Source organism: Mobula hypostoma, chromosome 31 (assembly GCF_963921235.1).
Source record: "Mobula hypostoma chromosome 31, sMobHyp1.1, whole genome shotgun sequence".
NCBI classification, from domain to species: Eukaryota; Metazoa; Chordata; class Chondrichthyes; order Myliobatiformes; family Myliobatidae; genus Mobula; species Mobula hypostoma.
In genome coordinates, this window is record NC_086127.1 from 422,306 (window position 1) to 564,829 (window position 142,524).

The 142,524-nt window shown below is 54.8% G+C and overlaps 2 protein-coding genes across 6 annotated transcripts; both read left to right on the plus strand.

Annotated features, from left to right (window-relative positions):
* The first annotated feature begins 28,949 nt into the window (after positions 1-28,949).
* Positions 28,950-66,701, plus strand: LOC134339958 (equilibrative nucleobase transporter 1-like). 5 transcript variants are annotated; one of them, XM_063036766.1, is made up of 14 exons: positions 29,963-29,999; positions 31,378-31,427; positions 36,263-36,488; positions 40,805-40,955; positions 42,312-42,358; positions 43,271-43,347; positions 44,627-44,719; positions 49,211-49,350; positions 51,825-52,000; positions 59,497-59,676; positions 60,914-61,033; positions 61,419-61,611; positions 65,620-65,743; positions 65,892-66,701. In XM_063036766.1, the coding sequence occupies exons 3-14, from the start codon at positions 36,287-36,289 to the stop codon at positions 66,108-66,110; spliced, it is 1,722 nt and encodes a 573-aa protein (XP_062892836.1). In that variant the 5' UTR covers positions 29,963-29,999; positions 31,378-31,427; positions 36,263-36,286; the 3' UTR covers positions 66,111-66,701. The 5 variants fall into 5 exon arrangements, with proteins under 5 accessions (XP_062892833.1, XP_062892837.1, XP_062892838.1 ...); XM_063036763.1 differs by lacking the exons at positions 29,963-29,999; positions 31,378-31,427 and adding an exon at positions 28,950-29,197; XM_063036767.1 differs by lacking the exons at positions 29,963-29,999; positions 31,378-31,427 and adding an exon at positions 28,950-29,186.
* Positions 66,702-74,040: 7,339 nt separating this feature from the next.
* On the plus strand, positions 74,041-115,839 carry LOC134339914 (uncharacterized). The gene is made up of 11 exons (XM_063036701.1): positions 74,041-74,467; positions 83,769-84,111; positions 85,372-85,629; positions 90,729-90,849; positions 99,799-99,838; positions 106,521-106,629; positions 107,471-107,539; positions 113,311-113,440; positions 114,645-114,764; positions 115,294-115,362; positions 115,582-115,839. The coding sequence occupies exons 1-11, from the start codon at positions 74,041-74,043 to the stop codon at positions 115,723-115,725; spliced, it is 1,830 nt and encodes a 609-aa protein (XP_062892771.1). The 3' UTR covers positions 115,726-115,839.
* Positions 115,840-142,524: the final 26,685 nt, after the last annotated feature.

Genomic DNA, 142,524 nt, shown 5'->3' on the forward strand with positions numbered 1-142,524 from the left:
ATCAGGAAGTGGGTACAGGAGCCTCAGGACTCACACCACCTGGTTCAGGAACAGTTATTACCCTTCAAACATCAGGAAGGAGGTACAGGAGCCTCAGGACCCACACCACCAGGTTCAGGAACAGTTATTACCCCTCAAACATCAGGAAGTGGGTACAGGAGCCTCAGGACTCACACCACCTGGTTCAGGAACAGTTATTACCCTTCAAACATCAGGAAGGAGGTACAGGAGCCTCAGGACCCACACCACCAGGTTCAGGAACAGTTATTACCCCTCAAACATCAGGAAGTGGGTACAGGAGCCTCAGGACTCACACCACCTGGTTCAGGAACAGTTATTACCCTTCAAACATCAGGAAGGAGGTACAGGAGCCTCAGGACTCACACCACCAGGTTCAGGAACAGTTATTACCCCTCAAACATCAGGAAGGAGGTACAGGAGCCTCAGGACCCACACCACCAGGTTCAGGAACAGTTATTACCCCTCAAACATCATGAAGGAGGTACAGGAGCCTCAGGACCCACACCACCATGTTCAGGAACAGTTATTACCTCTCAAACATCAGGAAGTGGGTACAGGAGCCTCAGGCCTCACACCACCTAGTTCAGGAACAGTTATTACCCTTCAAACATCAGGAAGGAGGTACAGGAGCCTCAGGACCCACACCACCAGGTTCAGGAACATTTATTACCCCTCAAACATCAGGAAGTGGGTATAGGAGCCTCAGGACTCACACCACCTGGTTCAGGAACAGTTACTACCCCTCAAACATCAGGAAGGAGGTACAGGAGCCTCAGGACTCACACCACCTGGTTCAGGAACAGTTATTACCCCTCAAACATCAGGAAGTGGGTACAGGAGCCTCAGGACTCACACCACCAGGTTCAGGGACCGTTATTACCCCTCAAACATCAGGAAGGAGGTACAGGAGCCCCAGGACTCACACCACCAGGGTCAGGAACAGTTACTACCCCTCAAACATCAGGAAGGAGGTACAGGAGCCTCAGGACTCACACCACCTGGTTCAGGAACAGTTATTACCCCTCAAACATCAGGAAGGAGGTACAGGAGCCTCAGGACTCACTCCACCTGGTTCAGGAACAGTTATTACCCCTCAAACATCAGGAAGTGGGTACAGGAGCCTCAGGACTCACACCACCAGGTTCAGGGACCGTTCTTACCCCTCAAACATCAGGAAGGAGGTACAGGAGCCCCAGGACTCACACCACCAGGGTCAGGAACAGTTACTACCCCTCAAACATCAGGAAGGAGGTACAGGAGCTTCAGGACTCACACCACCTGGTTCAGGAACAGTTATTACCCCTCAAACATCAGGAAGTGGGTACAGGAGCCTCAGGACTCACACCACCAGGTTCAGGAACAGTTATTACCCCTCAAACATCAGGAAGTGGGTACAGGAGCCTCAGGACTCACACCACCAGGTTCAGGAACAGTTATTACCCCTCAAACATCAGGAAGTGGGTACAGGAGGCTCAGGACTCACACCACCTGGTTCAGGGACAGTTAGTACCCCTCAAACATCAGGAAGTGGGTACAGGAGCCTCAGGACCCACACCACCAGGTTCAGGAACAGTTATTACCCCTCAAACATCAGGAAGGAGGTACAGGAGCCTCAGGACCCACACCACCAGGTTCAGGAACAGTTATTACCCCTCAAACATCAGGAAGTGGGTACAGGAGCCTCAGGACTCACACCACCTGGTTCAGGAACAGTTATTACCCTTCAAACATCAGGAAGGAGGTACAGGAGCCCCAGGACTCACACCACCAGGTTCAGGAACAGTTATTACCCCTCAAACATCAGGAAGGAGGTACAGGAGCCCCAGGACTCACACCACCAGGTTCAAGAACAGTTATTACCCCTCAAACATCAGGAAGGAGGTACAGGAGCCTCAGGACCCACACCACCAGGTTCAGGAACAGTTATTACCCCTCGAACATCAGGAAGTGGGTACAGGAGCCTCAGGACTCACACCACCTGGTTCAGGAACAGTTATTACCCTTCAAACATCAGGAAGGAGGTACAGGAGCCCCAGGACTCACACCACCAGGTTCAGGAACAGTTATTACCCCTCAAACATCAGGAAGGAGGTACAGGAGCCCCAGGACTCACACCACCAGGTTCAAGAACAGTTATTACCCCTCAAACATCAGGAAGTGGGTACAGGAGCCTCAGGACTCACACCACCAGGTTCAGGAACAGTTATTACCCCTCAAACATCAGGAAGGAGATACAGGAGCCTCAGGACTCACACCACCTGGTTCAGGAACAGTTATTACCCTTCAAACATCAGGAAGGAGGTACAGGAGCCTCAGGACCCACACCACCATGTTCAGGAACAGTTATTACCCCTCAAACATCAGGAAGTGGGTACAGGAGCCTCAGGACTTACACCACCTGGTTCAGTAACAGTTATTACCCCTCAAACATCAGGAAGTGGGTACAGGAGCCTCAGGACTCACACCACCTGGTTCAGGAACAGTTATTACACTTCAAACATCAGGATGGAGGTACAGGAGCCTCAGGACCCACACCACCATGTTCAGGAACAGTTATTACCCCTCAAACATCAGGAAGTGGGTACAGGAGCCTCAGGACTCACACCACCTGGTTCAGGAACAGTTATTACCCTTCAAACATCAGGAAGGAGGTACAGGAGCCTCAGGACCCACACCACCAGGTTCAGGAACAGTTATTACCCCTCAAACATCAGGAAGTGGGTACAGGAGCCTCAGGACTCACACCACCTGGTTCAGGAACAGTTATTACCCTTCAAACATCAGGTAGGAGGTACAGGAGCCTCAGGACTCACACCACCAGGTTCAGGAACAGTTATTACCCCTCAAACATCAGGAAGGAGGTACAGGAGCCTCAGAACCCACACCACCAGGTTCAGGAACAGTTATTACCCCTCAAACATCATGAAGGAGGTACAGGAGCCTCAGGACCCACACCACCATGTTCAGGAACAGTTATTACCTCTCAAACATCAGGAAGTGGGTACAGGAGCCTCAGGCCTCACACCACCTAGTTCAGGAACAGTTATTACCCTTCAAACATCAGGAAGGAGGTACAGGAGCCTCAGGACCCACACCACCAGGTTCAGGAACATTTATTACCCCTCAAACATCAGGAAGTGGGTATAGGAGCCTCAGGACACACACCACCTGGTTCAGGAACAGTTACTACCCCTCAAACATCAGGAAGGAGGTACAGGAGCCTCAGGACTCACACCACCTGGTTCAGGAACAGTTATTACCCCTCCAACATCAGGAAGTGGGTACAGGAGCCTCAGGACTCACACCACCAGGTTCAGGGACCGTTATTACCCCTCAAACATCAGGAAGGAGGTACAGGAGCCCCAGGACTCACACCACCAGGGTCAGGAACAGTTACTACCTCTCAAACATCAGGAAGGAGGTACAGGAGCCTCAGGACTCACACCACCTGGTTCAGGAACAGTTATTACCCCTCAAACATCAGGAAGGAGGTACAGGAGCCTCAGGACTCACACCACCTGGTTCAGGAACAGTTATTACCCCTCAAACATCAGGAAGTGGGTACAGGAGCCTCAGGACTCACACCACCAGGTTCAGGGACCGTTCTTACCCCTCAAACATCAGGAAGGAGGTACAGGAGCCCCAGGACTCACACCACCAGGGTCAGGAACAGTTACTACCCCTCAAACATCAGGAAGGAGGTACAGGAGCTTCAGGACTCACACCACCTGGTTCAGGAACAGTTACTACCCCTCAAACATCAGGAAGTGGGTACAGGAGCCTCAGGACTCACACCACCAGGTTCAGGAACAGTTATTACCCCTCAAACATCAGGAAGTGGGTACAGGAGCCTCAGGACTCACACCACCAGGTTCAGGAACAGTTATTACCCCTCAAACATCAGGAAGTGGGTACAGGAGCCTCAGGACTCACACCACCTGGTTCAGGGACAGTTAGTACCCCTCAAACATCAGGAAGTGGGTACAGGAGCCTCAGGACTCACACCACCATGTTCAGGAACAGTTATTACCCCTCAAACATCAGGAAGGAGGTACAGGAGCCCCAGGACTCACACCACCAGGTTCAGGAACAGTTATTACCCCTCAAACATCAGGAAGGAGGTACAGGAGCCCCAGGACTCACACCACCATGTTCAAGAACAGTTATTACCCCTCAAACATCAGCAAGTGCGTACAGGAGCCTCAGGACTCACACCACCAGGTTCAGGAACAGTTATTACCCCTCAAACATCAGGAAGTTGGTACAGCAGCCTCAGGACTCACACCACCAGGTTCAGGAACAGTTATTACCCCTCAAACATCAGGAAGGATGTACAGGAGCCTCAGTACTCACACCACCAGGTTCAGGAACAGTTATTACCCCTCATCCATCAGGAAGTGGGTACAGGAGCCTCAGGACTCACACCACCAGGTTCAGGAACAGTTATTACCCCTCAAATATCAGGAAGTGGGTACAGGAGCCTCAGGACTCCCACCACCAGGTTCAGGGACCGTTATTACCCCTCAAACATCAGGAAGTGTGTACAGGAGCCTCAGGACTCACACCACCAGGTTCAGGAACAGTTATTACCCCTCAAACATCAGGAAGGAGATACAGGAGCCTCAGGACTCACACCACCTGGTTCAGGAACAGTTATTACCCTTCAAACATCAGGAAGGAGGCACAGGAGCCTCAGGACCCACACCACCATGTTCAGGAACAGTTATTACCCCTCAAACATCAGGAAGTGGGTACAGGAGCCCCAGGACTCACACCACCAGGTTCAGGAACAGTTATTATCCCTCAAACATCAGGAAGGAGGTACAGGAGCCCCAGGACTCACACCACCAGGTTCAAGAACAGTTATTACCCCTCAAACATCAGGAAGTGGGTACAGGAGCCTCAGGACTCACACCACCAGGTTCAGGAACAGTTATTACCCCTCAAACATCAGGAAGTGGGTACAGCAGCCTCAGGACTCACACCACCAGGTTCAGGAACAGTTATTACCCCTCAAACATCAGGAAAGAGATACAGGAGCCTCAGGACTCACACCACCTGGTTCAGGAACAGTTATTACCCTTCAAACATCAGGAAGGAGGTACAGGAGCCTCAGGACCCACACCACCATGTTCAGGAACAGTTATTACCCCTCAAACATCAGGAAGTGGGTACAGGAGCCTCAGGACTTACACCACCTGGTTCAGTAACAGTTATTACCCCTCAAACATCAGGAAGTGGGTACAGGAGCCTCAGGACTCACACCACCTGGTTCAGGAACAGTTATTACCCTTCAAACATCAGGAAGGAGGTACAGGAGCCTCAGGACCCACACCACCAGGTTCAGGAACAGTTATTACCCCTCAAACATCAGGAAGTGGGTACAGGAGCCTCAGGACTCACACCACCTGGTTCAGGAACAGTTATTACCCTTCAAACATCAGGAAGGAGGTACAGGAGCCTCAGGACCCACACCACCAGGTTCAGGAACAGTTATTACCCCTCAAACATCAGGAAGTGGGTACAGGAGCCTCAGGACTCACACCACCTGGTTCAGGAACAGTTATTACCCTTCAAACATCAGGAAGGAGGTACAGGAGCCTCAGGACTCACACCACCAGGTTCAGGAACAGTTATTACCCCTCAAACATCAGGAAGGAGGTACAGGAGCCTCAGGACCCACACCACCAGGTTCAGGGACAGTTATTACCCCTCAAACATCATGAAGGAGGTACAGGAGCCTCAGGACCCACACCACCATGTTCAGGAACAGTTATTACCTCTCAAACATCAGGAAGTGGGTACAGGAGCCTCAGGCCTCACACCACCTAGTTCAGGAACAGTTATTACCCTTCAAACATCAGGAAGGAGGTACAGGAGCCTCAGGACCCACACCACCAGTTTCAGGAACATTTATTACCCCTCAAACATCAGGAAGTGGGTATAGGAGCCTCAGGACTCACACCACCTGGTTCAGGAACAGTTACTACCCCTCAAACATCAGGAAGGAGGTACAGGAGCCTCAGGACTCACACCACCTGGTTCAGGAACAGTTATTACCCCTCAAACATCAGGAAGTGGGTACAGGAGCCTCAGGACTCACACCACCAGGTTCAGGGACCGTTATTACCCCTCAAACATCAGGAAGGAGGTACAGGAGCCCCAGGACTCACACCACCAGGGTCAGGAACAGTTACTACCCCTCAAACATCAGGAAGGAGGTACAGGAGCCTCAGGACTCACACCACCTGGTTCAGGAACAGTTATTACCCCTCAAACATCAGGAAGGAGGTACAGGAGCCTCAGGACTCACACCACCTGGTTCAGGAACAGTTATTACCCCTCAAACATCAGGAAGTGGGTACAGGAGCCTCAGGACTCACACCACCAGGTTCAGGGACCGTTCTTACCCCTCAAACATCAGGAAGGAGGTACAGGAGCCCCAGGACTCACACCACCAGGGTCAGGAACAGTTACTACCCCTCAAACATCAGGAAGGAGGTACAGGAGCTTCAGGACTCACACCACCTGGTTCAGGAACAGTTATTACCCCTCAAACATCAGGAAGTGGGTACAGGAGCCTCAGGACTCACACCACCAGGTTCAGGAACAGTTATTACCCCTCAAACATCAGGAAGTGGGTACAGGAGCCTCAGGACCCACACCACCAGGTTCAGGAACAGTTATTACCCCTCAAACATCAGGAAGTGGGTACAGGAGCCTCAGGACTCACACCACCTGGTTCAGGAACAGTTATTACCCTTCAAACATCAGGAAGGAGGTACAGGAGCCCCAGGACTCACACCACCAGGTTCAGGAACAGTTATTACCCCTCAAACATCAGGAAGGAGGTACAGGGGCCCCAGGACTCACACCACCAGGTTCAAGAACAGTTATTACCCCTCAAACATCAGGAAGTGGGTACAGGAGCCTCAGGACTCACACCACCAGGTTCAGGAACAGTTATTACCCCTCAAACATCAGGAAGTGGGTACAGCAGCCTCAGGACTCACACCACCAGGTTCAGGAACAGTTATTACCCCTCAAACATCAGGAAGGAGATACAGGAGCCTCAGGACTCACACCACCTGGTTCAGGAACAGTTATTACCCTTCAAACATCAGGAAGGAGGTACAGGAGCCTCAGGACCCACACCACCATGTTCAAGAACAGTTATTACCCCTCAAACATCAGGAAGTGGGTACAGGAGCCTCAGGACTTACACCACCAGGTTCAGGAACAGTTATTACCCCTCAAACATCAGGAAGGAGGTACAGGAGCCTCAGGACCCACACCACCAGGTTCAGGAACAGTTATTACCCCTCAAACATCATGAAGGAGGTACAGGAGCCTCAGGACCCACACCACCATGTTCAGGAACAGTTATTACCTCTCAAACATCAGGAAGTGGGTACAGGAGCCTCAGGCCTCACACCACCTAGTTCAGGAACAGTTATTACCCTTCAAACATCAGGAAGGAGGTGCAGGAGCCTCAGGACCCACACCACCAGGTTCAGGAACATTTATTACCCCTCAAACATCAGGAAGTGGGTATAGGAGCCTCAGGACTCACACCACCTGGTTCAGGAACAGTTACTACCCCTCAAACATCAGGAAGGAGGTACAGGAGCCTCAGGACTCACACCACCTGGTTCAGGAACAGTTATTACCCCTCCAACATCAGGAAGTGGGTACAGGAGCCTCAGGACTCACACCACCAGGTTCAGGGACCGTTATTACCCCTCAAACATCAGGAAGGAGGTACAGGAGCCCCAGGACTCACACCACCAGGGTCAGGAACAGTTACTACCCCTCAAACATCAGGAAGGAGGTACAGGAGCCTCAGGACTCACACCACCTGGTTCAGGAACAGTTATTACCCCTCAAACATCAGGAAGGAGGTACAGGAGCCTCAGGACTCACACCACCTGGTTCAGGAACAGTTATTACCCCTCAAACATCAGGAAGTGGGTACAGGAGCCTCAGGACTCACACCACCAGGTTCAGGGACCGTTCTTACCCCTCAAACATCAGGAAGGAGGTACAGGAGCCCCAGGACTCACACCACCAGGGTCAGGAACAGTTACTACCCCTCAAACATCAGGAAGGAGGTACAGGAGCTTCAGGACTCACACCACCTGGTTCAGGAACAGTTATTACCCCTCAAACATCAGGAAGTGGGTACAGGAGCCTCAGGACTCACACCACCAGGTTCAGGAACAGTTATTACCCCTCAAACATCAGGAAGTGGGTACAGGAGCCTCAGGACTCACACCACCAGGTTCAGGAACAGTTATTACCCCTCAAACATCAGGAAGTGGGTACAGGAGCCTCAGGACTCACACCACCTGGTTCAGGGACAGTTAGTACCCCTCAAACATCAGGAAGTGGGTACAGGAGCCTCAGGACTCACACCACCAGGTTCAGGAACAGTTATTACCCCTCAAACATCAGGAAGGAGGTACAGGAGCCCCAGGACTCACACCACCAGGTTCAGGAACAGTTATTACCCCTCAAACATCAGGAAGGAGGTACAGGAGCCCCAGGACTCACACCACCAGGTTCAGGAACAGTTATTACCCCTCAAACATCAGGAAGTTGGTACAGCAGCCTCAGGACTCACACCACCCGGTTCAGGAACAGTTTTTACCCCTCAAACATCAGGAAGGATGTACAGGAGCCTCAGTACTCACACCACCAGGTTCAGGAACAGTTATTACCCCTCAACCATCAGGAAGTGGGTACAGGAGCCTCAGGACTCACACCACCAGGTTCAGGAACAGTTATTACCCCTCAAATATCAGGAAGTGGGTACAGGAGCCTCAGGACTCCCACCACCAGGTTCACGGACCGTTATTACCCTCAAACATCAGGAAGTGTGTACAGGAGCCTCAGGACTCACACCACCAGGTTCAGGAACAGTTATTACCCCTCAAACATCAGGAAGTGTGTACAGGAGCCTCAGGACTCACACCACCAGGTTCAGGAACAGTTATTACCCCTCAAACATCAGGAAGGAGATACAGGAGCCTCAGGACTCACACCACCTGGTTCAGGAACAGTTATTACCCTTCAAACATCAGGAAGGAGGCACAGGAGCCTCAGGACCCACACCACCATGTTCAGGAACAGTTATTACCCCTCAAACATCAGGAAGTGGGTACAGGAGCCCCAGGACTCACACCACCAGGTTCAGGAACAGTTATTACCCCTCAAACATCAGGAAGGAGGTACAGGAGCCCCAGGACTCACACCACCAGGTTCAAGAACAGTTATTACCCCTCAAACATCAGGAAGTGGGTACAGGAGCCTCAGGACTCACACCACCAGGTTCAGGAACAGTTATTACCCCTCAAACATCAGGAAGTGGGTACAGCAGCCTCAGGACTCACACCACCAGGTTCAGGAACAGTTATTACCCCTCAAACATCAGGAAAGAGATACAGGAGCCTCAGGACTCACACCACCTGGTTCAGGAACAGTTATTACCCTTCAAACATCAGGAAGGAGGTACAGGAGCCTCAGGACCCACACCACCATGTTCAGGAACAGTTATTACCCCTCAAACATCAGGAAGTGGGTACAGGAGCCTCAGGACTTACACCACCTGGTTCAGTAACAGTTATTACCCCTCAAACATCAGGAAGTGGGTACAGGAGCCTCAGGACTCACACCACCTGGTTCAGGAACAGTTATTACCCTTCAAACATCAGGAAGGAGGTACAGGAGCCTCAGGACCCACACCACCAGGTTCAGGAACAGTTATTACCCCTCAATCATCAGGAAGTGGGTACAGGAGCCTCAGGACTCACACCACCTGGTTCAGGAACAGTTATTACCCTTCAAACATCAGGAAGGAGGTACAGGAGCCTCAGGACCCACACCACCAGGTTCAGGAACAGTTATTACCCCTCAAACATCAGGAAGTGGGTACAGGAGCTTCAGGACTCACACCACCTGGTTCAGGAACAGTTATTACCCTTCAAACATCAGGAAGGAGGTACAGGAGCCTCAGGACTCACACCACCAGGTTCAGGAACAGTTATTACCCCTCAAACATCAGGAAGGAGGTACAGGAGCCTCAGGACCCACACCACCAGGTTCAGGAACAGTTATTACCCCTCAAACATCATGAAGGAGGTACAGGAGCCTCAGGACCCACACCACCATGTTCAGGAACAGTTATTACCTCTCAAACATCAGGAAGTGGGTACAGGAGCCTCAGGCCTCACACCACCTAGTTCAGGAACAGTTATTACCCTTCAAACATCAGGAAGGAGGTACAGGAGCCTCAGGACCCACACCACCAGGTTCAGGAACATTTATTACCCCTCAAACATCAGGAAGTGGGTATAGGAGCCTCAGGACTCACACCACCTGGTTCAGGAACAGTTACTACCCCTCAAACATCAGGAAGGAGGTACAGGAGCCTCAGGACTCACACCACCTGGTTCAGGAACAGTTATTACCCCTCAAACATCAGGAAGTGGGTACAGGAGCCTCAGGACTCACACCACCAGGTTCAGGGACCGTTATTACCCCTCAAACATCAGGAAGGAGGTACAGGAGCCCCAGGACTCACACCACCAGGGTCAGGAACAGTTACTACCCCTCAAACATCAGGAAGGAGGTACAGGAGCCTCAGGACTCACACCACCTGGTTCAGGAACAGTTATTACCCCTCAAACATCAGGAAGGAGGTACAGGAGCCTCAGGACTCACACCACCTGGTTCAGGAACAGTTATTACCCCTCAAACATCAGGAAGTGGGTACAGGAGCCTCAGGACTCACACCACCAGGTTCAGGGACCGTTCTTACCCCTCAAACATCAGGAAGGAGGTACAGGAGCCCCAGGACTCACACCACCAGGGTCAGGAACAGTTACTACCCCTCAAACATCAGGAAGGAGGTACAGGAGCTTCAGGACTCACACCACCTGGTTCAGGAACAGTTATTACCCCTCAAACATCAGGAAGTGGGTACAGGAGCCTCAGGACTCACACCACCAGGTTCAGGAACAGTTATTACCCCTCAAACATCAGGAAGTGGGTACAGGAGCCTCAGGACCCACACCACCAGGTTCAGGAACAGTATTTACCCCTCAAACATCAGGAAGTGGGTACAGGAGCCTCAGGACTCACACCACCTGGTTCAGGAACAGTTATTACCCTTCAAACATCAGGAAGGAGGTACAGGAGCCCCAGGACTCACACCACCAGGTTCAGGAACAGTTATTACCCCTCAAACATCAGGAAGGAGGTACAGGAGCCCCAGGACTCACACCACCAGGTTCAAGAACAGTTATTACCCCTCAAACATCAGGAAGTGGGTACAGGAGCCTCAGGACTCACACCACCAGGTTCAGGAACAGTTATTACCCCTCAAACATCAGGAAGTGGGTACAGCAGCCTCAGGACTCACACCACCAGGTTCAGGAACAGTTATTACCCCTCAAACATCAGGAAGGAGATACAGGAGCCTCAGGACTCACACCACCTGGTTCAGGAACAGTTATTACCCTTCAAACATCAGGAAGGAGGTACAGGAGCCTCAGGACCCACACCACCATGTTCAAGAACAGTTATTACCCCTCAAACATCAGGAAGTGGGTACAGGAGCCTCAGGACTTACACCACCTGGTTCAGTAACAGTTATTACCCCTCAAACATCAGGAAGTGGGTACAGGAGCCTCAGGACTCACACCACCTGGTTCAGGAACAGTTATTACCCTTCAAACATCAGGATGGAGGTACAGGAGCCTAAGGACCCACACCACCAGGTTCAGGAACAGTTATTACCCCTCAAACATCAGGAAGTGGGTACAGGAGCCTCAGGACTCACACCACCTGGTTCAGGAACAGTTATTACCCTTCAAACATCAGGAAGGAGGTACAGGAGCCTCAGGACCCACACCACCAGGTTCAGGAACAGTTATTACCCCTCAAACATCAGGAAGTGGGTACAGGAGCCTCAGGACTCACACCACCTGGTTCAGGAACAGTTATTACCCTTCAAACATCAGGAAGGAGGTACAGGAGCCTCAGGACTCACACCACCAGGTTCAGGAACAGTTATTACCCCTCAAACATCAGGAAGGAGGTACAGGAGCCTCAGGACCCACACCACCAGGTTCAGGAACAGTTATTACCCCTCAAACATCATGAAGGAGGTACAGGAGCCTCAGGACCCACACCACCATGTTCAGGAACAGTTATTACCTCTCAAACATCAGGAAGTGGGTACAGGAGCCTCAGGCCTCACACCACCTAGTTCAGGAACAGTTATTACCCTTCAAACATCAGGAAGGAGGTACAGGAGCCTCAGGACCCACACCACCAGGTTCAGGAACATTTATTACCCCTCAAACATCAGGAAGTGGGTATAGGAGCCTCAGGACTCACACCACCTGGTTCAGGAACAGTTACTACCCCTCAAACATCAGGAAGGAGGTACAGGAGCCTCAGGACTCACACCACCTGGTTCAGGAACAGTTATTACCCCTCCAACATCAGGAAGTGGGTACAGGAGCCTCAGGACTCACACCACCAGGTTCAGGGACCGTTATTACCCCTCAAACATCAGGAAGGAGGTACAGGAGCCCCAGGACTCACACCACCAGGGTCAGGAACAGTTACTACCCCTCAAACATCAGGAAGGAGGTACAGGAGCCTCAGGACTCACACCACCTGGTTCAGGAACAGTTATTACCCCTCAAACATCAGGAAGGAGGTACAGGAGCCTCAGGACTCACACCACCTGGTTCAGGAACAGTTATTACCCCTCAAACATCAGGAAGTGGGTACAGGAGCCTCAGGACTCACACCACCAGGTTCAGGGACCGTTCTTACCCCTCAAACATCAGGAAGGAGGTACAGGAGCCCCAGGACTCACACCACCAGGGTCAGGAACAGTTACTACCCCTCAAACATCAGGAAGGAGGTACAGGAGCTTCAGGACTCACACCACCTGGTTCAGGAACAGTTATTACCCCTCAAACATCAGGAAGTGGGTACAGGAGCCTCAGGACTCACACCACCAGGTTCAGGAACAGTTATTACCCCTCAAACATCAGGAAGTGGGTACAGGAGCCTCAGGACTCACACCACCAGGTTCAGGAACAGTTATTACCCCTCAAACATCAGGAAGTGGGTACAGGAGCCTCAGGACTCACACCACCTGGTTCAGGGACAGTTAGTACCCCTCAAACATCAGGAAGTGGGTACAGGAGCCTCAGGACTCACACCACCAGGTTCAGGAACAGTTATTACCCCTCAAACATCAGGAAGGAGGTACAGGAGCCCCAGGACTCACACCACCAGGTTCAGGAACAGTTATTACCCCTCAAACATCAGGAAGGAGGTACAGGAGCCCCAGGACTCACACCACCAGGTTCAGGAACAGTTATTACCCCTCAAACATCAGGAAGTTGGTACAGCAGCCTCAGGACTCACACCACCCGGTTCAGGAACAGTTATTACCCCTCAAACATCAGGAAGGATGTACAGGAGCCTCAGTACTCACACCACCAGGTTCAGGAACAGTTATTACCCCTCAACCATCAGGAAGTGGGTACAGGAGCCTCAGGACTCACACCACCAGGTTCAGGAACAGTTATTACCCCTCAAATATCAGGAAGTGGGTACAGGAGCCTCAGGACTCCCACCACCAGGTTCACGGACCGTTATTACCCTCAAACATCAGGAAGTGTGTACAGGAGCCTCAGGACTCACACCACCAGGTTCAGGAACAGTTATTACCCCTCAAACATCAGGAAGGAGATACAGGAGCCTCAGGACTCACACCACCTGGTTCAGGAACAGTTATTACCCTTCAAACATCAGGAAGGAGGTACAGGAGCCTCAGGACCCACACCACCATGTTCAGGAACAGTTATTACCCCTCAAACATCAGGAAGTGGGTACAGGAGCCTCAGGACTCACACCACCTGGTTCAGGAACAGTTATTACCCCTCAAACATCAGGAAGTGGGTACAGGAGCCTTAGGACTCACACCACCTGGTTCAGGAACAGTTATTACCCTTCAAACATCAGGAAGGAGGTACAGGAGCCTCAGGACCCACACCACCAGGTTCAGGAACAGTTATTACCCCTCAAACATCAGGAAGTGGGTACAGGAGCCTCAGGACTCACACCACCTGGTTCAGGAACAGTTATTACCCTTCAAACATCAGGAAGGAGGTACAGGAGCCTCAGGACCCACACCACCAGGTTCAGGAACAGTTATTACCCCTCAAACATCAGGAAGTGGGTACAGGAGCCTCAGGACTCACACCACCTGGTTAAGGAACAGTTATTACCCTTCAAACATCAGGACGGAGGTACAGGAGCCTCAGGACTCACACCACCAGGTTCAGGAACAGTTACTACCCTTCAAACATCAGGAAGGAGCTACAGGAGCCTCAGGACCCACACCACCAGGTTCAGGAACAGTTATTACCCCTCAAACATCAGGAAGGAGGTACAGGAGCCTCAGGACCCAGACCACCATGTTCAGGAACAGTTATTACCTCTCAAACATCAGGAAGTGGGTACAGGAGCCTCAGGCCTCACACCACCTAGTTCAGGAACAGTTATTACCCTTCAAACATCAGGAAGGAGGTACAGGAGCCTCAGGACCCACACCACCAGGTTCAGGAACAGTTATTACCCCTCAAACATCAGGAAGTGGGTACAGGAGCCTCAGGACTCACACCACCTGGTTCAGGAACAGTTACTACCCCTCAAACATCAGGAAGGAGGTACAGGAGCGTCAGGACTCACACCACCTGGTTCAGGAACAGTTACTACCCCTCAAACATCAGGAAGGAGGTACAGGAGCCTCAGGACTCACACCACCTGGTTCAGGAACAGTTATTACCCCTCAAACATCAGGAAGGAGGCACAGGAGCCTCAGGACTCACACCACCTGGTTCAGGAACAGTTATTACCCCTCAAACATCAGGAAGTGGGTACAGGAGCCTCAGGACTCACACCACCAGGTTCAGGGACCGTTATTACCCCTCAAACATCAGGAAGGAGGTACAGGAGCCCCAGGACTCACACCACCAGGGTCAGGAACAGTTACTACCCCTCAAACATCAGGAAGGAGGTACAGGAGCCTCAGGACTCACACCACCTGGTTCAGGAACAGTTATTACCCCTCAAACATCAGGAAGTGGGTACAGGAGCCTCAGGACTCACACCACCAGGTTCAGGAACAGTTATTACCCCTCAAACATCAGGAAGTGGGTACAGGATCCTCAGGACTCACACCACCAGGTTCAGGAACAGTTATTACCCCTCAAACATCAGGAAGTGGGTACAGGAGCCTCAGGACTCACACCACCTGGTTCAGGGACAGTTATTACCCCTCAAACATCAGGAAGTGTGTACAGGAGCCTCAGGACTCACACCACCAGGTTCAGGAACAGTTATTACCCCTCAAACATCAGGAAGGAGATACAGAGGCCTCAGAACTCACACCACCTGGTTCAGGAACAGTTATTACCCTTCAAACATCAGGAAGGAGGTACAGGAGCCTCAGGACCCACACCACCAGGTTCAGGAACAGTTATTACCCCTCAAACATCAGGAAGTGGGTACAGGAGCCTCAGGACTCACACCACCTGGTTCAGGAACAGTTATTACCCTTCAAACATCAGGAAGGAGGTACAGGAGCCTCAGGACTCACACCACCAGGTTCAGGAACAGTTATTACCCCTCAGACATCAGGAAGGAGGTACAGGAGCCTCAGGACCCAAACCACCAGGTTCAGGAACAGTTATTACCCCTCAAACATCATGAAGGAGGTACAGGAGCCTCAGGACCCACACCACCATGTTCAGGAACAGTTATTACCTCTCAAACATCAGGAAGTGGGTACAGGAGCCTCAGGCCTCACACCACCTAGTTCAGGAACAGTTATTACTCTTCAAACATCAGGAAGGAGGTACAGGAGCCTCAGGACCCACACCACCAGGTTCAGGAACAGTTATTACCCCTCAAACATCAGGAAGTGGGTACAGGAGCCTCAGGACTCACACCACCAGGTTCAGGGACCGTTATTACCCCTCAAACATCAGGAAGGAGGTACAGGAGCCCCAGGACTCACACCACCAGGGTCAGGAACAGTTACTACCCCTCAAACATCAGGAAGGAGGTACAGGAGCCTCAGGACTCACACCACCTGGTTCAGGAACAGTTATTACCCCTCAAACATCAGGAAGGAGGTACAGGAGCCTCAGGACTCACACCACCTGGTTCAGGAACAGTTATTACCCCTCAAACATCAGGAAGTGGGTACAGGAGCCTCAGGACTCACACCACCAGGTTCAGGGACCGTTATTACCCCTCAAACATCAGGAAGGAGGTACAGGAGCCCCAGGACTCACACCACCAGGGTCAGGAACAGTTACTACCCCTCAAACATCAGGAAGGAGGTACAGGAGCCTCAGGACTCACACCACCTGGTGCAGGAACAGTTATTACCCCTCAAACATCAGGAAGTGGGTACAGGAGCCTCAGGACTCACACCACCAGGTTCAGGAACAGTTATTACCCCTCAAACATCAGGAAGTGGGTACAGGAGCCTCAGGACTCACACCACCAGGTTCAGGAACAGTTATTACCCCTCAAACATCAGGAAGTGGGTACAGGAGCCTCAGGACTCACACCACCTGGTTCAGGGACAGTTATTACCCCTCAAACATCAGGAAGTGTGTACAGGAGCCTCAGGACTCACACCACCAGGTTCAGGAACAGTTATTACCCCTCAAACATCAGGAAGGAGATACAGGAGCCTCAGGACTCACACCACCTGGTTCAGGAACAGTTATTACCCTTCAAACATCAGGAAGGAGGTACAGGAGCCTCAGGACCCACACCACCATGTTCAGGAACAGTTATTACCCCTCAAACATCAGGAAGTGGGTACAGGAGCCTCAGGACTCACACCACCTGGTTCAGGAACAGTTATTACCCCTCAAACATCAGGAAGTGGGTACAGGAGCCTCAGGACTCACACCACCTGGTTCAGGAACAGTTATTACCCTTCAAACATCAGGAAGGAGGTACAGGAGCCTCAGGACCCACACCACCAGGTTCAGGAACAGTTATTACCCCTCAAACATCAGGAAGTGGGTACAGGAGCCTCAGGACTCACACCACCTGGTTCAGGAACAGTTATTACCCTTCAAACATCAGGAAGGAGGTACAGGAGCCTCAGGACCCACACCACCAGGTTCAGGAACAGTTATTACCCCTCAAACATCAGGAAGTGGGTACAGGAGCCTCAGGACTCACACCACCTGGTTCAGGAACAGTTATTACCCTTCAAACATCAGGAAGGAGGTACAGGAGCCTCAGGACTCACACCACCAGGTTCAGGAACAGTTATTACCCCTCAAACATCAGGAAGGAGGTACAGGAGCCTCAGGACCCACACCACCAGGTTCAGGAACAGTTATTACCCCTCAAACATCATGAAGGAGGTACAGGAGCCTCAGGACCCACACCAGCATGTTCAGGAACAGTTATTACCTCTCAAACATCAGGAAGTGGATACAGGAGCCTCAGGCCTCACACCACCTAGTTCAGGAACAGTTATTACCCTTCAAACATCAGGAAGGAGGTACAGGAGCCTCAGGACCCACACCACCAGGTTCAGGAACAGTTATTACCCCTCAAACATCAGGAAGTGGGTACAGGAGCCTCAGGACTCACACCACCTGGTTCAGGAACAGTTACTACCCCTCAAACATCAGGAAGGAGGTACAGGAGCCTCAGGACTCACACCACCTGGTTCAGGAACAGTTATTACCCCTCAAACATCAGGAAGTGGGTACAGGAGCCTCAGGACTCACACCACCAGGTTCAGGGACCGTTATTACCCCTCAAACATCAGGAAGGAGGTACAGGAGCCCCAGGACTCACACCACCAGGGTCAGGAACAGTTACTACCCCTCAAACATCAGGAAGGAGGTACAGGAGCCTCAGGACTCACACCACCTGGTTCAGGAACAGTTATTACCCCTCAAACATCAGGAAGGAGGTACAGGAGCCTCAGGACTCACACCACCTGGTTCAGGAACAGTTATTACCCCTCAAACATCAGGAAGTGGGTACAGGAGCCTCAGGACTCACACCACCAGGTTCAGGGACCGTTATTACCCCTCAAACATCAGGAAGGAGGTACAGGAGCCCCAGGACTCACACCACCAGGGTCAGGAACAGTTACTACCCCTCAAACATCAGGAAGGAGGTACAGGAGCCTCAGGACTCACACCACCTGGTTCAGGAACAGTTATTACCCCTCAAACATCAGGAAGTGGGTACAGGAGCCTCAGGACTCACACCACCAGGTTCAGGAACAGTTATTACCCCTCAAACATCAGGAAGTGGGTACAGGAGCCTCAGGACTCACACCACCAGGTTCAGGAACAGTTATTACCCCTCAAACATCAGGAAGTGGGTACAGGAGCCTCAGGACTCACACCACCTTGTTCAGGGACAGTTATTACCCCTCAAACATCAGGAAGTGGGTACAGGAGCCTCAGGACTCACACCACCAGGTTCAGGAACAGTTATTACCCCTCAAACATCAGGAAGGAGGTACAGGAGCCCCAGGACTCACACCACCAGGTTCAGGAACAGTTATTACCCCTCAAACATCAGGAAGGAGGTACAGGAGCCCCAGGACTCACACCACCAGGTTCAAGAACAGTTATTACCCCTCAAACATCAGGAAGTGGGTACAGGAGCCTCAGGACTCACACCACCAGGTTCAGGAACAGTTATTACCCCTCAAACATCAGGAAGTGGGTACAGCAGCCTCAGGACTCACACCACCAGGTTCAGGAACAGTTATTACCCCTCAAACATCAGGAAGGATGTACAGGAGCCTCAGGACTCACACCACCAGGTTCAGGAACAGTTATTACCCCTCAACCATCAGGAAGTGGGTACAGGAGCCTCAGGACTCACACCACCAGGTTCAGGAACAGTTATTACCCCTCAAAGATCAGGAAGTGGGTACAGGAGCCTCAGGACTCACACCACCAGGTTCAGGAACAGTTATTACCCCTCAAACATCAGGAAGTGGGTACAGGAGCCTCAGGACCCACACCACCTGGTTCAGGAACAGTTATTACCCCTCAAACATCAGGAAGTGGGTACAGGAGCCTCAGGACTCACACCACCAGGTTCAGGAACAGTTATTACCCCTCAATCATCAGGAAGTGGGTACAGGAGCCTCAGGACTCACACCACCTGGTTCAGGAACAGTTATTACCCCTCAAACATCAGGAAGTGAGTACAGGAGCCTCAGGACTCACACCACCAGGTTCAGGAACAGTTATTACCCCTCAAACATCAGGAAGTGGGTACAGGAGCCTCAGGACTCACACCACCAGGTTCAGGAACAGTTATTACCCCTCAAACATCACGAAGGAGGTACAGGAGCCTCAGGACTCACACCACCAGGTTCAGGAACAGTTATTACCTCTCAACCATCAGGAAGGAGGTACAGGAGCCTCAGGACCCGCACCACCAGGTTCAGGGAAAGTTATTACCCCTCAAATATCAGGAAGGAGGTACAGGAGCCTCAGGACTCACACCACCAGGTTCAGGAACAGTTATTACCCCTCAAACATCAGGCTGTTGAACCAGAGGGGATATCTTCACTCACCCCGTCACTGAACCGTTCCCACAACTAAAGGACTCAGATTCAAGGACTCTTCATCCCACGTTCTTGATAATCTATTATTCTATTTATTTATTATTAGTATTGTTTCTTTCTTTTTGCATTTGCATGGTTCCCTGTCCTCTGCACACTGGGTGACCATCCAGATTGGCGCGGCATTCCATTGATTCTGTTGTGGTGACTCTCCGTTCCGTGAGACCCGAGGCCCCTGTATCCTTCTGATTTATTGAGCATGCCGGCAAGAAAATGAACCTCAAGGTTGCATATGGTGACGTGTATGATATAATAAACACCCGCTGAGCTTCATGCATTCAGTTGTTGTTCTGGCTTGCTCTACCGATGTGCTGAAATGCAGCCCGGCATCCCTGTGTACCTAGATAGACACACGCAGAGACAGACAGACAGACAGACACACACACACACACACACACACACACACACACACACACACACTGATTCAGACACACAGACAGACACTCATACACTCTCACACCAGCACACACACAGATATACACACACACATACCTGGATAGACACACAGACAGACACACACAGATACACACACACACACAGACTCAGACACACAGACAGACAGACAGACACACACTCACACTCATATACACTCACACCAACACACACACTCATACACACTCACATCAACACACACACAGACAGATACACACATATACACACGCGCAGACACACACACACATACTCACACCAAGACACTCGTGTACACAGACACACTCACACACAGACAGATTCAGAGACACAGACAAACACAGACACTCACACCCACACACACACACACACACACACACAGACTCAAAAAGACAAACACAGACACTCATACACACTCACACCAACACACACACACACTCAGACAGATACACATACACACACACACACACACACAGACTCAGACAGACAGACAAACACAGACACTCATACACACTCACACCAACACACACACACACAGACAGATATACACACACACACACACACAGCCTCAGACAGACAAACACAGACACTCATACACACTCACACCAACACACACACACACTCAGACAGATACACATACACACACACACACACACACAGACTCAGACAGACAGACAAACACAGACACTCATAGACACTCACACCAACACACACACACACTCAGACAGATACACATACACACACACACACACACACAGACTCAGACAGACAGACAAACACAGACACTCATACACACTCACACCAACACACACACACACAGACAGATATACACACACACACACACACACACACAGCCTCAGACAGACAAACACAGACACTCATACACACTCACACCAACACACACACACACTCAGACAGATACACATACACACACACACACACAGACTCAGACAGACAGACAAACACAGACACTCATACACACTCACACCAACACACACACACACAGACAAATATACACACACACACACACACACACAGCCTCAGACAGACAAACACAGACACTCATACACACTCACACCAACACACACACACACACAGACAGATATACACACACACACACACACACACAGCCTCAGACAGACAAACACAGACACTCATACACACTCACACCAACACACACACACACTCAGACAGATACACATACACACACACACACACACACAGACTCAGACAGACAGACAAACACAGACACTCATACACACTCACACCAACACACACACACACTCAGACAGATACACATACACACACACACACACACACAGACTCAGACAGACAGACAAACACAGACACTCATACACACTCACACCAACACACACACACACAGACAGATATACACACACACACACACACACACACAGCCTCAGACAGACAAACACAGACACTCATACACACTCACACCAACACACACACACACTCAGACAGATACACATACACACACACACACACACACACACAGACTCAGACAGACAGACAAACACAGACACTCATACACACTCACACCAACACACACACACACTCAGACAGATACACATACACACACACACACACACACAGACTCAGACAGACAGACAAACACAGACACTCATACACACTCACACCAACACACACACACACAGACAAATATACACACACACACACACACACACAGCCTCAGACAGACAAACACAGACACTCATACACACTCACACCAACACACACACACACAGACAGATATACACACACACACACACACACACAGCCTCAGACAGACAAACACAGACACTCATACACACTCACACCAACACACACACACACACACACAGACAAATATACACACACACACACACACACCCTCAGACAGACAAACACAGACACTCATACACACTCACACCAACACACACACACACTCAGACAGATACACATACACACACACAGACTCAGACAGACAGACAAACACAGACACTCATACACACTCACACCAACACACACACACACACAGACAAATATACACACACACACACACACACACCCTCAGACAGACAAACACAGATACTCATACACACTCACACCAACACACACACACACTCAGACAGATACACATACACACACACAGACTCAGACAGACAGACAAACACAGACACTCATACACACTCACACCAACACACACACACACTCAGACAGATACACATACACACACACAGACTCAGACAGACAGACAAACACAGACACTCATACACACTCACACCAACACACACACACACAGACAGATATACACACACACACACACACACACACAGCCTCAGACAGACAAACACAGACACTCATACACACTCACACCAACACACACACACACACAGACAAATATACACACACACACACACACACACCCTCAGACAGACAAACACAGACACTCATACACACTCACACCAACACACACACACACTCAGACAGATACACATACACACACACAGACTCAGACAGACAGACAAACACAGACACTCATACACACTCACACCAACACACACACACACAGACAGATACACACACACACACACACACACACAGCCTCAGACAGACAAACACAGACACTCATACACACTCACACCAACACACACACACAGACAGATATACACACACACACACACACACACACAGCCTCAGACAGACAAACACAGACACTCATACACACTCACACCAACACACACACACACTCAGACAGATACACATACATACACACACACACACACACAGACTCAGACAGACAGACAAACACAGACACTCATACACACTCACACCAACACACACACACACTCAGACAGATACACATACACACACACACACACACACAGACTCAGACAGACAGACAAACACAGATACTCATACACACTCACACCAACACACACACACACAGACAAATATACACACACACACACACACACACACAGCCTCAGACAGACAAACACAGACACTCATACACACTCACACCAACACACACACACACAGACAGATATACACACACACACACACACACACAGCCTCAGACAGACAAACACAGACACTCATACACACTCACACCAACACACACACACACACACACACACACCTCAGACAGACAAACACAGACACTCATACACACTCACACCAACACACACACACACTCAGACAGATACACATACACACACACACACACACACACACAGACTCAGACAGACAGACAAACACAGACACTCATACACACTCACACCAACACACACACACACTCAGACAGATACACATACACACACACACACACACACAGACTCAGACAGACAGACAAACACAGACACTCATACACACTCACACCAACACACACACACACACACACACAATCAGTGAACATCTACCGTCTGAAGAAGGGTCTCGACCCGAAACGTCGAGTGTTTATTCATTTCCGTAGATGCAGCCTGTCCTGCTGGGTTCTTCCAGCGCTTCGCGTTTGCTGCCCCCTGGAGTTCCCGCGCCTCTCTGCAGGCTGTCCCGAGTTTGAGACACTGTCGTCCGGAGAGCCGAGACTGCGCCTGCAGTTCCGCCTACGGCCAGAGGGGGCGCTGCCCAGGGGGCGCTTCTCGCGCATGCGCAGAGACCCTCCATCGTCGTCCGTCGGGAGAAGGCCGGTGGAGGGTCGAAGGGATGTGGGGCGGGAGAGGGTATGAGGAGGGGGGAAAGTGGAGGGAGAGGGTATTAGGAGGGAAAACAAAGGGAGGGAGACGATATGAGGAGGGGAAAGAGGCTATGAGGGGAAAGAGGTGGAGCGAGAGGGTATGAGGGGAAAGATGGAGGGAGAGGGTATGAGGTGGGGACAGAGGTGAAAGGAGATGTTATTAGGAGGGAAAAGAGGGAGAGAGTATGGGAAAGAGGGGTAGGGAGGGTATGAGGAGGGGAAAGAGGTGGAAGGAGAGAGTATTAGGTGGAAAAAAGAGGAGGGAAAGAGATGGACAGAGGGGATGAGGCGGTGGAAAGGGGAGGGAAGGGAATATGAGAAAGGGGAGTAAGGGGATGAGGAGGAAAAGAAAGGGAGCAGGGATGAGGGGGGGCAAAGGGGAAGGGAGAGGGTATGAGGAGGGGAAAGAGGGAGGCAGAGGATATGAGGAGGGGGAACTGGTGGAGGGAGAGGATATGAGGGGAAGTGGTGGAAGGAGCAGGTATGAGGGGAAGTGGTGGAGGGAGAGGGTATGAGTGGAAAGTGGTGGAGGGAGGGGGTATGAGGAGGGGAAGGAGTGGAGGGAGAGGGTATGAAGGGAAAGTGGTGCAGGGAGAGGGTATGGGGAGGGAGACGGTATGGGGAAAAAGGTGGACAGAGGGTATGAGGAGGTGGAGGGAGAGGGTATGAGGAGGGGAAAGTGGAGGAGGGAGAGGGTATGAGGAGGGGAAACATAGAAAATAGGTGCAGGAGTAGGCCATTCGGCCCTTCGAGCCTGCACCGCCATTCAGTATGATCATGGCTGATCATCCAACTCAACCCTGTACCAGCCTTCCCCCCATACCCCCTGACCCCTGTAGCCACAAGGGCCATATCTAACTCCCTCTTAAATATAGCCAATGAACTGGCCTCAGTTGTTTCCTGTGGCAGAGAATTCCACAGATTCACCACTCCTTGTGTGAAGAAGTTTTTCCACATCTCGGTCCTAAAAGGCTTCCCCTTTATCCTCAAACTGTGACCCCTCGTTCTGGACTTCCCCAACATTGGGAACAATCTTCCTGCATCTAGCCTGTCCAATCCCTTTAGGATCTTATACGTTTCAATCAGATCCCCCCTCAATCTTCTAAATTCCAATGAGTATAAGCCTAGTTCATCCAGTCTTTCATCATATGAAAGTCCTGCCATCCCAGGAATCAATCTGGTGAACCTTCTTTGTACTCCCTCTGTGGCAAAGATGTCTTTCCTCAGATTAGGGGACCAAAACTGCACACAATACTCCAGGTGTGGTCTCACCAAGGCCTTGTACAACTGCAGTAGTACCTCCCTGCTCCTGTACTCGAATCCTCTCGCTATAAATGCCAGCATACCATTTGCCTTTTTCACCGCCTGCTGTACCTGCATGCCCACTTTCAAAGACTGGTGTATAATGACACCCAGGTCTCGTTGCACCTCCCCTTTTCCTAATCGGCCACCATTCAGATAATAATCTGTTTTCCTATTTTTGCCACCAAAGTGGATAACCTCATATTTATCCACATTAAATTGCATCTGCCATGAATGTGCCCACTCACCTAACCTATCCAAGTCACCCTGCATCCTCTTAGCATCCTCCTCACAGCTAACACTGCCGCCCAGCTTCGTGTCATCCGCAAACTAGGAGATGCTGCATTTAATTCCCTCGTCGAAGTCATTAATATATATTGTAAACAACTGGGGTCCCAGCACTGAGCCTTGCAGTACCCCACTAGTCACTGCCTGCCATTCTGAAAAGGTCCCGTTTATTCCCACTCTTTGCTTCCTGTCTGCCAACCAATTCTCTATCCACATCAATACCATACCCACAATACCGTGTGCTTTAAATTTGCACACTAATCTCCTGTGTGGGACCTTGTCAAAAGCCTTTTGAAAATCCAAATACACCACATCCACTGGTTCTCCCCTATCCACTCTACTAGTTACATCCTCAAAAAATTCTATGAGATTCGTCAGACATGATTTTCCTTTCACAAATTCATGCTGACTTTGTCCGATCATTTCACCGCTTTCCAAATGTGCTATTATCACATCTTTGATAACTGACTAGTATTTTCCCCACCACCGATATTAGGCTAACCGGTCTATAATTCCCCGGTTTTTCTCTCCCTCCATTTTTAAAAAGCGGGGTTACATTAACCACCCTCCAATCCTCAGGAACTAGTCCAGAATCTAAAGAGTTTTGAAAAATTATCACTAATGCATCCACTATTTCTTGGGCTCCTTCCTTCAGCACTCTGGGATGCAGACTATCTGGCCCTGGGGATTTATCTGCCTTTAATCCCTTCAATTTACCTAACACCACTTCCCTACTAACATGTATTTCCCTCAGTTCCTCCATCTCACTAGACCCTTGGTCCCCTACTATTTCCGGAAGATTATTTATGTCCTCCTTAGTGAAGACAGAACCAAAGTAATTATTCAATTGGTCTGCCATGTCCCCATGATCAATTCACCTGTTTCTGACTGTAAGGGACCTACAATTGTCTTAACCAATCTTTTTCTTTTCTCATATCTATAAAAGTTTTTATGTTCCCTGCCAGCTTTCTCTCATAATCTTTTTTCCCTTTCCTAATTAAGCCCTTTGTTCTCCTCTGCTGGACTCTGAATTTCTGCCAGTCCTCAGGTGAGCTGCTTTTTCTAGCTAATTTGTATGTTTCTTCTTTGGAATTGATACTATCCCTAATTTCCCTTGTCAGCCATGGGTGCACCACCTTCCTTGATTTATTCTTTTGCCAAACTGGGATGAACAATTGTTGTAGTTCATCCATGCGATCTTTAAATGCTTGCCATTGCATATCCACCGTCAACCCTTTAAGTATCATTTGCCAGTCTATCTTAGCTAATTCACGTCTCATACCTTCAAAGTTACCCTTCTTTAAGTTCAGAACCTTTGTTTCTGAATTAACTATGTCACTCTCCATCTTAATGAAGAATTCCACCATATTATGGTCACTCTTACCCAAGGGGCCTCTCACGACAAGATTGCTGATTAACCCTTCCTCATTGCTCAATACCCAGTCCAGAATAGCCTGCTCTCTAGTTGGTTCCTCGACATGTTGGTTCTAAAAACCATCCCGCATACATTCCAAGAAATCCTCTTCCTCAGCACCCTTACCAATTTGGTTCACCCAATCTATATGCAGATTGATGTCACCCATTATAACTGCTGTTCCTTTATTGCACGCATTTCTAATTTCCTTTTTAATACCATCCCCAAACTCACTACTACTGTTAGGTGGCCTGTACACAACTCCCACCAGCGTTTTCTGCCCCTTAGTGTTATTCAATTCCACATCCTCCCAGCTAATGTCCTTCCTTTCTATTGCGTTAATCTCCTCTCTAACCAGCAATGCTACCCCACCTCCTTTTCTTTCATGTCTATCCCTCCTGAGAAGGAAAAACAGGGGGAGGGAGAGGATATGAGGGGAAAGAGGGAAGGGAGAGGGTTTGAGAGGGGAAAGAGGGGAGGGAGAGGGTATGAGGGGAAAGAGGGTATGAGGGAAAAGGGGGGAGGGGAAAGAGGTGGACAGAGAGGGGATGAGGAGGCGGAAAGAGGGGAGGGAAGGGAAGATGAGAAAGGGGAGTGAGAGGGATGAGGAGGAGGAGAGGAGTGAGGGGGATGAGGGGGATGAGGGGAGGGGAATGGAGAGGGGATGAGGGGAGGGAGAGGGAATGAGGAAGGAGTATTGTTCAAGGGGAGGGGAATGGAGAGGGGATGAGGGGCGGGAGAGGGAATGAGGAGGGAGTATTGTTAGAGGGGAGGGGAATGGAGAGGGGATGAGGGGCGGGTGAGGGAGAGGGGAGGGAGAGGGAATGAGGAGGGAGTATTGTTCGAGGGGAGGGGAATGGAGAGGGGATGAGGGGCGGGTGAGGGAGAGGGGAGGGAGAGGGACTGAGGAGGGAGTATTGTTCAAGGGGAGGGGAATGGAGAAGGGATGAGGAGGGAGTATTGTTCGAGGGGAGGGGAATGGAGAGGGGATGAGGGACGGGTGAGGGAGAGGGAATGAGGAGGGAGTATTGTTCAAGGGGAGGGGAATGGAGAGGGGATGAGGAGGGAGTATTGTTCGAGGGGAGGGGAATGGAGAGGGGATGAGGGGTGTGTGAGGGAGAGGGGAGGGAGAGGGAATAAGGAGGGAGTATTGTTCAAGGGGAGGGGAATGGAGAGGGGATGAGGGGCGGGTGAGGGAGAGGGGAGGGAGAGGGAATGAGGAGGGAGTATTGTTTGAGGGGAGGGGAATGGAGAGGGGATGAGGGGCGGGTGAGGGAGAGGGGAGGGAGAGGGAATGAGGAGGGAGTATTGTTCAAGGGGAGGGGAATGGAGAGGGGATGAGGGGCGGGAGAGGGAGAGGGAATGAGGAGGGAGTATTGTTCGAGGGGAGGGGAATGGAGAGGGGATGAGGGGCGGGTGAGGGAGAGGGGAGGGAGAGGGAATGAGGAGGGAGTATTGTTCAAGGGGAGGGGAATGGAGAGGGGATGAGGGGCGGGTGAGGGAGAGGGGAGGGAGAGGGAATGAGGAGGGAGTATTGTTCAAGGGGAGGGGAATGGAGAGGGGATGAGGGGCGGGAGAGGGAATGAGGAGGGAGTATTGTTCGAGGGGAGGGGAATGGAGAGGGGATGAGGGGCAGGTGAGGGAGAGGGAAGGGAGAGGGAATGAGGAGGGAGTATTGTTTGAGGGGAGGGTGTTTCTGGAGTGGGAAGGTGCTCAGGTGATGTGGACGGTGTCAGGCAGTCCCCGGTGTGTTACACACCAGACCTGGGAACCACTCACCCCAGAACACCAGAGCGGCAGGGGCTATGGGATCTGTGGGGCGGAGGGGGGGAGGGCTGCAAAGTACGTTTGCTCTGGGAGGGGGTCTCCGGGGAGCCTCTCAGGCATGGCTGTGTGTAACTGTGTGTGTGTATGTGTGTGTGTGTGTGTGGTGTACAGTATAGCTGTGTGTGTTGTGCATTATCTGTGTGTCTGTGCCTTGTGTTTATCTGTGGTGATCACGCCCATGTGTGCCTGCTGATTTCAGTATTTCATTTCCTGGCATGTGAGTGTTGATGTCAACCGGAGATGGTGCACGCTAGCCTGGAGGAAGAGGGAGAGAGAGAGGAGTGCATATATACCCCGGGAACATGTGAGAGGATTGTCAGAGGAACTGCCAGAAAGAGAGAGAGGGGGGATCACAGAGTTGTGGACAGATTTGGAGACGTCCGACAGTGAGCAGCGTGTGAAGAGAGAAGGAGCGAGAGCACTGCAAATCAAGACACATTTGGGCATTTCAACACGTGGGTGGAAGGTATTGCATTGCTTTGCTGGGTTAAGGCCAAGCCCCATTATCCGCACTGTTGATCCTGAGGATTAACCCTGATCCCGATCTCCGGCTTAGAGAGAGATTGACCTCCGGGTTAGAGAGAGGTCGGGACCGCGGGGAGTGGGTGGGAAGGAACTAGGCAGGATTTCTGTCGGTAATTCCTGGGGGGAGGGAAAGAGAGAGAGAGAGAGAAGGGCAGACAGATTGATGGAAAAAGGGAGGGGAGGGTGGCTGCTTCAGAAATTGTGTGTTGGGGGAGAGAGAGAGATATCTCTCTCCTGCTCTTGCTCCCCATCACTGTCGGTAATTCCTGGGTGAGAGGGAGAGGGAAAAAGAGAGAGGGAGTGAGATAGAGGCAGAGAGGTAGGAGGAGGTAGGAGAGATGGATGGAGAATGAAAGAGTCTGGGTTGCGTCCCAAAGAATCAGGGGTACAGAGAGAGAGAGAGAGAGTTAGTCAGTGTTCCTGCCCCCATTACTGTCCAGTGAACACTGGGTGAGAGAGAGAAGAAAGGGGAATTAGTTGCTGCCCCTATCACTGCCCGGTGATCGCTAAGGGAGGGAGGGAAAAAATGAGGAATTAGTGTTCCTGCCCCCATCGCTGTGCAGTGACCTCTGGGTGAGAGAGAGAGGTTCTTGCCCCGAGGTGCTGACAGGAGTTCAGACGAGGCCGTTCTGAGGGTCAGTGTAAACGGACAGGACTTCGCTCCCTGGTTAATGACTGACAGCCCCAGTGACCGGGCTGAAGGTGCCCATGCCAGGGTGATCAGTCCCAGCAGCACAGGACGGGTACGGTGAGGTGGGGCTGGTGGAGGGGGGGTCCGGGACCTCCCTCTCCCTCTCCCTCTCCCTCTCCGGCCTCCTGCACCCACCCCTCCCCTCCCCTCCCCTCCCATGCCCATCCCCCAACCTTCACTTCCCCTCACCCCTCCCCCACATCTCCCTCACCCCTCCCCTTCACCCTCCCCTCCTCTTTCTCTCCCTCCCACCTCTATCTACCCCACTTCCCCCTCCCCCACACCTCCCTCACCCCCCTTTCTCTCCCTCCCACCTCTATCTACCCCACTTCCCCCTCCCCTTCCCCTCTCCCTCTCCCTCTCCCCCCCACCTCTATGTACCCCACTTCCCCCTCCCCTTCCCCTCTCCCCCTCTCTTTCTCCCCTTCCCCCTCTCGCCCCTCCTGCTCCCCCTTCCCCCTCTCCCTGCCCTCTCTCTCCCCCACTTCCCCCCTCCCCTTCCCATCCCCCTCTCCCCCTCCACCTCACCATCCACCTTGTCTCCTCCCTCTCCTTCTGCCCCTCCTCCTCCCATTTCCACCCCACCCCCTTTCTCCCTGACATGACTCTGAACTAGATCAGGCCCAACCTACTCGGGTTCCCTCTCCGGAGCAGACCCCATCTGCGTCCTTCTCCACGTCCCCCGTCCCCCTTTCGCCCCCTGCGGCGGCCTGTCACTGTCTTCCCTCCTCCCCATCCCTCTGCTGTGCCCTGTCTCCCTCCCTCTGCTGTGGCCTGTGCGCTCCTTTCCCCCCACCCCTGGTCCCTCTCCTGTGCCCTGTCTCCCTCCCTCTGCTGTGCCCTGTGCGCTCCTTTCCCCCCACCCCCGGTCCCTCTCCTGTGCCCTGTCTCCCTCCCTCTGCTGTGGCCTGTGCGCTCCTTTCCCCCCACCCCCGGTCCCTCTGCTGTGCCCTGTCTCCCTCCCTCTGCTGTGCCCTGTGCGCTCCTTTCCCCCCACCCCCGGTCCCTCTCCTGTGCCCTGTCTCCCTCCTTCTGCTGTGCCCTGTGCGCTCCTTTCCCCCCACCCCTGGTCCCTCTCCTGTGCCCTGTCTCCCTCCCTCTGCTGTGCCCTGTGCGCTCCTTTCCCCCCACCCCTGGTCCCTCTCCTGTGCCCTGTCTCCCTCCCTCTGCTGTGCCCTGTGCGCTCCTTTCCCCCCACCCCCGGTCCCTCTCCTGTGCCCTGTCTCCCTCCTTCTGCTGTGGCCTGTGCGCTCCTTTCCCCCCACCCCCGGTCCCTCTGCTGTGCCCTGTCTCCTTTCCCCCCGCCCCGAGGCCTGTCTCCCCTCCCTCCTTCCGCCGGCCGTGGTCAGGGCAGGAGCTGAGCAGACTGACTGAGCTGTCTTTGTCCGTGCCCCAGCTGGCTGATGGCCCATGTTTTTCTTTGCCATTAGCTCTCAGTGTCAATCGCATTAACCGTGGAGCGTCTTCTCACCCGCTGCCCGTGAGTGATGCGGCACTTCCTGTCTCTGTCAGCGGCTCTGCTCTCGGCCCTCTCCCCTGGGCTCCTTCCGTCTCTGTTTCAGACGGTGATGGAGGCGGACTGTGCTTGGGTCTTTGTGTGAGAGAGACAGAGAGAGAAAGAGAAAATCTGTGCATGTCAGAGCCTGTGTGTGTGTGTGTGTGTGAGAGAGAGAGAGAGAGAGAGAGAGTCTATGTGTGTGAATGTGAGAGAGAGTCTGTATGTGTGAGGGAGAGAGAGAGAAAGAGAGAGCCTGGGGGGGGTGGGGTGGGGAGAGAGAGAGAGCCTGTGAGAGGGGAGAAAGAGAGAGTCAGTGTGAGAGAGAGAGAGAGTGTGTCAGTGTGTGTGAGAGAGAGAGAGAGAGCGCGCGCGCCTGGGGGGGGGGTGGGGAGAGAGAGAGTGTGTCAGTGTGTGTGAGAGAGAGAGAGAGCCTGTGAGAGGGGAGAAAGAGAGAGTCAGTGTATGTGTGAGAGAGAGAGAGAGAGAGAGTCAGTGTGTGTGAGAGAGAGAGGGAGTCTGTGTGAGAGAGAGAGAGTGTGAGAGAGGGGGTGTCTGTGTCTGTGGGAGAGTGTTTGTGAGAGACAGATTGATTGTGATGGAGAGTGTGTCTGAGTCTTGGGTATGTGTGGTGAGAGACTGCGTGTGTAAGGGAGAACAAGTGAGAGTTTGCTGTGTGTGTGTGTGAGTGAGGGAGAGTTTGCTGTGTGTGTGAGTGAGGTAGAGTTTGCTGTGTGTGTGTGAGTGAGGGAGAGTTTGCTGTGTGTGTGTGAGTGAGGGAGAGTTTGCTGTGTGTGAGTGAGGGAGAGTTTGCTCTGTGTGTGTGTGAGTGAGGGAGAGTTTGCTGTGTGTGAGTGAGGGAGAGTTTGCTCTGTGTGTGTGTGAGTGAGGGAGAGTTTGCTGTGTGTGAGTGAGGGAGAGCTTGCTGTGTGTGTGTGTGAGTGAGGGAGAGTTTGCTCTGTGTGTGTGTGAGTGAGGGAGAGTTTGCTGTGTGTGAGTGAGGGAGAGCTTGCTGTGTGTGTGTGAGTGAGGGAGAGTTTGCTCTGTGTGTGTGTGAGTGAGGGAGAGTTTGCTGTGTGTGAGTGAGGGAGAGCTTGCTGTGTGTGTGTGTGAGTGAGGGAGAGTTTGCTCTGTGTGTGTGTGAGTGAGGGAGAGTTTGCTGTGTGTGAGTGAGGGAGAGTTTGCTGTGTGTGTGTGTGAGTCAGGGAGAGTTTGCTGTGTGTGTGTGAGGGAGAGCTTGCTGTGTGTGTGTGTGAGTGAGGGAGAGTTTGCTCTGTGTGTGTGTGAGTGAGGGAGAGTTTGCTGTGTGTGTGTGATGCAAATATGTGTATGCATGTGGCTGAGAGAGATTACTGGCATGGGTTGTGAGATATGTTAGTTTAGCGGCAACGGTACAACGCAATACAGTACATGATATTCTAGGAAAAAGTAAATAAGTCCACTGCAGTAAATATATTAAAATAGTTAAATTAAAAATAGTGCAAAAACAGAACTAATATTTAAAAAGGGGATCATGTCTGTGAGTGAGAGAGACTTTGTATGAGAGAATGTGAGAGTGTCTTTGTGACTGTGTGTGTGTGGGCTGGTGGTCTGTATGTAAAACAGAACAGGGTGGTCTTTATGATCAGTGAGCCATCGGCGGAGGTCAGAGTCCCGAGAGTTACCGTCCAGGCAGGGTGAAGCGGTTGGGCAGGGAAGGCAAACTCCGGGCCTGAACTCCCATCCCTCTGCCCTCTGTCACCCCGAGGCCCTGGGGAGAGGGGGCATAAACACCCGCGGAGAGGTCTGCCGTCCCCTGACAGAGCGAGGATGGCGTGTGCATGGCAACGGACCCCGGGGGTGGGTGGGGAGAGAGTCTGACCGACAGGGAGGGAATGGTCAGATGGATCCCGGGGACCGTGTTCCCCGGGGTTTGGGGGGACAGGAGGGGATAATCTGGTAGGTTCTGTTTCGGGCGGGGGGGGGTGGCTTGTTAATCTGCCTCCTCCCTCCCTCATCCCTCTCTCCGAGCAGGAACTGAGGTCCCCGAGGCAGGGGTCCGGGAGGGGAGGGGGAGCAGTGGGTGAGTGGAAGGGTAAGGGCAGAGGATTAAGACAGGGGTAAGATGGAGGTGGAGAAGGGGAAGAGTTTCGGGGAGAGGGGCAATATGGCAGAGGAAGGGGGAGTAGCTGAGATGAGAGGGGGAGGGGTCTGAGGGGGTAGGGGGTTACAGAGAGAGGGGGGAGGGTCGTATAGGGTGAGAGGAGGGAGGGAGTTTCGCAGAAAGAGAAGTGGGGAAGGTGGTATGAGGGGAAAAGTGGGGACGGGAGAGAGGAGGTGGTTGCTAGGGCAAAAGAAAATGGAGGGGAGAGGAGAGGGGGCAGATCGAAGGGGAGGATGGTGCAGGCAGAGGGAGGTGGGGAGAATGGTAGAGAGTGGAGGAGAGGGGGAGAGAGAATGTGGAGGGAGGTGGTGTGGTCTTTAGCTCCTGCAGCTGGCGGTGGGGTGTTGGGGACAGGGTCGGAGGGGGACGAGTGGGGGAACCCAGCTTTGGGAAGCCGAGGGGGTGAGGGACCGCATTTCCCGGCTTTGGGACGTGCGCGGATAATCCCCTGCGCTTTGCATATCAGCTGAGATGGGGAGGGTGTGTGGGGGGGGCACTGGTTCTCTCCTGTGGAGGGTGGGGGGAGTTACAAACCAGAAAATTGGTGCACAAACGCAGAGGAAGGGGAAAGGGATTGATGAGTGGGGACTCCCGCCACCCAGGGTGCGCTGTCTTCTCGCCACGGCCACCGGCCTGCTCTTGTCGACGTATGGTTTGTCATACACTCGATGGTGTTTCTTTCTCTCTCCTGTCAGTGCCTGCAGGAGCCTGGATCTGCAGCTAGCACGTGAATCTGGTTTATTGCCCTCGATGAACGTTGTGATCTTTTTATTGTCGGACACGGGTCTTGGGCAAGCTTTAAATCCACGCAGTTTGCGGATCGGACTCTGCAGTTTCGCGTTACGACGTTTCTGGGCACGCCTCTTTTTTCCCGGTGGGGGGGTGGCGACATCTTGTGCGATTTTTTTTCTTTGGTCGGGGCGAGGTGGCCTGCAGATAGCGACGGAGCCGGATTGAGCCGAACCGAGTAGGCCGGGACTCTGTCGTCGCCGTGGTGACTCGGCGCTGTTTCGAGGGCTGTGTTTGTCGCCCGAGGGCCTTCTTGCCGTTTACCCAGTTTGTCCTTTTGATATTTCGCCAGGCCCCCTCCCCTCCCCGGCTCACGATGTTGTGCCGACCTACCCTGAGATCGATCTAACCCTCCTTCCCACACAGCCCTCTAGTTTTCTCTCATCCATGACTCTGAAATGTCCCGAATGTATCTGGGAGCACCTACCACCCTGTGTTTTTAACAAAAAAAGGCCCTACCTCTGACGGTCCCGTTATACATCCCTCCGATCAGCTTACAATTATGACCCCCACCCCCGTCTTAGCTACTGCTGCTCCGGGAGAAAGTCTCTGGCTGTCCACCTCACCTTTGCCTCTCAGCATCTTGTACGCCTCTGCTGCATCGTGGCAAGAGTCGGGTGCAATCTATGAAAATTACTGCTGCAGTAAGAATCACCATCATTACGTGCCGTGCCATATGACGTCGTCGGAGGAGGACGTGATCATTACGCCGGCGATCGTGGTCTTCCAACCGTGATTGCCCTCGGCAAGTTTTTTTCCGCAGAAGTGGTTCTGCCATCGCCCTCTTCCTGGGCAGCGTCTCGACAGGACGGGTGACTCCCCCAGCCGTTGTCGATACTCTTCAGAGATCGTCTGCCTGGAGTCAGCGGTCGCGTAACTTGTGCTCTGCACCGGCTGCTCGTACGACCGTCCACCACCTGATCCCAGGGTTTCACGTGACCCCTATCGGGGGGGCTAAGCAGGTGCTACACCTTGCCCGAGGGTGACCTGCAGGCCAGCGGAGGGAAGGAGCACATTACACCTCCTTTTAGTGGAGATAAATTTCCACCCCGCCACCCAAAAATACAGGAATATATTTATTAAAAGTAGACAGATAATGCAGAAAGATGGCAGAAGAGTGATATCGTGTTCACGGGCCGTTCAGAAATCTGATGACGTACTTTGATAACAGATTTACTTTGAAGTTTATTCTCTCTCTCTCTCTCTCTCTCTCTCTCCATCCCTCTCTCCATCCCTCCCTCTCCCTCCCTCTCTCCCCTCTCCCCCTCTCCCTCTCCCCCCTCTCCCTCTCCCCCTCCCTCCCCCTCCCCCTCCCTGTCCCCTCTCCCCCCTCTCTCTCTCTCTTCCCCCTCTCCCCCTCCCTCTCCCCTGTCTCCCTTCCCCCCTCCCCTCTCTCTCTCTTTCCCCCTCTCCCCCTCCCCCTCACCCTCTCCCCCTCCCCTCCCCCTCTCTCTCTCTCCCCCTCCCTCCCTCTCTCTCTCTCTCTCTCTCTCTTCCTCCTCTCCCCCTCGCTCTCCCCTGTCTCCCTCCCCCCTCTCCCCCCTCTCTCTCTCTTTCCCCCTCTCCCCCTCTCCCCTCTCCCCTCTCTCTCTCTCTTTCCCCTCTCCCCTCCATCTCCCCTGTCTCCCTCCCCCCTCTCCCCCTCTCTCTCTTTCCCCCTCTCCCCCTCTCCCCCCTCCCTCTCTCTCTCTCTCTCTTTCCCCCTCTCCCCCTCTCCCCCCTCCCTCTCTCTCTCTCTCTCTTTCCCCCTCTCCCCTCCCTCTCCCCTGTCTCCCTCCCCCCTCTCCCCCTCTCTCTCTCTTTCCCCCTCTCCCCCTCTCCCCCCTCCCTCTCTCTCTCTCTCTCTCTTTCCCCCTCTCCCCCTCCCTCTCCCCTGTCTCCCTCCCAGGCTCCAGGGTGAAAGCCTCCCAAGATGGTGAAAAGGATTGCAAGCGGGCGGGCGAAACAGTACCTCACCTTTGGTAGCGGCCTGCTGGAGTGCATCGGCTTTGCCGGCACCGTCTTCGGCTGGGCCTCCCTTGTCTTCGTGCTGAAAAGGGAGGGCTACTTCGCGGACCTCTGCGTCCCCGCCAACCACACCACTGTCGGCGGTGGGGTGGGCAGCAACTCAACGGGTAAGTCACCTCCTCCCCCCCCCCCGTACAGCACCCGGGGCGAGTGGGTGAGACCACACTCGGAGGGCAGCGGAGTGGGTTTTGGTACATCAGGAGGACGCCTCTGGGGAGAGGGCAGAGGGAGATTTACAGGCCGGGACGTGAGGGACTGAGTTATGGCGGGAGGTTGGGACTTTATTCCTTGGAAGGTTGGGGTGACCTGATAGACCGCCGGACACTGGGGAGAAACAGGCCATTCGGCCCATCGAATCTGCTCCGCCACTCCATCATGGCTGATTTATTAACCCTCTCAGACCCTTTCACTCCGTAACCTTTGACGCCCTGACTAATCAAGAACCGATCAACCTCCTCTTTAAATACCGATCGATTGATCGGCGAACGGCGCGCAGTAGCCTCCTCCGGCCCTTCCAGCCGCGCCGGGCAGCCGAACCCCGAGTTGATCTAGGCCTAATCACGGGACAGTGTACAATGATCATCTAACCTACCGGCCGGTACGTCTTTGGACTGAGGGAGGAAACCGGAGCACCCGGAGGAAACCCACGCAGTCACGGGGAGAGAGCGTACAAACTCCTGACAGACAGGAACTGCACCGGGTCGCGGGTACTGTCACTACACGACCCTGCCGCCCTCTCCGACCACGGGACTTCCACAGCCGTCCGTGGCAATGAATTTTTCACCGATTCACGCCCCCGCCCCTTCCACGGGGGATCCCCTCACGACAGGAGACATCCTCTCCTCTCCACCCGTCCAGACACCCTTCTCCAGGCCTTTCCGTGTTCCGTCTGGGTTAGCCTCCGACCTGACGGCATGACTACCGATTTCTCCTTCCGGTGAACAAATTTCCCCTCCTCCGTCCCCCACTCTGACCTCAAGCCTCTTCCCGCCGGCCTACGGGCTCCCCCCAGGTCCCCTTCCTGTTTCCGTTTCTTCCCCTTGTCCGCTCTCCTCTCCTATTGGATTCCTCCTTCTCCAGCCCTCGACCTTTCCCACCCACCGGGCGTCACCTATCACCCTCCTGCTCCCCTCCTACCCCTCCCTTCAGCCTCCTGACTCCAGTTTCTATCCCCCTCCCTTCCCAGTCCCCAGGAAGGGTCTCGGCCCGAAACCTCGGCTGTGTGTTTATTTCCTGAGCTGCTGCCTGGCCTGCTGAGTTCCTCCAGCATTGTGTGTGTGTGTGTGTGTGTGTGTGTGTGTGTGTGTGTGTCTGTGTGTGTGTGTCTGTGTGTGTGTCTGTGTGTGTGTGTGTGTCTGTGTCTGTGTGTGTCTGTGTGTGTTTGTGTGTCTGTGTGTGTGTGTGTGTGTGTGTGTCTGTGTGTGTGTGTCTGTGTCTGTGTGTGTGTCTGTGTGTGTGTCTGTGTGTGTGTGTGTGTCTGTGTCTGTGTGTGTTTGTGTGTCTGTGTGTGTGTGTGTGTGTGTGTGTCTGTGTGACTGTGTGTCTGTCTGTGTGTGTGTCTGTGTGTCTGTCTGTCTGTGCATGTGTGTGTGTGTCTGTGTGTGTGTGTGTGTCTGTGTGTGTGTGTGTCTCTGTGTGTGTCTGTCTGTGTGTGTGTCTGTCTGTCTCTGTGTGTGTCTGAGTGTGTGTGTGTCTGTGTGTGTGTGTGTGTCTCTGTGTGTGTGTCTGTGTGTGTGTGTCTGTGTGTGTGTGTGTGTGTCTGTGTGACTGTGTGTCTGTCTGTCTGTCTCTGTGTGTGTGTCTGTGTGTGTCTGAGTGTGTGTGTGTGTCTGTGTGTGTGTGTCTGTGTGTGTGTGTGTGTCTGTATGTGTGTCTGTGTCTGTGTGTGTGTCTGTGTGTGTGTCTGTGTGTGTGTCTGTCTCTGTGTGTGTGTCTGTGTGTGTGTGTGTGTGTCTCTGTGTGTGTGTCTGTGTGTGTGTGTGTGTGTGTGTCTGTGTGACTGTGTGTGTGTCTGTGTGTGTCTGAGTGTGTGTGTGTGTCTGTGTGTGTGTGTCTGTCTGTCTCTGTGTGTGTGTCTGTGTGTGTGTGTGTGTCTGTCTCTGTGTGTGTGTCTGTGTGTGTCTGAGTGTGTGTGTGTCTGTGTGTGTGTCTGTCTGTCTCTGTGTGTGTGTCCGTGTGTGTGTGTCTGTCTGTCTCTGTGTGTGTGTCTGTGTGTGTCTGACTGTGTGTGTGTGTCTGTGTGTGTGTGTCTGTCTCTGTGTGTGTGTCTGTGTGTGTGTGTGTCTGTGTGTGTGTCTGTGTGTGTCTGAGTGTGTGTGTGTGTCTGTGTGTGTCTGTGTGTGTCTGAGTGTGTGTGTGTGTCTGTGTGTGTGTGTGTGTCTGTGTGTGTGTCTGTGTGTGTCTGAGTGTGTGTGTGTGTCTGTGTGTGTGTGTCTGTCTCTGTGTGTGTCTGTGTGTGTCTGAGTGTGTGTGTGTGTCTGTGTGTGTGTGTCTGTCTGTCTCTGTGTGTGTGTCTGTGTGTCTGTCTGTGTGTGTGTGTCTGTCTGTCTCTGTGTGTGTGTCTGTGTCTGTGTGTCTGTCTGTGTGTGTGTGTCTGTCTGTCTGTGTGTGTGTGTGTCTGTGTGTGTGTGTGTGTGTGTGTGTGTCTGTCTGTCTGTGTGTGTGTGTGTCTGTGTGTGTCTGTGTCTGTCTGTCTCTGTGTGTGTGTCTTGCCTTCCATTTCCAGCACCTGCAGGCTTTCTGGTGTTTCCAGTCGGTTTCAAAGCTCATTGTTCTGAACTGCTGAGAGTTCAGGCCCAGAGGCATCAAAACACTCCTCAAACGCTCACACCTTTATTCCTGGAATAATTCTCATGAACCTCCCCTGAACCATCTCCAATGTCAGCACCTCCTTCCCAAGAGAAAGGGGCCCAAAACTGCTCACAAGGCTGTAAGTGAGGCCTCGCCAGTGCTTTACAAAGTCTCAGCGTTACATCCATGCTTTTATCTTCCAGTCCTCGTGAAATGAATGCAAACATCGTTTCTGCATTCCTCACCACAGACCCAAAACCTTCACCGTGCACCGTGACCTCCGAGTCCCTTTGCAACGGCAGCTTTTTGAACTTGTTATTGTTTGACGAGTCGCCGCCTTTATCCCGAACGAGTCCGTGGTGTCGTCAGCTCTGATTTTGCACCCCTCTCCCCGTCCCCCGTCCCCCGTCCCCCGCCCACCCAGCCCTGTGCTCCTCACGCCGGCCCCCCAGCCCTCCCTCCGTCGGCGTGGGGAATGGGAGGAAGAGGTTTGAGGCTGGGAGAGTGGGATGAGGGAGGGAGAGACAGAGAGAGAGAGCTGAAGGTGAAGCCTCCCCCAGGGACAGGGAAAAGCTGCAGAAATGTTTTTGTTGACAAGGAAGGGAGGATTGTGAACGGACTGGAAAAACCAGGTGCTTGCAGGTTTCCTCGTGTTTGTGCTTTCAGGTGTTAATGTCAACCTGACAAGCCTGCTGTTACAAACTTTATAACCAGATCTCTCTTACCCCTCCTTCCCCCTCCCTCTCCTTCCCCCCCTCTCTCCCCACCCCATCCCCCTCCCCTATCTCTCTCCTCCTATCCCCCCCTCCCTCCCCACTCTCCCCATCCCCGTCTCCCCCTCCCCTCTATCCTCTACCCTCGCTCTGCACCCCCCTCCCTCTCACCCCCTCCCTCTCCCCCTCCCTTTCCCCCTCTCCCCACTCCCTCTCCTCCCTTCTCCCCTCCCCTCCTCTCCCCCTCCCTCTCCCCCTCCCTCTCTCCCTCTCCCCCTCCCTCTCTCCCTCTCCCCCTCCTCCTCCCTCTCCCCCTCCCTCTCCCCCACCTCCCCTCTCCCCACTCCCTCTCCTCCCTTCTCCCCTCCCCTCCTCTCCCCCTCCCTCTCTCCCTCTCCCCTCTCTCCCTCTCCCCCTCTCTCCCTCTCCCCCTCCCCTCTATCCTCTACCCTCGCTCTGCACCCCCCTCCCTCTCACCCCCTCCCTTTCCCCCTCTCCCCACTCCCTCTCCTCCCTTCTCCCCTCCCCTCCCTTCTCCCCTCCCCTCCTCTCCCCCCTCCCTCTCCCCCTCCCTCTCTCCCTCTCCCCCTCTCCTCCTCTCCCCCTCCCCCTCCCTCTCCCCCTCCCTCTCCCCCACCTCCCCTCTCCCCCCTCTCCCTCCCCCCCACCACCTTCCCCGTCTCTCTCTCTCCCCCCATCTGTCACCCCCTCACCCCACCTCTCTCACCCACCTCCCTCTCTCCCCCTCTCCCCCCTCTCCCTCCCCCTCTCTCCCCGTCTCTCCCCCTGACCTCCTCTCTCACCCCACCCCTCTCATCCCCTCTCTCTTTCACCCCTTTCACACATACTCTCTCTCTCTCTCTCTCACCCCCTGCTCATCTCTCTTTCCCTCTCTCCCTCTCCCTCTGCACCTCTCTCAGACCTCCCCCCCATCCCAGAGAATTGTGATCTCCAGGATGAGCGATTTGCTTTGATCTTCACCCTCGCCTCGTTCATGAACAACTTTGTCAGTTTGGCCAACGGGCTGCTGTTTGACCGCTGTGGGACCAGCGTCACCCGGGCCGTCGGCATGTGAGTTTCTGTCGGGCGCGGGGGTGTGGGGGAAGGCTTTGGGAGGATGGGAGGTTGGAGGGAGGGAGTGACAGGAGGGTAGATGGTCGAGGGTGGGTGACCTGGAGGACCCTGGTGGAGAGCGAGAGTGTGGGGTGGTGAGCAGATACTTGTGAAATCTTTCACCTTCAACTTTGTGATTCCCAGAACCTGGGGAAAAGGCCCGCAGGTTAATTCTGACTGTACACCCCCATCTCCTTCGCTTTCCTCCACCCTTTCCTTCGCCCTCCCTCCTTCGCCCTCCCTCTCCTTCCCCCCACTCTCCCCCTCAGCCTCTCCCTCTCTCTCCCCTACCCCATCCCCCTCCCCTATCTCTCTCCTCCTATCCCCCTCCTCCCTCCCCACTCTCCCCCTCCCCTCTCCTCCCCTCTATCCTCTACCCTCGCTCTGCACCCCACCCCCCTCCCCCCCCCCCGGTCTGGGAGTGTGGGTGACGGGGGGGTGTGGGAACGAGAGTGCGTGCATGGAGAGGCTTCCTGCAGTTCGCCGGTCTCCCTGGCGCTGCCGGGCAGCTGCGGGCACAGCGGGCACGTGCCACCCGGCAGGCGGGCAGTGTTGGCACCCGCACCGGTAAACGTTCAGGGAGCCGCGAGGGCCGCGGTGGGGAGGTGAGAAGGAGGCTGACGGAGGGGGGGGAGGTGGGTGGGGTGCGAACACTGAGCAGCCCCTTCGTGAGGTACGGGAGAGAGGAACCCGGCGTAGTCTTCGGCCGCTCTAGCCCGTCGCTGCCACGGTTCGACGTGCTGTGCTTCCGGAGATGCTCCTTCGCACACCGCCCTGGTAACACAAGATTAGCGAAGTTACCGCCACCTTCCTGTCGGCTTGGACCAACCCGGCCCTCCCTCCTCCGACCTCTCTCACTGACCGGGCATTCTCGCCCGCAGAGCTGCCGCCCGCCGGGTCTTTCTCCTGTGTCCTGCACCACGCTCTGTGAACTCCAGAGACTGTTGTGTGCGCGTGAAAATCCCCGGAGTGCAGCAGTCTGAGGTACTCGGGTCACCCCGTCTGGCACCGGCAGTCACTCCACCCACTCTCAGGGTCACTCAGGTCACATTTCTGCCCCCCCCCGTCCTGCTGTGCGGTCTGAACGGCAACTGAACCTCCTGACCGGTGCCGGCATGCTCTGATGCGTTGGGTTGCTGTCGCACGATTGGCTGATTGGACACTTGCATCACCGAATGAAGCGGCCAATGGGCGGACGACTCCGACGGCAGAAGTCCCAGATCCCGGCTAGCCACGCTGAGTAAAGGAGTGGGAGGAGGGGGGAAGCAGGGGGAGGCTTGAATCTGATGTTATTTCTACCTTTGCCCCCCCCAGCTCCCTGTATACCCTGTCGACGCTGATGATCGCGCTCTCCACTGCGGGTAAGTTCAGAATCCCGGACCCAACTGTCTCGGGAAACACCCACTCTCCCACCCACTCACTCGGTGTTGTGTAGGGGAGGGAGGGGGTGATGGAGATGGGGAGGGGTGTAAGGGAGGGAGGGGGTGATGGAGACGGGGAGGGGTGTAGGGGAGGGAGGGGGTGACGGAGACGGTGAGGGGTGGAGGGGAGGGAGGGGGTGACGGAGATGGGGAGGGGTGTAGGGGAGGGAGGGGGTGATGGAGACGGGGAGGGGTGTAGGGGAGGGAGGGGTGATGGAGACGGGGAGGGGTGTAGGGGAGGGAGGGGGTGACGGAGACAGGGAGGGGTGTGGGGGAGGGAGGGGGTGATGGAGATGGGGAGGGGTGTAGGGGAGGGAGGGGGTGACGGAGACGGGGAGGGTGTAGGGGAGGGAGGGGGTGATGGAGACGGGGAGGGTGTGGGGAGGGAGGGGGTGACGGAGATGGGGAGTGTTGTACGGGAGCGAGGGGTGATGGAGATGGGGAGGGGTGTAGGGGAGGGAGGGGTGACGGAGACGGGGAGGGGTGTAGGGGAGGGAGGGGTGATGGAGACGGGGAGGGGTGTAGGGGAGGGAGGGGGTGACGGAGATGGGGAGTGTTGTAGGGGAGCGAGGGGTGATGGAGATGGGGAGGGGTGTAGGGGAGGGAGGGGGTGATGGAGACGGGGAGGGTTGTAGGGGAGGGAGGGGTGATGGAGATGGTGGGGGTGCAGGGGAGGGAGGGGTTGATGGAGACGGGGAGAGGATGATGGAGATGGGGAGGGGTGTAGGGGAGGGAGGGTGTGATGGAGACAAGGAGGGGTGCAGGGGAGGGAGGGGGTGATGGAGACGGGGAGGGGTGTATGGATGGAATAAATATATTTATCCCTCCTCCCCTCCCCCCCCCCACCCCCAGTCACTGCTTATCTTCTGTTCCCTGCTCTCAGCTTCATGGCTGTGGGAGGAATCATCTTCCTGCTGACAAACATGCAGGTAATGTCCAAATGAGAGGGATGGTGAGGAGGGAGGGGTGAGGGAGAAGGGTGGTGAGGAGGGAGGGGTGATGGAGAGGATCGGCGAGGAGGGACGGGTGAGGGAGAGGGATGGCGAGGAGGGAGGGAGAGGGACAGTGAGGAGGGAGGGGTGAGGGAGAGGGGTGGTGAGGAGGGGGCAAGGGAGGGGTGAGGGGGAGGGTCGGCGAGGAGCGAGGGGTGATGGAGAGGGTCGGCGAGGAGGGAGGGGTGAGGGAGAGGGACAGCGAGGAGGGAGGGGGAGGGAAAAGGACAGTGAGGAGTGAGGGAGGGTCAGTGAGGAGGGAGGGGTGATGGAGAGGGTCGGCGAGGAGGGAGGGAGAGGGACAGTGAGGAGGGAGGGGTGAGGGAGAAGGACAGTGAGGAGGGAGGGGTGAGGGAGAGGGACAGTGAGGAGGGAGGGGGAGGGAGAGGGACAGTGAGGAGGGAGGGGTGAGGGAGAGGGGTGGTGAGGAGGGGGCAAGGGAACGGTAAGGGGGAGGGTCGGCGAGAAGCAAGGGGTGATAGAGAGGGTCGGCGAGGAGGGAGGGGTGAGGGTGAGGGGCGGTGAGAAGGGAAGGGGAGGGTCAGTGAGGAAGGGGTGAGGGAGAGGGACAGTGAGGAGGGAGGGGTGAGGGAGAGGGATGGGGATAAGGGAGTGTGAGGGAGAGGGACAGTGAGGAGGGAGGGGTGAGGGAGAGGGGTGGTGAGGAGGGGGCAAGGGAACGGTAAGGGGGAGGGTCGGTGAGGAGCAAGGGGTGATAGAGAGGGTCGGCGAGGAGGGAGGGGTGAGGGAGAGGGATGGGGATGATGGAGGATGAGGGAGAGGGTCAGCGAGGAGGGTGGGAGAGGGACAGCGAGGAGGGAGGGAGAGGGTCAGTGAGGAGGGAGGGGTGAGGGAGAGGGATGGGGATAAGGGAGAGGGATGGCGAGGAGGGAGGGGGAGGGAGAGGGACAGTGAGGAGGGAGGGGTGAGGGAAAGGGACAGTGAGGAGGGAGGGGTGAGGGAGAAGGACAGTGAGGAGGGAGGGGTGAGGGAAAGGGACAGTGAGGGAGAGGGATGGGGATAATGGAGGGTGAGGGAGAGGGATGGGGATAAGGGAGGGTGAGGGAGAGGGATGGCGAGGAGGGAGAGGGACAGTGAGGAGGGAGGGGTAAGGGAGAGGGACAGTGAGGAGGGAGGGGTAGTAGGGAAGGAGGGGGTAGTTTGGTCGTAGTGACTACGAACTCCTCCCTCCCCTCCCAAACCCTGCTCTCCGCAGATCGGAAACCTCTTTGGGGAGAAGCGTTCGACCGTGATCACTCTCTACAACGGAGCCTTCGACTCCTCCTCAGCCGTCTTCCTGCTGGTGAAGGTGAGCACTGTGGCTGCCCCCCACACCTCCACCTCCCCCGCAGAGATCGAGGGTTGGGGGGCTCAGCCCTCCCCTGACACCGCTCGGGTTGGGAGGAGGGCAGCAGCGATTCAGGATTGCGGGGAGGTAGGGAGGTGGTTGGAGAGGAGAAAAGGGAACGTGGCCCGAGATAAGTGGAGGAGCGGGGGACTTAGATTAGATAATCCTCTCCTACCCTCTCCCTCCTTCCCCTGCCCCCCAGTTCCCTCTCTCCTTCCCCTCCCTCCTCGCCAACCCTCTCCCTCCTCTTCCCGTCTATCTGATTCTCTCCACATACATCTCTTCCTTTCCTCTACCTCTCTTTCTTCTCTATCCTTCACCTAACATTCTCACATTCTCGCCATCTCTCTTTCTGTCCCTGTCTCTCTCCCTCCCCCTCCCCCCCTCTCTCCGTCTCCCTCCCTCCCTGATCGATCTCTCCCTCCCTCCCTGACCCCCTCTCTCTCTCCCATCTCCCCAATCTCTCTCTCTCCTTGTTCTCTCCCTCTCTGCCCATTCTCTCTCTCTTTCTCCCCCTCTCCCCGATCTCTTGATGTCTCTCCTCCTCTCCCCGATCACTGTCTTTCCCTGATCTCTCTCCCCCCTCCCCTCTCCCCGATCTCTCTCCCCCTCTCCCCGATCTCTCGATGTCTCTCCTCCTCTCCCCGATCACTGTCTTTCCCTGATCTCTCTCCCCCCTCCCCTCTCCCCGATCTCTCTCCCCCTCTCCCCGATCTCTCGATGTCTCTCCTCCTCTCCCCGATCACTGTCTTTCCCTGATCTCTCTCCCCCTCTCCCCGATCTCTTGATGTCTCTCCTCCTCTCCCCGATCACTGTCTTTCCCTGATCTCTCTCCCCCTCTCCCCTCTCCCCGATCTCTCTCCCCCTCTCCCCGATCTCTCGATGTCTCTCCTCCTCTCCCCGATCACTGTCTTTCCCTGATCTCTCTCCCCCTCCCCTCTCCCCGATCTCTCTCCCCCTCTCCCCGATCTCTTGATGTCTCTCCTCCTCTCCCCGATCACTGTCTTTCCCTGATCTCTCTCCCCCTCTCCCCTCTCCCCGATCTCTCTCCCCCTCTCCCTGATCTCTCGATGTCTCTCCTCCTCTCCCCGATCACCCCAATATCTCTCCTCGATCTCTCTGTCTCTCTGTCTATCTTTCTCTCACCATCCCTCTATTTCTCTGTCTTCCCCACCTCATTTTCTGCCACTACTCCCTTTCTTCCCTATCCTCTCTCTCCCGGTACCCCACACTCTCTCCCTGTAACCCACACTCTCTCCTCGTACCCCACACTCTCTCCCCGTACGCCACACTCTCTCCCCGTACGCCACACTCTCTCTCCGTAACCCACACTCTCTCCTCGTACCCCACACTCTCTCCCTGTAACCCACACTCTCTCCCAGTACCCCACACTCTCTCCTTGTACCCCACACTCTCTCCCCATAACCCACACTCTCACTCCGTAACCCACACTCTCTCCCCGTACCCCACACTCTCTCCCCGTAACCCACACTCTCTCCCCGTACCCCACACTCTCTCCCAGTAACCCACACTCTCCCCCGTAACCCACACTCTCTCCTCATACCCCACATTCTCTCCTCGTACCCCACACTCTCTCCCTGTACCCCACACTCTCTCTCCGTAACCCACACTCTCTCCCGGTACCCCACACTCTCTCCCCGTACCCCACACTCTCTCCCAGTAACCCACACTCTCTCCCAGTAATCCACACTCTCTCCCCGTAACCCACACTCTCTCCCGGTAACCCACACTCTCTCCCCGTACCACACACTCTCTCCTCGTACCCCACACTCTCTCCCCGTAACCCACACTCTCTCCCCGTAACCCACACTCTCTCCCTGTAACCCACACTCTCTCCCGGTAACCCACACTCTCCCCCGTAACCCACACTCTCTCTCCATAACCCACACTCTCTCCTCGTACCCCACACTCTCTCCCCGTAACCCACACTCTCTCCACGTAACCCACACTCTCTCTCCGTAACCCACACTCTCTCCTGGTACCCCACACTCTCTCCCCGTAACCCACACTCTCTCTCCGTACCCCACACTTTCTCCCCGTACCCACACTCCCTCCCCATACCACACACTCTCTCCCAGTACCCCACACTCTCTCCCCGTACCCCACACTCTCACTCCGTAACCCACACTCTCCCCCGGTACCCCACACTCTCTCCCTGTACCCCACACTCTCTCTCCGTAACCCACACTCTCTCCCGGTACCCCACACTCTCTCCCCGTACCCCACACTCTCTCCCAGTAACCCACACTCTCTCCCAGTAATCCACACTCTCTCCCCGTAACCCACACTCTCTCCTCGTACCCCACATTCTCTCCTCGTACCCCACACTCTCTCCCGATACCCCACACTCTCTCACGGTACCCCACACTCTCTCCTCGTACCCCACACTCTCTCCCGATACCCCACACTCTCTCCCCGTACCCCACATTCTCTCCCCGTACGCCACACTCTCTCCCAGTAACCCACACTCTGCCCCGTAACCCACACTCTCTCCTCGTACCCCACACTCTCTCTCCGTACCCCACACTCTCTCCCGGTACCCCACACTCTCTCCCCGTACCCCACACTCTCTCCCCTTACCCCACACTCTCTCCCGGTACCCCACACTCTCTCCCCTTACCCCACACTCTCTCCCAGTAACCCACACTCTCTCCCAGTAATCCACACTCTCTCCCCGTAACCCACACTCTCTCCTCGTACCCCACACTCTCTCCCGATACCCCACACTCTCTCCCCGTACCCCACACTCTCTCCCCGTACGCCACACTCTCTCCCAGTAACCCACACTCTGCCCCGTAACCCACACTCTCTCCTCGTACCCCACACTCTCTCTCCGTACCCCACACTCTCTCCCGGTACCCCACACTCTCTCCCCGTACCCCACACTCTCTCCCCTTACCCCACACTCTCTCCCGGTACCCCACACTCTCCCCCGTAACCCACACTCTCTCCTCGTACCCCACACTCTCTCCCCGTAACCCACACTCTCCCCCGGTACCCCACACTCTCTCCCTGTACCCCACACTCTCTCTCCGTAACCCACACTCTCTCCCGGTACCCCACACTCTCTCCCCGTACCCCACACTCTCTCCCTGTACCCCACACTCTCTCCCAGTAACCCACACTCTCTCCCAGTAATCCACACTCTCTCCCCGTAACCCACACTCTCTCCTCGTACCCCACATTCTCTCCTCGTACCCCACACTCTCTCCCGATACCCCACACTCTCTCCCCTTACCCCACACTCTCTCCCCGTACGCCACACTCTCTCCCAGTAACCCACACTCTGTCCCGTAACCCACACTCTCTCCTCGTACCCCACACTCTCTCCCCGTATGCCACACTCTCTCCCCGTAACCCACACTCTCTCCCTGTACCCCACACTCTCTTTCCGTAACCCACACTCTCTCCCGGTACCCCACACTCTCTCCCCATACCCCACACTCTCTCCCAGTAACCCACACTCTCTCCCAGTAATCCACACTCTCTCCCCGTAACCCACACTCTCTCCTCGTACCCCACATTCTCTCCTCGTACCCCACACTCTCTCCCGATACCCCACACTCTCTCCCCGTACCCCACACTCTCTCCCCGTACGCCACACTCTCTCCCAGTAACCCACACTCTGTCCCGTAACCCACACTCTCTCCTCGTACCCCACACTCTCTCCCCGTATGCCACACTCTCTCCCCGTAACCCACATTCTCTCCTCGTACCCCACACTTTCTCCTCATAACCCACACTCTCTCTCCGTAACCCACACTCTCTCCCCGTACCCCACACTCTCTCCCAGTAACCCACACTCTATCCCAGTAATCCACACTCTCTCCCCGTAACCCACACTCTCTCCTCGTACCCCACACTCTCTCCTCGTACCCCACACTCTCTCCCGATACCCCACACTCTCTCCCCGTACCCCACACTCTCTCCCCGTATGCCACACTCTCTCCCAGTAACCCACACTCTGCCCCGTAACCCACACTCTCTCCTCGTACCCCACACTCTCTCTCCGTACCCCACACTCTCTCCCGGTACCCCACACTCTCTCCCCGTACCCCACACTCTCTCTCCATACCCCACACTCTCTCCCCTTACCCCACACTCTCTCCCGGTACCCCACACTCTCCCCCGTAACCCACACTCTCTCCTCGTACCCCACACTCTCTCCCCGTATGCCACACTCTCTCCCCGTAACCCACACTCTCTCCCCGTAACCCACACTCTCTCCTCGTACCCCACACTTTCTCCTCATAACCCACACTCTCTCTCCGTAACCCACACTCTCTCCCGGTACCCCACACTCTCCCCCGTAACCCACACTCTCCCCCCATACACCACTCCCTCTCCCTGCCCGTCGCCCGCTCTCGCTCCACTGTCCACCCACTCCCTGTCTTTCTGTACCCACAGTTCTTTCCTCTCCATCTCCTCCAGGTGCTGTATGAGACCGGTCTCTCCCTCCGAGCAATATTCCTCTTCATCAGCAGCCTCAGCGTAATCCACGTGCTCCGAACAATATTCCTGCTTCCCAGGACAAGTATTCCCTACCCGCTACCTGAGGGGTATACATACGGGTAAGAGGCACATAATGCAGGGATATTTGGCTTTATATATAGATTAACAGATCCCCGGGAGTGGGTTACAGACTGGGATCTGATCCAGGGGTTCAGGGGGTTTATATATAGAATAACAGATCCCTGGGAGTGGGTTACAGGCTGGGATCTGATCCAGGGGTTCAGGGGGTTTATATATAGAATAACAGATCCCTGGGAGTGGGTTACAGGCTGGGATCTGATCCAGGGGTTCAGGGGGTTTATATATAGAATAACAGATCCCCGGGTTACAGGCTGGGATCTGATTCAGGGGTTCAGGAGGTTTATATATAGAATAACAGATCCCCGGTGGTGGGTTACAAGCTGGGATCCGATGCAGGGGTTCAGGGGGTTTATATATAGAATAACAGATCCCTGGGAGTGGGTTACAGACTGGGATCTGATCCAGAGGTTCAGGGGTTTATATATAGAATAACAGATCCCTGGGAGGGGGTTACAGACTGGGATCTGATCCAGGGGTTCAGGATGTTTATATATAGAATAACAGATCCCCGGGAGTGGGTTACAGGCTGGGATCTGACCCAGGGGTTCTGGGGGTTTATATATAGAATATCAGATCCCTGGGAGGGGGTTACAGACTGGGATCTGATCCAGGGGTTCAGGATGTTTATATATAGAATAACAGATCCCCGGGAGTGGGTTACAGGCTGGGATCTGACCCAGGGGTTCTGGGGGTTTATATATAGAATAACAGATCCCCGGTGGTGGGTTACAAGCTGGGATCCGATGCAGGGGTTCAGGGGGTTTATATATAGAATAACAGATCCCTGCGAGTGGGTTACAGACTGGGATCTGATCCAGTGGTTCAGGGGGTTTATATATAGAATAACAGATCCCTGGGAGGGGGTTACAGACTGGGATCCGATGCAGGGGTTCAGGGGGTTTATATATAGAATAACAGATCCCCGGGAGTGGGTTACAGGCTGGGATCTGATCCAGGGGTTCAGGGGGTTTATATATAGAATAACAGATCCCCGGGAGTGGGTTACAGGCTGGGATCTGATCCAGGGGTTCAGGGGTTTATATATAGAATAACAGATCCCTGGGAGGGGGTTATAGACTGGGATCTGATCCAGGGGTTCGGGGTGTTTATATATAGAATAACAGATCCCCGGGAGTGGGTGCCAGGCTGGGATCTGATCCAGGGGTTCGGGGGTTTATACATAGAATAACAGATCCCCGGGAGTGGGTTACAGGCTGGGATCTGACCCAGGGGTTCGGGGTGTTTATATATAGAATAACAGATCCCCGGGAGTGGGTGCCAGGCTGGGATCTGATCCAGGCGTTCGGGGGTTTATACATAGAATAACAGATCCCCGGGAGTGGGTCACAGGCTGTGATCCAATCCAGGGGTTCAGGGGGTTTCTATATAGAATAACAGATCCGCGGGAGTGGGTCACAAGCTGTGATCCGATGCAGGGGTTCAGGGGCTTTATATATAGAATAACAGATCCCCGGGAGTGGGTGCCAGGCTGGGATCTGATCCAGGGGTTCGGGGGTTTATACATAGAATAACAGATCCCCGGGAGTGGGTTACAGGCTGGGATCTGATCCAGGGGTTCAGGCAGTTTATATATAGAATAACAGATCCCCGGGAGTGGGTTACAGACTGGGATCTGATCCAGGGGTTCAGGGGTTTATATATAGAATAACAGATCCCTGGGAGGGGGTTATAGACTGGGATCTGATCCAGGGGTTCGGGGTGTTTATATATAGAATAACAGATCGCCGGGAGGGGGTTACAGACTGGGACCTGATCCAGGGGTTCGGGGTGTTTATATATAGAATAACAGATCGCCGGGAGGGGGTTACAGACTGGGATCTGATCCAGGGGTTCGGGGTGTGGAGAGTGTTATATTTAGATTCTGGGGAGTAGATTATGGATGTAGATGAGGAGGAACTGCTTTTCCCAGAGGGTGGTGAATCTGTGGAAATCTCTGCCCAATGAAGCTGTGGGGGCTGCCTCAGTCAATATATTTAAAGCAAGGTTGCACAGATTTCTGCAGATTTGGGGAATTGAGGGTTTGGGGTACAAGGCAGGTAGGTGGGGATGAGTCCATGGTCAGATCAGCCACGATCTTACTGAATGGCGGAGCAGGTTTGACGGGCCGGATGGCCGACTCCTGCTCCGATTTCTTATGCTCCAGTTTCGTTCTTCATCGGTTACTGCTCTTTAATGATTTTTTTTTTGATATTTAGAAGCTTTTCATTTCATTCTTTTTGATAGCATTCGGGTCACAGAATTTTTATTTTTTGTTGTGCACCTCAGACCCCTGCCCAGTACCGGGCGTGCTGTACGTGCTTTGTGCTGTGTGTGACTGTTGGTGTTGCGTTTTATACCTTGGCCCCGGAGGAACGCTGTTTACCTTGCCTGTACTAGTGGAGGGTTGAATGGCGGTGAGGCTTGAATGTGACCTCTGTCCGTGCCCTCGCAGGGCCAGGTGCGGGAGACCCAGGCGGGGCTCGGCGGGAGAGGCGGAGGAGGCTGCCTGCCAGCGGGAGCCCCTGAGGGGCGGCGACGGGACGCAGCGGACCACTGAGGCGCAGGAGGATGGAGTCGAGCGGCCGGAGAATGGGGACTCCGCGGACCGTGCGACTCCGGGCACCGCAGGTGAGGCCGGCTCTGCTGTGTCGTTTTCCGGCAGAGAAGGGTCCCTGGGGAGGGCTTCGTGCCCACTGTGGCGGAGAGGGGCAGAGGGCAAGGAACACGGAGCACAGAACGTAGCATTTGTGAGGCCGTTTGGCCCACATCGGTGTGCCGACCTCATAACCTGCTCCCCGATCAAACCAGTTTTTTTTTGCGAGGGAGCGGGTTGGGGAGGATGGTTCTGGAGTTTGGTGTTCGAGCTGCCTTTTTGCAGCCGGGCGTCTATTAGTTTTTTTTGGGAGGGAGCGGGCTGGGGTTTTTGTTTCTCTCTTTTTATTTCGTGCCAGTGGTGGCGAGGGGTTGATGCCTTTTCTGTCAACAACCGCCGTGGTTTTTTCCAGTATTTCCCGGCTATCTGGAAAAGACGAATCTCAGAGTTGTATTCTGCCTACGTACTTTGGACGATAAAATGAACCTTTCGAACCTTCCCCCCAACACCCGTCACCCCCACCCCCACCCCAAGCACATCCCGTCACCCTTCGGAAGGGGCAGCAGGGTCGCACCGCGGTTAGCACGGTGGCCGTCACAGCGACGGCGGGTCACCGGCCCATGGTCCATCCCCCAGCCCGCCCACACGGGTCTCCTAAAAGGTACTCCGGTTTCCTCCCCACGTTCTGACAGCGTACCGGTTGTGCTGCGTTGGCGACCGATAAAACTGAGCTTTAAATCTTTAAAATTTCTCAAATCTAAGAGTCCCTTGAATCTCCCTATTGCATTTGCCACCACCCCTGGCTGGGCATTCCATCCACCCTCTGTGTTAAAATAGCGACCTCCGACGTTTTCCCCTTTCCTTTTCTCCAATAACCTTTGTCACGAACCCCGTGACGGGAATAAAGAACCAGCAGAGATGGAAGACACTTTGGAGTCCAGTATTACTATAAACTAATAATATTTATTAGTAACTACACAATACAGTAATATAAATGCAGATAAATCAAACAGGTTAGCAATGATTATATAAAAGTAAGTATATCAGTCGAAAAACCAAGCTTCTTTACGTCCAGGGATAAAAAGATGCAGTCTTACGATGATGAGTAAAGTTCAGTTCAGTTTGTGGTATTGAGTTGAGTAGTGATGGAGAGGGAGAGAGGGAGGCAGAGATTTGAGTCTTCAGGTGAGCTGACGCATTCGATCTTCTCGTTGTCCTTCGAACTCCTTCACAAGTCACCGACTGTGAGTTTAACCAGAGGGACCGGTTTTCTGTGGTGGAGCTATCACCCAGGCGAGGGTGGACACATGGACAACTCCCCACCAGTCAACCCCTTTCCTTTTCACTGCAAGAGCGATTGGATCGATCTGCCTGATCGATCCTCCAAAACCCACTTTTGCTACGGGCACAGCAATGCTCATTCAGTGTCCAGATCATGTGTCTGAGGTCTGTATCATCTGACCTCCTATTTTATCTCACCGTACTGAGCATCACCTGTCATTCAAAGAGTCCCTCCTTTCTTTGTCTGTAAACGAATGCGAGCAGGCAAAACTGTCCTTGAAAGTAACATCAATAATGTCCTGTCGGTCACCATAGCAACCTTCCAGCTGCTCGATGCTGTCTCCAAACCCACCTCAGTAGAAATCCAAAGTTACTTGCAGTGCCTTAAAGTGACAGTCCAACCGTCAATCTCTGTCTCTCTCTCTCTCTCTCTTTTCAAAACAAACCATCAATGATAAATAACTCTCTCTCTTCAAAAGCACAGTTAATAGGGGCACTCCAGGATCCCCTCACACCTTAAAGGTACGTCCTCTGGTATTGGCCATCGCTTCCTTGGGAAAAAAGTCTCTGGCCCTTCACTTGATCTAAGCCTCTAGTCACAACTCTATCGTCACCTCTCATCCTCCAATTCTCCAGAGAGAGAAGTCCTCACTCGCTGACCCTATCCTCACAAGACACACTCTCTAATCGAGGCAGCATCCTGGTAAATCTCCTCTGCACCCTCTCTACAATGAGGTGGCCAGAACGGGACACAACGCTCCCGAGTGTGGTTGAACCAGGGTTTTACGAAGCTGTAACATTACCTCGCGGCTCGTCAACTCAATCCCCTGACTAATGCAGACCAACACACCACACGTTCTCTTAACAAACCTCTCAACCTGTGCGGCCTCTCTGGACGAGGACCCCGGGGTCCCTCTCTTCCTCCACACTGGTTAGAAGCCAGCCATTAACCCTGTACTCTCTCTCTGACCTTCCGAGGTGAATCACTCCACACTTTTCCCCAGATTGAACTCCGTCTGCGGGGTCTTTTTAAATGTCCCCGAGGTACCTGTCTCAGCCATCCCCCTCCAGCTTGCTGGCCTTTGCCACTTGGCGAGCTGGGAACCAACGTCAGGAGGGTGGACAGTCAGGCCCTGGTGCGTATTGAGGAACAAAGGGACCGAGGACTAAAACACTCGTTGGCTTACAAAATTCTGAAGGGTAGAGATAGGGTAAACGCAAGCAGGCTTCTCTTCCCCCCACTGAGGTTGGGTGGGACGACAGCCAGAGGTCATGGGTTAGAAACATAGAAAATAGGTGCAGGAGTAGGCCTTTCGGCCCTTCGAGCCTGCACCGCCATTCAGTATGATCATGGCTGATCATCCAACTCAGAACCCTGTGCCTACCTTCCTTCCATACCCCCTGATCCCTTTAGCCACAAGGGCCATATCTAACTCCCTCTTAAATATAGCCAATGAACTGGCTTCAACTGTTTCCTGTGGCAGAGAATTCCACAGATTCACCACTCTCTGTGTGAAGAAGTTTTTCCTAATCTCGGTCCTAAAAGGCTTCCCCTCTATCCTCAAACTGTGACCCCTCGTTCTGGACTTCCCCAACATTGGGAACAATCTTCCTGCATCAAGCCTGTCCAATCCCTTTAGGATCTTATACGTTTCAATCAGATCCCCCCTCAATCTTCTAAATTCCAACGAGTACAAGCCCAGTTCATCCAGTCTTTCATCATATGAAAGTCCTGCCATCCCAGGAATCAATCTGGTGAACCTTCTTTGTACTCCCTCTATGGCAAAGATGTCTTTCCTCAGATTAGGGGACCAAAACTGCACACAATACTCCAGGTGTGGTCTCACCAAGGCCTTGTACAACTGCAGTAGTACCTCCCTGCTCCTATACTCGAATTAACTCAGGTTAAAGCGTGAAAATTGAGGTTAGTGGGGGACATGAGGGGAAACTTCTTCACTCACAGGGTTGCGAGAGCAAATGGCCCGGTTTCCCATTTAAGGGAACTTTGGACAGGTACGTGGACGGGAGGGGCTACGGTCCCAGTGCAGGTCGATGGGAGTCGGCAGTTTAAATGGTTTTCAGCAGGGTCCAGATGGGCCGAAGGGCCTGTTTCTGTGCTGTACACTTCTCTATGTCACAAAATTTGTTTTTTTCTGTGTGGCAGCCGTACAGCGCAATAGATAAAATTATTACGCTACTGTGCAAAACTCTGAGGCACTCCAGCTGTACATGTGACTGCTGCACAGTGCTGGACATGGTGAACAGTTACACAAATCTACAGGGATTTAAACAAAATACGAGAAGGCACAATTTGTTAAACTGCAGAGGTAATAATTATACAGTCCAATCCAACTCCGTCACCGTCCTGTCGACTTGAGGGAGCCCGAGGTCCCTGTGTGCACCAGCACTGATCGAGCCTCAGTCATTAACTGCGGCAAATTGGTTTATTGATGTCGCACGGACAGTGAATAGTTTGACACTGTTGACACAGTTCAGATCATTACACGGGGCACTGAGGCCGAACAAGGGAAAACAGTAACAGGACACAGAATAAAGTGTAACAGCTACAGGGAAAGTGCGGTGCAGGACAAGATTGCAATGAGGTGGACTGTCGGAACCACAATCAGATTTAATATCACTGGTATCGGTCGTGAAATGTGTTATAACTTTACGGCAGCAGTACGATGAAATACATGAGAAATAAATATACAGGAAAAAAAAACCCGGAGTTATATTAAATATAGATTTCTCTATTAAATAGTTAAGATAAAATAAACAGTGCAAGGAAAAGGCAAATAAAAAAAAGTCGTGAGGGTCCAAGGGTTCAATGTCCATTCAGGAATCGGATGGCAGAGGGGAAGAAGCTGTTCCTGAATTGCTGAGTGTGCACCTTCAGGCTTCTGTACCTCCTTCCCGACAGTAACAATGAGAAGAGGGCACGTCCTGGGTGGTCGGGGTCCTTAATGACTGTGACAAGAATACACATAGATTAAGATGTAGCTGCCCTGTGCTGGCACCAGTGGGATCAGCAGTTGGTCTGCCATCTGTCGTCAGGAGAAAGAGAGATAAGGAAAAACAATGGAGCAGCATTTGGAGATGTTAATGAAGGGTCGGGGGAGAGAGTAACGGAAGGAGAGCTGTCAAGATCGGCTCCCCCTTTGAACCCTGAACTGTTTGAAGTGATGGACAGGCGATACCCCAGCAGGGGGATAAAAAGGGACAGGTTCGCTAAGGCAGGACACACACGCGACACCCGAGGTAACAAGACCCTGGAAGCGGTGCGTCTCTCACAAGTCGGTGGGAAGTTTTGGAAGGCCGGTCGCGGGACCAGGCCATAGACGCACAGGGTGGAAAGGCACGATCGGCGGGAACCTGGTGTGTGTCCACCCTTGCCTGGGTGCCGGGTTCACCGTAGGGAAACGATCGTGTCTGGAAACGGAGGGGTCACGGTCGGTGACCTCAGATGACATCACAAAGGACTCGCCCGACAGCTGACTGCGAAGGTCTGTGTGGAAACCTTGAATATTCATTCGTTTTGCTCCCTCTCTCCTTCCCCCACTGTCCATCGCCACGGCAGCGATTACTGCGAACTGAACTGAGCTTTGCGTCACTTTGAAACTGGTCATTTACCCCTAGACAATGATAGAGCTTGATTGATCCTGTTATCTTAATTCTGTGTACATGTATGTTTATCATTGCTGAACTGTTGCATTCATTATCCTTTTGATTAGAGTACTGTGTTGCTTGTTTCTTTAGTAAAACTTCCTTAGTTCTAGTAATCCAGACTCCAACTGAGTGATCCATTTCTGCTGGTTTGGCAACCAAGTTACGGGGTACGTAACATGACGAACACCGCCTTCCTGAGACACTGCTCCCTGACGATGTCCTGGACACTGCGGAGGCCGGGACCCGTGTTGGAGCTGAATAATTTTACAACTTTCTGCAAATTATGCAGTTGTTTCTCCCCCCCCCCTTCTCCACCCCCCAATACCAGATAGTGATGCAGCCTGTCAGAATGCCCTCCACGGTACACTTGTAGAAGTTTTCCGAGTGTTTTAGGTGACAAACCAAATCTCCTCAAACTCCTGATGAAGTATAGCTGCTGCCTTGCCTACTTTATAGCTGCATCAATGTGTTGGGACCAGGTTAGATCCTCAGAGATCTTGACACCCAGGAGCTTGAAGCTGCCCACTCTCTCCACTTCTGACCCCTCTATGAGAACTGGCTTGCGTTCCTTCGTCTTTCCCCTCCCTGAAGTCCGCAACCGTTTCTTTGGTCTGACTGACGTCGAGTCGCTGAGCCCTGAGCTGGAACCCCCCCCCTCCCGGGAACCTGGAGGGCCAGTAGACCACTCTCAGTCTGTCCTCCGACCTGCTTGGCGTGGGCGACCCTACCAAGAGCCAAAGCTTTAAGATACAGTAGGCCTGTGATGGGCTGCAGATTTCTACGGTCTCTGTTCTATGTTTAACTCCTTTACGACCGATTCTCCAGCATCGCAACTTTTAAAGAAAGTAGATTGCGTTGAGTGACTTATCAAAGTCTTTGCAAAAGTAACCAGTTCTCGCAGAAAATCAAATTCGGGTCCTTCGAATGAGAAATAAACTTACACATCCAAACCCTATTGAATCCTCTGCGTGCTGAAACATTTCGTCCCCCCGCTGGTTCTCCGAACTCGGGTGGGTGGTCATCTTGTCTCTTGTTTCGTCGGATGAAATAGTTGATCATCCACGTAAAGTGGATTCACAATCTTATACCAAAAAAAAACCCTGACCAAATCCCTTGGTGTGATTTAACAGAACTAATTCCCGGTTACACGGTAGAGATCTCGGACACGCGGCTCTGCCGATATTGTCTCGTCACAGCTGCTGCGTGTTATAGCCGTGGCTTTAATAACCCGTTTATCGACACTGTCTCTCCTCCCGGGGTTTCGCCCTGAGGATTTCAACTAAGTAGGGTACAGACCCTCACTACTAACCCCACTTTTACCCGCTGATATCTTTAGTTTCTAATAGTTTGCTGCGTTACTCTCGCATGTCCGTGTCTGGGTCAAACACGCCTCGTTCTCGCCAAATTCCCTTTCTTTTTGCTTTTAGAATGTATGACTTCTATTACTGAATATTATAACAGCACAAACTATTTGAAGTCGACCAAACTCACCTTATTAGATATCAACAGGAATTCTGCAGATGCTGGAAATTCAAGCAACACACATCAAAGTTGCTGGTGAACGCAGCAGGCCAGGCAGCATCTATAGGAAGAGGCGCAGTCGACGTTTCAGGCCGAGACCCTTCGTCCTGACGTCTCGGCCTGAAACGTCGACTGCGCCTCTTCCTATAGATGCTGCTTGGCCTGCTGCGTTCACCAGCAACTTTGATGTGTGTTGCTGTTATTAGATATCACATTAGAAAAAGTGTAAATTCGACAGGGAAGAGAAAAATACGACCGCTCGAAGGCAGCTATTAATTTCTGCAAATAAACGATTAAATGGCTCAATTTTTGGTTCAAGGCAGGTTTTTAAAAAATCGGTTAACCTCGTCTTCACCCCACCGCAGGCGGAGCTTCCTAACGTTAAAAATTTGTATTTCAAATACCTCGCTGTTTAAAATTCAGAGCGCACATGTTGTCACCAGGGGAAAAATAAAATCGCACAGCGCAAAAAAAATCAGTTAACCTCTTCTTCATCCCTCCACAGGCGAGCTTTCTAACATTACAAATCTGGATTTCAGTAACCTGGGTTACAAGTACGTCTCCATTTAAAATTCAGAGTGCACATGTTGTCACTGGGGGAAAAAATAAATTGCCCAGCACAAGGTTTTTGCGCGCACCGATCATTATAGAAGGAATATTGTCCACCGTCTTCGTTTTTTTAAAAATGGGCTATTTATTCTTATGGGTTGTTTTGGGTTTCTTTGTTCCGTGGCTGCTCGTAAGGACACCGAATCTCAAGGTAATATGATGAACAAGGGACTTTGATAATTAATAATCGCTGAACCTTGTGGGCCGCCGAAGGGCTTGTGATGTGCTGTAGGTTCCTGTGTTCTGTGAAGCCCTGACTCCGGCCAGCAGAGCCTCCAACCCCCAACGACGGGGCGGGGGCCCCCCTCGGAGGAGGGGTGTAAAACGGTTGACGTTTCAGGCTGGGAACTCTGCCCCGGTCGCGGCTGTGATTCGGCGGGGGAGGTGGTGGGGGTGGGGGGTGCAGGGTTGGTCTTCAGAGCTCGTGACAGTTTCTCTCTTTTCGATCTCGCAGGCGGCGCAGGAGCGGCGGGCGCGGGGGACGAGGAGGTCCCCTCCTTCCGGAGCTGCGTCCTCTCCAGCCTCTTCGTCACCCACTGCGTGTGGCTGTCGGTGATGCAGCTGAGACACTACCTGTTTATCGGCACGCTCAACCCAATGCTGACCCTGCTGGCCCACGGGCACTCCGACCTCGGTACTGGAGAGGGCAGGGGCGTCACGGGGAAGGGTGGCCGGGTTTGCGGGGAGGTGCGGGGGGGTGTTGGTGGAGAGTGGATGAGTGGGAATGAGGGGATTGGGAGGAGGGAGAACAGAATAGCGGGGAGACTTTTCAACTTTTCATCGACTTGGGATACTAATGAAACAGTGGACAGTAGACAGAACAGAACAATGTTGGCACGTGGCCAAGTGGTTAAGGCGTCGGTCTAGTGATCTGAAGGTCGCTAGTTCGAGCCTTGGCTGAGGCAGCGTGTTGTGTCCTTGAGCAAAGCACTTAACCACACATTGCTCTGCGATGACACCGGTGCCAAGCTGTATGGGTCCTAATGCCCTTCCCTTGGACAACACTGGTGTCGTGGAGTGAGGAGACTTGCAGCATGGGCAACTGCCGATCTTCCATACAACCCTGCCCAGGCCTGCACCTCGGAAACCTTCCAAGGTGCAAATCCATGGTCTCAGGAGACTAACGGATGCCTATAAGATATATATAAGAAGACGGCTGTACACCTAACTGTGTGGACAATGCTAAATTAGAAGGCATATTTGTATGGATAGGAACAGGAAATCGTATCTCCCCAGGAAAGGTTTTAAGAATTAGTCATACATGAGAGGTCTGATTTGGAGATGGAGGGGGTTCTTAGGGTTGTAAGCTGGAAGACATTACAGAGAGAGGAGGAAAGGGGAACATGAAGGGGTTAAAAGTGAACTGTTCACAGTGGGACCCATTGTGGCAAGCGAGCACAGTTGGGGGACTAGCCACGAGATGATGAGAGAGGGGAGGGATTGGGGAGAGGGAAAGGCAGGGGGGAGAACACTGGTGTTGAGGGAGCAGAGGGGGGAGATGTCAAGGGGGAGGGAGGTAATGAGGGGGGAGAGAGGGGGAGGTGGGAGAGAGTGTGAGGGTAGAGAGGAGGGCAGGTGGGGAAAGAGGGGAAAGGGGGTGGGGGCAGAGAGGGGAGGGGGGTACATAGAGAGAGAGGGAGAGAAGGGTGGACTGAGAAGTGGAGAGAGGGGGAGGGAGAAGTGAGTGGGGAAGGTGGGGGGGGAGGTGGAGAGAGGGGAGATGCAGGAGATGGGGGAAAGGGAGTTAGTGGGGGCGAGAGAGGGGAGAGAGTCAGGGAGGTGGGGGAGACAGAGGGGAAAGGGACAGGAAAGGAGGGTGGAGGGGGAGGTCGCTGCGACCCACGTTAAAAGCTGATCTCCCCCTCTCACAGTCAGCCAGTTCACCAATGCGTTCGCCTTCACCCAGTTCTGCGGCGTCTTCTTCGCCCCCTGGAACGGGCTCATCATGGATCGTAACAAGCGGGCATCTCAGCCTGAGAATGAACCTTCGGGTGAGGAGGGACGGGGTGAGGGAGAGGGGCAGGGACAGGGAGGAGGGAGAGGGGCAGGGACAGGGAGGAGGGAGAGGTTGTGGCAGTGGGACGAGGAGGGAGGGGTGAGGGAGAGGGATGGGGAGGAAGGAGGGGTGAGGGAGAGGGATGGCAAGGGAGAGGGACGGGGAGGAGGGGCGAGGGAGAGAGGCGGCAAGGAAGGAGGGGTGAAGGAGAGGGATGGGGAGGAAGGAGAGGTGAGGGAGAGAGGAGCGAGGGGTGAGGGACAGGGGCGGCAAGGAGGGAGGGTGAGGGGGGAATGGTGAGGAGGGAAGGGCAAGGGAGAGGGGAGGGACAGTGAGGAGGAATTGCTAATACCTGTGTCTGTTTCCCCACAAAACCCCAGCCAGCCCTACGGCCCGACGATTGGCGGAAACGAGGGCCACCGTCCTCTCCCTCGCCATCACCGTGTCGCAGTGCGTGTGCTTCTCCCTGTGTGCGGCCATTCCTGTGCTGAAAGTCCAGTACCTCACCTTCGTTCTGCAAGTCGTGAACCGCTCCTTCCTCTACGGGGGACACGCGGCATTCATCGCCACAGCGTATGTCAGCACCCTCTCCTGCTCCTCTCCCCCACCCATAGACACTACAGCACAGAAACACGCCTTCTGGCCCTTCTTACCTTTGCCGAACCATTTTCTGCCTAGTCCCACTGACCCGCACACGGACCATATCCCTCCAGACACCTCCCATCCACGTATCTGTCCAATTTATTCTTAAATGTTAAAAAGGAACCCGCATTTACCACCTCGTCTGGCAGCTCATTCCACACTCCCACCACTCTCTGTGAAGAAGACCCCCGTAATGTTCCCTTCAAACTTTTCCCCCCTCACCCTAAACCCATGTCCTCTGTTTTTTTTTCTCCCCTTGCCTCAGTGGAAAAAGCCTGCTTGCATTCACTCTATCTATACCCATCATAATTTTATATACCTCTATCAAATCTCCCCTCATTCTTCTACGCTCCAGGGAATAAAGTCCTAACCTATTCAACCTTTCTCTGTAACTGAGTTTCTCAAGTCCCGGCAACATCCTTGTAAACCTTCTCTGCACTCTTTTGACCTTATTTATATCCTTCCTGTAATTTGGTGACCAAAACTGAACACAATACTCCAGATTCGGCCTCACCAATGCCTTATACAACCTCATCATAACATTCCAGCTCTTATACTCAATACCTTGATTCATAAAGGCCAATGTACCAAAAGCTCTCTTTACGACCGTATCTACCTGTGACGCCACTTTTAGGGAATTTAGTATCTGTATTCCCAGATCCCTCTGTTCTACTGCACTCCTCAGTGCCTTACCATTAACCGTGTATGTTCTACCTTGGTTTGTCCTTCCAACGTGCAATACCTCACACTTGTCCATATTAAACTCCATCTGCCATTTTTCAGCCCATTTTTCCAGCTGGTCCAAGTCCCTCTGCAGGCTCTGAAAACCTTCCTCACTGTCAACTACACCTCCAATCTTTGTATCATCAACAAATTTGCTGATCCAGTTTACGACATTATCATCCAGATCATTGATATAGATGACAAATAACAATGGACCCAGCACACCACTAGTCACAGGCCTCCACTCAGAGAAGCAATTCTCTACCACCACTCTCTGGCTTCTTCCATTGAGCCAATGCCTAATCCAATTTACCACCTCTCCATGTATACCTAGCGACTGAATTTTCCTAACTAACCTCCCATGCGGGACCTTGTCAAAGGCCTTACTGAAGTCCATGTAGACAATATCCACTGCCTTCCCTTCATCCACTTTCCTGGTAACCTCCTCGAAAAACTCCAATAGATTGGTCAAACATGACCTAGTACGCACAAAGCCATGTTGACTCTCCCTAATAAGCCCCTGTCTATCCAAATGCTTGTAGATTCTGTCTCTTAGTACTCCCTCCAATAACTTACCTACTACCGACGTTAAACTTACTGGCCTATAATTTCCCGGATTACTTTTCGATCCTTTTCTAAACAACGGAACAACATGAGCCACTCTCCAATCCTCCGGCACTTCACCCGTAGACAGCGACATTTTAAATATATCTGCCAGGGCCCCCGCAATTTCAACACTAGTCTCCTTCAAGATCCAAGAAAACACTCTGTCAGGTCCCGGGGATTTATCCACTTTAATTTTCCTCAAGACAGCAAGCACCTCCTCCTTTTCACCCACGGCCTCTCCGTACCCCACGCCAGGAATTTTTATCGCACATGGTTCCTCATCTCCGTATCCCACGCTGGGTATTTTTATCGCACATCGTTCCCGTCTCCGTACCCCGCGCCGGGAGTTTTCACCGCGCACGGTTCCCGTCTCCGTATCCCACGCGGGAGTTTTTAACGCGAACCGTTCCCATCTCTGTATCCCACACTGAGAGTTTTCATCGCACAAGGTTCCCGTCTCTGTATCCCACACTGAGAGTTTTCATCGCACAAGGTTCCCGTCTCCGTATCCCACACTGAGAGTTTTCATCGCACAAGGTTCCCGTCTCCGTGTCCCACACTGAGAGTTTTCATCGCACAAGGTTCCCGACTCCGTATCCCACACTGAGAGTTTTCATCGCACAAGGTTCCCGTCTCCGTGTCCCACACTGAGAGTTTTCAATGCACAAGGTTCCCGTCTCCGTGTCCCACACTGAGAGGTTTCATCGCACAAGGTTCCCGACTCCGTATCCCACACTGAGAGTTTTCATCGCACAAGGTTCCCGTCTCCGTATCCCACACTGAGAGTTTTCATCGCACAAGGTTCCCGTCTCCGTATCCCACACTGAGAGTTTTCATCGCACAAGGTTCCCGTCTCCGTGTCCCACACTGAGAGTTTTCATCGCACAAGGTTCCCGTCTCCGTGTCCCACACTGAGAGTTTTCATCGCACAAGGTTCCCGTCTCCGTGTCCCACACTGAGAGTTTTCATCGCACAAGGTTCCCGTCTCCGTATCCCACACTGAGAGTTCTCACTGCGCACGGTTCCCGTCTCCGTACCCCACACTGGGAGTTTTCACTGCGCACGGTTCCCGTCTCCGTATCCCACACTGGGAGTTCTCACCGCGCACGGTTCCCGTCTCCGTACCCCATGCCCGGAGTTCTCACTGCGCACGGTTCCCGTCTCCGTATCCCACACTGGGAGTTCTCACTGTGCACGGTTCCCGTCTCCGTACCCCATGCCCGGAGTTCTCACTGTGCACGGTTCCCGTCTCCGTATCCCACACTGGGAGTTCTCACTGCGCACGGTTCCCGTCTCCGTACCCCAAACTGGGAGTTCTCACTGCGCACAGTTCCCGTCTCCGTACCCCACACTGGGAGTTTTCACTGCGCACGGTTCCCGTCTCCGTATCCCACACTGGGAGTTCTCACTGCGCACGGTTCCTGTCTCCGTACCCCATGCCCGGAGTTCTCACTGTGCACGGTTCTCGTCTCCGTATCCCACACTGGGAGTTCTCACTGCGCACAGTTCCCGTCTCCGTATCCCACACTGGGAGTTCTCACTGCGCACGGTTCCCGTCTCCGTACCCCATGCCCGGAGTTCGCACCGTGCACGGTTCCCGTCTCCGTATCCCACACTGGGAGTTTTCACTGCGCACGGTTCCCCGTCTCCGTATCCCACACTGGGAGTTTTTACTATGCACGGTTCCCGTCTCCGTACCCCATGCCCGGAGTTCTCACTGCGCATGGTTCCCGTCTCCGTACCCCACACTGGGAGTTCTCACCGTGCACGGTTCTCGTCTCCGTATCCCACACTGGGAGTTCGCACCGTGCACGGTTCCCGTCTCCGTATCCCACACTGGGAGTTTTTACTATGCACGGTTCCCGTCTCCGTATCCCACACTGGGAGTTCTCACTGCACACGGTTCCCGTCTCCGTATCCCACACTGGGAGTTCTCACCGTGCACGGTTCCCCGTCTCCGTATCCCACACTGGGAGTTCTCACTGCGCACGGTTCCCCGTCTCCGTATCCCACACTGGGAGTTCTCACTGCGCACGGTTCCCGTCTCCGTATCCCACACTGGGAATTTTTACTATGCACGGTTCCCGTCTCCGTATCCCACACTGGGAGTTCTCACCGTGCACGGTTCCCCGTCTCCGTATCCCACACTGGGAGTTCTCACTGCGCACGGTTCCCCGTCTCCGTATCCCACACTGGGAGTTCTCACTGCGCACGGTTCCCGTCTCCGTATCCCACACTGGGAGTTCTCACTGCGCACGGTTCCCGTCTCCGTATCCCACACTGGGAGTTTTCACCGTGCACGGTTCCCGTCTCCGTACCCCACACTGGGAGTTTTTACTATGCACGGTTCCCGTCTCCGTATCCCACACTGGGAGTTCGCACCGTGCACGGTTCCCGTCTCCGTATCCCACACTGGGAGTTTTCACTGTGCACGGTTCCCGTCTCCGTACTCCACACTGGGAGTTTTTACTATGCACGGTTCCCGTCTCCATACCCCATGCCCGGAGTTCTCACTGCTCACGGTTCCCCGTCTCCGTTACCCACGCCCGGGGTTTAACGGCACGCGGTTCTGGTCTGCTGTGAGGTGCTGACGAGCTGCTCTGTCCGCAGTTTCCCACCGTGTCACTTCGGGAAGGTGTACGGCCTGGTGATGGCCCTCTCTGCCGTGGTCTCCCTCCTGCAGTACCCCTGTTTCGCACTGGTGAAGGGCCCGTTGAATGACGACCCTCTGTATGTGAGTACACGCACACACTACCCCCCCCCCCATCTCCAGCTCCAGCTCTCCGCTGACCCCTCCCCACCCCTGAACACCTCTCATCCGGTTTAAGCAGTGCATTCCCGGGCAAGTACTAACCCCTCCCCCCTCTCTCTCCCTCCCACAGATGAACATTGGCTTTGTCATCCTGTCGGCCCTCGCCTTCATTCACCCCATCAATGTTTACCTCCACTGCAAGCGCCGGGCACAGCCCCGGGCTCCCATGGATGCCCCTGCGGTCAACGTGCCAGCGGAAGAAGGGAAGGGCGTCTCGCCGACCAGGGAGTCGGACATCTCACCAGTGACGGCGGGGAGGGGTTCCCTCGGGTTTGGAGGGAGGGTCTGAGGTCCCGCTCCTTTCCTTCCAGGAGCAGGTTAGAGTTGGGGCGAGTGGAGTGGTGGGGGGGTTCGGGTTGGTGGGGGTTCATTGACAGGATTCAGGAAGAAGGCTCTGGAGCAGCGTGGCACATACAGATGTCCCCCGACTCCTTCCTCCTCCTCCCCTCTGCCCCCTCCCCCTCCTCCTCTCCCTCTCCCCTCCTCATCTCTCTCCTACCCCTCTTCCTCACTCTCTCCTCCCCCTCTTCCTCTCTCTCCCCTCTCTCTCTCCTCCCCCTCTTCCTCTCTCTCCCCTCTCTCTCTCCTCCTCTCCTCTCTCTGCCCCACTTCCCCTCCCTCTCCCCTCCTCTCTCCTCCTCCCCCTCTCTCCCTATCCCCTGTCCCCCTTCCACCCTCCCCTCCCCTTCCCCCTCCCCCTTCCACCCTCCCCTCCCCTTCCCCTCCCCCTCCCCTAACCCCTCTCCCTCTCCCCTTCCCCCTCCCCCTCTCTCCCCCCTTACCCCCTCTCTCCCCTTTCTCCCTCACCCCTCCCCTTCCCCCTCCCCCTCTCCCCTTCACCCTCCCCCCTCCCTTCCCCTCTCTCCCCTTTCCCCCTCTCCCCCCTTTCCCCCTCTCCCCTCCCCCTTTCCCCTCTCCCCTCCCCCTTTCCCCTCTCCCCTCCCCCTTCCCCCCTCCCTCTCCCCTTCCCCCCTCCCTCTCCCCCTTACCCCCTCTCTCCCCTTCCCCTCTCTCTCACTCTCCCCATTCTCCTTTCCTTGTCCCTCTCACTATTTTCTCCCACCCTTTCCTGCACACTTTTTCTCTCTCCCCTCTCCACCCTCTCTTGCCGTCCCTGTCTCCCTCCTCTCCTCCTCATCTGCTGTCCCTCTCCCCTCCCCTCTTTCCTTAACCCCCACCGTACCCAGTAATCCTCCCTACCGCTCTTAAGGTTGCCTGCTCGGACGACTCACAGTCATAAGGGAAGTTGTAGCTGCCGCAAGCGTTGTGTGCAGTGTTGCCCTTTTAAGAGAGCGGGTAGCGGGGCCCACCTGCTCTCCCTCTGGGTCACCCAGGCATCCGCTGCCCTTGGCAGGGCCTCAGAACCGCCCAAGTTACACAGACCGGGATTCCCACAGGAGCAATTGCCGTTTTAAGGGCGCGGCAGCGGTGGGGTCCACGAGTGAAGCAGTGTTACACGTGCAGAATCGTCTGTTACACCATGGCAGGGGGCGTTGCTTTGTAGGATGGTACCTTGGGGGGGGTGGGGGGTCTCCGTTTCAATAGAACGGAAAAAGCAGAGTCTCGATAAGGCGTCAACAGAGGGACCATTTCGGAAGCTGTCGCTGCGGTTTCCATGGGGAGGGAGTGGGGAGGTTGGAAACCTCCCGGAGTGAGGGAATATGGAGACGGGGAACCGTGTGGTAAAACTCCTGGTGTGGGATACGAAAGGCGGGAGAGGGCAAGTGTGGGAAAGGGGGAGCCCATGCGTCAATGTGGAGTGCAGGGTGAGTCTGAAAATTAGGCGGAAGTCTAGGAAATTGGGAATGGGAGGGTGGAGCGCCGCGGGAAGGGTGTGGGACAGGGAGCAGAGAAGGAGAACCTGGGATGGGGAGGGGCTACGGGCTCACCCAGCCCCTGAGACGCCGGGCCAGGGAAGGTCAATTGACCCCAAACAATTGGATAATTGACCGTCACGAAACCCCTCTGGTGCTTCCCCGCTCGTTTGCCTCTCCTTTCTCCTTTCTCCAACCACGATCGCCCTCTCCCTGCCCCCTTCCCACTCTCAGCCCACAGTGCTGACCCGCATCGGAATTGGGTTGATTGTCACTCACACGCGTCGTGAAATCTGTCACTTAACTTTTTGCGGCAGCAGTAAAGTACAGTACCTAAAATTACTACAACACCGTGCAAATGGTTTAGGCAACCTCGCCTAAGGGCCTAAGACATTTGCACAGGACTGCTTTTTAATGAATTTCAGAGAAATGGTGTATAATTGAAGTTTTGAAATCCAAAGGAGCTTTTAAAGCACTTTATCATTTATAGGTTTGGTGAATAAACTTGAAGTCTGTACATACAAGGCACAAGGAATAAAATACAGCTCTCTGAAATTTAAAGGCGACTCATTTGGCTGTTATTCAAGTGTATTGTACATGGAATTGTGTCAGTCATGGTGTGGAGCTCCCTCTACATCACCCCCACAGTGTCCCCCCTCCCCACTTTATCCCCAGTGTGGACACCGAGCGCTCCTGGGACAGACACTGTATGGAGCTCCCTCTACATCACCCCTACAGTGTGTCCCCCCCAACTTTATCCCCAGTGTGGGCACCGAGCACTCCCGGGACACGGGTCAGACACGGTGTGGAGCTCCCTCTACATCACCCCCACAGTGGTCCCCCCCCCACTTTATCCCCAGTGTGGACACCGAGCGCTCCCGGGACACGGGTCAGACACGGTGTGGAGCTCCCTCTACATCACCCCCACAGTGTGTCCCCCCACTTTATCCCCAGTGTGGGCACCGAGCGCTCCCGGGACATGGGTCAGACACGGTGCGGAGCTCCCTCTACGTCACCCCCACAGTGTGTCCCCCCCCCACTTTATCCCCAGTGTGGAGCTCCCTCTATATCACCCCCACAGTGTGTCCCCCCCCCACTTTATCCCCAGTGTGGGCACCGAGCGCTCCCGGGACACGGGTCAGACACAGTGTGGAGCTCCCTCTACGTCACCCCCACAGTGTGTCCCCCCCCACTTTATCCCCAGTGTGGGCACCGAGCGCTCCCGGGACACAGGACAGACACGGTGTGGAGCTCCCTCTACGTCACCCCCACAGTGTGTCCCCCCCACTTTATCCGCAGTGTGGGCACCGAGCACTCCCGGGACACGGGTCAGACACGGTGTGGAGCTCCCTCTACGTCACCCCCACAGTGTGTCCCCCCCCCACTTTATCCCCAGTGTGGGCACCGAGCGCTCCCGGGACACGGGTCAGACACGGTGTGGAGCTCCCTCTACATCACCCCCACAGTGTGTCCCTCCCCCCTCCCACTTTATCCCCAGTGTGGGCACCGAGCGCTCCCGGGACACGGGTCAGACACGGTGTGGAGCTCCCTCTACATCACCCCCACAGTGTGTCCCTCCCCCCTCCCACTTTATCCCCAGTGTGGGCACCGAGCGCTCCCGGGACACGGGTCAGACATGGTGTGGATCTCCCTCTGCATCACCCCCACAGTGTGGCCCCCCCACTTTATCCCCAGTGTGGGGACCGAGCGCTCCCGGGACACGGGTCAGACACGGTGTGGATCTCCCTCTGCATCACCCCCACAGTGTGTCCCCCCCACTTTATCCCCAGTGTGGGGACCGAGCGCTCCCGGGACACGGGTCAGACACGGTGTGGATCTCCCTCTGCATCACCCCCACAGTGTGTCCACCCCACTTTATCCCCAGTGTGGGCACCGAGCGTTCCCGGGACACGGGTCAGACACGGTGTGGAGCTCCCTCTACATCACCCTGACATCACACTCCCTCGCTCCAAGGTGGGGATAATTTACCTCATCTGTAACCACCCCTCTCTACCTCAATCTGAGTAGGGTGATTTTCCCCATCATAAGCTCACCCCTCCCCTTCACTCAGAGGGGGGTAATTTCCCCTCTATAACCACCCCTCTCTCCCTCGTTCCGACAGGGGGTAATTTCCACGTCTATAACCACCCCTCTCTCTCACTCCAACAGTGTGGAGGGGGTTAATTGGCCCCACATATTCATTAGAGATGCCAGAGGAGAGCACAAACTGATGTCTTCGATTTGTTTTTTAATTTTACAATCTGGTTCTGTGCTGATAGGTTTCGGGGGCCGGGTTGTGTGGTGGTGGGAGTGTTGCCGTGGACTCGTCCCCTCACCCCAGGCGCCGCCTCTCCCAGCCAGCCGCGGCTCCCGCCCTCCGCAGCCTCTTCCGCTGCCTGAGCGCCGCCTCCAGCCCCTCCGCCCTCTCGGCCAGCACGTTGCGGCCCAGGCCATTGACCTGGGCGGCCCGCTCCCTTTGGGCCTGGGCCCGGACCCGCTCCCTCTCCCGCTCCGCCCTCTGCCCCTCCGCGGGCGGCCGGGAGACCCCCGGGCACGGGGGCAGGGCGGGGGGCGGCGGGGAAGGCGGGGCCGGGGGCTGCCCCGCCGGCGGCGTCTCGGGGGGCTGGGGGCTGCCCCGCTCGTAGGGCGTGGAGCAGAGGCAGCGGCGAGGCCTCTTCCTCCTGGGTGGCGGTTCTGGTGAAGGGGAGGGTTCATCGTCGGTACCTGTTGGGAGAGGGAGACAGAGACAAGGAGAGGGAGTTAACCGCACCGAAGCAGGCCGTTCAGCCCGTTTGGACTGTGCTGACCCAGACCCCCATCTGCTGTCATTGACCCCCCTTCCCTCCAAGCCTTCCCCGCCTCGGTAGCCGTCCGAGTGCCCGTTCGATGTTACCGTCCCTGCCTGGACCACTTCCTCTGCCCCACAGCCACCACCCTTGAGGTGAGAAAGTTGCCCCCCGAGTCCCTGTTAGATCTCTCTCGCCCTCGCCCTGAACCCGTCCCCTCCAGGTCTTGATTTCCCCAACCACTGGGGTGGGAGGGGGGAGCCTCTGCACGTTCACCCTACCTGTGCCCTCCCCCCCACCCTGTGGCTCTGTACGGTCTCTCCAAGGAGCAGAGTCCCGATTCGCCCGCCCCTCCCTCCGTGACTCGGTCCCTCGGGTCCCGGTGGCATCCTCACAGGCAGGGCGGCCTCACCGACACCTTGTATGACCGCGGTGTGACCTCCCGACCCCTTTCAGCATACCTCTTCACCGACCCCCTCCCTGACACCTCCTTCGTGTGTCGTTCTGTTCTTGGGGGGTTGGGTGGGAGGGGGAGGGTGGTCGGCAGTGAGGGAAAGGGAGGGTGGAGGGGGGGTGGACAGGAGTGAAGAGGGGAGGGGAAAGGGGTGTTGGACAGGAGGAGGGGGGAGGGAAAGGACGGAGTGGACAGGAGGGGGAGAGAAGTGGGGTGCGGACAGAGAGAGAGACCGGAAGGGAAGGAGGGGGGTGGAAGAGAAGAGGAGAAGTGGGGGTCGGACAGGAAGAGAGAGGGGAGGGGGAGGAAAAGGGTGGAGGGGTAGGAAGGATGCAGTGAAGTGGAAGGGAGGTGGAGTGGAGGGGGTGATGGGGAGGGGAAGGGGAGGATGGGAGGGGAAGTGGGGGGGCGAAGGGAGAGTGGAAGGGAGGTGGAGTGGAGGGGGTGATGGGGAGGGGAAGGGGAGGATGGGAGGGGAAGTGGGGGGGCGAAGGGAGAGTGGAAGGGAGGTGGAGTGGAGGGGGTGATGGGGAGGGGAAGGGGAGGATGGGAGGGGAAGTGGGGGGGCGAAGGGAGAGTGGAAGGGAGGTGGAGTGGAGGGGGTGATTGAGAGAGGAGGGGAAGGGGATGAAGGGGACAGGAGGGGAAGGAAGGGAAGGACGTGTGGGTGGGGGCGGAGGGAGAGTGGAAGGGAGGTGGAGTGGAGGGGGTGATTGAGAGAGGAGGGGAAGGGGATGAAGGGGACAGGAGGGGAAGGAAGGGAAGGACGTGTGGGTGGGGGCGGAGGGAGGGAAGGGAGGTGGAGTGGAGGGGGTGATTGAGAGAGGAGGGGAAGGGGATGAAGGGGACAGGAGGGGAAGGAAGGGAAGGACGTGTGGGTGGGGGCGGAGGGAGGGAAGGGAGGTGGAGTGGAGGGGGTGATTGAGAGAGGAGGGGAAGGGGATGAAGGGGACAGGAGGGGAAGGAAGGGAAGGACGTGTGGGTGGGGGCGGAGGGAGGGAAGGGAGGTGGAGTCGAGGGGGTGATTGAGAGAGGAGGGGAAGGGGATGAAGGGGACAGGAGGGGAAGGAAGGGAAGGACGTGTGGGTGGGGGCGGAGGGAGGGAAGGGAGGTGGAGTCGAGGGGGTGATTGAGAGAGGAGGGGAAGGGGATGAAGGGGACAGGAGGGGAAGGAAGGGAAGGACGTGTGGGTGGGGGCGGAGGGAGAGTGGAAGGGAGGTGGAGTCGAGGGGGTGATTGAGAGAGGAGGGGAAGGGGATGAAGGGGACAGGAGGGGAAGGAAGGGAAGGACGTGTGGGTGGGGGCAGAGGGAGAGTGGAAGGGAGGTGGAGTGGAGGGGGTGATTGAGAGAGGAGGGGAAGGGGATGAAGGGGACAGGAGGGGAAGGAAGGGAAGGACGTGTGGGTGGGGGCGGAGGGAGAGTGGAAGGGAGGTGGAGTGGAGGGGGTGATTGAGAGAGGAGGGGAAGGGGATGAAGGGGACAGGAGGGGAAGGAAGGGAAGGACGTGTGGGTGGGGGCGGAGGGAGGGAAGGGAGGTGGAGTGGAGGGGGTGATTGAGAGAGGAGGGGAAGGGGATGAAGGGGACAGGAGGGGAAGGAAGGGAAGGACGTGTGGGTGGGGGCGGAGGGAGAGTGGAAGGGAGGTGGAGTGGAGGGGGTGATTGAGAGAGAGGAGGGGAAGGGGATGAAGGGGACAGGAGGGGAAGGAAGGGAAGGACGTGTGGGTGGGGGCGGAGGGAGAGTGGAAGGGAGGTGGAGTCGAGGGGGTGATTGAGAGAGGAGGGGAAGGGGATGAAGGGGACAGGAGGGGAAGGAAGGGAAGGACGTGTGGGTGGGGGCGGAGGGAGGGAAGGGAGGTGGAGTCGAGGGGGTGATTGAGAGAGGAGGGGAAGGGGATGAAGGGGACAGGAGGGGAAGGAAGGGAAGGACGTGTGGGTGGGGGCGGAGGGAGGGAAGGGAGGTGGAGTCGAGGGGGTATTTGAGAGAGGAGGGGAAGGGGATGAAGGGGACAGGAGGGGAAGGAAGGGAAGGACGTGTGGGTGGGGGCGGAGGGAGGGAAGGGGTTGAGGAATTGGTTCCCCAGCCCCCTGCTGTTCACCATGGAAGTCCAACTTCGATCCGACTTTGCGGGACGCGGCACCTCGCGCTCGAAGAGCGGTTGCCACAGCGCGCGCCAGGGCTGGATCTCCCGGTCCTCGGCCCACCTCCCCAGCCCAGCAAGATCCCAGTCCCCCCCCCTCCACCGAGGCTCCAGACGTCCCACCCTCGCCCTCTATTCCGCACGCCAAATTAATCTAGTGACCCGAGGGGCAAGTTCTTGACCCAGAGGCTGGTCCGTCGATGGACAGAGCTGCCAGAGGATGCAGCTGAAGCAGCTGCAGTAACAACGGTTACAAAGCACTTGTAACAGCCACGCGGACTGCAAAGGCTTAAGGCTGATTTATAATTGTGGGTCAAATGTACGCCGTAGCCACGTACCCTACGCTGTACTCTACGCCGTAGCCTGACGCGCACCTCTCCCAAAATGTAACCACGCATCGCGGCGACGCAGACCGCAACAACTGTGAATGGTCCGCTTGGTAGCATCGCATTTCCTCCTACGCTGCAATAGCTTCCCATTGGGCGACTGAAGGGCAGGGAAGGAACTCTGACTGCAATGCTTTCCATAAAGCTTCACAGACCTCCGAAATTATGGAGGACCCCGTGCTTGACGCCAGTTTGTAGCTAGCTGCTACAGCCTGTTGACTTCCACCCGAAGCTAAAACTCGAATGGTGATCGCCAGTCTCTGAGTATACTGTGTGTACGCCGATGCGAAATAAATGGTTGGAGACGATGAACCAAATCATTAAATCTACCTGCCGACATTGGAAAGTATTTGAAATGCATTTCCTCGTCCGTGTCTCTCAGTGGCCGGACGAGCACAGAAAATAAAATTCACCCTCCTTCAGTTTCAGTCGCCATTGTTTGAAGTTGGAGTTTCTTCGTGTTGAGTTTGAACACGAAGAAACTCAACACAGTGGCATAGAAACCCCACCGCCAACTGGCATTTTGGTAGTGAATTGCACAGCGACGCAGACACACCAACGCACGGGTATAAATGCTCACAGCGGCGTAGCCCACTTGCATAGGCTGGTACGCACAAGTATAAATCAGCCTTTAGAGGGATGTGGGGCAAAGGCAGGCAGCTCGGGCTTGCTCAGACGGAAATCCCAGTTGGGATGAAGATCCTGTTTCTGCACGTCTCTGCGGGCGAGGGTTTGCATTTTAAGGAAATCCGAGGTGGGACTTTCCACAGTCAACAAGCAGGGAGCTTGGGGGGCTGTTGTGAAGCCGAGGGAACTGGGAGTACAGGTACACGGCTCCCCGAAGGCGACTTCACGGGGAGACGGGACGGGAGGCGGCGAAGACGAAGGCGCTTGGCACGCTGTCCTTCGTCAGTCAGGGCTCTGAGCGCTGGGGGGTCGGGAGGTCGCGTTGCGGCGGTACGAGACGTCGGTCAGGCCGAGCTTGGAGTCCCGCCTGTCGGTTCAGGCCCGCCCCTGCCCACGGGAAAGGTGCCACTGAGCTGGAAGGGGCGCAGAGCAGAGGGAGGTTTGCGAGGATGCTGCCCGGGGGCCCGAGCGACCGAGTTAGGGAGAGAGAGAGAGAGGTCGGGGCAGGTTGGGAATTTGTTCCCCGGAGCGTAAGGGAGGGGGTGGGGGTGTTGACCGTGCAGAGGTGTATAAAACCCTCGGGGGGGGGCATGGGTATGGGTGAGCTCGCACAGTCCTTTTCCCCAGGGTCGGGGAAGCAAGGACCAGAGGGCACCACGTTCGTGGACAAGTCCCGACCCCTGCACTCAGCGACGGGACTGACGGAGGCCCGTGTTGAGGGAGCGCTGCAGATAGTTCGGTGTGTGTGATTGAGTGTGAGTGAGTGAGTGAGTGTGGGGGTCCCGCGTCACCAGACTATGTGATACCCACACTCCCACTGCTCCGAAGCCGCTTGCGTTTCAAACGCCGACATCTCGTAGAGAGGCAGAACCTTCCCTTGTGTCCGAACTGGGTCGATTGCTAAACCGGGATAAATATCTGGGCAAGTTAGGTGGTTTTCGAAGGCTTTGAGGCCTGTGGGGCGGGGGTGGGCGAGGGCTATTGATGAGGTCACGGGATATCACAAAGGCAGGTTGGTGGGGCTGTAGGTATCCCGGGAGGGACTGGAGAGAGGGGTGGTGCTGGTAGGGAGGAATTCGCCAGGGTTCCTGCTCCCCACCACTGGCCAGTGACCCTCAGATTAGAGAGAGGGGAGAGAGAACTGAATTGACTTTATTTCCTACATTCCTTCATACACATGAGGAGTAAAAATCTTTGCGTTACGTCTCCGTGTAAATGTGCAATTTATGGTAATTTATAATAAATAATATGTAGAATAGGACAGTCAATATAACACGGAAATACAATTGTATCAGCATGAGTTAATCAGTCTGATGGCCTGGTGGAAGAAGCTGTCCCGGAGCCTGTTGGTCCCTGCTTTTATGCTGCGGTACTGTTTCCCAGATGGTAGCAGCCGGAACAGTTTGTGGTTGTGGTGAATTGGGTCCCCAATGATCCTTTGGGCCCTTTTTACACACCTGTCTCTGTAAATGTCCTGAATGGTGGGAAGTTCACATCTACAGATGCTCTGGGCTGTCTGCACCACTCTCTGCAGGGTCCTGCGATTGAGGGAAGTACAGTTCCCATACCAGGCAGTGATGCAGCCGGTCAGGATGCTCTCAATTATGCCCCTGTAGAAAGTCCTCAGGATTTGTGGGCCCGCACCGAACTTCTTCAACCGTCTGAGGTGAAGGGGACGCTGTTGTGCATTTTTCACCACAGCCGGTGTGTACAGGCCACGTGAGATCCTCGGTGATGTAGATGCTGAGGAACTTGAAGCTGTTCACCCTCTCAACCCCAAATCCATTGATGTCAATAGGGGTTAGCCCGTCTCCATTCCTCCTGTCGTCCACAACCAGCTCCTTTGTTTTTGCGACATTGAGGGAGAGGTTTCTTTTCTTGACAGCACTGTGTCAGGGTGATGCCTTCCTCTCTGTTGGCTGCCTCATTATTATTGGAGAGTCGATGGGGTTATACAGTTGAAGTCAGAAGTTTACATACACCTGAGCCAAATAGATTTAAACTCAGTTTTTCACAATTCCTGACATTTAATCCTAGAAAACATTCCCTGTCTTAGGTCAGTTAGGATCACTACTTTATTTTAAGAATGTGAAATGTCAGAATAATAGTAGAGAGAATGATTTATTTCAGCTTTTATTTCTTTCATCACTTTCCCAGTGGGTCAGAAGTTTACATACACTTTGTTTGTACTTGGTAGGATTGCCTTTAAATTGTTTAACTTGGGTCTCATGTTTTGGGTAGCCTTCCACAAGCTTCTCACAGTAAGTTGCTGGAATTTTGTTCCGTTCCTCCAGACAGAACTGCTAGAACTGAGTCAGGTTTGTAGGCCTCCTTGCTCGCACACGCTTTTTCAGTTCTGCCCACAAATTTTCTATCGGATTGAGGTCAGAAAATGATGTAAAGTTTGGTTCATCCTTGGGAGCAATTTCCAAACGCCCATTACAAATTCCCATCTGTACAAACAATAGTACGCAAGTATAAACACCATGGGACCACGCAGCCGTCATACCGCTCAGGAAGGAGACGCATTCTGTCTCCTAGGGATGAACGTACTTTGGTGTGAAAAGTGCAAATCAATCCCAGAACAACAGCAAAGGACCTTGTGAAGATGCTGGAGGAAACAGGTAGACAAGTATCTACATCCACAGTAAAACGAGTCCTATATCGACATAACCCGAAAGGCTGCTCAGCAAGGAAGAAGCCACTGCTCCAAAACCACCATAAAAAAGCCAGAAACACACATCAAAGTTGCTGGTGAACGCAGCAGGCCAAGCAGCATCTATAGGAAGAGGCGCAATCGACGTTTCAGGCCGAGACCCTTCGTCAGGACTGAAAAAGCCAGACTACAGTTTGCAAGTGCACATGGGGACAAAGATCTTACTTTTTGGAGAAGTGTCCTCTGGTCTGATGAAACAAAAATTGAACTGTTTGGCCATAATAACCATTGTTATGTTTGGAGGAAAAGGGGTGAGGCTTGCAAGCCGAAGAACACCATCCCAACCATGAAGCTTGGGGGTGGCAGCATCATGTTGTGGGGGAGCTTTGCTGCAGGAGGGACTGGTGCACTTCACAAAGTAGATGGCATCATGAGGAAGGGAAATTATGTGGGTATATTGAAGCAACACCGCAAGACATCAGTCAGGAAGTTAAAGCTCGGTTGCAAATGGGTCTTCCAAATGGCCACTGACCCCAAGCATACCTCCAAAGTTGTGGCAAAATTGCTTAAGGACAACAAAGTCAAGGTATTGGAGTGGCCATCACAAAACCCTGACCTCAATCCGATAGAAAATTTGTGGGCAGAACTGAAAAAGCATGTGCGAGCAAGGAGGCCTACAAACCTGACTCAGTTACACCAGTTGTGTCTGGAGGAATGGAACAAAATTCCAGCAACTAATTGTGAGAGGCTTGTGGGAGGCTACCCAAAACATGAGACCCAAGTTAAACAATCTAAAGGCAATGCTACCAAATACTAACAAAGTGTATGTAAGCTTCTGACCCACTGGGAAAGTGATGAAAGAAATAAAAGCTGAAATAAATCATTCTCTCTACTATTATTCTGACATTTCACACTCTTAAAATAAAGTAGTGATCCTAACTGACCTAAGGCAGGGAATGTTTTCTAGGATTAAATGTCAGGAATTGTGGAAAAACTGAGTTTAAATGTATTTGGCTCAGGTGTATGTAAACTTCTGAGTTCAACTGTAGGTATTCCAGGAAAGACGAGAGAGGGGTGGGTGTTGGGGTTCTGTGCCAGGGTTTCTGCTCTCCACCACTACCCAGTGACCCCTGGGTTATAGAGAGAGAGAGAGAGAGAGAGAGAGAGACACACACAGACGAAAAGCAAAATAGAGAAATGGAGAGAGAGAGACACACACACAGACAGAAAGAGAAATGGAGAGACAGACAGAAAGAGAAAGAGAGAAATGGGGAGATAGATGTCATTGCAAGATAGCTTCTTTAACTCACATGTTTTGGTCATGTCCTTTGTTGGAAAAATATTGGAAAGATATTTTTGTCATTATTTCAACGGTTTTGAATATAGACATTACCTCACCCAATTACTGCTATCTTTGGACTACCAATGATAGATTCAAATTATTTAACCTCTTCATCACGTAGGATGATTGCATTTCTTACTCTAATGGCTAGAAGATCTATTTTGCTGAATTGGAAAGAGATTAACCCTCCAACTGTATTTCATTGGTTTTCACAAACTATGGTGTGTTTGAATTTGGAGAAAATTAGAAGTGTGGTTTATGACCCTTCCAATAAATTTGAAAAAACTTGGAGGCCATTTACTCAGCATTTTCATTTGGTAAGTTGACCATTACCAAACTTGTTTTATTTCTCTATACTGTTGGTTGAGAGGAATGGAGTCGTCAACACTAAGGTTTTCTTCCTTCCCATTTTTAAGTTGTTAGTATTGCCCAAGTCTTTAGTTTAGTTGACTAATTCTTTTTAGTTTAGTTTTTTTTGGGATAGGGTTTTTTTTCTTTTTCATGTTTTTTTTCCAGTTTTTTTTTGCTTTGTGTTATTCATTCCTATTCTACACAATTGGGAGTTTTGTCAATTTACACTATTGGGTCTTACAATTATTTATTTTAACTGTAACAATGTATCTCCTACTATTTGTAATATTGCTATGTTATGTTTTCATTCTATGAAATTAATAAGAAGATTGAAAAAGAAAGAATCCCTTCTCTCGGACCCACAGGAAAGAAACAACACGCCTCTCATTCGATGGTACACATTTCAAAGCCCTTGTCAGCTCCAGTCATGACACAAACACTGTTGGTACAGAGAAACCATTACATTAGCAGTGAAATATTACAGAGCGTTACATAAGGGAAAGACTCACCCTGCCAAAGTTCCTCAATTTCTGAATCAAGCTGGTGAACCTCCTCTGCACCGCCTCCAAAGCCAGTCTATCCTTCCTCAATTATGGAGACCAGAACTGCACACAGTACTCCAGGTGCAGCCTCACCAGTACCCTGTACAGTTGCAGCATGACCTCCCTGCTCTTGAATTCAATCCCTCTAGCAATGAAGGCCAACTTCCCATTTGTTTTCCTGATAGCCTGCTGCACCTGCACACCAACTTTTTGCGATTCATGCACAAGCACTCCCAAGTCCCTCTGCACAATTGTTCTACCATTTAAATAATAATCTGCTCTTTCATTTTTCCTTCCAAGGCTGATGACCTCGCATTTACCAACGTTGTACTCCATCTGCCAGACCCTTGTCCACTCAATTAACCTATCTATATCCCTCTTCAGACTCTCCGTATCCTCTGCATAATTTGCTTTTCCACTCAATTCAGTGTCATCAGCAAACTCAGGTACACTACACTCGGTCCCCTCTTCCAGATCATTGATGTATAGTCATAGTTATAGTCATACTTCATGGATCCTGGGGGAAATTGGTTTTCGTTACAGTTGCACCATAAATAATAACCAGTAATAGAACCATAAATAGTTAAATAGTAATATATAAATTATGCCAGTAAATTATGAAATAAGTCCAGGACCAGCCTATTGGTTCAGGGTGTCTGACCCTCCAAGGGAGGAGTTGTAAAGTTTGTGGCCACAGGCAGGAATGACTTCCTATAACGCTCTGTGCTGCATCTTGGGGAATGAGTCTCTGGCTGAATGTACTCCTGTGCCCAACCAGTACGTTATGTAGTGCAAACAACAGGAATTCTGCAGATGCTGGAAATTCAAGCAACACACATCAAAGTTGTTGGTGAACGCAGCAGGCCAGGCAGCATCTCTAGGAAGAGGTACGAAGGGTCTCGGCCTGAAACATCGACTGTACCTCTTCCTAGAGATGCTGCCTGGCCTGCTGCGTTCACCAGCAACTTTGACATTTTGTAGTGGATGGGAGACATTGTCCAAGATGGCATGCAACTTAGACAGCATCCTCCTTTCAGACACCACCGTTAGAGAGTCCAGTTCCATCCCCACAACATCACTGGCCTTACGGATGAGTTTGTTGATTCTGTTGATGTCTGTTACCCTCAGCCTGCTGCCCCAGCACACAACAGCAAACATGATCGCACTGGCCACCACAGACTCGTAGAACATCCTCAGCATTGTCCGGCAGATGTTAAAGGACCTCAGTCTCCTCAGGAAATAGAGATGGCTCTGACCCTTCTTGAAGACAGCCTCAGTGTTCTTTGACCAGTCCAGTTTATTGTCAATTCGTATCCCCAGGTATTTGTAATCCTCCACCATGTCCACACTGACCCCCTGGATGGAAACAGGGGTCACCGGCACCTTAGCTCTCCTCAGGTCTACCGCCAGCTCCTTGGTCTTTTTCACATTAAGCTGCAGATAAATCTGCTCACACCATGTGACAAAGTTTCCTACCGTAGCCCTGTACTCAGCCTCATCTCCCTTGCTGTCGTGAACAGTTGTGGGCCCAGCATTGACCCCTGTGGCACTCCGCTCACCACTGATTGCCAGCCACAGAAACACCCATGTATCCCAACTCTCTGGTTTCTATTAGTTAACCAACCCTCTGTCCATACTAATGCATTACCCCCAACTCTATGCACCCTTATCTTATGGATAAGTCTTTTATGTGGCACCTTATCGAAGGCCTCCTGGAAATTCAAGTAAATAACATCCATCTGTTCCCCTCTATCCACTGCGCTCGTTACATCCTCAAACAACTTCAGTAAGTTTGTCAAACAGGACCTCTCTTTGCGAAACCCATGCTGTGTCTGCCTGACAGATCCATTTCTTTCCAGATGCCTCGCTAGTTCTTCGTTAATGATAGCTTCCATCATTTTCCCAAGAACAGCTGTTAAACTAACTGGACTATAGTTACCTGCCTTTTACTCTCTCTTCCCTTCTCTCTCTCTGCTTCCCCCTTCGCTTTCTCTCTGCCTCCCCTTTCTTCTCCCTCTTTCTGCCTCCCTTTCCCTCTCTCTCTCTCTATGCCTCCCCTTCTCTCTCTCAGCTTCCCCTGTTTTCTCCCTCTACCTCCCTATCTCTCTCTCTGCTTCCACCTTTCTCTCTCTCTCTCTCTTGACTTCCCCCGTTTTCTCCATCCACCTCTCCCTCTCTCAGCTTCTCCCTTCTCTTTCCCTCTCTCTCTGCCTCCTCTGTTTCTCTCTTCCTTCTTCTTCCTCTCCTCCCTCTTCTCTCGCTCCTTCTCTCTCTCTGCCTCCCTCTTCCCTACCTTGCTCATGGAGCTTCCCCCAGGCCCACCGACCCCTTCCCTCTCTCTACCCTCCCTCTCCCTCCACGCCACCTCCCTCCCCTCTGCAACACCGTTGGGTGACTCACATCACGAGGCCTGTTTCCCGTCACCCTCTTCCTGTCCCCTGACACATCCTCACGCTTCCTGTTTGCCAGTGACATCTGACTGCCCGTGCCAGCCTTTCCCCACTCGAAACTTGGCACACAGCCACTTGTTGGGCACGCGACTCGAGCCCAGATGATAGAACTTGCAACCCTTGAGCCTCCTACCCCAGGGACAGGGCCCATCTGAGTGCAAGCGGCCCATCTCCCTCCTTCCCTTCCCCACTGCTCTACTCTCTCTCTGCACTCAGGACTGTGTGGCTCGGTAAAACTCAAACCCCATCTGATGGGGGGGAATCTCAGATGGCGACGAGGAGCTGTAAATGAATGAAACAGACCGGCAATGGAAAGGGCGAGTAGTTGCCCCCGGTTACCACCCTTGCAGATTGCATGCCCGTCCAGGGTTGCCCCAGCGACTGTCCTGCACTTTGAAGCCTGCGTGCCAGGCCAGAGCTGCTTTGTCAATGGGCCTACACCCTGAGGTCTGGCTGCTCGGCCAGGGCTGCTTTGGCAATGGGCCTGCACCCTGAGGCCTGGCTGCCCGGCCAGGGCTGCTTTGGCAATGGGCCTACACCCTGAGGCCTGGCTGCCCGGCCAGGGCTGCTTTGGCAATGGGCCTACACCCTGAGGTCTGGCTGCCCGGCCAGGGCTGCTTTGGCAATGGGCCTACACCCTGAGGTCTGGCTGCCCAGCCAGGGCTGCTTTGGCAATGGGCCTACACCCTGAGGCCTGGCTGCCCGGCCAGGGCTGCTTTGGCAATGGGCCTACACCCTGAGGCCTGGCTGCCCGGCCAGGGCTGCTTTGTCAATGGGCCTACACCCTGAGGCCTGGCTGCCCGGCCAGGGCTGCTTTGTCAATGGGCCTACACCCTGAGGTCTGGCTGCCCGGCCAGGGCTGCTTTGGCAATGGGCCTACACCCTGAGGCCTGGCTGCCCGGCCAGGGCTGCTTTGTCAATGGGCCTACACCCTGAGGCCTGGCTGTCCGGCCGATGTTGTCCTGGCAACGGGCCTACACCCTGAGGTCTGGTTGTCCGGCCGGTGTTGTCCTGACAACGGGCCTGCACCCTGAGGCCTGAATCACAGATGGAGACGCGAGGGCCTACAGGAGTGAGACAGACCAGCTGGTTGAGGGGTGTCACGGCAACAATCTCGGTCAGACCAAAGAGCTGATTGTAGGGTAAGCCAAGAGAACAGAAACCAATCCTCTCAGAGAGATCAGATCGGAAATGGAGAGAGCGAGCAATTTCAAGCCCCTGGGTGTCAAGATCTCTGAGGACCTAACCTGGTCCCAACATATCGATGCAGCTATAAAGAAGGCAAGACAGCCACTATACTTCATTAAGAGTTTGAAGAGATTTGGTTTATCAAATAAAACACTCAAAAACTTCTACAGACGTACAGTGGAGAGCATTCTGACAGGCTGCATCACCGTCTGGTATGGTGGGGGGGGGCGAGAAACGACTGCATAATTTGCAGAAACTTGTAAAGTTATTCAGCTCCATCACGGGTCCCGGCTCCGCGGGGTCCAGGACATCGTCAAGGAGCGGTGTCTCAGGAAGGCGGTGTTCGTCATTAAGGACCCCCCCCACCCAGGACGTGCCCTCTTCTCACTGTTACCGTCAGGAAGGAGGTTCAGAAGCCTGAAGGCACACAGTCAGCGATTCAGGAACAGCTTCTTCCCCTCTGCCATCCGATTCCTAAATGACATTGAACCCATGAACACGACCTCACTACTTTTTTATTTCTGATTTTCTTGCACTATTTATTTCAAATTAATTATTTAATGGACAGACATATACTTCATGTAACTCCGTTCTTTTTCTCTACATTTGTTGGCATTGTACTCTTGCTGTAAAGTTTAACAAACTTCATGATTGTGACTCTGATTTAGGAACCACCACCATCTGGGGACTCGGGGAGAGGGGAGGTACAGTACAGGAGACTGAAGACGCACCCGACACCTCTTCCCCCTTCATCATCGGATCCCTGAACGGTCCACGGACGCCCCACCTCGTTTTCCCCTTTGCACCAGTTACACTTCGCAGCTCAGTTTCTTTCCACACATTGCACTGTGGCACCGCTGCAAAAGTACATTTCTCTGCACCTGTCGGAGAAATTCAATCTGATTCTGACTCTCTCCCGCCCCCACCAAGTCCACGTCCCTCCATTGGCTCTGCGCCCACGCGTCTAACAGCCTCTGTCGTCTCTACCTCCACCACCACCCCTGGCAGCACGTCCCGGGCTCCGACCCCTCTCGGGCCCCACACACCTCCTTTGAGCTGATCAACTTAAACGCACGCCCTCTGGCAGAAGGCACTTAGACCCCCTTTTCTCCCGCAGACCTCGGCCTCCCCCACTGAAGGTGACTGGGGTGAAGGGGAAGAGGGCGGGCTCCAGACTGAGTGACGGTTGCCCCCGGTTACCGCCCTTGCAGATTGCATGCCCGTCCAGGGTTGCCCCAGCGACCATCCTGCAACTTTGAAGCCTGCGTGCCTGGCCAGGGCTGTTTTGGCAACAGGCCTGCAGCCCGAGTCTTGGTCGTCCGGCCGGCGTTGGCCTGGCAACAGGCCTACAGCCCAAGTCCTGGTTGTCTGGCTGGCGTTTGCCTGGCAACGGGCTTACAGCCCAAGTCCTGGTTGTCCGGCCGGTGTTGGCCTGGCAACGGGCCTACAGCCTGAGGCCTGGTTGTCCTGGCAACGGGCCTACACCCTGAGGCCTACTTGTCCGGCTGGTGTTGCACCGGAGGGTTTTCCTGGGCCTAACCCATTCAGGCACTCGTGAGAAAGACAAGCCCGTGGCTAGATTTCATTCGGCGTTTGAGGAGATTTGATATTTCACCGAAGACTGTAGCACATTACGACAGTCATACAGTGGAGACCATTCTGACTGGTTGTGTCACCGCCCGCTACGGAGGCCCCAACATGCGGGAGCACAAGAGGCGGCAGAGGGCCGTAGACCCAATCAGCTCCATCACAGAAACAGCCCTCCCCACCATCGATCACATCTTCAAAAGATGCCATCGATAAATTCGCTGATGACACAGAATGTCAGATGGTGATGAGAGGGTGTACAGGAGTGAGATATGTCAACTAGTGGAATGGTGCTGCAGCAACAACCTGGCACTCAACGTCAGTGAGATGAAAGAGCTGATTGTGGACTTCAGGAAGGAACACATACTGATCCTCATAGAGGGATCAGGAGTGGAGAGAGTGAGCAGCTTCAAGTTCCTGGGTGTCAAGGTCTCTGAGGATCTAACCTGGTCCCAACATATTGATGCAGCTATAAAGAAGGCAAGACAGTGACTACATTTCCCCTCTGCCATCTGGTTTCTAAATGGACATTGTACCCGTGAACACTACTTCTCCATTTCTGCTTTATTTTTTGCATTACTTGTTTAAACTTAACTATTTAATAGACATATAGATACTTAATGTAACTCAGTTTTTTTTATATTTATTTATCACGTAGTTCGTTGTACTACTGCCATAAAGTTAAACAAACTTCACGACATATGTCAGTGACATTAAATCTTGATTGTGATTCTAATTACATTTGCCAGAAAAAAAGAAGCGCAGTAAGATTTTACGAGAAGCTATCCCTAAAGAGATAGGCAGCCAACATGCTGAGGCATTGAGTTCATGATGCAGTGAATGGGCTAGCACCCAGAGATGGGACGAACGGCTGGGAGAGCTCAGCACCAATTGCACCAACTTTTGAGAAGGGCTAGTAGCGCTAGGATGGGGAACGGCTTGTTCCTGTAGACTTGCGCTGACTGGGCTAGCAAGGACGGGACGTACCGAGTGGCCTCTGCCTGAGCCGAAGCTCCAGGTGGACGCCACGGGGCCAGCAGGGATAGGTGGCCTTGAATGGCCTTTTTCCGGTGCGCAGCCGCCGGTTGGACGATATTGGGATGGGCTAGTAATCCGAAAGGGGCCGAGCAGTCCCCAATTCCCGCGCTGTTTCCCAGTTTCCGCCACGAGCGGTTTCCATAGGCTACCGCCCGTTGACCCCCCCCCGCTGATTGGCCCGGTCCGCAGTCTCCCACGTGATCGATGCGCCCCGCCTCCGACCAATCGGAACCAGGTGTCCCGCCTCCGTCCCTGCCTCCTCCTATCCGGAGCGCCGGCGGGCTCTAGCTCAGCCCACTTCACCGCCGGCGCGGGAGACTCTCTCGCGCGCTCGCTTCCATGTTTGGATTGGTCCGCTTTTCTCCGGCGCCCTCTGATTGGCCCAACCCGTCTTTTCTCGCGCCGGGATCTCGGCTTCCTCCCGGTGCTGCGCCGCCGGCGACAACGGTAAGTCCTCAGGCCGCGAGCGCGCGCTCTTCCCCCTTCCTGATCTCTGATTGGCCCAAGCTCCTGCCCATCTCTCTCTCACACCCCTCCCGTTCGTCCCGCCCTCTCCACGCTGTATGGTCCTAGCGAGCGCCTGTGATTGGTCTCATCTCAGCGCTCGCCGCTCTCGTTCGTGACGCGATTGGCCCTCTGTACGTCTGTCTTTAGCTAGTCATTATGTCTCGCCAGTGATTGGCTGGGCATCCGGCTCGTTTAACTGCTCAGATAAAATGCTGGAGGAGCTCCACACGTCAGGACAGGATCGGGACATTAGACATCAGCATCTTTATTTCAATATACTCACTCTTTGTATTGATTGGTGAGCCCCTTGAAAACACCCCCGCCGCAAACACAGACTCTCCACCGCCTGGCCTTTTATCTTAAGCCCGCCTGTGATTGGCTGGGCAGCTGGCCCCGCCTCCTGCACTCCCCCCTCCTCCTCGCGCCCTTTCCCTTAACAGGTACGGCCTCGCTCTCTCCTGGGATTGGTCGACCCTCCCACTCTGTCCCCTCCCCTCCCCTCCCCGCCCCTCTCGTGCCTCCAACGCGACGGTTGTTAAGGCGGTGACGCGCGGCCTCCACGCGGTTGGCCTGTGCTGGCCGCTGATTGGCTGGGAGTTTGCGTTTGGATTTTTCCCGCTTCTCTTCCCCCCCCCCCGCGCCATCCGTGCCGCGCGCCGCCTTTCCAACCGTCGCCCAACGGCCCCCGAGGGACGGACGGATGTGACCGTCCTTTCTGTGGAGGGAAGAGGGAGTGGGTCGTCCCTGTCTGGGTTTGAGCTGTGAAACAAACTTATTCCCCCCTCACCAGCTCAAGAATATCTGAAAGAGACCACACCACCCGCCCCCCATTCCCTCCTCGGGTGCAAGGTGAAAAGCAATGGCCTCCGGTTGCCCCCTCCGGCAGCGCCGTGGGGCCAGCCGGTGTTGACGCTCGGAGGAAGGACAATGACAACATTGGAAGGAGAGGCTCCGCTGAACTTCCCCTAGACCCTGCCAGGCTGGCGCCCTGCCGAAGGGCCCTGCCCCGGGGCAGGAAGTGCGGGTCGGCGGGTGGGAAGGGGCCCAAGGCGGCAGAGTGCCGCCGGGGGCCGGTTGCCCGGGGGATCAGCCCGCCGAGGAAGGGAAGTGCCCCAAGGGGGAAGGTAGCGCCCGGCGGGCGTGGCCGCCCGCGGAGGAAGCCCTCGCCCTGTGGGCGGAGAAGGAGAGCACCTCAGAAGCCCTCGCCCTGCGGGTGGAGGAAGAGAGCATCTCGGAAGGCGTTGACCTGTGGGCGGACGGGAAGCGCCCGGAGGAGGAAGGCATCGCCGGGCAGAAGGAGAGGGAGCCCCCGTCGGGTGACCTTGCCCAGAAGATGGAGGGACACCCCTCGGAGGACACCGGCCTGCGGGCAAGGGGGACGCGCTGGGAGGAGGAAACCACCGCCTGGTGGGCAGAAGGCCAAGCCGCCCAGGCAGAAGGGTGGCGACAGAAGGAATGGAGCGAGGAAACAGGCAGCCCAGCGCGGGTCGACGCCGGGCAGGCGAACCACCACCGGGTCGGTCATCAGCCAGCGCCAGAGGGGGTCGGTGGAGCTGGAGGCCGGCCGGGCACAGGCAGCCCCTGCCCGGCCGGCCCAGAGTAGTCGGCCAGCTCGCGGCCTCCGCCGGCACCTCCTCCTTGGGTGTCCGGTCGACTGCAACACCCGCCACCTGCGTCCCCGTCCCCGACCCACCCGAGGGGTCTGGTCACCCTGGCTGAGTGAGCGGCTGCCCCCTCGGCGGGCGGCTTGCCCGGCCTGGCCTCTGGGGGGAAGGTGGAGGCAGGCAGGGGGACGGCCGGGCGGCCCTGTGCCCCGCGCCACCTTCCCAACCGCCACCCGGCGCCGGAGAGACCGGGCTGGCGTCCGAGCGCAGGGGCCCCAGAAGTCGCAGCAGTCAGTAAGAGCCCTGGGCTTCTGGCCTGTTCGGGCTCTGCCCATCCCCACTTCACTGCCCAGGGTGCTGGGACCTGACACTCCTCTGCCCCAGGCAGGTGGTGGTGCCCAAAGCCCGAATGCCCGCCGGGACGGGGAGGGTGCGTCCAACACCAACAACAGCAACAGCAACCTCACCGAGTGCCAAGAGCCTCAGCTGGATGAACAAGGTGAGGCGACCTGGCCCGGGGACGCGCTTGCCGACCCACCCTGGGATACCCTCTGCCCAGAGGGAGGGCCGGAGATGGAGCAGCTCCCCTTTGGCAGGAGCTTGGCCAGGGAATCCCGGCGGGAGAGCGTGGCATGGCCGAGGGATCTCCCCCCGCCAGGCGGTGCGCAGGCCGGGGGTCACTTTCTGCACGGCTTGGATTTGCTCCGGGATCCCCGGCGGGAGAGTGTGGTGTGGCCCAGAGTGCTCCTGTACCCGGCAGGGCCCTACCAGAGGCAATCAGAATCCATCTCCGTCCTCCTACCCCCAGGATCCCAGCAGGAGGGCATGGTGTGGCCGAGGGACTTCCACACTCCTGGCAGCGTTCTGGAAAGAGAGTATCTCCTGTACGACCTGGGCTTGGCTCGGCAGCCCCGGCGGGAGAGCGTGGTGTGGCCGAGGGGGCTTCCCGGACCTGGCACGTCGCCTGGGAGGGAGAGTCACTTGTCTGACCTGGGTCCTTTCAGGGAGCCCCGGCGGGAGAGCCTGGTGTGGCCGAGGGATCTTCCCTCACAGGGAGGAGTGGCAGGGAGAGAGTGTCTCCTACATGACCAGGGCTTAGCGCGGGAGCCCCGGCGGGAGAGCGCGGTGTGGCCGAGGGATCTCCCCTCACTGGGGGGAGTGGCAGAGAGGGAGCCCCCCCTCCTGCATGACCAAGGCTTAGCGCAGGAGAACGTGGTGCAGCCGAGGGATCATCCCCCACTCGAGGGAGCGCCAGAGAGGGAGCATCTCCTACACGGCCAGGGCTTCGCACGGGAGCCCCGGCGGGAGAGCGCGGTGTGGCCGAGGGATCTCCCCTCATCTGAGGGAGAGGCAGAGAGGGAGCCCCCCCTCCTGCACGGCCAGAGATTGGCGCGGGAGCCCCGGCGGGAGAGCGCGGTGTGGCCGAGGGATCTCCCCTCATCTGAGGGAGAGGCAGAGAGGGAGCCCCCCCTCCTGCACGGCCAGAGATTGGCGCGGGAGCCCCGGCGGGAGAGCGCGGTGTGGCCGAGGGATCTCCCCTCACTGGGGGGAGTGGCAGAGAGGGAGCCCCCCCTCCTGCACGACCAGGGCTTAGCGCAGGAGAATGCGTTGCGGCCGAGGGATCATCCTCCACTCGAGGGAACGCCAGAGAGGGAGCATCTCCTACACGGCCAGGGCTTCGCACGGGAGCCCCGGCGAGAGAGCGCGGTGTGGCCGAGGGATCTCCCCTCATCTGAAGGAGTGGCAGAGAGGGAGCCCCCCCTCCTACGCGGCCAGGGCTTAGCGCGTGAGCCCCGGCGGGAGAGCGCGGTGTGGCCAAGGGATCTCCCCTCACTGGGGGGAGTGGCAGAGAGGGACCCCCCCCTCCTGCACGACCAGGGCTTAGTGCGGGAGAGCGTGGTTCGGCTGAGGGATCATCCCCCACTCGAGGGACCGCCAGAGAGGGAGCATCTCCTACACGGCCAGGGCTTCGCACGGGATCCCCGGCGGGAGAGTGCGGTGTGGCCAAGGGATCTCCCCTCACAGGGGGGAGTGGCAGAGAGGGAGCCTCTCCTGCACGACCAGGGCTTAGCGCGGGAGAACATGGTGCGGTCGAGGGATCTCCCCTCACAGAGGGTAGTGGCAGAGAGCGAGCGTCTCCTGCATGGCCAGGGCTTGGCACGGGAGTCCCGGCGGGAGAGCGCTGTGTGGCCGAGGGATCTCCCCCCATCTGAGGGAGTGGCAGAGAGGGAGCATCTCCTGCATGGCCAAGGCTTAGCGCGGGAGCCCCGGCGGGAGAGCATGGTGTGGCCCAGGGATTTCCCTCCAGCCCCCTCGGCACCCTGGCGGAGAGCGCCAGTCCTAAACCTCCCACGGAGGGACGCCCGGCAAGGAAGTGCCTCCTCTCCCCCAGTAGCCGCTGGGCGAGACAGGGGGCTGCCAGCGGATGGTGCCCCGCAGCTGCCCAGGGAGGCCCGGCGGGAGAGCGTCGCGTGGCCGAGGGGCGACCAACCCCCAGGTGTCCCGGAGCCTGACCCGGGGCGACTGCCCGCCATCCAGGCTCCGGCTCCCGGCAGGGACTCCCGCGGCGATGGCGTGGCCCGGCCTGGGAATTCCAGCCACTAGACGATTCACTTGTTGCCAGTCACTGCTCTGGAGTCTTCGCTGCCCAGTGTCTGAACAGGTAATGCACGAACAAAGCAGCAAAACTGAATAACTGGTGGCCTTGCAGGGCTGGAGCACGACGGGGACCCGCCCTGGTGTTGCCTGGAGTTACACAGTCAGAGCGAGCCCAGCAGCATCATTCCAGTCCAGATTCCCATCCCAAGCCGGTCCCATCCCTCTCAGCCTTTCCAGTCTGCGTTGCTGTCCAAGTGCTTTGTAAGTGTTGTTACCTTAACCATGTCCTCTGGCCGCTCGATCCATTGACGGACCAGCCTCTGGGTAAAAAAGTTGCCCCTCGGATCCCGAATAAATCTCTCCCCTCTCACCTTGAACCTGAGTCCTCTGGTTTTTGATTTCCCCAACCCCGAGGGACAGGACTGTGCGCGTTCACCCTCTCTGTGCCCCTCGTGGTTTTACACAACCCCCTTTGCTCCAAAGAGTAAATTCACAATTTCTATCCATAACTCTGTCCCACGACATCTCTGTAAGTCTCTCTTTGCACTCTTCCCAGCTCAAGGACGTTTTCTCCTGGAACAGGGCGACCAAAACCGAATACAGCACTCCAAGTGCGGCCTCATTGGCATCTTGTACAACTGCACTGTGACCTCCCAATCCCGGTACTCAGAGCCCTGACTGATGAAGGCCAGCATTGCAAAGGCCTCCTTCGCTGCCCAGTCGACCCGTGACACCCACTTCAGGGACTCCCAGGTCCTTAGGGTACCTACAACCAGACGGGAGGGGATTAGAGCTGAAGGTCTCGCACTATTCGTGTCCTTCTCCTTCCTTGCCCAGGGAACTCGGAGGACGTGAAGAACGGAGAGCCAGTAGAATGCGGCGGGCAGCAAAGTTGCGAGTGGAGAACCGGAGGGCGAGGGGCGTGGCGAAGAAGGCAGCCGGAACCAGATGTGGGAAGGTAGGGAGCCAGGGGCAGCAACGGGGGTGGGGTGACTGGGGGTCCGGGTGGAGTAAAGGTCAGGCCACACGGTACAGGAACTGGTCCTTATAACTAAATGCCCACACAGTGTCCACATCCCTCCATTCTCTGCACCTACATGTATCTGTCTTATAGTCTCCACCACTGGCAGTGAATTTCCAGCATCCACCACCCTCTGTGTTTAAAAAAAACCTGCCCCTCGCATCTTTAAACTGACTCTCTCTCACCTTAAATGCATTCCCTTCAATATAGGGCACTGTGGGGAAGAAGTCTCCACTCTAACCGGTGTGATCTTATCTCAACCTCGATTAGGTCTCCTCACAGCTCAGGTATCGTCCTGGTGAAGCTCCTCTCCAAAGCCCCCTCACCGTTCCTGTAACGGGGCAAGCTGCATTGATTGAATACTCCAGATGCGGCTCAGCCAGAGTTTTATACAGCTGGAACATGACTTCCTCCTCCTCTGCAGCTAATTGAGATCCTGGAAACTTTTCCACCGCGGTCCCCTATCCCTAAGTCCCTCAATTTCCCAGACTATCCAGGGATGTATGCACTCAATTCTGCTACGCGGTGGAGCTGAGGGGGAGAGGATTCCACAGATTCCACATACTGTTTCTGTGATCCTCCCCTAGGGTAATTACAACCTCCTCCGTCTCCATAATCCCCTACTTCTCCAGTGTCCTTCCCCATCGCCGTCACCCCCTCCATTTCTTTCACCACTCCCCCCACCTTTGCCCTTCCCATCTGTGACACTTCCCCAGCTACACCCCTCCCCACCTCCATCACCCCCTCCCTCCCCATCTCCGTCACCCCGTCTCTCCCCGTCTCCATCACCCCTTACCCACCTACACCCCTCCCCACCTCCGTCAACTCCTCCCTCCCCATCTCCGTCACCCCGTCTCTCTCCGTCTCCGTCACCCCCTCCTTCCCCATCTCTGTCACCCCGTCTCTCCCCGTCTCCATCACCCCTTACCCACCTACACCCCTCCCCACCTCCGTCACCCCCTCCCTCCCCATCTCCGTCACCCCGTCTCCATCACCCCTTACCCACCTACACCCCTCCCCACCTCCGTCAACTCCTCCCTCCCCATCTCCGTCAGCCCGTCTCTCTCCGTCTCCGTCACCCCCTCCTTCCCCATCTCCGTCACCCCGTCTCTCCCCGTCTCCATCACCCCTTACCCACCTACACCCCTCCCCACCTCCGTCACCCCCTCCCTCCCCATCTCCGTCACCCCGTCTCTCCCCGTCTCCATCACCCCTTACACACCTACACCCCTCCCCACCTCCGTCTCCCCGTCTCCGTCACCCCCTCCCTCCCCGTCTCCATCACCCCTTACCCACCTACACCCCTCCCCATCTCCATCACTCCCTCCCTCCCTATCTCCGTCACCCCTTACCCACCTACACCCCTCCCCACCTCCGTCACCCCCTCCCTCCCCATCTCCATCACCCCTTACCCACGTACACCCCTCCTCATATCCGTCACTCCCTCCTTCCCTGTCTCCGTCACCCCCTCTCTCCCCGTTTCCATCACCCATTACCCACCTACACCCCTCCCCATCTACATCACCCCGTCTCTCCCCGTCTCCATCACCCCTCCCCATCTCCATCACTCCCTCTCTCCCTGTCTTCGTCACCCCGTCTCTCCCCGTCTCCATCACCCCTTACCCACCTACACCCCTCCCCACCTCCGTCACCCCCTCCCTCCCCATCTCCGTCACCCCGTCTCTCCCCGTCTCCATCACCCCTTACCCATCTACACCCCTGCCCATCTCTGTCACCCCGTCTCCATCACCCCCTCTTTCCCCATCTCCATCACCCCCTCCCTCCCCGTCTCCATCACCCCATCTCTTCCCATCTCCATCACCCCTTACCCACCTACACCCCTCCCCATCTCCTCACCCCCTCCCTCCCCGTCTCCATCACCCCTTCCCACCTACACCCCTGCCCATCTCCGTCACCCCATCTCTCCCCGTCTCCATCACCACCTCTTTCCCCGTCTCCATCACCCCTTACCCACCTACACCCTTCCACATCTCCGTCACCCCGTCTCTCCCCGTCTCCATCACCCCTTACCCACCTACACCCCTCCCCATCTCCGTCACCACGTCTCTCCCCGTCTCCATCACCCCTTACCCACCTACACCCCTCCACATCTCCATCACCCCCTCCCTCCCCATCTCCATCACCCCCTCCCTCCCCGTCTCCATCACCCCGTCTCTCCCCATCTCCATCACCCCTTACCCACCTGCACCCCTCCCCACCTCTGTCACCCCCTCCCTCCCCATCTCCGTCACCCCGTCTCTCCCCGTCTCCCCTCGTCTCCATCACCCCTTACCCACCTACACCCCTGCCCATCTCCGTCACCCCGTCTCTCCATCTCCATCACCCCCTCTTTCCCCGTCTCCATCACCCCTTACCCACCTACACCCCTCCCCATCTCCATCACCCCCTCCCTCCCCGTCTCCATCACCCCGTCTCTCCCCGTCTCCATCACCCCTTACCCACCTACACCCCTCCCCACCTCCACCCCTCCCCACCTCCGTCACCCCCTCCCTCCCCATCTCCATCACCCCTTACCCACCTACACCCCTCCCCATCTCCATCACCCCCTCCCTCCCCGTCTCCATCGCCCCGTCTCTCCCCGTCTCCATCATCCCTTACCCACCTACAACCACGTCTCTCCCCGTCTCCATCACCCCTTACCCACCTACACCCCTCCCCATCTCCATCACCCCCTCCCTCCCCATCTCCATCACCCCCTCCCTCCCCGTCTCCATCACCCCGTCTCTCCCCGTCTCCATCACCCCTTACCCACCTGCACCCCTCCCCACCTCTGTCACCCCCTCCCTCCCCATCTCCGTCACCCCGTCTCTCCCCATCTCCATCACCCCCTCTTTCCCCGTCTCCATCACCCCTTACCCACCTACACCCCTCCCCATCTCCATCACCCCCTCCCTCCCCACCTCTGTCACCCCCTCCCTCCCCATCTCCGTCACCCCGTCTCTCCCCATCTCCATCACCCCCTCTTTCCCCGTCTCCATCACCCCTTACCCACCTACACCCCTCCCCATCTCCATCACCCCTCCCTCACCGTCTCCATCACCCCGTCTCTCCCCGTCTCCATCACCCCTTACCCACCTACACCCCTCCCCACCTCCGTCACCCCCTCCCTCCCCATCTCCATCACCCCTTACCCACCTACACCCCTCCCCATCTCCGTCACTCCCTCCCTCCCTGTCTCCGTCACCCCCTCTCTCCCCGTCTCCATCACCCCTTACCCACCTACACCCCTCCCCATCTACATCACACCCTCCCTCCCCATCTCCGACACCCCTCTCTCCCCGTCTCCATCACCCCTTACCCACCTACACTCCTCCCCATCTCCATCACTCCCTCCCTCCCCATCTCCGTCACCCCGTCTCTCCCCGTCTCCATCACCCCCTCTCTCCGCGTCTCCATCACCCCTTACCCACCTACACCCCTCCCTATCTCCATCACCCCCTCCCTCCCCATCTCCGTCACCCCGTCTCTCCCCGTTTCCCATCACCCCTTACCCACCTACACCCCTGCCCATCTCCGTCACCCCGTCTCTCCGTCTCCATCACCCCCTCTTTCCCCGTCTCCATCACCCCTTAGCCACCTACACCCCTCCCCATCTCCATCACCCCCTCCCTCCCCATCTCCATCACCCCCTCTCCCCGTCTCCATCACCCCTTACCCACCTACACCCCTCTCCATCTCCATCACCCCCTCCCTCCGCATCTCCATCACCCCCTCTCTCCCCGTCTCCATCACTCCTTACCCACCTTCAACCCTCCCCACCTCCGTCACCCCCTCCCTCCCCGTCTCCTTCACCCCTTACCCACCCCCTCCCTCCCCATCTCCATCACCCCCTCTCTCCCTGTCTCCATCACCTCCTCTTTTCCCGTCTCCATCACCCCTTACCCACCTACACCCCTCTTCATCTCCATCACCCCCTCCATCCCCATCTCCATCACCCCCTCTCTCCCCGTCTCCATCACCCCGTCTCTCCCCGTCTCCATCACCCCTTACCCACCTACACCCCTGCCCATCTCCGTCACCCCGTCTCTCCATCTCCATCACCCCCTCTTTCCCCGTCTCCATCACCCCTTACCCACCTACACCCCTCCCCATCTCCATCACCCCCTCCCTCCCCGTCTCCATCACCCCGTCTCTCCCCGTCTCCATCACCCCTTACCCACCTACACCCCTCCCCACCTCCACCCCTCCCCACCTCCGTCACCCCCTCCCTCCCCATCTCCATCACCCCTTACCCACCTACACCCCTCCCCATCTCCATCACCCCCTCCCTCCCCGTCTCCATCGCCCCGTCTCTCCCCGTCTCCATCATCCCTTACCCACCTACACCCCTCCCCATCTCCGTCACCACGTCTCTCCCCGTCTCCATCACCCCTTACCCACCTACACCCCTCCCCATCTCCATCACCCCCTCCCTCCCCATCTCCATCACCCCCTCCCTCCCCGTCTCCATCACCCCGTCTCTCCCCGTCTCCATCACCCCTTACCCACCTGCACCCCTCCCCACCTCTGTCACCCCCTCCCTCCCCATCTCCGTCACCCCGTCTCTCCCCATCTCCATCACCCCCTCTTTCCCCGTCTCCATCACCCCTTACCCACCTACACCCCTCCCCATCTCCATCACCCCCTCCCTCCCCACCTCTGTCACCCCCTCCCTCCCCATCTCCGTCACCCCGTCTCTCCCCATCTCCATCACCCCCTCTTTCCCCGTCTCCATCACCCCTTACCCACCTACACCCCTCCCCATCTCCATCACCCCTCCCTCACCGTCTCCATCACCCCGTCTCTCCCCGTCTCCATCACCCCTTACCCACCTACACCCCTCCCCACCTCCGTCACCCCCTCCCTCCCCATCTCCATCACCCCTTACCCACCTACACCCCTCCCCATCTCCGTCACTCCCTCCCTCCCTGTCTCCGTCACCCCCTCTCTCCCCGTCTCCATCACCCCTTACCCACCTACACCCCTCCCCATCTACATCACACCCTCCCTCCCCATCTCCGACACCCCTCTCTCCCCGTCTCCATCACCCCTTACCCACCTACACTCCTCCCCATCTCCATCACTCCCTCCCTCCCCATCTCCGTCACCCCGTCTCTCCCCGTCTCCATCACCCCCTCTCTCCGCGTCTCCATCACCCCTTACCCACCTACACCCCTCCCTATCTCCATCACCCCCTCCCTCCCCATCTCCGTCACCCCGTCTCTCCCCGTTTCCCATCACCCCTTACCCACCTACACCCCTGCCCATCTCCGTCACCCCGTCTCTCCGTCTCCATCACCCCCTCTTTCCCCGTCTCCATCACCCCTTAGCCACCTACACCCCTCCCCATCTCCATCACCCCCTCCCTCCCCATCTCCATCACCCCCTCTCCCCGTCTCCATCACCCCTTACCCACCTACACCCCTCTCCATCTCCATCACCCCCTCCCTCCGCATCTCCATCACCCCCTCTCTCCCCGTCTCCATCACTCCTTACCCACCTTCAACCCTCCCCACCTCCGTCACCCCCTCCCTCCCCGTCTCCTTCACCCCTTACCCACCCCCTCCCTCCCCATCTCCATCACCCCCTCTCTCCCTGTCTCCATCACCTCCTCTTTTCCCGTCTCCATCACCCCTTACCCACCTACACCCCTCTTCATCTCCATCACCCCCTCCATCCCCATCTCCATCACCCCCTCTCTCCCCGTCTCCATCACCCCGTCTCTCCCCGTCTCCATCACCCCTTACCCACCTACACCCCTCCCCACCTCCATCACCCCCTCCCTCCCCATCTCCGTCACCCCCTCCCTCCCCGTCTCCATCACCCCGTCTCCATAACCCCTTACCCACGTACAACCCTCCCCGTCTCCATCACCCCTTTCTTCCCTATACCCCTTCCCATATATGACACACCTTCCTTCCCTATACCCCTCCCCGTATCTGTCACCCCTTCCTTCCCTGTACCCCTCCCCGTCTCCATCACCCCCTCTCTCCGCGTCTCCATCACCCCTTACCCACCTACACCCCTCCCTATCTCCATCACCCCCTCCCTCCCCATCTCCGTCACCCCGTCTCTCCCCGTTTCCCATCACCCCTTACCCACCTACACCCCTGCCCATCTCCGTCACCCCGTCTCTCCGTCTCCATCACCCCCTCTTTCCCCGTCTCCATCACCCCTTAGCCACCTACACCCCTCCCCATCTCCATCACCCCCTCCCTCCCCATCTCCATCACCCCCTCTCCCCGTCTCCATCACCCCTTACCCACCTACACCCCTCTCCATCTCCATCACCCCCTCCCTCCGCATCTCCATCACCCCCTCTCTCCCCGTCTCCATCACTCCTTACCCACCTTCAACCCTCCCCACCTCCGTCACCCCCTCCCTCCCCGTCTCCTTCACCCCTTACCCACCCCCTCCCTCCCCATCTCCATCACCCCCTCTCTCCCTGTCTCCATCACCTCCTCTTTTCCCGTCTCCATCACCCCTTACCCACCTACACCCCTCTTCATCTCCATCACCCCCTCCATCCCCATCTCCATCACCCCCTCTCTCCCCGTCTCCATCACCCCGTCTCTCCCCGTCTCCATCACCCCTTACCCACCTACACCCCTCCCCACCTCCGTCACCCCCTCCCTCCCCATCTCCGTCACCCCCTCCCTCCCCGTCTCCATCACCCCGTCTCCATAACCCCTTACCCACGTACAACCCTCCCCGTCTCCATCACCCCTTTCTTCCCTATACCCCTTCCCATATATGACACACCTTCCTTCCCTATACCCCTCCCCGTATCTGTCACCCCTTCCTTCCCTGTACCCCTCCCCGTCTCCGTCACCCCGTCTCTCCCCATCTCCATCACACCCCTCTCCCCGTCTCTATCACCCCTTACCCACCTACACCCCTCCCCATCTCCGTCACCCCCTCCCTCCCCATCTCCGTCACCCTGTCTCCATCACCCCTTACCCATCTACACCCCTCCCCATCTCCATCACTCCCTCCCTCCCTGTCTCCGTCACCCCGTCTCTCCCCGTCTCCATCACCTCTTACGCACCTACAACCCTCCCCGTCTCCATCACCCCTTCCTTCCCTTTACCCCTCCCTGTATCTGTCACCCGTACCTTCCCTATACCTCTCCCCGTCTCCATCACCCCTTCCTTCCCTATACCCCTCCCCGTCTCCGTCTCCCGCCTCTCTCTCCGTCTCCCGCCTCTCTCCCCGTCTCCGTCACCCCTTCCATCCCTATACCCCCTCCCTGTCTCCGTCACCCCCTCTCCCCATCTCTGTCACCCCTTCCTTCCCTATAACCTCCCCGTCTCCATCACCCGCCTCTCCCCGTCTCCGTCACCCCTTCCTTCCCTATACCCCCCCTGTCTCAGTCACCCCACTCTCCCCATCTCCGTCACCCCTTCCTTCCCTATACCCCTCCCCGTCTCCATCTCCCGCCTCTCCCCGTCTCCGTCACCCCCCCGTCTCCATCACCCCTTCCTTCCCTATACCCGTCTGTCTCCATCACCCCCCTCTCTCCGTCTCCATCACCCCTTCCTTCCCTATACTCCTCCCCGTATCTGTCACCCCTTCCTTCCCTATACCCCTCCCCGTCTCCGTCAGCCGCCTCTCTCCCCGTCTCCGTCACCCCTTCCTTCCCTATACCCCCCCGTCTCAGTCACCCCCCTGTCCCCATCTCTTTCACCCCTTCCTTCCCTATACCCCTCCCCGCTTCCATCTCCCGCCTCTCCCCGTCTCCGTCACCCCCCCGTCTCCATCACCCCTTCCTTCCCTATACCCGTCTGTCTCCATCACCCCTCTCTCCCCGTCTCCGTCACCCCTTCCTTCCCTATACCCCCCCGTCTCAGTCATCCCCCTCTCCCCATCTCCGTCACCCCTTCCTTCCCTATACCCCTCCCCGTCTCCATCTCCCGCCTCTCCCCGTCTCCGTCACCCCCCCGTCTCCATCACCCCTTCCTTCCCTATACCCCTCCCCGTCTCCATCACCCCTTCCTTCCCTATACCCCTCCCCGTATCTGTCACCCCTTCCTTCCCTATACCCCTCCCTGTCTCCGTCACCCTCCTCCCTCCCTGTCTCCCCTTCCTCCCCGTCTCTATCACATCATCCTCCTTCCTCTCCTACACCCCCCATCTCTGTCACCACCTCCTTCCCTGCATCGCTCCACGTCTACATCCCTTCTTCCCCTGCACCCCAACCCGCCTTTATCACCCCCTCTCTCCCCTACACCCTCTCTCATCTCTGTCACTCCCTCACTCCCCTACAATCCTCCCAGTCTCCATCACCCGCTCCCTGCTACACCCCTCCCTGTCTTCGTCACTCTCTCCCTTTCCTGCACCCCTCCCTCCCTTTTGCCTTGCCCAAACTCCATGACCCTTCCTCTCCTCATCTCCGTCACCCCTTTTTCTGTGGATCTTCCCTGACTCCGTGAAACCTTTCCTCCCTTATAGTCCTATTTGTGTCCATGACGTATTCTCTCCCCTGTGTCCCTCCCTGTCTCTGTGATTCCCTCCCTCCTCTACATCCCTGCTTCTCAACTCTATGTCCCTCCCTATCCTGTGTCCCTCCCTGCCTGCGTGACTCCCTTTCCTCCCGAACACCACTTCTCATGATCCATGGCACCCTCCGTCCCCACCTTTCCCCTCCCTTGTGCTCTTTTCCGATTCCATGACTCGCTCCCTTCCCTACATCCCTCCACGTCTCTGTGACTCTGTCTCTTTAACCCCCTCCGTCCCATCACTGCTACGAAACGTACGTGTGATGCAGATACTTATAGATGCTGCACAGCCGGTTAAAACGATGGCAGTTTCTGGGAGGGTTGCTGCAGCCTAACAGCGCAGGATGAATTTTTACTCACCCCCACCCCCCCCGATTCGTCTCAACAGGGAGAACCTGCGACCGGAGAGCCAGCAACCACCCAGCAAAGTGAGCACACCTCTGTGACCAGCTCCCTTCCGTAACGAGAAACAGTCGCTGGTACTTGCGGGTTGAGGGTCAGGGAAGCTGAGAGAGGGGTTTGGTGGAGCGGGGGGGTCTCCGAGTGAGGGATGCTGAGGGAGACTTGTTAACCGAGTTGTTGGAAGCTCTTCCCACCACTTTCTCTGTAACATGTGCCGTGGTGAGTGAAATGTCTGGCCCTCTTGCTGATAAATGAGATCCCAATTGGAAACGGGTGGGGGTGTGCTGGAAATGCGTAGCTATGGAGAGGGAGATCGAGAGTGGGGGAGCGGGGAGATCAACACAGTCACACAACATGGAAACAGCTTCTTCAGCCCAGCTGGACCCGTGCCGAGCAAAATTCCCATTTGCCCACGTTCGGCCCAAATCCCTCTAAACCTAGAGTCTGCAGACCTCTCGGTTAATGGTAGGGGTCTGTAGCATAAGAAGGGTTCGGAAACCCTGCTCAAAACTGTCCCTATTGGTGTACCTGTACCAGTGCCTATTAAACGTTAACATACCTGCCTCGACCACTAACTATATGCGGACCTCCCTCTGGGTGAAAAAAATTGCCCCTTGAGGGCCTCTGTTAAATCTCTCCCCTTTCTCCTTAAATCTCTGCCCTCCCGATCTTGATTCCAAGACTGTGCACACCCACACTATCTATACCCCGCGTAGATTTCTGCACCCACATTTGGTCACCCCCTGCGCTCCAAGGGATAAAGTTGCCGCCTGCCAAAGCTCTCTCACCAAGGCAATCCCCGCATATGTGGAGAACAGAGTGAGGGTAGGACTGGTCAGGGATAAACGAAGAAACACGTGCCTGGAGTCAGAGGAGGTAGGGGAAGGTCCTCAATGAGTAATTTGCTTCATTATTCTCCAATGAGAGGGATCTTGATGAATTTGAGGGCAGGCTAATGTGTTTGGAGCATGTCAACGTTCGGAAAAGAGGGTGTGTTGGATCTTTAGGAAAAGCATTAGGTGTCATAAGTCCAGAGGGCTGGATGGAACGTACCCCAGGTTACCACGGGAAACAAGGGAAGAGATTGCTGAGCCACTGGTCACAGGAAGAGAACTAGAAGATTGGAAAGTGGCAAATGTTATTCGTCTGCTCAAGAAATTATGAGGGGTAATCCAGTGAGTCTTATGTTATTATTATCAATTGCCCATTGCACTGCTGGTGTTTGGGGCCTTCATCTCTGTCCGTCCTTGGCCACATTGCTGTTCCTGTAACTGTCTGTTTTTGACCAGTCAGGGTTGTTAGCTCTGAGCTGCACCCCCCGAGCCAGGAGGACCGGTGGACCACTCTTCGTATGGCCTTTACCCTTTGACCTGTTTGGAGTGGGTGACCCTGCCGAGAACCAAAGCACAAGGCCCTGATTCCAGCCAGCATAGCTGTCCAGGTCAATGAGGTCAATGACAAGGTTGTGGTCCTCTTGGAGCAAATTATTGGAGAAGATTCTTAGGCACAGGACTTGAAAGCATTTGGAGAAATACAGTCTGTTTAGGGATAGTCGGTATGGCTTTGTGAGGGATAGGTTTGTTGTTGCGTGAATGAAAGTGCTGGAGAAAATTACTGGTAGATACAAAGCAGCTTTTTTATCCAACAAAACAAGGTACAGCAGGCGTCATATGGAGACGCTTTCAATGGAAAGGTCTGCTGGCACAACATGGGGCTCAATATTTATGTGCTAAACACAAAGGACAATTCCATATTTATGAAGTATAGACAATGCTTTCTTTTGAAACTACATACAAACTTCACACCTCCTGATTCGCATCCATCCCACAGGCGTCAGCATTGTCTGGACTGGGATTCACAGCTTTTAGGAATGCATTGTTCCAAATCAAATCCACAATACATTTTCAAGGAACAGAAGCAACTGGTAGCCAAAGTCATTTGCTAAATGTAAATGACCTCAACCCAAAAATCACTCTAACAAGGTTGTGGCTCAGGAGCAATGTCCCCCTAATTTGTAATGACTGGTGTGTGCAAAAATCATGTGCTGTGCAATATTTTGCCCAGTGACAACAACATGTGCGCACTGAATATTACATATAGAGGTATTCATTTTAACAGCTAGCAAAACACTGGCAATAAGAACTTTGATCTCCTCTGGGTTTGATCGTTTTTGCTCTTGTTCATCTGCACCCTCACGAAACATACTTAGCAGGCCTATGATAGGTAATGAAGGATTTTCTCACCAGAACTTTTGCGCACCATCCGCACGTGATTTGCTTGCTAAATGATGCTCTAAACAGTCCAGTTTCCGAATCTCACTCCACTACTTCCCACTGTCAAACTCTCTGGCGACTTTTGCATCGTGACAATACACGTGGGTAACACCAGTTTCCATACTGTACATAAATATTTCCCGTTCCTGACTTCATGAACTCTTGGTGTAGCAGTTTCCACTGTTTCACTGAGCCTTTCCGCTTTAAATGAATCAGCAGTTCTTTTGCGCTTCATTTGCTTCTTTAGAATTCGACACAGTGAATCAATAATTTCTTCAATAAAAACAGTACAAATAAGCTAGTTCTAAAATCTGCAGACAAATCATTGCAAATCCACCGTCCGCATCAGAAACTGGAAAAGGAAATGTGATTGTGTATGATCATGAAATAAACTTAATACACCGACGGGGTCAAGGGTGACGACCTTTCGTGCGGAGTTTAAATTCCTTTATGCGCTGGTAGCAAAAGATGTGTGCGTGCACATGCGCTCACCTGAGAGGGAACATTGCTCACGAGCCTGACTGAATTCTTTCAGGGTGAAAGTAGAGCAGTGGATGTGGTGTGCGTGGTTTAATAAAGTATTCGACAAGGTTCCCCATGGTAGATTCATTCAGAGAGTCAGGAGATCTGGGATCCAGGCAAACATATCTGAGTGGACTTGGAATTGGCTTGCCCATGGAAGTCGGGGTGTGTTGTAGATGGAGCATCCTCTGCCTGGAGGTCAGTGACCAGGCATTTGTTCTGGGAACCTTGGCTGTCTGATTTTTGTCAATGACAGATGAGGAAATGGAAGGGTGGGTTAACAAGTTGCAGATGACGCAGCAGTTGGTGTTGTGGATGGCGTAGAACAGTGGTCCCCAACCTCCAGGCTGCGGACCGATAATTTGCTGCGAAGCATGCAGGGGTGTAGCGGTAGCTGGAGCGCACCCAGCACATCTTTAAGAAAAAAGCCGAAATAAACAAGCTAAATAATCCTCTAATGAAGACTGGCTTCTGGGCAGCACCTAATTAATTACCCGGAGTTTGGGGACCATTGGCTTAGAAGGTTATCGTAGGTTACAGTGGGACATTTTCAGGATGTGGAGCTGGGCTGAGGGGTGGCAGATGCAGTTCAGTTCAGAAAAGTGGGAAGTGATTTACTGTGGAAGGTCAAATTTGTACAGGGTTAATGGCAGGATTCTCATCAGTGCAGAGGAAGAGAGGGGTCTTGGGGTCTATGTCCATAATTCCCTTGTAAGTAGCCATTTCCACCCTGGGAAAAGGTCACCAGCTGCCCACTCACTCTTGGCCCTTTATCATCTCATACGCCTCTATCAAGTCTCCTCTCATCCTCCTTTGTTCAAAAGAGAAAGGCCAATCAATGTAGTGTTGTTGGCAAATTTAATTAGTAGATTAGAGCTGTAGGTGGTGATACAGTCATGGGTGTACAGGGAGTAAAGGAGGGGACTCGGTACACAGCTGCGGGCCTCCTGTATTGAGAGTCAGAAGGGTGGAGGTGAGGGAGCCCACTCTTACAACATGCTGGTGATCTGACAGGAAGTCCAGGATCCATCTGCACAAGGCAGGGTCAGGGCCGAGGTTTCTGAGCTTCTTGTCAAGCCTAGATGAAACTCTGGTGTCGAATGCTGAACTGATGTCCAAAATCATCATTCTCACATAAGTGTAACAGGGTTGTTGAGAAGGCATGCGGTGTGTTGGTCTGCATTAGTCAGGGGATTTGAGTTCAAGAGTCGCGAGGTAATGTCACAGCTCCATAAAACCCTGGTTCAACCACACTCAGAGTATTAGAACATAAGAAATAGGAGCAGGAGTAGGACATCCGGCCCATCGAGCCTGCTCTGCCATTCAATAAGATCGTGGCTGATCTGGCCATGGACTCATCTCCACCTACCTGCCTTTTCCCTGTAACCCTTAATTCCCCTACTACGCAAAAATCTATCCAATCTTGTCTTAAATATATTTACTGAGGCAGCCTCCACTGCTTCATTGGGCAGAGAATTCCACAGATTCACCACCCTCTGGGAAAAGCAGTTCCTCCTCATCTCCATCCATAATCTACTCGCCTCAAATCTTGAGGCTGTTTATTGTGTTCAGTTCGGGTTACCTCGTGGAGGGAGGATGTGGAAGCTTTGGGGAGGGTGCCGGTGTGTTTTACCAGGATGCTGCCTCGATTAGAGAGCATTTGGTGAAGATAGGTTGGGTGAGCTTGGGCTCTTCTCTTTCGAGCAAAGGAGGATGAGAGGAGACTTGAAAGAGGCATAAGAGGCCTAGAGCAGGGATCGGCAACCTTTTTGCCTCCGTGGGCCAGATCGCATGTTAATGAGCGAATGGTGGGCCAGATAAATGCCATAAAAAACTTCAAGTATGGGAATTATCCATTTAAATACATCTGGTTATGTTTTGCCTCAAATTAATGAATAACACATGCTAGAAAATCATTTGTGCTTAACCAAGGATGCCAATTAGTAATCAAAGAACTCAGTTTCATTTTTCTGTCCCACCATTGCTGGTGCCCCATCAAATTAGCTTTGACACATTAGGTTTCATTTCTGACATCATTTTCAGCAAAGCTTCCAAAATGTCTGCCCCCGTAACCGGGTCCTTCATAGGAATTAATTGAATAAACTCTTCAAAAATTGGAAAAGTTGAGGTCACTCCTCGCACAAACACTGCAACTTGAGCAGTGCTTCTCAAGTCTGTGCTCTCATCAAGCGCAATTGAAAAAAAATGCAATTGATTGCAGGCTTTTCTTAAACAACTTTTAACATCTGCTGACATTTCCTCAACTCGCCGTGTGATCGTTTTGCTGACAGGCTGATAGATGCAAATACAGATTTCTTTTCAGGACATACAGTATCCACCACGGCCAGTAAACATTCTTTGACAAACTCTCCACTTGTAAAAGGCTTTATCTTTTCTGCAATATGTTTTGAGACTTTGTAGCTGGCACAGGTATTTCCTTCATTATCACTGCTTTTTTGGCACTCAGCGTCTACCTTCCTGCGTTTTGCATTCATTGCCATTGGAATCTTTCTCTTTGATTTTATTTCGAAACACAAGTTATTCAACAAGTATCGTAGCACATGTAAATGTCTGGATATTTAGCGTGGATTTCTTGTTAAAACAGAGTGATGCTGTTTCTGTTTACAAATTTGAACGATCCCATGTGAAAACCTGCGAGTGCACCGACAGTATCTAATACATATTAATAAGTTAGTCTGCCTTCCCGTCATTCGTATACACTAGTGTTTGGTTTGGAACAAAACAGAACCTGGGGCCAGTGTAACAAGACGCCATGCATGTCCATCAGTGTGGTCGCATGAAACACTCAGAATAAGGAAAAATCGCTCGCGGGCCGTAGGTTGCCTACCCCCGGCCTAGAGTGAGTGGGCAGCTGGTGACCTTTTCCCATGGTGGAAATGGCTACTTACGAGGGGGACATAATTTTAAGATTGGAGGGAAGTATAATGGGAATGTCAGGTTAGTTTATTTATTCTGAGGGTAGCGGGTGTGTGGAACACCCTGCCAGGGGTGGTGGCAGAGACGGATACACTAGGGACGGTTTAGAGACTCTTGGACAGGCACGTAGTGACGGAAACAGGCACACAGCGGTGTGGGAGGGAGTAGGTTAAAAGGTCGGCACGGCAGTGTGGACCGAATGGCCTGTACTGTGCTGTTCTATGTTCTCCGCAGCTCGGTCCCCTTGTAAGTCCCAGCAGCACTTTTGCAAATCTCCTCTGCACTCTTTCCAGCCGCAGCAGGGCACCAAAACCGAACGCGGTATACTGAGGGCAGCCACACCAATGTCTGGTAACATCCCAACTCCTGCACTCAGTGAGGGCCCGTGCGCCAAACGCCATCATCACCGCCCTGTCCATCTATGATGCCTCCTAGGTCCCTCTGATCTAGAACACTCCCTGGGGCCCTGTCCTTCACTGTGAAAGTCCACCCCCCCCACCAAAAATGCCACGCCTCGCACTTGTCTGAATTAAATTTTGTTCACCCAATTATCCAGCTGATAACAGTCTCTGCTGTTGACAATGTCACCTGTTGCAGTGTTGTCGGCAAACCTACTAACCATCCTGTGTGCATGCTAAAATGGGAAAGCGTGAGAGGGATGCAGGTCCGACTTTGTCCCTGGTACTGTGATCAGGACCGACCAGTGGGGCCGAAGAGCTTCCATGCTCTCTGACCACAATTCAATGGTAGGGCTGACCGGGTGGGTGGGATTCCTCGTCCTCAGAGCTGGTGGTCCACATTGACTACCTGAGTCTCTTCTGTGGAAGGGGTGGCAAGGAGGGAGTGGTGAGGGAGAGGGGCGGCAAGGAGGGAGGGGTGTGGGAGAGGGACGGTGAGGAGGAAGGGGTGAGGAAGAGGGTCGTTGAGGAGGTTGCTTGCCCCACGCTCTAACGTCCTTCCAATATTCTCCGGGCAGATCCCAAGCAGAAGACGGTGAAGGTCCCCCCTGCACGGTTGACAAGGTGGAAGACTCTGCCCCAGGCCACCAGGGACTTCATTGCTAACGTCATTGAAAGAGCCCGTCTGTACGTACCAGAACATCCCATCACCTAACTCCTGTCCACAGCAATGAAACGGGGGTCGGCTGTGGATTCTTTACCCCCGTTCCAATGGACTTCACCTCCTCCCCAGTCCTTTCCCTGTCGCCCAATCCTTGTTTACGCCCTGGTCGGAAGATTTCCAAGGATTTATATTCTCTGGAGTAAACGTACTCCTCCTCCTGCAACCCTCCGTCCCTCCTTTTTTTTTGAGAATCTGTCTCCCACTAAATAAAACTATTCACCCACCGCACTCCCACTCTCCTTGAGGCCGTCGCTTCTAATGACTCTCTGGGGAGAAGTCTCCACCTTGATTCCATCGTCTTTGTTGCCTCCTAGCCCCTGTTGCTGTTCCCTGTCTCCCCTCCTCCATCGGCCTGCCAGCCCTCCTCACCTGGATTCACCTATCCCCTCCCCTCTGCCTTTCAGTCCAGATGTCCCCAACCCTTCCTGCAACGTGACTTACCGACCCTTGCACTCCACGCTTTACTGCCCTGTCTTCACTTTCAGGGAGATGTGGACCTGGACCCCAAGTTCCGTCTCTGCCTCAACGCTCCAGCCACCAGCTGTGTGCTAACCCTTTACAATTGCCCTCCCAAAGTGCAACGTCTCACACCTTCACCTGCCATTTCTTCACCTGCATCTGCAACTGATCCGTATCCTTTGGTGATCTTCTACACCGTGCTTAACACTACCAATCCCTGTGTTGCCCGCAGACTTACTGACCACCCCGTCAATCTTTACACACTGCAGAGGTATGGATCCCTGCGGATCATCACCGGTTAATGTTCCTCTCTCTCTTTCTCGTTCCCCTCCCTCCTCCCCGCAGAAGCTCATTGCCCCGAAGAGATTCGGACCAGGAAGCCAGTTTGCAGCTCTTGAGACAGCTGGAGAAGAGGTGAGTGAGACTCCACTGGCCGGGGCTACCTGTGAGCACGAGGAGACTGTCCCTCCACTCCATATTGTCTTCTTCAATCCCTCCGCTGCACCTCTCCTCCCCTTCAGATCTGCCAAAAGTCTGTCCAGCTTCTCTGTAAACTCCCCCAGTGATCTGGCGAGCCGTTCCCCTCCCTCTGTGGTTTCAAGAATCCTCTCCTGCCCCTCCCCACCCCTATCATGTAACCTCTTCCACAAGTGCAAGGTCTCTGCATCCTGGGATCTGAGATGATTTGATCATATAGCCCCTCTTCCCCCCACCCAACCCCAACTCATCTTCCTAAACTCCTGGAGGATACGATATAGACTCAGATTTGGTGACTCGATGGCTCAGCAATCTCTCCTTGGGTTAAACTGGGGGGTCAGAAGAATGCCCAGAGCTCCCTCAGCTGGACCCAGAGTAAGGGCCCTGATAAGATGAGGTTGCTCTACAAATGATCCAAGCCACAGCTTTTACAGGCTCCTTACCTCAGTTCACGATCCCGCCCCTCTTCCTGTCTCGTCGCATCAGATCCTTCTACCAGTGGGACCATCTCCAGGTTGTTCAAAAAGAATCTCCCACCATCCCGTAGGACATGGAATGGTACAGCACAGGAAGAGGCCTCTCAGCCTGCTGTGTTGTGCCAGACTAATGAAGCTAATCCCTTCTTCCTGTACAATGTCTGTATCCCTTTATTCTCAGCACATCTAACAGCTTCTTAAAGGCCTTATTGTATCTCCCTCCACCACCAACCAATGTTCCCTCTGGGGCGTGCGTGCGCGCGTAAACATCTTTTGATGCTACCAGAACACAAAGGAATTGAAACTGCACACAATAGGTTGTTACCCTTGACCTCGTTGGCGTATTAAGTATATTTCACACTCGTACACAATCACATTTGCTCTTCCGGTTTCTGGTGCGACCGGTGTTGACAATGCGGAGTTTGCGATGATTTGTCTGCAAGTTTTAGGACTGGTTATTTATAGTGTTTTTAATGAAAAAATGATTCAGTGTGTACATGTTGTTGTCACCAGGCAAACTATTGCACAGCACAAGAATTTTGTGCACACTGGTCATTGCAAATTAGGTCTCCCTTTGGTCTTTGCCGCTCCAGAGAAAGTAACCCGGCACTGTTGCATAAACAAGAGAAAACCTGCAGAAGCTGGAAATCTGAGCAACACACACAAAATGCTGGAGGAACTCAGCAGGCCAGGCAGCATTTGTGGAAAAGAGTACGGTCGACGCTTCGGGCCGAAACCCTTCATCAGCACTGGGTTTTGGCACGAAACATCTACTGTACCCTTCTTTCATAGATGCTGCCTGGCCCGCTGAGTTCCTCCAGCATTTTGTGTGTGTTGCTTCAAAGTCAAAGGATTGAGTTCACAAGCCGTGAAGTAATGCTACAACTCTATAAAACCCTGATTCGACCACACTCGGAGTGTTGTGTTCAGTTCTGGTTACCTCATTGCAGAGGGGATGTGGGAGCTTTAGAGAGGGTGCAGAGGAGATTTACCAGGATGCTGCCTGGATTAGAGAGCGTGTCCTGTGAGGATAGGGTCAGCGAGTGAGGACTTCTCTCTCTGGAGAATTGGAGGATGAGAGATGACGATAGAGTTGTGATTAGAGGCATAGATCGAGTGAACGGCAAGAGACTTTTTTCTCGAGGAAGCGATGGCCAATACCAGAGGACGTACCTTTAAGGTCATTGGAGAAAAGTATAGGGGGGAACGTCGGAAGTCGGTGTTTTTACACAGAGGGTGGATGAAGGGTCTGGGCCTGAAACATTGACTGTTCACTGTTTTCCATAGATACTGCCTGGGCTGCTGAGTTCCTGCAGCATTTTGTGTGTGTCGGCACAATAGCATAGTGGTCAGTGTAACGCTTAGAGCACCAGAACCCTGGCTCAGTTCCTGCTGCTGTCTGTAATGAGTTTGCACATTCTCCCTGCGAGCACGTGGGTTCCTCCCATATTCCACAAACCTACTGTTGACTGTGCTGTCTCTCCACTTAAAATAAAACAACCTAAGTTTATCCAGCCTCTCATGATAGCCATGCCCTCCAATCCAGGCAGCATCCTGGTGAACCCCACCTGCGCCCTCCCCAAAGCCCCCACTCCCTTCTTGTAGCAGGATGATCAGGACTGTGCAGAAAGTGCTGCAAGTGTAGCCTGACTAGCGTTTTATACACTGCTACATGACTTCCCGGCATGTATTCAATGAAGGCAAGATGCCCTATACCTTCTTTGCTCCCCTGAATCTTGAGGCAATGTCCCCTAGTTCTAGTCTCACCTACCAATGGAAACAACTTTCCTACTTCTATCTTATCTATCCCTTTCAAAATTTTGTGTGTTTCTATAAGATCCCCTCTCATTCTTCTGAATTCCAGAGAGTATAGTCCCAGATAAGTCAATCTCTCCTCATAGGTTAACCCCTTCATCCCTGGAATCAAGCTGGTGAACCTCCTCTGCACTGCCTCCAAAGCCAGTACATCCTTCCTCAAGTATGGAGACCAGAACTGCACACAGTACTCCAGGTGCGGCCTCACCAGTACCCTGTACAGTTGCAGCATGGCCTCCCTGCTCTTGAATTCAATCCCTCTGGCAATGAAGGACAACATTCCATTTGCCTTCTTAATAACCTGTTGTACCTGCAAGCCAACTTTTTGCGATTCATGAACAAGCACTCCCAAGTCCCTCTGCACAACAGCACGCTGCAATCTTTCACCATTTAAATAATAATCTGCTCTTCTATTACTCCTTCCAAAGTGGATGATCTCGCATTTACCAATGTTGTATTCCATCTGCCAGACCTTGGCCCACTCACTTAACCTATCTGTATCCCTCTGCAGACTCTCCACATCCTCTGTACAACTTGCTTTTCCACTCAGTTTAGTGTCATCAGCAAATTTTGCTACACTACACTCAGTCCCCTCTTCCAAATCATCAATGTTAATGGTAAACAGCTGCGGGCCCAGCACCGACCCCTGCGACACCCCACTCGCCACAGACTGCCAACCGGAGAAACACCCATTTATACCAACACTCTGCCTTCTGTTGGTTAAGCAATCCACTATCCACGCCAATACACTTCCTCCGACACCATGCATCCGTATCTTATTTTACAAATCTCTTGTGCGGCACCTTATCGAATGCCTTCTGGAAAGCCAAGTATATGACATCCACCTGTTCCCCTCTATCCACTGCACTCATTATGTCCTCAAAGAACTCGAGTAAGTTTGTCAAACAGGACCTGCCCTTTCTGAATCCATGCTGCGTCTGTCTAATGGAATCCCTCCTTTCTAAATGTTTCGCTATTTCTTCCTTTATGACAGCTTCAAGCATCTTACTGACTAAAGATGTTAAGCTAACTGGCCTATAGTTGCCCGTCTTTTGCCTACATCCTTTTTTAAAAAGTGGCGTGACATTTGCTGTCTTCCAATCCACCGGGACCTGCCCAGAGTCTAGAGTTTTGATAAATGATTACCAACGCGTCTACTATAACCTCCATCAATTCCCTCAGCACCCTGGGATGCATCCCATTAGGACCAGGGGACTAATCTACCTTCAGGCCCTCTAGTTGCTCATACTGTCTCTTTAGTGGCAGTGATTTTATCAAGGTCCTCACCTCCAATTTCATTCATAACATCCTTCTCTGGCATATTAGATGCGACTTCCACCGTGAAGACCGACACTAAATAGTTGTTCAATGCCTCAGCCATTTCCTTATCACCCTATATCAATTTCCCCTTCTCGTCTGCCAAGGGACCTACATTGACTTTAGCCACCCTCTTCTGCTTTATATATTTATAAAAACTTTTGCTATCTGTATTTATATTTTGTGCTAATTTACTTTCATACTCTTCTCTTTCCTTATTTCCTGTTCAGTTGTTCTCTGTTGCTTTTTAAAGTTTTCCCAATCCTCCAGTCTCCCACTGCTCTTTGCGACTTTGTACACATTAGCTTTTAATGTGATACTATCTTTTACTTCCTTAGTTATCCAAAGCTGGCTGTCCCCACACTTACTGTTCTTACTTTTGACTAGAATATACTTCTGTTGAGCACTGTGAAAAATCTCTTTGAAAGTATTCCACTGTTGCTCAACTGTCCAACCAAATAGCCTGTGCTCCCAATCCACATTAGCCAACTCCTCCCTCCTCCGGTTGTAGTCTTCCTTGTTCAAGCATAACACACGGGTTTTAGATGTAACTATTTCATCTGAATGTGAAATTCAGTCATACTATGATCGCTCTTTCCAAGAGGATCCCTGACTACAAGATCATTAATCTTACCTGTCTCATTGCGCAGGACGAGATCTAAGATAATATTTTCCCTTGTAGGGTCACCTACATGCTGCTCAGAAAGCCATCACGGATGCATTCCAGGAAGTCCTCCTCAAGACTTCCTTAACCAACCTGGTTCACCCAGTCTATGTGGAAGTTAAAATCCCCCATGACAACTGCCGTTCAGTTCTTACAAGCCTCAGTTACTTCTTGGTTAATCGTCTCTGTCACTGTAATATTTTTATTAGGTGGTCTATAGACAACACCCACCAGTGATTTTTTTTTTCCCTTTACTATTCTTAATCTCTACCCAGATGGACTCAATGTTCTGCTCCGTAGATGTTATATCGTCTCTCACAATCGCCCTGATCTCATCCCTAATCAAGAGCACCACACCACCTCCTCTGCCTTCCTTCACATCTTTCCGTATTACCTGACACCCTTGGATATTTAATTCCCAGTCATCTCCACCTTGCAGCCAGCTTTCTGTTATGTCCACTAAATTATATGGCTTGGTACGGATCTGTGCCACAGGTTCACTAACCTTGTTTCTAATACTTTATACTTTATACTGATACTAGAACGTACAATCATCACAGTGATATTTGATTCTGCGCTTCCCTCTCCCTGCATTACAAATATTAAAAATATTAAAAATAGTAAAAGTTAGTAAATATTAAAAATTTAAATACTGTGGGCATTTAGATAAAGTGCCCTTCTACTCATTGTCCTTTTAGAATTTAGTGACCTATGCGATTTTTGATTTTTACTTTTATGCACTCTACTCTTACTTTTTTCACCACTAACTCTAGATTTGGTCTCTGCATCACTTCCCTCTTCTTTTCTGTGTGAGTTCCCCTCCCCCTGCCATATTAGTTTAAAGCCTCCCCAACAGCACTCGCAAACACTCTCCCTCAGTTCACCAGGATGCTGCTGGATTAGAGAGCGTAAACGATAAGGATAGGTGGGACAAACTGGGTTTGTTTGCTCTGGAGTGGCGGAGGGTGAGGCGTCGATAGAGTCAATAGCCAGTATCTTTTCCCCAGGGTCAAGGTATGTTAACATCAGAGGGCATGCATTTAAGTGGGGGGGGGGGAATTCAAAGGGATGTGCGGAGAAATGGCAGATGGAGTTTAACCCGGGTAAGTGCGAGCTGTTGCACTTTCGGAGGCCAAATGTGAAGGGATAGCATGCAGTTATTGGGAGACTGGGATGTCACAGTCACATGAATACACAGGGCATGGTGAAGAAGGCTTGCTTTCGTCAGTTGTGGTGTCGGGTACAAGAGCTGGGACGTCATGTTGCAGCTAATTCAGCTGGTTAGGCCACTCTTGGAGTATCGTGTGCTGTCTGGTCGGAGAGGGTGCAGAAGGGGTTCACCACAATACTGCCGGGATCTCTGTGTGAGACCTGGGGGAGAGGAGGAGGAAGCGCGGGGCCCCCACTTGACTGAAACTGTGGCCTCTTGTCGGCAGGTTGCTGGATCGGTGCTCTTCCCTCCTCGTGCCCCCGGGGAAGCTGAAGGACTTGAAGAACTGCCGGAAGTTGCTGGTGCTGGAAGAGGGACAGTTGAAGGAAGGTGAAGCTGCCCTGCAAAATCTGCAGGTAACCACATCTTACAGGGAGCCTCAACCCTCTGTAATTTTAAAAGAAAGCTTGTCCCGCACCTCTCCTCTGAAGTTACCGTCGCCCACCTCAAGTGCATGTCCTCTGGTGTTGGACGTTTCCAGCCCTGGGTAAAAAGGTACCAACTGCCTACTCTGCCTGTGCCTCTCATAATCTTAAAACCTCTATTAGGTCTCCCCTCAGCCTCGGACACACCAGAAAAACAGCCCAAGTCTGTCCGACCTCTCCTTGTTGCTCACGCCCTCTAAATCCAGGCAGCATCCTGGTGAACCCCTCCAAAGCTCCTACTCCGTTCCCTTTACAGGAGGACTAGAACCGTGCACAAATCTCCCAAGTACGGACTGACCAGCTACAACGTGACTTCCCAACTCTTGAACTATCGGACACACTCTCGATGTGACCCTGCACCTTATTGTGTACCTGTGCTGCACTCCCCCCTGAGGCTTCAGGCTTCATTCCACGTTGTGTAAACTTCTTGCCTCGATGTAATGACTTGATCTGCACGAACGGTGTGCAAGGCGAGCTTTTCACTCCGATCTCGCTACAAGTGACATTTATGTGATTATTGGACTGCACTTTCTACTGGCTTCCTTCACTTTTTGGTGTATTCTTTCTTGTGGCCGATGGCAGGTGGGTGATCTGTCAGTTTTTTTGTGTGTGAGCGAGGGAGGTAGGGGTGTTGATGCTATTCTCGCTGTTTGTGTTCTGCCAGTGAGGGGGTTGGGGGAATGATACTGTCACTTCTTTCCTGCGGGGGAGGGTTTGCTGATCGTTATTGCCGCTGTTGTTTTCTGCGAGTAAGGGGGTTGGGAGTACTATTGTCACAGTTTTCTTCCTGTGGGGGAGGGTTTGGTGATCGTTATTGCTGCCCTTTTTCTCCGTGAGAGAGGAGGTCGGGGATTGTTATTGTCGCTGTTTGATTTCCTACAGGGAGAGGGTTTGGGGATTTGTTGTTGCTGGTTTCTTTTTGCTGTGCGGAGGGGGTGGGGGATTTTGGGTTTTGTGAATTTTATTTCCTTTTCTTTCTCATGGGGGGGGAAGAGTTCACATCTTCTATCAGTCACTCTGTGGTTTATCCCCGTTACATGGCTATCTGGAGAAGACGAGTATCAGAGTTGTATTGCACATGCATACTTTGACAAAGAAATGAACCTTTGTGATTCCAAACCCCTCTATCTCACAGGAGGAGCTGGACCGCACCCTCGACAGGCTGGAGAAGACCCGGGATGAGGCTGAGGTGCTGCAGGAGGAGATCGGTCAGCTGAAGGGCTTCCTGGAGGAGGCGGAGGACCAGGGAATGCAGGTCTGTGCCCAGTGATGCTCGGTACCCAGGTACTGAGGGTGGGCGGGGGGGGGGTCCTGAGACAGGAGATTCACCACCCTGAAACACCCACTTCTCTGTCTCTGCACAGGGAGCTCAGTAATGTCCCCAGGCAGGTGATGAATTTTCAGGGGATGGGGATGGGAGGGAGGGGGAGAGAAAGAAGGTAAGGCGAAAAAGAAAGGGGAGGGTGAGAAAAGAGGCAGTTAAGAGGCAGGAATACAGGAGGGGGTGGAAGAGAGGTGGCGAGGAGGGAGAGGTGTGAGGGAGGGGTGTGGGAGAGAGGTGGTGAGGAGGGGGGGTGTGGGAGAGTGGTGGTGAGGGAGGGGTGAGGGAGAGGGGCAGGGAGGAGGGAGGGCAAAGAGAGGGACAGGGACAGTGAGGAGGGAGGGTGGACGGAAGGACAACGAGGGGGAAGGGGTGAGGGAATGAGGACGGAGGGTTCTTGGAAATGGGTGACGAGGAGGAGTGTCTTGACTGATCATCTCCCCCTGCCTCTCTCCTGTCCCAGGACGTAGCCTCTGGAGTCCTGAACCTTCCGCCACTCCCCCCGGAGAGTTTCCAGCAGCAAACGCTTCAGGTGAGGGAGAGGGTGCCGGCTGTGGGAGGGCGAAGGCGTTTGATGGGAGTCTCCATCTCGATGGGGTGGGGTCAGGGTTCACTCCTCTGGAGATCTCTGTCACCCAGGAACAGTGTGATCAGGGTCCAGAGGGTGCAAAGGGCAAAGGTACTGGGTTCAGGGTCTGTGCTATGTGTATTGAATCCTCCCCTGCCTTGTCTGCACCCCCCACCCCCACAGGATCAGCTGATGTCTATCGAGAACGTGCGTGAGATCTTCGCTGAGCTCTACACCCTCCAGCGTTCCAGCCACGTTCAGATCCTCTCGGGCTTCCTGGAGCGAGCCCACGCCGCGGCCGAGCTCCTCTCTCACCCCAGCTGCTGATGGCAGGCCTCCTCCACTGCGTCCTGCTGCCCCCGCCCACACCACTTCTCACACATTCCCCACGCTGGTGCTGTAGGATTTCAGAGCAACTGCAATAAAGTGACTCCGTTTGAAATTGTCCATCTGGTCTTGTGTACACCTTGTGGGGGGCATTACCCCACTCCATCACTGTCTCCCTGAAACACCCCATTGCCATCACGTCCCCTTCACCCCTCCCCGTCTCCGTCACCACTTCCCACCTCAGCTCCATTTCCCCTTCCCTTCCCGTCTGTGTCAGCCCTCCTTCCCCTACGCTCCTCTCCGACTCCATCACAGCCTCCCTCCCCGTCTCCGTCACCCACTCTCTCTATCTCCCACTGACGCCTGGCACCCTCTTTCACCGCACCTCTGCTTATTACCTCTGTGGCACTCCCCAAATGTCGGGCCACTGCAGGGAGCAGATCAGCTCAAGCGAAGGGTGTCTCTGGGAGAACATATTATCTGACACGGATCGGTGTTTCTATGAAGCCGTCTCCAACTGCACGTGGTCCCGGTGTCCAGCAGGAGGAGCTGCTCTCCACACTGTCTCCACACATCACCCATTGTTTACCTCCAATCCCAGCACACTCTCCACTACCACCACTCACCCCCATCCCTCATCTCTCTCTCTCCAACCTCATCTCTCTCTCCCCCATCTCTCTCTCCCCATCTCTCTCTCCCTCATCTCTCTCTCTCTCCATCATCTCTCTCTCCCCCCTCATCTCTCTCTCTCCCTCATCTCTGTCTCTCTCCCCTCGTCTCTCTCTCCCCTCGTCTCTCTCTCCCCTCGTCTCTGTCTCCCCCTCATTTCTCTCTCTCCACCCTCGTCTATCTCTCTCCACATCTCTCTCTCTCCCCCTCATCTCTCTCTCTCCACGATCTCTCTTTCTCCCTCATCTCTCTCACCACGCTCCTCTTTCTCTCTCCATGCTCATTTCTCTCTGTCCACCCTCATCCCTCTCTCTCCACCCTGGTCTCTCTCTGCCCATCTCTCTCTCCCCTTCATCTCTCTCTCCGCCCTCATCTCTCTCTCACCCATCTCTCTTTCTTCCCATCTCTCTCTCCCCTTCATCTGTCTCTCACACTCATCCCTCTCTCCACCCTCATCTCTCTCTCCTGCCTCATCTCTCTCCCCCCTCATCTCTCTCCCCCCTCATCTCTCTCTCCCCCTCATCTCTCTCTCCCCCTCATCTCTCTCTCCCCCTCATCTCTCTCTCCACTCCCATCTCTCTCTACACTCTCATCTCTCTCTCCACCCTCATCTCTCTCCCCCTCATCTATCTCTCCCTCCCCATCTCTCGCTCCCTCCCTATCTCTCTCTCCCCCTTCATCTCTCTCTCCCCTTCATCTCTCACTCCCCTTCATCTCTCACTCCCCTTCATATCTCACTCCCCCTCATCTCTCACTCCCCCATCTCTCACTCCCCCTCATCTCTCCCCCCTCATCTCTCCCCCCTCATCTCTCTCCCCCCTCATCTCTCTCTCCCCGTCTCTCTCTCTCCCGTCTCTCTCTCCCCATATCTCTCTCCCCATCTCTCCCCCTCATCTCTCTCCCTCATCTCTCTCTCTCCCCCTCATCTCTCTCTCCCCTCGTCTCTCTCTCCTCATTTCTCTCTCTCCAGCCTCATCTCTCTCCCCCATCTCTCTCTCTCCCCTTCATCTCTCACTCCCCCTCATCTCTCTCTCCCCATCTCTCTCTCCCCCTCATCTCTCTCTCCCCCTCATCTCTCTCTCTCACCCTCATCTCTCTCTCCCCCTCATCTCTCTCTCTCCCCCCATCTCTCTCTTCCCCATCTCTCTCCCCCTCATCTCTCTCTCTCCCCTCGTCTCTCTCTCCCCCTCATTTCTCTCTCTCCACCCTCATTTCTCTCTCTCTCCCCCTCATCTCTCTCTCTCCCCTCATCTCTCTCTCTCCCCCTCATCTCTCTCTCTCTCCACCTCATCTCTCTCTCCCCCTCATCTCTCTCCCCTTCATCTCTCCACCCCCTCCTCTCTATCTCCTCCTCATCTCTCTCTCTCCCCCTCATCTCTCTCACCCCCTCATCTTTCTCTCTCTCCCCCTCATCTCTGTTTCCCCACATCTCTCTCTCTCTTCACCTTCATCTCTCTCTCTCTCCCTCATCTCTCTCTCCTCCTCATCTCTCTCTCCCCCATCTCTCTCTCCCCTTCATCTCTCTCTCCCCCTCATCTCTCTGACCCCTCATCTCTCTCCTCCTCATCTCTCTCTCCCCCTCATCTCTCTCTCCCCTTCATCTCTCTGACCCCTCATCTCTCTCCTCCTCATCTCTCTCTCCCCCATCCCTCTCTCCCCCTCATCCCTCTCTCCCCATTCTCTCTCACCCCATTCTCCCTATCCCCCTCGTCTCTCTCTCTCTCTCCCCTTCTCTCTCTCTCGCCCATCACTCTCTCCCCCTCATCTCTGTTTCCCCCTCATCTCTCTCTCTTCACTCTCATCTCTCTCTCCCTCATCTGTCTCTCTCCCCCGATCTCTCTCCCCCTCATCTCTCTCACCACGCTCATCTTTCTCTCTCCATGCTCGTTTCTCTCTATCCACCCTCATCCCTCCCTCTCCACCCTGGTCTCTCTCTCCCCCCTCATCTCTCTCCCCCGTCTCTCTCTCCCCCGTCTCTCTCTCTCCCCATCTCTCTCTTCCCACTCTCTCCCTCTCCCCATCTCTCCCTCTCCCCATCTCACTCTCTCCCCATCTGTCTTTCTCCCCATCTCTCTCTTTCCCCATCTCTCTCTCTCCCCATTTCTCCCTGTCCCACATCTCTGTCTCTCCCCCTCATCTCTCTCTCCACCGTCATTTCTCTCTCTCCTCCTCATCTCTCTCCCCCTCATCTCTCTCCCCATCTCTCTCTCCCCGTCTCTCTCTCCCCTCTCTCTCTCTCGCCCATCTCCCTCTCCCCCTCATTTCTCTCTCTCCCCCCTCTCTCTCACCACGCTCATCTTTCTCTCTCCATGCTCGTCTCTCTCTGTCCACTCTCATCCCTCTCTCTCCACCCTCATCCCTTTCTCCCCCTCATTTTAGTCTCTCCCCCATCTCTCCCTCTCTCCCATCTCTCCCTCTCCCCATCTCTCCCTCTCCCCCATCTCCCTCTCCCCCATCTCTCTCTCCCCCATCTCTCTCTCTCCCATCTCTCTCTCCCCCATCTCTCTCTCCCTCATCTCTCTCTCCCCATCTCTCTCTCCCCCATCTCTCTCTCTCCCCCTCATCTCTCTCTCCCCCGATCTCTCTCTCTCCCCCAAATCTCTCTCTCCCCGTCTCTCCCCATCTGTCTCCCCCATCTTTCCCTCTCCCCATCTCTCCCTCCTCCATCTCTCCCTCTCCCCCAGCTCTCTCTCCCTCTCATCTCTATCTCCCCCCTCACCTCTCTCTCCACCGTCATTTCTCTCTCTCTCCCCACCGTCATTTCTCTCTCTCCTCCTCATCTCTCTCTCACCCCCTCGTCTCTCTCTCACCCTTCATCTCTGTCTCCCCCTCATCTCTCTCTCTCCACCCTCATCTCTCTCGCTCTCCCTCATCTCTCTCTCCTCATCTCTCTCTCCTCGTCATCTCTCTCTCCTCCTCATCTCTCTCTCCTTCTCATCTCTCTCTCCTCCTCATCTCTCTCTCTCTCCCTCATCTCTGTCTCTCTCCCCCTCCTCTCTCTCTCTCACCCCATCTCTCTCTACACCCTCTTCTCTCTCTCCCCCTCATCTCTCTCCCCCTTCATTTCTCTCTCTCCCCCTCATCTCTCTCTCTCCCTTCGTCTCTCTTCTCTCTCCACCCTCGTTCTCCACCCTCATTTCTCTCTCTCTCAACCTCATCTCTCTCTCCCCCTCATCTCTCTCTCTCCCCCTCATCTCTCTCTCTCCCCCTCATCTCTCTCTCCCCCCCATCTCTCCCCCTTCATCTCTCCACCCCCTCCTCTCTATCTCCTCCTCATTTCTCTCTCTCCCCCTCATCTCTCTCTCCCCTTGGTCTCTCTCTCACCCCATCATCTTTCTCTCTCTCCCCCTCATCTCTGTTTCCCCCTCATCTCTCTCTCTCCCTGATCTCTCTCTCCTCCTCATCTCTCTCCTCCTCATCTCTCTCTCCCCCATCTCTCTCTCTCCCCATCTCTCTCTCCCCCCATCTCTCTCCCCCCATCTCTCTCCCCCCATCTCTCTCTCCCCCCATCTCTCTCTCCCCCCATCTCTCTCTCCCCCCATCTCTCTCTCCCCCCATCTCTCTCCCCCATCTCTCTCTCCCCCATCTCTCTCCCCCCATCTCTCTCTCCCCCATCTCTCTCTCCCCCATCTCTCTCTCCCCCCATCTCTCTCTCCCCCCATCTCTCTCTCCCCTTCATCTCTCTCTACCCCTCATCTCTCTGACCCCTCATCTCTCTCCCCCTCATCTCTCTCTCCCCCTCATCTCTCTCTCCCCATTCTCTGTCTCCCTCATCTCTCTCTCCCCCTCATCTCTCTCTCCCCCTCATCCCTCTCTCCCCATTCTCTCTAACCCCATTCTCTCTCTCCCCCTCGTCTCTCTCTCTCTCCCCCTCGTCTCTCTCTCTCTCCCCCTTCTCTCTCTCTCGCCCATCTCTCTCTCCCCGTCTCTGTTTATGCCTCATCTCTCTCTCTCCACCCTCATCTCTCTCTCCCTCATCTGTCCCTCTCCCCCGATGTCTCACCACGCTCATCTTTCTCTCTCCATGCTCGTTTCTCTCTATCCACCCTCATCCATCTCTCTCCACCCTGGTCTCTCTCTCCCCCTCATCTCTCTCTCCCCTTGGTCTCTCTCTCACCCCCTCGTCTTTCTCTCTCTCCCCCTCATCTCTGTTTCCCCCCATCTCTCTCTCTCCCTCATCTCTCTCTCTCCCTGATCTGTCTCTCCTCCTCATCTCTCTCTCCCCCATCTCTCTCTCCCCCATCTCTCTCTCCCCACATCTCTCTCTCCCCCTCATCTCTCTCTCCCCATTCTCTGTCTCCCTCATCTCTCTCTCCCCCCTCATCTGTCTCTCCCCCTCATCTCTCTCTCTCCCCCTCATCTCTCTCCACCCTCATCTCTCTCTCTCCATGCTCATCTCTCTTTCTCTCTCTGTCTCTTCACCCTCATCTCTCTCCCTCATCTCTCTCTCCTCCTCATCTCTCTCTCCCCATCTCTCTCTCCCCATCTCTCTCCCCCATCTCTCTCTCCCCCCGCATCTCTCTCTCCCCTCATCTCTCTCTCCCCCTCATCCCTCTCTCCCCATTCTCTCTCTCCCTCTCGTCTCTGTTTACCCCTCATCTCTCTCTCCCCCTCATCTCTCCCCCTTCATCTCTCCACCCCCTCCTCTCTATCTCCTCCTCATTTCTCTCTCTCCCCCTCATCTCTCTCTCCCCTTGGTCTCTCTCTCACCCCATCATCTTTCTCTCTCTCCCCCTCCTCTCTGTTTCCCCCTCATCTCTCTCTCTCCCTGATCTCTCTCTCCTCCTCATCTCTCTCCTCCTCATCTCTCTCTCCCCCATCTCTCTCTCTCCCCATCTCTCTCTCCCCCCATCTCTCTCCCCCCATCTCTCTCCCCCATCTCTCTCCCCCCATCTCTCTCCCCCCATCTCTCTCTCCCCCCATCTCTCTCTCCCCCCATCTCTCTCTCCCCCCATCTCTCTCTCCCCCCATCTCTCTCTCCCCCCATCTCTCTCCCCCTCATCTCTCTCTCCCCCTCATCCCTCTCTCCCCATTCTCTCTAACCCCATTCTCTCTCTCCCCCTCGTCTCTCTCTCTCTCCCCCTCGTCTCTCTCTCTCTCCCCCTTCTCTCTCTCTCGCCCATCTCTCTCTCCCCCGTCTCTGTTTACGCCTCATCTCTCTCTCTCCACCCTCATCTCTCTCTCCCTCATCTGTCCCTCTCCCCCGATGTCTCACCACGCTCATCTTTCTCTCTCCATGCTCGTTTCTCTCTATCCACCCTCATCCCTCTCTCTCCACCCTGGTCTCTCTCTCCCCCTCATCTCTCTCTCCCCTTGGTCTCTCTCTCACCCCCTCGTCTTTCTCTCTCTCCCCCTCATCTCTGTTTCCCCCCATCTCTCTCTCTCCCTCATCTCTCTCTCTCCCTGATCTGTCTCTCCTCCTCATCTCTCTCTCCCCCATCTCTCTCTCCCCCATCTCTCTCTCCCCACATCTCTCTCTCCCCCTCATCTCTCTCTCCCCATTCTCTGCCTCCCTCATCTCTCTCTCCCCCTCATCTGTCTCTCCCCCTCATCTCTCTCTCTCCTCATCTCTCTCCTCCTCATCTCTCTCTCCCCCATCTCTCTCTCTCCCCATCTCTCTCTCCCCCATCTCTCTCCCCCCATCTCTCTCCTCCCATCTCTCTCCCCCCATCTCTCTCTCCCCCCATCTCTCTCTCCCCCCATCTCTCTCTCCCCCCATCTCTCTCTCCCCGCATCTCTCTCTCCCCTTCATCTCTCTCTACCCCTCATCTCTCTGACCCCTCATCTCTCTCCCCCTCATCTCTCTCTCCCCCTCATCCCTCTCTCCCCATTCTCTCTAACCCCATTCTCTCTCTCCCCCTCGTCTCTCTCTCTCTCCCCCTCGTCTCTCTCTCTCTCCCCCTTCTCTCTCTCTCGCCCATCTCTCTCTCCCCCGTCTCTGTTTACGCCTCATCTCTCTCTCTCCACCCTCATCTCTCTCTCCCTCATCTGTCCCTCTCCCCCGATGTCTCACCACGCTCATCTTTCTCTCTCCATGCTCGTTTCTCTCTATCCACCCTCATCCCTCTCTCTCCACCCTGGTCTCTCTCTCCCCCTCATCTCTCTCTCCCCTTGGTCTCTCTCTCACCCCCTCGTCTTTCTCTCTCTCCCCCTCATCTCTGTTTCCCCCCATCTCTCTCTCTCCCTCATCTCTCTCTCTCCCTGATCTGTCTCTCCTCCTCATCTCTCTCTCCCCCATCTCTCTCTCCCCCATCTCTCTCTCCCCACATCTCTCTCTCCCCCTCATCTCTCTCTCTCCCCCTCATCTCTCTCCACCCTCATCTCTCTCTCTCCATGCTCATCTCTCTTTCTCTCTCTGTCTCTTCACCCTCATCTCTCTCCCTCATCTCTCTCTCCTCCTCATCTCTCTCTCCCCATCTCTCTCTCCCATCTCTCTCTCCCCCCGCATCTCTCTCTCCCCTCATCTCTCTCTCCCCCTCATCCCTCTCTCCCCATTCTCTCTCTCCCCCTCGTCTCTGTTTACCCCTCATCTCTCTCTCTCCACCCTCATCTCTCTCTCCCTCATCTGTCTCTCTCCCCCTCATCTCTCTCACCACGCTCATTTTTCTCTCTGCATGCTCGTTTCTCTCTGTCCACCCTCATCCCTCTCTCTCCACCCTGGTCTCTCTCTCCCCCTCATCTCTCTCCCATTCATATCTCTCGCCCCCATTCTCTCTCTCCCTCATCTCTCCCTCCCCCCCTCGTCACTCTCTCTCCCCCTCGTCACTTTCTCTCCCCCTCGTCTCTCTCCCCATCTCTCTCTCTCCCCATCTCTCTCTCACCCCCATCTCTCTCTCCCAATCTCTCTCTCTCCCCATCTCTCTTTCCCTCGTCTCCCTTTCCCCCATCTCTCTCTCCACCCTCATCTCTCTCTCTCTCCACCCTCATCTCTCTCTCCCCCTCATCTCTCTCTCCCACTCATCTCTCTCCCCCTTCATCTCTCCACCCCCTCCTCTCGATCTCCTCCTCATCTCTCTCTCTCCCCCTCGTCTCTCTCTCATCCCCTCGTCTTTCTCTCTCTCCCCCTCATCTCTCTCTCCCCCTCATCTCTGTCTCCCCTCATCTCTCTCTCCCTCATCTGTCTCACTCCCCGATCTCTCTCTCCCCCTAATCTCTCTCACCATGCTCATCTTTCTCTCTCCATGCTCGTTTCTCTCTATCCACCCTCATCCCTCTCTCTCTCCCCCATCTCTCTCCCCCATCTCTCTCCCCATCTCTCTCCCCCTCATCTCTCTCCCCCTCATCTCTCTCCCCGTCTCTCTCTCCCCCGTTTCTTTCTCTCCCCATCTCTCTCTTCCCACTCTCTGTCTCTCCCCCATCTCTGTCTCTCCCCATCTCTGTCTCTCCCCATCTCTCTTTCTCCCCATCTCTCTCTCTCCCCATCTCTCCCTCCTCCATCTCTCCCTGTCCCACATCTCTGTCTCTCCCCCTCATCTCTCGCTCCACCGTCATTTTTCTCTCTCCCCGTCTCTCTCTCCCCTGTCTCTCTCTCATCCGTCTCTCCCCTGTCTCTCTCTCCTCCGTTTCTCTCTCTCCCCCTGATCTCTCTCTCTCCCCATCTCTCTCTCTCCCTATCTCTCTCTCTCCCCATCTCCCTCTCCCCACCTGTCCTCTCTCCCACACATCTCTCTCTCTCCCCCTCATCTCACTCTCTCCCCGTCTCTTTCTCTCCCCGTCTCTCTCTCCCCGTCTCTTTCTCTCCCCGTCTCTCTCTCCCCCCATCTCTGTCTCCCCCATCTCTCTCTCCCCCCTCATCTCTCTCTCCCACACATCTCTCTCTCTCCCCCTCATCTCACTCTCTCCCCCTCGTCTCTCTCTCCCCTAGTCTCTCTCTCCCCATCTCTCTCTCCCCCTCATCTCTCTCTCCCCCATCTCTCTCTCCCCCTCATCTCTCTCTCCCACACATCTCTCTCTCTCCCCCTCATCTCACTCTCTCCCCCCCGTCTCTCTCTCCCCTAGTCTCTCTCTCCCCATCTCTCTCTCTCCCCCTCATCTCTCTCTCTCCCCTTCATCTCTCTCACCCTTCCTCTCTATCTCCTCTTCTCTCTCTCCCCCCGATCTCTCTTTCCCCCTCATCTCTCTCAACATGCTCATCTTTCTCTTTCCCACCGCATTTTTCCCTCTCTCTCATCTCTCTCCCCCTCATCTCTCTCTCTTTCCCCCTCATCTCTCTCTCTTTCCCCCTCATCTCTCTCTCTCCCCCTCATCTCTATCTCTCCTCCGCATCTCTCTCTCTCCCCCATCTCTCTCTCTCCCCCATCTCTCTCTCTCCCCCATCTGTCTCTCACCCCCTGTCTCTCTCTCACCCCTCGTCTCTCTCTCCACCCTCCTCTCTCTCTCCCTCATCTCTCTCTCTTCCCTATTTCTCTCTCTCCCCCTCATCTCTGTCTCCCCCTGATCTCTCTCTCCATGCTCATCTCTCTCTCTCCACCCTCATCTCTCTCTCTCCCTCATCTCACTCTCTCCCTCATCTCTCCCACTCCCTCATCTCTCTCTCCTCCTCAAGTCCCTCTCTCCTCCGATCTCTCTTTCTCCGTCATCTCTCTCACCACGCTCATCTTTCTCTCTCCATGCTCGTCTCTCTCTGTCCACTCTCACCCTCATCCCTCTCTCCCCCTCATTTTACTCTCTCCCCTCATCTCTCTCTCTCCCCCATCTCTCCCTCTTCCCCATCTCTCCCTCTCCCCATCTCTCTCCCTCTCCCCCATCTCTGCCTCTCCCTCTCATCTCTCTCTCCCCCTCGTCTCTCTCTCTCCCCCACATCTCTCTCTCTCCCCGTCTCTCTCTCCATCTCTTTCTCTCCCGGTCTCTCTCTCCCCCATCTCTCCCTCTCCCCATCTCCCTCCCCCTCATCTCTCTCTCCCCATCTCACCCTCTCCCCCATCTGTCCCTCTCCCTCATCTCTGCCTCTCCCCCTCATCTCTCTCTCCCCCACATCTCTCTCTCTCCCTGTCTCTTTCTCTCCACGTCTCTCTCTCTCCCCCATCTCTCCCTCTCCCCATCTCTCCCTCTCCCCCATCTCTCTCTCCCCCTGATCTCTCTCTCTCCCCCTCATCTCTCCCTCTCCCCCTCATCTCTCCCTCTCCCCCTCATCTCTCTCTCCCTCTCGTCTCTCTCTCACCCCCTCGTCTTTCTCTCTCCCCCTCATCTCTGTTTCCCCCTCATCTCTCTCTCCCTCATCTCTCTCTCCTCCTCATCTCTCTCTCCCCATCTCTCTCTCCCCCTCATCTCTCTCTCCCACACATCTCTCTCTCTCCCCCTCATCTCACTCTCTCCCCCCCGTCTCTCTCTCCCCTAGTCTCTCTCTCCCCATCTCTCTCTCTCCCCCTCATCTCTCTCTCTCCCCCTTCATCTCTCTCACCCTTCCTCTATCTCCTCTTCTCTCTCTCCCCCCCGATCTCTCTTTCCCCCTCATCTCTCTCAACATGCTCATCTTTCTCTTTCCCACCGCATTTTTCGCTCTCTCTCATCTCTCTCCTCCGCATCTCCCTCTCTCCCCCATCTCTCCCTCTCCCCATCTCTCTCTCCGAATCATCTCTCTACCACACATCTCTCTCTCTCCCCCTCATCTCACTCTCTCCCCCTCGTCTCTCTCTCCCCTAGTCTCTCTCTCCCCCTCGTCTCTCTCTGACTCTCATCTCTCTCTCTCACCCCCTCATCTCTCTCTCTTCCCACCTCTCTCTCTCCCCCTCATCTCTCTCTCTCTCCCCCCCTTCATCTCTCTCACCCTTCCTCTCTATCTCCTCCTCATCTCTCTCTCTCCCCCTTCATCTCTCTCACCCTTCCTCTCTATCTCCTCCTCATCTCTCTCTCTCCCCGATCTCTCTTTCTCCCTCATCTCTCTCAATGTGCTCATCTTTCTCTGTCCCACCACATTTTTCCCTCCCTCTCATCTCTCCCCCTCATCTCTCTCTCTCTCCCTCATCTCTCTCTCTCCACCCTCATCTCTCTCTCTCTCCACCCTCATCTCTCTCTCTCCCTCATCTCTCTCTCTCCCTCATCTCTCCCTCTCCCTCATCTCTCTCTCCTCCTCATGACCCTCTCTCCTCCGATCTCTCTTTCTCCGTCATCTCTCTCACCACGCTCATCTTTCTCTCTCCATGCTCGTCTCTCTCTGTCCACTCTCATCCCTTTCTCTCCACCCTCATCCCTCTCTCCCCCTCATCTTACTCTCTCCCCCCATCTCTGTCTCCCCTCATCTCTCTCACCCCCTCATCTCTCTCACCCCCTCATCTCTCTCCACCCTCATCTCTCTCTCCATGCTCATCTCTCTCTCCATGCTCATCTCTCTTTCTCTCTCTCCTCGTCGTCTCTCTCTCACCCTCATCTCTCTCTCTCACCCCCTTGTGTTTCTCTCTCTCCCCTTCTCTCTCTCTCACCCATCTCTCTCCCCCTCATCTCTCTCTCTCCCCCTCATCTCTCTCCCCCTCATCTCTCTCCCCCTCATCTCTCTCCCCCTCATCTCTCTCCCCCTCATCTCTCTCTCCCCTCATCTCTCTCTCCCCCTCATCTCTCTCTCCCCCTCATCTCTCTCTCCCCCTCATCTCTCTCTCCCCATTCTCTCTCTCCCCCTCCTCTCTCTCCCCCTCATCTCTCTCCCCCTCGTCTCTCTCTCTCCCCCTCGTCTCTCTCTCCCCCTCGTCTCTCTCTCTCCCCCTCGTCTCTCTCTCTCCCCCTCGTCTCTCTCTCCCCCATCTCTCTCTCCCCCATCTCTCACCCCCTCGTTTCTCTCTCTTTCTCTCTCTCCCCCTCATCTATCTCTTTCTCCTCCGATCTCTCTTTCTCCCTCATCTCTCTCACCACGCTCATCTTTCTCTCTCCATGCTCGTCTCTCTCTGTCCACTCTCATCCCTCTCTCTCCACCCTCATCCCTTTCTCCCCCTCATTTTAGTCTCTCCCCCATCTCTCCCTCTCTCCCATCTCTCCCTCTCCCCATCTCTCCCTCTCCCCATCTCTCCCTCTCCCCCATCTCTCTCTCCCCCATCTCTCTCTCCCCCATCTCTCTCTCCCCATCTCTCTCTCCCTTATCTCTCTCTCCCCATCTCTCTCTCCCCCATCTCTCTCTCTCCCCCTCATCTCTCTCTCTCCCCCTCATCTCTCTCTCCCCGATCTCTCTCTCTCCCCCAAATCTCTCTCTCCCCGTCTCTCCCCATCTGTCTCCCCCATCTTTCCCTCTCCCCCATCTCTCCCTCCTCCATCTCTCCCTCTCCCCCAGCTCTCTCTCCCTCTCATCTCTATCTCCCCCCTCACCTCTCTCTCCACCGTCATTTCTCTCTCTCTCCCCACCGTCATTTCTCTCTCTCCCCCTCATCTCTCTCTCACCCCCTCGTCTCTCTCTCACCCTTCATCTCTGTCTCCCCCTCATCTCTCTCTCTCCACCCTCATCTCTCTCGCTCTCCCTCATCTCTCTCTCCTCATCTCTCTCTCCTCCTCATCTCTCTCTCCTCCTCATCTCTCTCTCCTCCTCATCTCTCTCTCTCTCCCTCATCTCTGTCTCTCTCCCCCTCCTCTCTCTCTCTCACCCCATCTCTCTCTACACCCTCTTCTCTCTCTCCCCCTCATCTCTCTCCCCCTTCATTTCTCTCTCTCCCCCTCATCTCTCTCTCTCCCTTCGTCTCTCTCTCACCCTCATTTCTCTCTCTCCACCCTCGTCTCTCTCTCTCCACCCTCATTTCTCTCTCTCTCAACCTCATCTCTCTCTCCCCCTCATCTCTCTCTCTCCCCCTCATCTCTCTCTCCCCCTCATCTCTCCCCCTTCATCTCTCCACCCCCTCCTCTCTATCTCCTCCTCATTTCTCTCTCTCCCCCTCATCTCTCTCTCCCCTTGGTCTCTCTCTCACCCCATCATCTTTCTCTCTCTCCCCCTCATCTCTGTTTCCCCCTCATCTCTCTCTCTCCCTGATCTCTCTCTCCTCCTCATCTCTCTCTCCCCCATCTCTCTCTCTCCCCATCTCTCTCTCCCCCCATCTCTCTCCCCCATCTCTCTCCCCCATCTCTCTCTCCCCCCATCTCTCTCTCCCCCCATCTCTCTCTACCCCCATCTCTCTCTCCCCCATCTCTCTCTCCCCTTCATCTCTCTCTACCCCTCATCTCTCTGACCCCTCATCTCTCTCCCCCTCATCTCTCTCTCCCCCTCATCTCTCTCTCCCCATTCTCTGTCTCCCTCATCTCTCTCTCCCCCTCATCTCTGTCTCCCCCTCATCTCTCTCTCCCCCTCATCCCTCTCTCCCCATTCTCTCTAACCCCATTCTCTCTCTCCCCCTCGTCTCTCTCTCTCTCCCCCTCGTCTCTCTCTCTCTCCCCCTTCTCTCTCTCTCGCCCATCTCTCTCTCCCCCGTCTCTGTTTACGCCTCATCTCTCTCTCTCCACCCTCATCTCTCTCTCCCTCATCTGTCCCTCTCCCCCGATGTCTCACCACGCTCATCTTTCTCTCTCCATGCTCGTTTCTCTCTATCCACCCTCATCCCTCTCTCTCCACCCTGGTCTCTCTCTCCCCCTCATCTCTCTCTCCCCGTGGTCTCTCTCTCACCCCCTCGTCTTTCTCTCTCTCCCCCTCATCTCTGTTTCCCCCATCTCTCTCTCTGCCTCATCTCTCTCTCTCCCTGATCTGTCTCTCCTCCTCATCTCTCTCTCCCCCATCTCTCTCTCCCCCATCTCTCTCTCCCCACATCTCTCTCTCCCCCTCATCTCTCTCTCCCCATTCTCTGTCTCCCTCATCTCTCTCTCCCCCTCATCTGTCTCTCCCCCTCATCTCTCTCTCTCCCCCTCATCTCTCTCCACCCTCATCTCTCTCTCTCCATGCTCATCTCTCTTTCTCTCTCTGTCTCTTCACCCTCATCTCTCTCCCTCATCTCTCTCTCCTCCTCATCTCTCTCTCCCCATCTCTCTCTCCCCATCTCTCTCCCCCATCTCTCTCTCCCCCCGCATCTCTCTCTCCCCTCATCTCTCTCTCCCCCTCATCCCTCTCTCCCCATTCTCTCTCTCCCCCTCGTCTCTGTTTACCCCTCATCTCTCTCTCTCCACCCTCATCTCTCTCTCCCTCATCTGTCCCTCTCCCCCGATGTCTCACCACGCTCATCTTTCTCTCTCCATGCTCGTTTCTCTCTATCCACCCTCATCCCTCTCTCTCCACCCTGGTCTCTCTCTCCCCCTCATCTCTCTCTCCCCTTGGTCTCTCTCTCACCCCCTCGTCTTTCTCTCTCTCCCCCTCATCTCTGTTTCCCCCCATCTCTCTCTCTCCCTCATCTCTCTCTCTCCCTGATCTGTCTCTCCTCCTCATCTCTCTCTCCCCCATCTCTCTCTCCCCATCTCTCTCTCCCCACATCTCTCTCTCCCCCTCATCTCTCTCTCCCCATTCTCTGTCTCCCTCATCTCTCTCTCCCCCTCATCTGTCTCTCCCCCTCATCTCTCTCTCTCCCCCTCATCTCTCTCCACCCTCATCTCTCTCTCTCCATGCTCATCTCTCTTTCTCTCTCTGTCTCTTCACCCTCATCTCTCTCCCTCATCTCTCTCTCCTCCTCATCTCTCTCTCCCCATCTCTCTCTCCCCATCTCTCTCCCCCATCTCTCTCTCCCCCCGCATCTCTCTCTCCCCTCATCTCTCTCTCCCCCTCATCCCTCTCTCCCCATTCTCTCTCTCCCCCTCGTCTCTGTTTACCCCTCATCTCTCTCTCTCCACCCTCATCTCTCTCTCCCTCATCTGTCTCTCTCCCCCTCATCTCTCTCACCACGCTCATTTTTCTCTCTGCATGCTCGTTTCTCTCTGTCCACCCTCATCCCTCTCTCTCCACCCTGGTCTCTCTCTCCCCCTCATCTCTCTCTCTCCCATTCATATCTCTCGCCCCCATTCTCTCTCTCCCTCATCTCTCCCTCCCCCCCTCGTCACTCTCTCTCCCCCTCGTCACTTTCTCTCCCCCTCGTCTCTCTCCCCATCTCTCTCTCTCCCCATCTCTCTCTCACCCCCATCTCTCTCTCCCAATCTCTCTCTCTCCCCATCTCTCTTTCCCTCGTCTCCCTTTCCCCCATCTCTCTCTCCACCCTCATCTCTCTCTCTCTCCACCCTCATCTCTCTCTCCCCCTCATCTCTCTCTCCCACTCATCTCTCTCCCCCTTCATCTCTCCACCCCCTCCTCTCTATCTCCTCCTCATCTCTCTCTCTCCCCCTCGTGTCTCTCTCATCCCCTCGTCTTTCTCTCTCTCCCCCTCATCTCTCTCTCCCCCTCATCTCTCTCTCCCCCTCATCTCTCTCTCCCCCTCATCTCTCTCTCCCCCTCATCTCTGTCTCCCCTCATCTCTCTCTCCCTCATCTGTCTCTCTCCCCGATCTCTCTCTCCCACTCATCTCTCTCACCATGCTCAACTTTCTCTCTCCATGCTCGTTTCTCTCTATCCACCCTCATCCCTCTCTCTCTCCCCCATCTCTCTCCCCCATCTCTCTCCCCCATCTCTCTCCCCCATCTCTCTCCCCCATCTCTCTCCCCCTCATCTCTCTCCCCCTCATCTCTCTCCCCGTCTCTCTCTCCCCCGTTTCTTTCTCTCCCCATCTCTCTCTTCCCACTCTCTGTCTCTCCCCCATCTCTGTCTCTCCCCATCTCTGTCTCTCCCCATCTCTCTTTCTCCCCATCTCTCTCTCTCCCCATCTCTCCCTCCTCCATCTCTCCCTGTCCCACATCTCTGTCTCTCCCCCTCATCTCTCGCTCCACCGTCATTTTTCTCTCTCCCTGTCTCTCTCTCCCCTGTCTCTCTCTCATCCGTCTCTCCCCTGTCTCTCTCTCCTCCATTTCTCTCTCTCCCCCTGATCTCTCTCTCTCCCCATCTCTCTCTCTCTCTCTCTCCCCATCTCTCTCTCTCCCCATCTCCCTCTCCCCACCTGTCCCTCTCTCCCACACATCTCTCTCTCTCTCCCCCTCATCTCACTCTCTCCCCGTCTCTTTCTCTCCCCGTCTCTCTCTCCCCGTCTCTTTCTCTCCCCGTCTCTCTCTCCCCCCATCTCTGTCTCCCCCATCTCTCTCTCCCCCTCATCTCTCTCTCCCACACATCTCTCTCTCTCCCCCTCATCTCACTCTCTCCCCCCTCGTCTCTCTCTCCCCTAGTCTCTCTCTCCCCATCTCTCTCTCTCCCCCTCATCTCTCTCTCTCCCCCTTCATCTCTCTCACCCTTCCTCTCTATCTCCTCTTCTCTCTCTCCCCCCGATCTCTCTTTCCCCCTCATCTCTCTCAACATGCTCATCTTTCTCTTTCCCACCGCATTTTTCCCTCTCTCTCATCTCTCTCCCCCTCATCTCTCTCTCTCCCCCTCATCTCTCTCTCTTTCCCCCTCATCTCTCTCTCTCCCCCTCATCTCTACTCTCCTCCGCATCTCTCTCTCTCCCCCATCTCTCTCTCTCCCCCATCTCTCTCTCTCCCCCATCTGTCTCTCACCCCCTGTCTCTCTCTCACCCCTCGTCTCTCTCTCCACCCTCCTCTCTCTCTCCCTCATCTCTCTCTCTTCCCTATTTCTCTCTCTCCCCCTCATCTCTGTCTCCCCTGATCTCTCTCTCCCCCTCATCTCTCTCTCTCCCCTTCATATATCTCTCGCCCATTCTCTCTCTCCCTCATCTCTCCCTCTCCCCCTCATCGCTCTCTCTCACTCTCATCTCTCTCTCCCCCTCGTCTCTCTCCCCATCTCTCTCTCTCCCCCATCTCTCTCTCACCCCCATCTCTCCCTCTCCCAATCTCTCTCTCCCTGTCTCTCTTTCCCTCGTCTCTCTTTCCCCCATCTCTCTCTCCACCCTCATCTCTCTCTCTCCACCCTCATCTCTCTCTCCTCCGATCTCTCTTTCTCCCTCATCTCTCTCACCACGCTCATCTTTCTCTCTCCATGCTCGTCTCTCTCTGTCCACTCTCATCCCTCTCTCTCCACCCTCATCTCTCTCTCCACCCTCATCCCTCTCTCCCCTCATCTCTCTCTCTCCCCCATCTCCCCATCTCCCCCTCTCCCCCATCTCTCCCTCTTCCCATCTCTCTCTCCCCATCTCTCTCTCCTCCTCATCTCTCTCTCCTCCTCATCTCTCTCTCCCCATCACTCTGTCCCCATCTCTCTCTCCCCATCTCTCTCTCCCACATCTCTCTCTCCCCATCTCTCTCTCCCAATCTCTCTCTCTCCCCGTCTCTCTTTCCCTCGTCTCTCTTTCCCCCCATCTCTGTCTCCCCCTCATCTCTCTCTCTCCACCCTCATCTCTCTCTCCTCCGATATCTCTTTCTCCCTTATCTCTCTCACCACGCTCATTTTTCTCTCTCCATGCTCGTCTCTCTCTCTCCACCTTCATCTCTCTCTCCTCCGATCTCTCTTTCACCCTCATCTCTCTCAACATGCTCATCTTTCTCTTTCCCACCACATTTTTCTCTCTCCTCCTCATCTCTCTCCCCCATCTCTCTCTCCCCATCTCTCTCTCTCCCTCATCTCTCTCACTACACTCATCTTTCTCTCTCCATGCTCGTTTCTCTCTGTCCACCCTCATCCCTCTCTCTCGACCCTCATCTCTCTGTCTCCCCGTCCTCTCTCTCCCCGTCCTCTCTCTCCCCCTCATCTCTCTCCCCCTCATCTCTCTCTCCCTCTCATCTCTCTCTCCCCCTCATCTCTCTCTCCTCCTCATCTCTCTCTTCCCATCTCTCTCTCCCCCATCTCTCCCCATCTCTCTCTCCCCCCCGCATCTCTCTCTCCTCTCATCTCTCTCTCCCCCTGATCCCTCTCCCCCATTCTCTCTCCCCATTCTCTCTCTCCCCATCATCTCTCCCTCTCCCCCTCGTCTCTCTCTCCCTCTCGTCTCTCTCTCTCTCCCCCTCGTCTCTCTCCCCCATCTCTCTCTCCCCATCTCTCTCTCCCCATCTCTCTCACCCCCTCGTTTCTCTCTCTTTCTCTCTCTCTCTCCGTCTCTCTTTCCCTCGTCTCTCTTTCCCTCCATCTCTGTCTCCCCCTCATCTCTCTCTCTCTCCCCACCCTCATCTCTCTCTCTCTCCACCCTCATCTCTCTCTCCTCTGACCTCTCTTTCTCCCTCATCTCTCTCAACATGCTCATCTTTCTCTTTCCCACCACATTTTTCCCTCCCTCTCATCTCTCCCCCTCATCTCTCTCTCTCTCCCTCATCTCTCTCTCTCCCCCTCATTTTTCTCTCTCCTCCTCATCTCTCTCCTCCATCGCTCTCTCTCCCCTTCTCTCTCCATGCTCGTTTCTCTCTGTCCATCCTCATCCCTCTCTCTCGACCCTCATCTCTCTCTCTCCCCATCCTCTCTCTCCCCCTCCTCTCTCTCCCTCTCCCCCATCTCTCTCTCTCCCCCATCTCTCACTCACCCCCGTCTCTCTCTCTCCCCCATCTCTCACTCACCCCGTCTCTCTCTCTCCACCTTATCTCTCTCTCCCACTTCATCTGTCACTCCCCCTCAACTCTCTCTCTCCCCCTCATCTCTCTCTCTCCCCCTCATCTCTCCCTCTCCCCCTCATCTCTCTCTCTACCCCTCATCTCTCTCTCCCTCTCGTCTCTCTCTCACACCCCCTCGTCTTTCTCTCTCTCCCCCTCTTCTCTGTTTCCCCCATCTCTCTATCTCTTCACCCTCATCTCTCTCTCTCCCTCATCTCTCTCTCTCCCTCATCTCTCTCTCTCCCTCATCTCTCTCTCCTCCTCATCTCTCTCTCCCCCATCTCTCTCCCCATCTCTCTCTCCCCCCCATCTCTCTCTCCCCCCGCATCTCTCTCTCCCCTCATCTCTCTCTCCCCCATCCCTCTCTCCCCTCGTCTCTCTCTCTCTCCCCCACCTCTCTCTCCCCCTCATCTCTCCCTCCCCCATTCTCTCTCTCCTCCTCATCTCTCCCTCTCCCCCCATTGCTCTCTCTCCCCCTCATCTCTCCCTCCCCCTCATATCTCTCTCTCCCCCTTGTCTCTCTCTTCCCCTCGTCTCTCTCTCTCCCCCCTCTTCTCTCTCTCCCCCTCATCTCCCTCTCCCCATCTCTCTCTCCCCATCTCTCTCTCCATGTCTCTCTCTCCCCGTCTCTGTCTCCCCATCTCTCTCTCCCACATCTCTCTCCCTCCCCATCTCTCTCTCTCCCCATCTCTCTCCCCCATCTCTCTCTCTCCCCATCTCTCCCTCCCCGTCTCTCTCTCCCCATCTCTCTCTCCGTCATCTCTCTCTCACCCCCTCGTCTCTCTCTCTCCCCCTTCTCACCCTCTCGCTCATCTCTCTCTCCCCCTCATCTCTCTCTCTCCACCCTCATCTCTCTCTCCCTCATCTCTCTCTCCCCGATCTCTCTCTCCCCCTCATCTCTCTCACCACGCTCATCTTTCTCTCTCCATGCTCGTTTCTCTCTGTCCACCCTCATCCTTCTATCTCCACCCTGGTCTCCCCTCATCTCTCTCTCTCCCCCATCTCTCCCTCTTCCCCATCTCTCCCACTCCCCCTCATGTCTCTCTCTCCCCCTCATCTCTCTCTCTCCTGTCTCTCTCTCTCCCCATCTCTGTCTAACCCTTCTCTCCCTCTCCCCATCTCTCCCTCTCCCCCATCTCTCTCTCCGCATCATCTCTCTCCCACACATCTCTCTCTCTCCCCCTCATCTCACTCTCTCCCCCCTCGTCTCTCTCCCCCCTCGTCTCTCTCTCCCCTAGTCTCTCTCTCCCCCTTGTCTCTCTCTCTGACTCTCATCTCTCTCTCTCATCCCCTCATCTCTCTCTCTCTCCCCATCTCTCTCTCTCCCCCTCATCTCTCTCTCTACCACTTCATCTCTCACCCTTCCTCTCTATCTCCTCCTCATCTCTCTCTCTCCCCGATCTCCCTTTCTCCCTCATCTCTCTCAACATGCTCATCTTTCTCTTTCCCACCACATTTTTCCCTCCCTCTCATCTCTCCCCCTCATCTCTCTCTCTCTCCCCCTCATCTCTCTCTCTCCCCCTCATTTTCCTCTCTCCTCCTCATCTCTCTCCCCATCTCTCTCTCTCCCCATCTCTCTCTCCCCATCTCTCTCTCCCCATCTCTCTCTCTCCACATCTCTCTCCCCCATCTCTCCCTCTCCACCATCTCTGCCTCTCCCCCTCTTCTGTCTCTCCCCCTCGTCTCTCGCTCTCCCCCTCATCTCTCTCTCTCCCCGTCTCTTTCTCTCCCCCCATCTCTGTCTCCCCCATCTCTCCCTCTCCCCCATCTCTCCCTCTCCCCATCTCTCTCTCCCCCTCATCTCACTCTCTCCCCCCTCGTCTCTCTCTCCCCTAGTCTCTCTCTCCCCCTCGTCTCTCTCTCTGACCCTCATCTCTCTCTCTCACCCCCTCATCTCTCTCTCTCCCCATCTCTCTCTCTCCCCCTCATCTCTCTCTCTCCCCCTTCATCTATCTCACCCTTCCTCTCTATCTCCTCATCTCTCTCTCTCCCCGATCTCTCTTTCCCCGTCATCTCTCTCAACATGCTCATCTTTCTCTTTCCCACCACATTTTTCCCTCCCTCTCATCTCTCTCCCCCTCATCTCTCTCTCTCCTCCTCATCTCTCTCTCTCCTCCTCATCTCTCTCTCTCCCCCATCTTTCTCTCTCCCCCATCTGTCTCTCACCCCCCCATCTCTCTCTCACCCCCTCGTCTCTCTCTCCACCTCATCTCTCTCTCTCTCCCCATTCCTCCCCTCATCTCTCCCCATCTCTCTCTCCCCCCATCTCTCTCTCTCCCCCATCTCTCTCTCTCCCCCTTCATCTCTCTCACCCCTTCCTCTCTATCTCCTCCTCATCGCTGTCTCTCCCCTGATCTCTCTTTCTCCCTCATCTCTCTCAACATGCTCATCTTTCTCTCTCCCAACTCATTTTTCCCTCCCTCTCATTTTTCTCTCCCCCTCATCTCTCCCTCCACCTCATCTCTCTCTCTCCCCTATCTCTCTCTCACCGACCGTCTCTCTCTCAACCCCTTGTCTCTCTCTCCCTCTCATCTCTCTCTCTCCCCATCTCTCTCTCTCCCCCTCATCTCTCTCTCTCCCCCTTCATCTCTCTCACCCTTCCTCTGTATCTCCTCCTCATCTCTCTCTCTCCTCGATCTCTCTTTCTCCCTCATCTCTCTCAACATGCTCATCTTTCTCTTTCCCACCTCATTTTTCCCTCCCTCTCATCTCTCTCCCCCTCATCTCTTTCTCTGCCCCTCATCTCTTTCTCTCCCCCTCATCCCTCTCTCTCCACCTCATCTCTCTCTCTCTCCCCATTCCTCCCCCCATCTCTCCCCATCTCTCTCTCCCCCTCATCTCTCTCTCTCCCCCTTCATCTCTCTCACCCCTTCCTCTCTATCTCCTCCTCATCGCTGTCTCTCCCCTGATCTCTCTTTCTCCCTCATCTCTCTCAACATGCTCATCTTTCTCTCTCCCAACTCATTTTTCCCTCCCTCTCATTTTTCTCTCCCCCTCATCTCTCCCTCCACCTCATCTCTCTCTCCCCGATCTCTCTCTCACCCCCCGTCTCTCTCTCACCCCCTTGTCTCTCTATCCCCCTCATCTCTCTCTCTCCCCATCTCTCCCCATCTCTCTCCCCCCATCTCTCTCCCCCATCTCTCTCTCCCCCATCTCTCTCTCTCCCCATCTCTCACTCACCCCGTCTCTCTCTCTCCACCTCATCTCTCTCCCCCTCAACTCTCTCTCTCTCCCCCTCAACTCTCTCTCTCCCCCTCATCTCTCTCTCCCCCTCATCTCTCTCTCTCCCCCTCATCTCTCTCTCTCCCCCTCATCTCTCCCTCTCCCCCTCATCTCTCCCTCTCCCCCTCATCTCTCCCTCTCTCCCCATCTCTCTCTCTCCCCCTCATCACTGTTTCCCCCTCCTCTCTCTCTCTTCACCCTCATCTCTCTCTCCCCCTCATCTCTCTCCTCCTCATCTCTCTCTCCCCCATCTCTCTCTCCCCATCTCTCTCTCCCCATCTCTCTCTCCCCATCTCTCTCTCCCCATCTCTCTCCCCCCATCTCTCTCCCCCATCTCTCTCCCCCATCTCTCTCCCCCATCTCTCTCTCCCCATCTCTCTCTCCCCCCGCATCTCTCTCTCACTCCCTCATCTCTCTCTCCCCCTCAGCTCTCTCTCTCCCTCAGCTCTCTCACCACACTCATCTTTCTCTCTCCATGCTCGTTTCTCTCTGTCCACCCTCATCCCTCTCTCTCGACCCTCATCTCTCTGTCTCCCCATCCTCTTCTCCCCCTCATCTCTCTCTCCCCCATTCTCTCTCTCCCCATCTCTCTCTCCCCCCATCTCTCTCTCCCCATCTCTCTCTCCCCCCCCGCATCTCTCTCCCCTCATCTCTCTCTCCTCCTCATCCCTCTCTCCCCATTCTCTCTCTCCCCCTCGCCTCTCTCTCTCTTCCCCTTCTCTCTCTCTCGCCCATCTCTCTCTCCCCCTCACCTGTTTACCCGCCATCTCTCTCTCTCCACCCTCATCTCTCTCCCCCTCATCTCTCTCTCCCCCTCATCTCTCTCTCCCCCTCATCTCTCTCTCTCCCCTTCATATATCTCTCGCCCATTCTCTCTCTCCCTCATCTCTCCCTCTCCCCCTCATCGCTCTCTCTCACTCTCATCTCTCTCTCCCCCTCGTCTCTCTCCCCATCTCTCTCTCTCCCCCATCTCTCTCTCATCCCCATCTCTCTCTCTCCCAATCTCTCTCTCCCTGTCTCTCTTTCCCTCGTCTCTCTTTCCCCCATCTCTCTCTCCACCCTCATCTCTCTCTCTCCACCCTCATCTCTCTCTCCTCCGATCTCTCTTTCTCCCTCATCTCTCTCACCACGCTCATCTTTCTCTCTCCATGCTCGTCTCTCTCTGTCCACTCTCATCCCTCTCTCTCCACCCTCATCTCTCTCTCCACCCTCATCCCTCTCTCCCCTCATCTCTCTCTCTCCCCCATCTCCCCATCTCCCCCTCTCCCCCATCTCTCCCTCTTCCCATCTCTCTCTCCCCATCTCTCTCTCCTCCTCATCTCTCTCTCCCCATCACTCTGTCCCCATCTCTCTCTCCCCCATCTCTCTCTCCCACATCTCTCTCTCCCCATCTCTCTCTCCCAATCTCTCTCTCTCCCCGTCTCTCTTTCCCTCGTCTCTCTTTCCCCCCATCTCTGTCTCCCCCTCATCTCTCTCTCTCCACCCTCATCCCTCTCTCTCGACCCTCATCTCTCTGTCTCCCCATCCTCTTCTCCCCCCTCATCTCTCTCTCCCCATTCTCTCTCTCTCCATCTCTCTCTCTCCCCATCTCTCTCTCCCCCCATCTCTCTCTCCCCATCTCTCTGTCCCCCCCCGCATCTCTCTCCCCTCATCTCTCTCTCCTCCTCATCCCTCTCTCCCCATTCTCTCTCTCCCCCTCGCCTCTCTCTCTCTTTTCCCCTTCTCTCTCTCTCGCCCATCTCTCTCTCCCCCTCACCTCTGTTTACCCGCCATCTCTCTCTCTCCACCCTCATCTCTCTCCCCCTCATCTCTCTCTCCCCCTCATCTCTCTCTCTCCCCTTCATATATCTCTCGCCCATTCTCTCTCTCCCTCATCTCTCCCTCTCCCCCTCATCGCTCTCTCTCACTCTCATCTCTCTCTCCCCCTCGTCTCTCTCCCCATCTCTCTCTCTCCACCATCTCTCTCTCATCCCCATCTCTCTCTCTCCCAATCTCTCTCTCTCCCTGTCTCTCTTTCCCTCGTCTCTCTTTCCCCCATCTCTCTCTCCACCCTCATCTCTCTCTCTCGACCCTCATCTCTCTCTCCTCCGATCTCTCTTTCTCCCTCATCTCTCTCACCATGCTCATCTTTCTCTCTCCATGCTCGTCTCTCTCTGTCCACTCTCATCCCTCTCTCTCCACCCTCATCTCTCTCTCCACCCTCATCCCTCTCTCCCCTCATCTCTCTCTCTCCCCCATCTCCCCATCTCCCCCTCTCCCCCATCTCTCCCTCTTCCCATCTCTCTCTCCCCATCTCTCTCTCTCCCTCATCTCTCTCTCCTCCTCATCTCTCTCTCCTCCTCATCTCTCTCTCCCCATCACTCTGTCCCCATCTCTCTCTCCCCCATCTCTCTCTCCCACATCTCTCTCTCCCCATCTCTCTCTCCCAATCTCTCTCTCTCCCCGTCTCTCTTTCCCTCGTCTCTCTTTCCCCCATCTCTGTCTCCCCCTCATCTCTCTCTCTCCACCCTCATCTCTCTCTCTCTCCACCCTCATCTCTCTCTCCTCCGATATCTCTTTCTCCCTTATCTCTCTCACCACGCTCATTTTTCTCTCTCCATGCTCGTCTCTCTCTCTCCACCTTCATCTCTCTCTCCTCCGATCTCTCTTTCACCCTCATCTCTCTCAACATGTTCATCTTTCTCTTTCCCACCACATTTTTCTCTCTCCTCCTCATCTCTCTCCCCCATCTCTCTCTCTCCCCATCTCTCTCTCTCCCTCATCTCTCTCACTACACTCATCTTTCTCTCTCCATGCTCGTTTCTCTCTGTCCACCCTCATCCCTCTCTCTCGACCCTCATCTCTCTCTCTCCCCATCCTCTCTCTCCCCCTCATCTCTCTCTCCCTCTCATCTCTCTCTCCCCCTCATCTCTCTCTCCTCCTCATCTCTCTCTTCCCATCTCTCTCTCCCCCCCGCATCTCTCTCTCCTCTCATCTCTCTCTCCCCTCATCCCTCTCCCCCATTCTCTCTCTCCCCATCATCTCTCCGTCTCCCCCTCGTCTCTCTCTCCCCCTCGTCTCTCTCTCCCCCTCGTCTCTCTCTCCCCATCTCTCTCTCCCCCATCTCTCTCTCCCCCATCTCTCTCACCCCCTTGTTTCTCTCTTTCTCTCTCTCTCTCCCCGTCTCTCTTTCCCTCGTCTCTCTTTCCCTCCATCTCTGTCTCCCCCTCATCTCTCTCTCTCTCCCCACCCTCATCTCTCTCTCTCTCCACCCTCATCTCTCTCTCCTCTGACCTCTCTTTCTCCCTCATCTCTCTCAACATGCTCATCTTTCTCTTTCCCACCACATTTTTCCCTCCCTCTCATCTCTCCCCCTCATCTCTCTCTCTCTCCCTCATCTCTCTCTCTCCCCCTCATTTTTCTCTCTCCTCCTCATCTCTCTCCTCCATCGCTCTCTCTCCCCATCTCTCTCTCCCCCTGATCTCTCTCACCACACTCATCTTTCTCTCTCCATGCTCGTTTCTCTCTGTCCATCCTCATCCCTCTCTCTCGACCCTCATCTCTCTCTCTCCCCATCCTCTCTCTCCCCCTCCTCTCTCTCCCTCTCCCCATCTCTCTCTCCCCCATCTCTCACTCACCCCCGTCTCTCTCTCTCCCCCATCTCTCACTCACCCCGTCTCTCTCTCTCTCCACCTTATCTCTCTCTCCCACTTCATCTCTCACTCCCCCTCAACTCTCTCTCTCCCCCTCATCTCTCTCTCTCCCCCTCATCTCTCCCTCTCCCCCTCATCTCTCTCTCTACCCCTCATCTCTCTCTCCCTCTCGTCTCTCTCTCACACCCCCTCGTCTTTCTCTCTCTCCCCCTCATCTCTGTTTCCCCCATCTCTCTATCTCTTCACCCTCATCTCTCTCTCTCCCTCATCTCTCTCTCTCCCCCATCTCTCTCTCCCCCCATCTCTCTCTCCCCCCGCATCTCTCTCTCCCCTCATCTCTCTCTCCCCCCCATCCCTCTGTCCCCCTCGTCTCTCTCTCTCCCCCTTCTCTCTCTGTTGCCAATCTCTCTCTCTCCCTCATCTCTGTTTACCCCTCATCTCTCTCTCTCCACCCTCATCTCTCTCTCCCTCATCTCTCTCACCACACTCATCTTTCTCTCTCCATGCTCGTTTCTCTCTGTGCACCCTCATCCCTCTCTCCCCACCCTGGTCTCTCTCTCCCCCTCATCTCTCTCTCCCCCTCATCTCTCTCTTTCCCCTTCATATCTCTCTCCCCCTCGTCTCTCTCTCCCCCTCGTCTCTCTCCCCATCTCTCTCTGTCCCCCATCTCTCTCTGTCCCCCATCTCTCTCTCACCCCCATCTCTCTCTCTCCCAATCTCTCTCCCCATCTCTCTTTCCCTCGTCTCTCTTTCCCCCCATTTCTCTCTCCACCCTCATCTCTCTCTCCCCCTCATCTCTCTCTCCCCCTCATCTCTCTCTTTCCCCTTCATATCTCTCTCCCCCTCGTCTCTCTCTCCCCCTCGTCTCTCTCCCCATCTCTCTCTGTCCCCCATCTCTCTCTGTCCCCCATCTCTCTCTCACCCCCATCTCTCTCTCTCCCCATCTCTCTTTCCCTCGTCTCTCTTTCCCCCCATTTCTCTCTCCACCCTCATCCCTCTCTCCCCACCCTGGTCTCTCTCTCCCCCTCAGCTCTCTCACCACGCTCATCTTTCTCTCTCCATGCTCGTCTCTCTCTGTCCACTCTCATCCCTTTCTCTCCACCCTCATCTCTCTCTCCCTCATCTTACTCTCTCCCCTCATCTCTCTCTCCCCCATCTCTCCCTCTTCCCCATCTCCCCTCTCCCCATCTCTCTCTCTCCCCATCTCTCTCTATCCCTCATCTCTCTCTCCCCCTCGTCTCTCTCCCCATCACTCTCTCCCCATCTCTCTCTATCCCTCATCTCTCTCTCCTCCTCATCTCTCTCTCCCCATCACTCTCTCCCCATCTCTCTCTCCCCCGATCTCTCTCTCCCCCTCATCTCTCTCTCCCCCTCATCTCTCTCTTTCCCCTTCATATCTCTCTCCCCCTCGTCTCTCTCTCCCTCACCCCCATCTCTCTCTCTCCCAATCTCTCTCCCCATCTCTCTTTCCCTCGTCTCTCTTTCCCCCCATTTCTCTCTCCACCCTCATCTCTCTCTCCCCCTCATCTCTCTCTCCCCCTCATCTCTCTCTTTCCCCTTCATATCTCTCTCCCCCTCGTCTCTCTCCTCGTCTCTCTCCCCATCTCTCTCTGTCCCCCATCTCTCTCTGTCCCCCATCTCTCTCTCACCCCCATCTCTCTCTCTCCCAATCTCTCTCCCCATCTCTCTTTCCCTCGTCTCTCTTTCCCCCCATTTCTCTCTCCACCCTCATCCCTCTCTCCCCCTCATCTCTCTCTCCCCCTCATCTCTCTCTTTCCCCTCGTCTCTCTCTCCCCCTCGTCTCTCTCCCCATCTCTCTCTGTCCCCCATCTCTCTCCCCCTC

Bases quoted from the DNA above. Each gene is read 5' to 3' on its own strand.
- LOC134339958 (XM_063036763.1), top strand. From the start codon at position 36,287: ATGGTGAAAAGGATTGCAAGCGGGCGGGCGAAACAGTACCTCACCTTT. The intron at 52,001-59,496 runs GTGAGGCCGGCT...TCGATCTCGCAG, and splicing joins TGCGACTCCGGGCACCGCAG to GCGGCGCAGGAGCGGCGGGC. The intron at 65,744-65,891 runs GTGAGTACACGC...TCCCTCCCACAG, and splicing joins TGAATGACGACCCTCTGTAT to ATGAACATTGGCTTTGTCAT.
- LOC134339914 (XM_063036701.1), top strand. From the start codon at position 74,041: ATGTGGGGCAAAGGCAGGCAGCTCGGGCTTGCTCAGACGGAAATCCCA. The intron at 106,630-107,470 runs GTACGTACCAGA...TCCTCCCCGCAG, and splicing joins GTCATTGAAAGAGCCCGTCT to AAGCTCATTGCCCCGAAGAG. The intron at 114,765-115,293 runs GTCTGTGCCCAG...CTCCTGTCCCAG, and splicing joins CGGAGGACCAGGGAATGCAG to GACGTAGCCTCTGGAGTCCT.